At 35.4% G+C, this 108776-nt stretch overlaps 12 protein-coding genes, 5 non-coding genes and 1 pseudogene across 23 annotated transcripts; 6 read left to right on the plus strand and 12 right to left on the minus strand.

Annotated features, from left to right (window-relative positions):
• Positions 1 to 7230: 7230 nt before the first annotated feature.
• Positions 7231 to 9768, minus strand: LOC106348218 (F-box/LRR-repeat protein At3g58940-like). Its single transcript, XM_013787912.3, has 4 exons — positions 8637 to 9768; positions 8402 to 8542; positions 7976 to 8323; positions 7231 to 7901 (listed from the first exon to the last, which is right to left on the minus strand). The coding sequence occupies exons 1-4, from the start codon at positions 9597 to 9599 to the stop codon at positions 7431 to 7433; spliced, it is 1923 nt and encodes a 640-aa protein (XP_013643366.2). The 5' UTR covers positions 9600 to 9768; the 3' UTR covers positions 7231 to 7430.
• A 5083-nt stretch (positions 9769 to 14851) lies between these two features.
• On the plus strand, positions 14852 to 17361 carry LOC106385463. The gene is made up of 4 exons (XR_007320831.1): positions 14852 to 16300; positions 16571 to 16647; positions 16711 to 16913; positions 16998 to 17361. It is a non-coding gene; the product is annotated as an uncharacterized LOC106385463 (transcript).
• Positions 17362 to 18328: 967 nt separating this feature from the next.
• On the minus strand, positions 18329 to 20741 carry LOC125583751 (F-box/LRR-repeat protein At3g58930-like). Its single transcript, XM_048751219.1, has 4 exons — positions 19727 to 20741; positions 19510 to 19650; positions 19075 to 19428; positions 18329 to 18997 (listed from the first exon to the last, which is right to left on the minus strand). Exons 1-4 carry the CDS (start codon positions 20675 to 20677, stop codon positions 18482 to 18484), a joined length of 1962 nt encoding a protein of 653 aa, XP_048607176.1. The 5' UTR covers positions 20678 to 20741; the 3' UTR covers positions 18329 to 18481.
• Positions 20742 to 20893: 152 nt separating this feature from the next.
• On the plus strand, positions 20894 to 22341 carry LOC106348221 (NEP1-interacting protein 2). 2 transcript variants are annotated; one of them, XM_048751220.1, is made up of 4 exons: positions 20894 to 21487; positions 21617 to 21729; positions 21859 to 22029; positions 22133 to 22341. In XM_048751220.1, exons 1-4 carry the CDS (start codon positions 21340 to 21342, stop codon positions 22253 to 22255), a joined length of 555 nt encoding a protein of 184 aa, XP_048607177.1. In that variant the 5' UTR covers positions 20894 to 21339; the 3' UTR covers positions 22256 to 22341. The 2 variants fall into 2 exon arrangements, with proteins under 2 accessions (XP_048607177.1, XP_013643371.2); XM_013787917.3 differs by having other exon boundaries at positions 20935 to 21487; positions 21617 to 21786.
• Positions 22342 to 27619: 5278 nt separating this feature from the next.
• Positions 27620 to 31005, minus strand: LOC125583055 (annotated as a pseudogene).
• A 1388-nt stretch (positions 31006 to 32393) lies between these two features.
• LOC125583753 (aspartyl protease family protein 1-like) lies at positions 32394 to 35671 on the plus strand. The gene is made up of 10 exons (XM_048751221.1): positions 32394 to 32945; positions 33040 to 33175; positions 33788 to 34023; positions 34116 to 34340; positions 34428 to 34563; positions 34648 to 34721; positions 34800 to 34899; positions 34987 to 35044; positions 35142 to 35213; positions 35301 to 35671. Exons 1-10 carry the CDS (start codon positions 32641 to 32643, stop codon positions 35492 to 35494), a joined length of 1536 nt encoding a protein of 511 aa, XP_048607178.1. The 5' UTR covers positions 32394 to 32640; the 3' UTR covers positions 35495 to 35671.
• Positions 35672 to 41048: 5377 nt separating this feature from the next.
• On the minus strand, positions 41049 to 41122 carry TRNAI-AAU. Its single transcript has one exon. It is a non-coding gene; the product is annotated as a tRNA-Ile (tRNA).
• Positions 41123 to 43832: 2710 nt separating this feature from the next.
• TRNAI-AAU lies at positions 43833 to 43906 on the minus strand. Its single transcript has one exon. It is a non-coding gene; the product is annotated as a tRNA-Ile (tRNA).
• A 6901-nt stretch (positions 43907 to 50807) lies between these two features.
• On the plus strand, positions 50808 to 52655 carry LOC106389484 (rac-like GTP-binding protein ARAC1). The gene is made up of 7 exons (XM_048751222.1): positions 50808 to 51177; positions 51256 to 51343; positions 51434 to 51543; positions 51633 to 51696; positions 52053 to 52117; positions 52201 to 52266; positions 52368 to 52655. The coding sequence occupies exons 1-7, from the start codon at positions 51079 to 51081 to the stop codon at positions 52467 to 52469; spliced, it is 594 nt and encodes a 197-aa protein (XP_048607179.1). The 5' UTR covers positions 50808 to 51078; the 3' UTR covers positions 52470 to 52655.
• Positions 52656 to 54562: 1907 nt separating this feature from the next.
• On the plus strand, positions 54563 to 54636 carry TRNAI-AAU. The gene has a single exon. It is a non-coding gene; the product is annotated as a tRNA-Ile (tRNA).
• Positions 54637 to 55205: 569 nt separating this feature from the next.
• LOC106345785 (protein EARLY-RESPONSIVE TO DEHYDRATION 7, chloroplastic) lies at positions 55206 to 57202 on the minus strand. Its single transcript, XM_013784965.3, has 4 exons — positions 56185 to 57202; positions 55819 to 55985; positions 55658 to 55742; positions 55206 to 55571 (listed from the first exon to the last, which is right to left on the minus strand). The coding sequence occupies exons 1-4, from the start codon at positions 57120 to 57122 to the stop codon at positions 55394 to 55396; spliced, it is 1368 nt and encodes a 455-aa protein (XP_013640419.2). The 5' UTR covers positions 57123 to 57202; the 3' UTR covers positions 55206 to 55393.
• A 5023-nt stretch (positions 57203 to 62225) lies between these two features.
• LOC125584713 lies at positions 62226 to 62332 on the minus strand. Its single transcript, XR_007321622.1, has one exon. It is a non-coding gene; the product is annotated as a small nucleolar RNA R71 (small nucleolar RNA).
• An 8448-nt stretch (positions 62333 to 70780) lies between these two features.
• LOC106345786 (3-oxoacyl-[acyl-carrier-protein] reductase FabG-like) lies at positions 70781 to 72048 on the plus strand. Of its 2 annotated transcripts, none has more exons than XM_022720472.2 (2): positions 70781 to 71152; positions 71227 to 72048. In XM_022720472.2, the coding sequence occupies exons 1-2, from the start codon at positions 71135 to 71137 to the stop codon at positions 72046 to 72048; spliced, it is 840 nt and encodes a 279-aa protein (XP_022576193.2). In that variant the 5' UTR covers positions 70781 to 71134. The 2 variants fall into 2 exon arrangements, with proteins under 2 accessions (XP_022576193.2, XP_013640420.2); XM_013784966.3 differs by having other exon boundaries at positions 70788 to 71152; positions 71230 to 72048.
• On the minus strand, positions 71964 to 73520 carry LOC106348230 (rhodanese-like domain-containing protein 17). 5 transcript variants are annotated; one of them, XM_048751721.1, is made up of 6 exons: positions 73156 to 73510; positions 72925 to 73075; positions 72739 to 72792; positions 72449 to 72621; positions 72252 to 72331; positions 71964 to 72096 (listed from the first exon to the last, which is right to left on the minus strand). In XM_048751721.1, exons 1-4 carry the CDS (start codon positions 73314 to 73316, stop codon positions 72526 to 72528), a joined length of 462 nt encoding a protein of 153 aa, XP_048607678.1. In that variant the 5' UTR covers positions 73317 to 73510; the 3' UTR covers positions 71964 to 72096; positions 72252 to 72331; positions 72449 to 72525. The 5 variants fall into 5 exon arrangements, with proteins under 5 accessions (XP_048607678.1, XP_048607677.1, XP_048607676.1 ...); XM_048751720.1 differs by having other exon boundaries at positions 72182 to 72331; positions 73156 to 73507; XM_048751719.1 differs by having other exon boundaries at positions 72072 to 72331; positions 73156 to 73507.
• An 8818-nt stretch (positions 73521 to 82338) lies between these two features.
• Positions 82339 to 83224, minus strand: LOC106386264 (chaperone protein dnaJ 11, chloroplastic-like). Its single transcript, XM_022698222.2, has one exon. The coding sequence runs from the start codon at positions 83109 to 83111 to the stop codon at positions 82623 to 82625; it is 489 nt and encodes a 162-aa protein (XP_022553943.2). The 5' UTR covers positions 83112 to 83224; the 3' UTR covers positions 82339 to 82622.
• A 3624-nt stretch (positions 83225 to 86848) lies between these two features.
• On the minus strand, positions 86849 to 89290 carry LOC106385064 (3-oxoacyl-[acyl-carrier-protein] reductase FabG-like). Its single transcript, XM_022699737.2, has 2 exons — positions 88663 to 89290; positions 86849 to 88544 (listed from the first exon to the last, which is right to left on the minus strand). Exons 1-2 carry the CDS (start codon positions 88678 to 88680, stop codon positions 87726 to 87728), a joined length of 837 nt encoding a protein of 278 aa, XP_022555458.2. The 5' UTR covers positions 88681 to 89290; the 3' UTR covers positions 86849 to 87725.
• Positions 89291 to 89506: 216 nt separating this feature from the next.
• LOC106385922 (calcium-dependent protein kinase 16) lies at positions 89507 to 93328 on the minus strand. The gene is made up of 12 exons (XM_013825822.3): positions 91988 to 93328; positions 91778 to 91908; positions 91597 to 91638; positions 91407 to 91518; positions 91244 to 91322; positions 91000 to 91169; positions 90786 to 90912; positions 90583 to 90698; positions 90394 to 90501; positions 90235 to 90297; positions 89973 to 90146; positions 89507 to 89882 (listed from the first exon to the last, which is right to left on the minus strand). Exons 1-12 carry the CDS (start codon positions 92453 to 92455, stop codon positions 89718 to 89720), a joined length of 1755 nt encoding a protein of 584 aa, XP_013681276.2. The 5' UTR covers positions 92456 to 93328; the 3' UTR covers positions 89507 to 89717.
• Positions 93329 to 93506: 178 nt separating this feature from the next.
• Positions 93507 to 108769, minus strand: LOC106389480 (transformation/transcription domain-associated protein-like). The gene is made up of 23 exons (XM_048753262.1): positions 107967 to 108769; positions 106860 to 107846; positions 106432 to 106767; positions 106002 to 106260; positions 105699 to 105921; positions 105182 to 105572; positions 104937 to 105086; positions 104616 to 104837; positions 104204 to 104425; positions 100725 to 101375; positions 100305 to 100565; positions 99863 to 100210; positions 99093 to 99505; positions 98583 to 99000; positions 97099 to 98397; positions 96616 to 96876; positions 96240 to 96530; positions 95743 to 96159; positions 95197 to 95628; positions 94823 to 95101; positions 94151 to 94702; positions 93869 to 94078; positions 93507 to 93790 (listed from the first exon to the last, which is right to left on the minus strand). Exons 1-23 carry the CDS (start codon positions 108735 to 108737, stop codon positions 93671 to 93673), a joined length of 9513 nt encoding a protein of 3170 aa, XP_048609219.1. The 5' UTR covers positions 108738 to 108769; the 3' UTR covers positions 93507 to 93670.
• Between the last annotated feature and the right edge of the window lie 7 nt (positions 108770 to 108776).

The following is a 108776-nucleotide window of genomic DNA, read 5'->3' on the forward strand; positions in this document are numbered from 1 at the left end:
TGACTAAATTTTTTAAGAGTTTCTGGCTCCAAGTGGAGCGACGGTCTTCTCGTTAAGTTCCGGATCCTTGTGGAGTGACGTTTTGGTGTTTTATTGATTTGCTTAACTTCCTCGACGTTTCAGTGGCAGGTTGGTTTCTCTCTTTGTTAATAAGTTATTAGCCATTGTTAGGCTATCATAAGTCAGAATTGGTGGGAAACATAATTGGTGGGAATTATCTTATAAAAATGGAACCCTAAAATATGAGTTGTTCTCAAGCCGCTATTGTGGATAAAAGAAGAGCTAGTTTCAAGGATTTGAGCTTTTGTTTTTACAATTTGGCCTCTAATTTTGGATCTTCCATGTCGATGGCAAACATGCGACATAACCGTATCATCTTTATAGACCCATTTGCTCATGTTCATGATTATATCTTGTATCCACAGCATTACTCTCACTTACAAAATATAGTGGAAGCGGTAAGAGATCAAAGATCATAGTCCTCTGGCTCGTCAGATCAAAAAGAGTCTGTTGGTTGGTACTATCTCAATCTTTGGCAGGTTCTATCTATATGCTCTTTTGAGCTTTTTATGTCACCTACTAGTGATTTTTTTTAGTTTATTTAGTTTTTTTTAACTTTGCCTTCTTACGGTTTGAAACTAATCAGTGTTAAAAAAAAAGCAAAGTAAATATTAATATGCAATATCCGTAAGAAGCAAAAAAAATCACAAATATTAATATTTTTAAGAACGGATATCCGATCCGATCTATTATATGTATATATATACATATATTTAGAAAATTATATATATATAAGTTATATAAATATAATATTGTACATATATTTGTAGTATTTTTATTTACTAAGTTTATTAAATTATGGATTCAAATTTTTAAATTAAATATAATTTTATTTTTGTAACAAAATATTATTATTTTATATTATTTTTGGAATTACTTATTTATTTTTTAATTTTAGATTTTAGGCCGGATATCCGATTCGATCCGTAAAATAAACAAAAAATTACAAAAATATTTGGACGAAACAGATCGGGATACCAAATATCCTGATGGTTACGAATCGAATCGGATCAGTTAATTGATTATTCAGACGAAACAGATCAGATCACGAATACCTCTAAGAATCCGGATATCCAATTCGTGCCCATCTTTGTATTTTATTGTCTATAAAATAAACATAGATTTATTGAAACCTGAACATCCACATCGATTTATTTTGTTTTGTTAAATAAAATTTAAATGTAATAAATAAATATAATAATTAACTAGCAATTTATATACATCCAAAGTTCCAAATGGAATCTGATATGAATTTTATGTTACCGAACCCGATCTTACATAGAGATCCAATATCTAAACAATCGGATCCTAACATGAACTGAACTCGAGAAAATTACAGATATCTGATACATAAATATATATCTAGAAATATTAGTTAAGTTAATACTTAGAATAATTCAAATATTTAAAATAATAATTATAAATTTTAATATATATATATATATAAAAAACAAATCTGAACCAGTTATTTTTGATAAAATCGGTAAATTTTTAAATATGACTACTAGGTGTGGGCTCATACTTTGTGCGAGATAATATATATTTTAATAATTTTAATTTAATATTATTTTATATTTATGTTAATGTAATTAATTAAATATAAATATTATTTTGTGTTTTTCTGTCTTTTTAACCAAATCTCAATTGCTTCTTGTATGAATTTTTTTTCTTATTATTTATACATGATTCTTCTATTTAGAAATTGAATCTCAATTTAACAGACTTTCTTTTAGTATTAAAGAGTCTAATTGTTTAAAAAAAATTGGTTTACTTGCAAACGTACTCAATATGAAAAAAAATCTTTAGTTTGTTAGTATACTAGATATGGACCCGTGCTTTGCATGGGTTTTATTTGATATTTTAATTTTACGAAAAACATAAAAAGAATGAAAATATTTTTCACTTTAGTTCTTGAAATTTTCAGTATATATTGGTGTAATACTTATTTTAGTATAATAATTAATTTCTACATAAACTTTGATTAGTATTTCTACTTCACTAATCATGGTGTTTTAAAATAGTATATAATGTTTTTTCCTATAAATAATTCACTTTAAATTGTTTTTAATATTGCAGTTAATTGAAAATTATAGAATTGTTGTAAACTATCTATATTATTTATATTGTGCAAGAAAATAAAAAAAAAAATCAAAATTGATGTCAGACGAAACCAATCAATATTCTTCTTTGTCGTTACCAATACTATCAGAACTCAAATATTACTTTTGCTCACCGTCTAAGCAAATTAACATATAGTTATTCACTTTACCAACCGTTTCATTTCTTATTCTTTGGAGTAAACATTTCTTTTTCGATGAGATAATTCTTGTCTTTAAAAGTGAATTTGGAAATCTTGATATATAGATGTTGTAATGCATTCAGAAGGAGCTGCATTGTTTTTCAAGAGCAATTTGTTGTCTTATCTCGGAAGGTAAATTATGTGAACATCAGTTTAGATGTGAAAGGACATGCAGAAAAATTCACCTAGATAGAAAAGTCGATTATTCATAAATAAATTGACATTGACATTAACTTAACTACAACAGTAAAACCAATTTATATTGTCGATAAGAACAAACACATATAAGCATAATAGTCACATTAACTTTTGTACAACAACATAGCTGCATAAATCTATTTGGCTATATGTACAAACGCCAAAGTATAATTGTGGCAATAACTAACGTACAGTAGCATGACAATTATGACAAAAAAAATCAACATCAGTTTAAGAAGAAAGAAAAACATGTGAAAATTGGAAACCTAGTTATTTTGTCAACATGTGACAAAAAAAAGAACACACAGAGATATGAAAAGAACATGCAGAAAAACTCTCCTACTATTTTTCTTCTACTCTTATTATGTTTAGTGACAAAATATGAGAGAGCTTAATCCGAAATATAGATGTGAATAATTATAGTTCCTTTTCGTTTATGATTTTTAAACAGAAAATTAAATATTTAATTAGGAAAGTTGATTATTCATAAAAATACTGAAATAGTTATTCTACTAATTTTTTTGTTTAGGATTTGAAGAAAGGAAAATTACTATTAAACACTCTTTTACAATATTCCTATGTTTACAATTTTAGAAAATGACAATTACTATCAAATATTTTTATAGTGATCATTTCTTTAGGATTTAGAAAAGGAAAATTAGTATTAAATAAATTATTTTACAAATACTTTTTGTTTAGAATTTTTAAAAAGAAAAAAAAATTAGTAAAAAATACTATCAAAATTTTATAGAAACAGCTACTATTAAATAACTTTTGAAATTAATTCTTGCTATTAAATAATTTTAAAATTTCATTTTTATTATCTTAGCATATATATATATTTAATCATGAGAGATTTTAACACATGCCGATATATTAAAAGGAAAATCACTCTCATATAATTATTTGCTTAATATTTTTAAAAAAGGAAAATTATTTTAAATAATATTTATAGTTACTTTTTTATAAATCATTTATTTTGTTATTATTTATTTATATATATTTTTAATTAGAAGATAGTTTAACACATGTCACAATCTTAAATATATAATTGCCACGTGTCACAATCGCGTTAATTAGCAAATTTGAAAAACCAAACTTTATATATGCTCTTGGCCACATAGAAAAATGGAGAAAACTTGAATAAAGAAATCAGATAGTTGGTTTGCATACCAAAATCTAATAAGCATGTTAACATGTATCACTAATTATTAAAAAATTTAATTGGTGTCATACTGTCATGTAGGCCTGAGATTTATAACCAAACCGAAATTACCGAATCGAACCGAACCGAGATTTGGTCATTTCGGTTTCACTTTGGTTACTACAACAGAACCGATCGGCGGAAATCTCAAATGTATTCGGTTATCGGTTCGGCTCGGTTCGGGTCGATGAACCGAAAGGTTAACCGAAACAAAACCCTTAAAACTGTTTTGTAGTTCTTCCACCTCCGATGCAGAAGATTCCTGTATCAAAACCAGTAAACCCATTCTCTCCAGGGTGCTATGAAGTAGACTATTTCTTTTATAACTCTTGATCCAAGCTTTGAAGTGATGAATTCGGAAAAAGATGTATTGTTTGTTTCTTCCGCTGTCGTAGTTGACGATCTGATTTTGATAATCTAGATCCACATTCGCAACTAAACCTAGAAAAACTATTTCATATTTGGGCTATATTGTTTTATAAGGTTTAGATGGCCCATCTTTACATGATTTCAAAACATTTTAAAACATTAAATTGACCAAAGGCCCAAGTGTTAAATATTAAAATGCTTCTTCAACTACCAGATAAATTTGCTTCGCGTGCACATATTCAGATCCACTACTAAGCTTAATCATATTTTCAAAACCGAACTATCCGAACCGAATAAACCGAGTTCCGAACCGAACCGATTCTATATTTGGTTTCATTCGGTGATTTTTTTCCCACGCCGAACTACCCGACAAACCGAACCGAGTTGACCCGAAATAACCGAAGTCGCAGGCCTGACTGTCATGTCATAAAAATAGAACAATATTAATTAAATTAAACTCTGAAAAAAATTACATTGTGCACGAATAGTCATTTCAAACTTAGTTAAATATCTTCCTTTTCAATTGAGATATTTCAAAATTTCAGCATTCACAAATAATATCTAAAACACAAAAGAAGAACTCGTGAACAAATATATCATAAATAAGACACATCAATAAAAACAAAATATGATACAGAAAATATACCGACTAAATTTATTTTCATATTGACGTCCCTATATTTCTTAAAATTCTTTGAAATCATTATTTGTCGACTCTTTTTAAATATCATCACAAGGTATGATTTTGGTTGTTATGTAGAAATTTATCTTAAAAAGTAGAGGATTTTTTTATATTTTATGGTATAATCATTGAAAGTGAAATTATGCAAAATAAAAGAATCCCGTTGAGATAACATATATAGAAATTTACCAAAAAACAAGTCGCCTAAAGAACATTTTTCAATAGAAGCATAAGTTCAAGTTCCCTACAAATTAAATTTCGAATAAGGGACTAACACCAAATCATATAATTAATGTGAATCAAAAATGAAATAAATTAATATATTTACAACGGCATCAACACCAATTCAATTGAAACAAATTTTGATTTTTTCATGATTCGACAGCATCAACACTTCTACTCTAATTTTATAGTAATTTTTAGCCGACTCAATAACTCTAATAAAAAAAAGTGAAATGAAGTTTTGTAAGTTTTGTGTGTATTTTCTATCAAACGTATGATGAGAATATATACTATCATAGCATAGAGTTGACAAATAATTATAATACATTATTTAGATGAATACTAAGATAAAGTCGGCATCATAATTCTTTGTATTAGCATTTAAATACTACTATAACTATAATACAATATAGATTAAGATACATATCACTTACACATTATCTATATTATCATTAAACTATAAAAATAAAATATAATAAAAGATAGATTATGTTCCACATCCAGGTCCAGTAGCAAATATGATTTAAAATTACCAGTAACAAATATGACTTTAAAACAGAATAATAAGAATTGGTTTTAACTCGTCAAAGTTACAAAATTTATTTAAAAGTTATATATCTAATTGCAAATCTTGAAATAGTTATATTATTTAAATTAATAAATTAATGACTTAGATAAAACTAATAATAAATCAATGCTTAGCTAAATCCTAATACAAACATGAAAAAATAGCAAAATTAAGTAAAATCACGGAGAGCGTGACAAATAAACAAAATCAAAATAATTATATATCTAGTTACAAAGTTTATAGTTATATTATTTAAATTAATAAATTAATTACTCACCTGAAAACTAATAATAATTTAATGACTATGCTATAACCTAATAAAAATATTACAAGCTAGTAAAAGTAACTAAAATCATTGAGAACATGACATATAAGAAATATCAAAATAATTATATATATGGTTACAAATTTCATAGTTATATTATTGAAATTAACAAATTATTGACTCAAAAAAACTATCAATAAATTAATGACTCAATGTAAACCTAATTAAAATATGATAACTAAGCAAAATTACATAAAATCATGGAAAACATGATAAATAAGAAAAATTATTGAATAAGCTATAATATAATAAAAATATGACAAATAAGCAAAATTAACAAATATCATGGACATCATGACACATAAGCAATATCAAAATAATTATATATGTAGTTACAAATTTCATAGTTATATTATTTAAATTAATAAATTATTGACTCAGCTAAAAAAATATTAATAAATTAATGACTCATCTTAAACTAATTAAAACATGACAAATAAACAAAATTACCAAAAATCATGGAAATCATGAAAAATAAGCAAAATCACTTCATAAATTAATTACGTAGCTAAAAACTAATAATAATTTAATGACTATGCTATAACCTAATAAAAATATGACAAATAAGCAAAAGTAATTAAAATTATGGAGAACATGACACATAAAAAATATCAAATAATTATATATGTAGTTACAAATTTCATAGTTATATTATTTAAATTAATAAATTATTGACTCAGAAAAAATCTATTAATAAATTAATGACTCAGGTTAAACATAATTAAAAATATGACAAATAAACAAAATTACCTAAAATCATGGAAATCATGACAAATAAACAAAATTATTGACTAAGCTATAACATAATAAAAATATGACAAATAAGCAAATTTAACTAATATCATGGAGATCATGATACATAAGTAATATCACAATAATTATATATCTAGTTACAAATTTCATATTTATATTATTTAAATTAATAAATTATTAACTTAGCTAAAAAATATTAATAAATTAATGACTCAGCTTAAATAATGAAAACATGACAAATAATCAAAATTACTTAAAATCATGGAAAATATGACAAATAAACAAAATCACTTCATAAATAATGGTATAGATATGAGATTCTTTTCCGTTCTCTTCGATATTAACGAACTAATTAGTGATTTTATCCAAAATAGTACTCCATATGTATCACTTTGAGTGATGTTTAAGGTTTTGGCACAAATATTAAGAAAATACAAAATCTTATGTAATTTATCTTGATCATATAAAATAACATTAAATACAATTAATTTAACCAATAAAAAAAAATGTAGTATTTTGTAATTGGTCACAAGTTTCAAATGACATTAAATTTTATCAAAACATCACTTATTATCACTTATTATGAAACAAAATAAAAATTGTTAAACATGGAGAGAGTACCAGTTTTCCCAGATCTGATGCACCCAATATCTAAAATATCCAACCCAAACCCGATCAAATAAATATCCGAACGCCGAGCCTTAATAATTTGTAATATATAAGTTTTACAAATTAGAAACAATAATAAATCTAGTGCCCATCTTGAGGCAAAACATATGCTGCCACAGCTTCGGACGTAATTTGGTCGAGCTCGGTCATCTCCCCCTGATCCCTCGACGTCTCCCCTCCCTCTAAGTCGGTCCCACGCCTAGCCCTCAACACTGATGCAAGATCTGGATTCAGCTCCGCAATGATTTCAAACAGAGCCTTGAAGTCTCGCTTCTTCTCCTGATCGTTAGACGCCTCTGACCCCTCTGTTGCAGATTGTCGAGCCTTCAAGGCTGATGCTATCATCGGGTTCTGCTCAACAATTCTATCAAACATAGCATCATGGACTCGTTGCCTCTCCTTATATTCCTCATTAAGTTCCGCAAGTTTGGTCTTAGCAGCATCAAGCTGCTCCTTAAGGTAGTCCTGAGACATCTCCTGCGGTGGAGGAGGAGGAGGAGCTCCATGCAAGATGTAAACAAAATTGTACTTATTTCTGTTATTGCGGGGAAACTGCAGAAACCAAGAAAAGGACTGATTAATTAATTCAAAACCGTAATGGTTTTTTTTTATGTAATTAAATATACCTGAGAGGAGATCTCCTCCATCTGGGTTTGGGACATACTCTTCGACTCCACCACAGTCTCCGTGGAAACTTCTTCCGCGTGGACCTTGTATGCAACGATTTTACAAATTCTATTTACTTCCACGTCTGTAGGATCATTACCATTCTGGTCCGCATATACTTCCATATCATCCAAACATGGGAAAGAGTCCAAGAAATGCCTTATCATCTCTTTCTCTCTAACTGTTCCTTGAAACTCTCTGATCTCCAACTTCTTTACTGGACATGATAAAAGAGAACGCCCTTTGTCCTCCCGAGATATGCAGTCACATACATCCCCGCATTTGTCAGTCACATAGTGCAAGAGACCCTTGAAAGAGGAAACCAGTCAATAAGGGAATACTAAGTACTACTAACACACCATTGTACAAATGTTTTGAGCATATACCTTGAGGATTAGAGTTTCTAAATGTGGACAGTTCCTCAAGAGAACCGGCATTGCTTGCCATCCCAAATCCTCAGCACTAATAATACCCAGAAATTTGAGGTTGTTGAACACCGGCATCGACTCACAGCATAGAGACAGTACCTGAAACAACAAGACAAAAAAAACATTCCAAGTCCCAACATTAACATATATTATTTTTTCAAAAACAAATAATGTTTCAGAAATAACAACTGACCTCAAGAGTGTCAGCTGAAATGAAAAGTCTCTGAACATTTCTTAAGCCACTTATGAGCTTCCACACATTTCCAAGACGCAGAGAAACATCATCTTCATCATTTGGTGCCCGTATTAGTTCAATGTCATGTCCAGTTAACTTAAGGTCGAGTACAGCCTCAGCTAGATTGGGCAAGTTAACTTTTGGATAATCCGCGGCAACATAATCAGAATACTCAAGGTAAACAAGATTCGGAGTATCAAACGAAATGCTCTTCGGATTTCGAAAGTCTCGGAAACCGCCAGCATAGATAGTTAACTTCCTGAGGCTTTGACTTGACACGGATTCATCCATTTCCGGCCACTCAATATTAGCCATGTGGAGGTCCTCGAGAACAGGGAAAGAAGAGAGAAACACCTCAAGATCTTCATACAACAGAACCCACGTAGATTCAAAGGTGAGAGTCTTAAGCATTGGTAAGAAAGTGTCTGCACCTCTACGCGACCACTCAACACCAAACTCGCTTCTTAAACTCAGCTCTACCAGTTTGGTATTAACGAACATCTCATTGGGCAGAAAATACATATACTCGGCATCTAAATCGTCATCATCGGATCTATGAAAATCTAGGACAAGTTCAACGCTTTTAACGCCACGTTGGAGGACATTACATATCCAAAGGTTCACACGATCTGTGTCGATGCCAGTTTTGCATTTCAAGGAGAATTTCTTGATGGGAGTATCACCCTGCGAAGCTAGAACCCTCTCCACGAAATCCATGAAGCTTTGGAGGATACCGTCTCTTTCTCGCTTACCTTCTTCAGGAATAAGAAACACAGAGTCGTCAATGTCGAGGTTAGGGACGAGTGTAAAGAGATTACGCCATCTTTTAGAGAGAATCGAGGTGAAAGCAGCTTCCTTTGTCGTGAGGAAAGACAGTATATGACAAATAACATCGTCAGGTAGACTTCCAATGCGATCCATCTTCGCTGCACGAATGCTAGTTTAGTAGAATCAGAAGATGGGGAGTTTTTTTTTTTTTTTTGTGTCAGTTATCCATATAAAACTAAGTGTTGGTCAGATAAGCCGATTCTCCAAAGATCACCTCCATCTATTCGTATCTTATCTATATGAGAGAAAATATAGCCACTAATTCTTGTTTCTCTGGCTAACAAGTCCGTCCAACCATTTATACTTCAAATTAAGACTTTAATCTTTGTTTTATCAAATGATTAAATCTAATATGGTCCAAGTGACCTTAAAAATTCTCAGACAACCAAGTTTAATCTAAGTGATCCTCGGGATGGATAGATTACCACTTTACCATTAACGAACAGACAATGTCAACCACAAAATCAATTCTTTTTTTCATCAATCACAACCGCACAATTTTTTTTTTATTCTCCCCTTTGCATGGGACCTATTTCTTTTAAATTTTGGCCACATGTCATATATTCTTTTTTCTAGTTATTTCCTTCGACTAGGTATACTATATAAATAGTATAATTATTATATAAATGTAATAATTCATGTACAGTGTCCAAGTACTACAACTGATATGACAAATAACTCATGTTTTCATTATGAAATAAGCAAAAAAATATCGTAACTTAAATTTCATCTATTTTAACTTTGAAGTTTTTTAAATTTCTGTTAAACTATTACATTACACTCTTTAATTTACAGTATATATTTCATAATTTTAATGTTTGTTTACTAGATTAACCATATTACTACGAAAGTTAAACATCAAACATATTTTTTTACAAAAGTTATAATGTGAAAATATGATACAACCCCTAAAGCTAAACATATAAACAACTGGTATAACTAGTATAACTGATATATCTTTTCATATTATACTGGTATTACTGGTACACGTAGTACAACTTTGACAACCAAATATCCAAATTGGTATGTGATCATAAAGCTTTGTCCTAATTTGTTTGAAGTTTTGTAATTTTCTGAATTTTCTTATAAAACCTCAACTTTTTTGAAAATTATAAAACCTCGTAAGTTTTCATTATCTACCTTATACTTTTATGGTTTGTTTACTTGTTTATCCAAATACCTTATACTTTCCAGATCTTCTTATATTGCAATCTTTTTCGGCTTGGCAGTTGTCTTTTTCGGCTTAGAGAGCAAAAAAAAAGTGAAGATGGTTTTTTTTTTGTGAAAAGTAAAACTAGTCAAATGGTAAAACAAATCATTATCCAAACATATATTATATAAAACAAACTATTAACATTTTTTGGCACATCCCTGAAGATTAAGCCAACATTTTCAGTGGTTATATATCATTCTCTTTTATAACATCATTCATACGCTGAAAACAAAAATCAATCACTTCTATAACATCATTCATACACTGAAAAAAAAACAAAGATAATCGTATTAATTGTAAAGTTGTAGTAAATATATATGTTCTAGTTTTTCTATTTTTACTTGTATTTTACACATGGAAACGGAAAGATTAGACTAATATGTCTCATTGTTTCTATATCATCCTTTTTCTAGTATCATTCATACGCCGGAAACAAAAATCTAATATCACCATATTAATTACAAAGTTGTACTAGTTATACGAATTTTAGTTATACTAGTAATACTGGAAACAAATCGTCATCCACGAAATGGTTCCACGTCCACGAGTTCAAGGTCAAAGAAAAGAAAGCTACAATTTGAGGAGATGTAATCTTTTAATCCTGAACAATCTATTGACATTTTCAAGATTGCATCAAGTCATCTTCATCTTCATGTTCTTTAATCTATTTGTAGGTTTTCACGACAACCCAATTTTGTGTATTGTTGTATTTCCCTTTTGAAGTGAGAGATCATTACTTAGGAAACTAGAGGTTGTCTGTTCATGAGGGATATTTGGAAAAGATTCTTTTTTCTTTTAACTTTTTGAGATTTTTGTAACTTTACATGTTCACTTTGAGTTTATAACTTCAATAATAACTTCAATAATACAACCACACATTTTCTGTTTTAGACTCGTTTAGGGGCTGTTTGTTTTACCATCGGTCATCTTCATCCAGCTGGTCTATTTATATGATGCATCCAAATTTTATAGGATTGTTTGTTTGTCCATCCAGATGGTTCTTCTAGATGAATCATCTAAATGGACTTATGTTTGTTTCTTTATTTTTATTTTCATTTTCATCTAGATGAGTTTAGTAAACAAATTACTAAAATACACTTATTTTGATTTAATCATATTTGATTTTTGTTTCACTATATTAATTGTCTAAAATACAATTATTTTAAGCTATGCTTTTGGGGAAATATAATTTTGTAGTTTTAACGGAAAAATAAATGTTCACAACAATTTTGGCGAGAAGTTTGATTTTTTTTTTTGTTTCTAACGGGAAAATGTGTTTTGCGGGTATGGCGGAAAATCCATTTTTGCGTTATTGGAGGTAAAATGTTTTTTACGGTTTTGGCGTGAAAATGCGTTGTGTGGTTGTGGTGAGAAAACGTGTGTTGGGGTTTTGGTGGGAAAACACGTTTTTGCGGTTTTGGCGGGAAAAACGCATTTTGCGGTTTTGGCGGGAAAATGTGTTTTGCGGTTTTGGGGGAAAATATGTTTTTGCGGTTTTGGCATGAAACATGTTGTTGTGGTTTTGGCAGGAAATGTGTTTTTGCGGTTATGGTGGAATAATATGTTTTTGGATTTTGGCGGAAAAATGTGTTTTTGCGATTTTGTCGGAAAAATGTATTTTTGCGATTTTGTCGGAAAAATTTATTTTTGAGGTTTTGGCGGGAAAGTGTATTTTTGCGGTTTTAATGGGAAATGTATTTTTGAGGTTTTGGCTGAAAATGAGTTTTGTCGTTTTGGCGGAAAATGTGTTTTTGTGGTTTTGGTGGAAAAATGTATTTTTGCAGTTTAATCAGTCTTCATTAATGACAAAATGATATTAGGTTTAAGTTTGTAATTTGTTAATTATATAGAGGTATAATATACATTATACCATTTTGACAGAACCATTTTCATCCGTATAGTTCAGTTTGGATCAGCTGGCTGATTTTAAAAATTTAGACTAAATTTATAAAACTTATCCCGATGAACCATCTAAACTACTTGTAATTTAAAGTCTAAAGAAAACTCTCGTCTGCATCTCTAGATAGTGTAACAAACAGCGTTTAATACTCCCGATATCTGTAAATACGAATGATCGGAGAAGATACTGGCAACGGGATGAGCATCCTTTGAGGTTGATAAACATAGATATAGATGACATTCTCGTCATATGCATCTTTATATTCTGTTGCCTGTAAAAATTAAACATATATTTGTTGAAACCTGAAACACGCATATCGATTTATTTTGTTTTGTTAAATAAAATTTAAACGCAACAAATAAATATAATAAAAAAAATTTGAACTGAACTAAATATAATAATTAAGCCTAAATGAAACAAAATATATTAATTTAGCAATTTATAGACCTCGACAAAGACTTTTTCTTGGGTTCACCCCCTATGGTGAACCTTTAGGTTCACCAACCAATAGAAAGTTGTCATTTTAGATCTAGTATCTTTTAATTAAGGAAACAAAATAACTTGCCAAATTATATTATGCTTTTAAAATAAAAAATAAAAAATTAAATAAATAAAAATAACAATAGTTCTAAAAAAATATTATTTAAAAAAAATATTTATTTTTAAGATTTAGAGTTTAGTGTTTAAGATTTATAATTTAGAATTTATCCAAATGTTTAGTGTTTTTCCAAGGGTTTAGGGTTTACCTAAGGGTTTAGGGTTTACCCAAGGGTTTAGGGTTTACCCAAGGGTTTAAGGTTTTCCCAAGGGTTTAGGGTTTAGGATTAGAGTTTAGGGTTTAGTGTTTTGTTGACAACATGTTTAGTGTTTTTCCAAGGGTTTAGGGGTTTACCCAAGGATTTAGGGTTTACCCAAAGATTTAGGGTTTAGGATTTGAGTTTAGGGTTTAGTATTATAGCTTAGGGTTTAGTGTTTTGTTGACAACATTTTTTTTTTTTTGAATTCGTTTTTTATATATTATTTTTATTTATTTTTAAATTTTATTTTGAAAAAATAATATAATTTGCAAGTTATTTGGTTTCCTTAATTAAAAGATACTAGATTTAAAATGACAATTTTCTATTGGTTAGTGAACCTAAAGGTTCACCCTAGGGGGTGAACCCAAGAATAACTCCTCGACAAATTACCCGAATAAGTTCATGATCTAAATTTGAAGGTACCAAACCCGATCCAACATACATATCCAGACGGTACATGATTTTATATATCTGAAGAACCGAATACATATATGAATCATCCTAAATATAAATCATACGTAAAATATATAAAATTTGTAAATCATTGATAAAAAAAATTTCATTGTAGGATTAATAGTTTTAGTAATTTAAAAAAAAACATTAGTGCAAGTTTAAAATTTAAATGTTAAGTTGTCAATAATTTTTCAAAGCATTTATCAATTTTTCTTTTTAAAAGAAAATTTTGATTTTAAAATATTTATGTATTTTAATACGGTATATAGTTTAATTTAAACGATATTAACATATAGATATATCTTTTAATCTTAAATTTTGAATTTTAAAAACTACTATAAATTACCAAATTATTTAAAAGTCTCAAATTCAAAATTTTGAGATCTATGGTTTATTTTTTTTGTTATGACATATACAAATGATTACAAAATCATATAAATAGGAAGTCTCATTTAATAAATATTAATATTTACAGAAAACTCAATATTTTAGTATATGGTTAATGTTGTTATTTAATTTATTTAATAATATAAAATTAAAAAATTTGATAGAGTATAAACTAATTTTAATCAAATCTTTATTAATCAAAATTATTAATTGTCATATATAATTTAGCCACATTAGCCAATTTCGTAATTTTTATTTAAGAAAATAATAAAGAACATTAATTATGAATTTATGGTTAATTTAATAAAAATATTATTATATATTTAGATGAACTAACATATTTCTTTGGGGATTCTAAGAATCATTGTGTGATGACTGATGACACATTGTTACCTCAAATAGTGTAATGTTTCTCGGATAATATATAACAGATAATAAAAATTAGTGTTATTTTTTCATTATTAACCGATTAAAAATTCTCAGCAACAAATGTAATTTGTAAAAATTATTATAAATTTCAAATATGTACAAAAATTGCTTACCCCAAATAATATTTTAAATGATATCATCCCGCAATATCGCAAAAAGTCATATAGAAAAAATCATGGATAGTAATAGTTTTTCTCTCCTCCTTTGCTTTCTCCTTCGACCAACATGCTCTATTAACGGCAATTTGATTTTTTCCCCGGCGTCCGGTCGCGAGTGCCGGCACCAAAGGCTCTCCGGCTCTTGTTTCATTGTTCTCGTTTTTCTGCCACTGCGTCCATCTCGTTCCCCTCCGATATCCTCAAGGTTTGGGCTAGGGTTTGGTCACCAAGAGCCTTCCGCTGCAGAGGAGATGCGACTACGGCGGTTTATCTGCTTTCTATGGTGCTTTAATGAGCAGGTAGAACAGTGGATGGTGGTTTCAGTCAGCTTTTTGGGTTCAGGATGTAGATCTTTTTCCCGTCAGATCTCGTCCAGTTTCTCTCGGTTCGTGAAGAGGAGGGACGGTTTGATTCTGTTCTAGGGAGTCAGTCGGCTCGGGTTGGTTTCTATCGGTTCTTTTCGGGGTGTCGACAAGCGCCAGTCCCTCCTTTCCTTAGTCACAGTGTGAGCCGGTGGATCTCATTACCACGGTGGCGAGTCTTGTAGCTCGAGTTCGCAGGTGGCTTGGTCTTCGATCTCTATTCCAGCTCGTGTAGGTCTTGTGTGTGGTTAAGATGGCGGTCGTCTATGCCTCCTCAGTGGCCGCTTGCAACTCTTCGCTTCAAATCTTCTTTCTGTGATTCCTGGCTTTTTTGGTTCTCTAAAGGCGACAGCCTTCGGTTAGGATTGTGCCCTGGTTCTTCATACTGTCTTTACACGAGACGGGTTCTAGAAGCTCGGGTTTTTGTTTGTCGGTTTTCGACGACTTCAGGCTTTGTAGCCGGCACGCCGCTTGGTCATCGCTCACATCCCAGCATCACTTAAGTTCGCTTGAGCTTAGTGTTGGTGTGTGTGACAAACTTTGTGCAGGTTCGGGGTTTCAGGCCAAGGAGTACGGAGGTTACGGCTCGTTTTTGGCTCGGCGTGACTTGGGTACATGTTCTGTCCGCGTCTAATAAATGTTCGGTTTAGTTGATGCTGGTGTACTTGGCCCTTGCCGTTATTGTGGTGGGTACTAAGACCACCTCCATTGGTGGGTTTAGCAAGGGTTCTTAAAAAAATTCTAAAAAAAGTAAATCAAAAATGAATAAAAAGCAGAGAACCGGTTATAAGCAGAGACCTTTTAGAATTGTTAAAAACTCCTACGTGGTGTTTTCGTATTGGCTACTCATAAAAGACAAAAGGCCCGGCTCTCTCTTCATCCACCTCCAAATACTTCGATGAAATCATCGTTGCCGAAAAAGTATCCTTGAAGTTGCCCAATTTAATCTTCCTTATAAATTGATCAAACCCAACAACTCTACTTTCGTTCCCAGAAATCTGCAAAAAAAAAATGGAAAAAGCAATCGAGAGACAATGAGTTCTTCTTGAACATCTCCGTCCTTCTTCCTCACACAGTTTCGAAGGCTCTCTCTCTGTAAGCTTCCATCTCTCTCTCGGTCTCTAAGCCTACGGGATCCTGTATTATTCTCGATCTGGTTCTCTTGTAATGAACTTTGGATTTTTATTTTGATTTTTAATAGTGAATTATATCATTTTGCATGCTTCGTCTGAGCTGACAATTGTTGTTTTTGAGATCAAATTTGAGAATTAGATTTTGTTGATGTGCTTTTTATTTTCTCCATTTTTGATTGATATCTTAGAAAAGTTAAAGCTTTTTTTTTTAATATTGTGACAACGTATCAAGGCTTCTGCTTGCTTGGCTTGGGACAGTGCTGCGTACCAGAGGACCTCTCTCTATGGAGATGATGTTGTCATTGTCGCGTATGTCCTTGTCTCTTTCTAACATCTTTGTGATGAAACTCATGCTTTTTTGATCCATTGCAGGGCACATAGGACTGCACTTTGCAAGTCCAAACGTGGCAACTTCAAGGATACTTTTCCTGATGATCACTTTGCAAGTCCAAACGTGGCACCGTCATCAGACCAAGAGAGTGAAAGACATTTTTTGTCCACATGTTGGAGATCGACGATGGGATTTTGTAGCGAAAGTGTCAGGTTTGAAGGTGGAGGGAGAAACATAAGACTAGGTATAAGGTTTTTGTTTTGGTAAAAAGTGGTTGGTCTTTGGAAAGGACCTTCCATTAAAAGATATGATCTGGTTTTGGCTGCAGGTTTGAATAGAACAGGGAAGAGTTGCAGGTTAAGGTGGGTTAACTACTTACATCCTGGTCTCAAACGTGGTAAGATGACGAACCGATAATGAGATAAAGAAGTACTGGAGGACTCATATGAGGAAGAAGACACAGGAAAAGAAGAAGAGACCTATGTCTCCAGCTTCCTCGTCTTCAGACTGCTGCTCATCATCTATGACCACTGCAGCTACTCAAAAACTAGTGTATTGTGTGTCTCAAAAGTTTCCCAAAATATTGTGTTTCACTTGCCACAAATCATTTCACCAAAATATTGTGTCTCTTACAATTGCAACAAACCATTTCACCAAAAAAAAAATTTAAGAATCTCAATGAGGTTCTCCCATTGGAAGAGGAGAAATTTAATTAGACTAACAAAGGTTCTTAACTTTTCAAATCACAAAATTAACTACTAAATTAATCATTAGAACTCTTAATAGTCTGTTACCAATGGACATGCTCTAAGACCATCTCCATTGGTGGGGATGGTGATTTGGAGTGCTTAACAAAAAAGAAATTAATATTTTAATGTGTTATATTTATATATTTTAATTTAGTTACTTTAAATAAATATTTGCAAATGAAAACAAATCAAGTGGCACTTACTTTTAAGTGCCAGTTCTGAAAACAGAGATTAAAGAACCTCAACTCACTTCTCTTTCCTACTTTTTTGTATTTATATTATTATTTTTGGACTAGGAACTCTTTTATGATCTGCCGATGGAGATGGCTTAAAGAGGCCATATGCGAGTTGTTCTCAGTTGAGTCTTTATCTTCCAAAATTAGTGGGTTTCGACTCTTGGTTTAACTGTGGCTCCTCTTTTTATGGCAAGTTGTTGGTGTTGATTTAGCCATGCTTCGGGATAGCAGTTTTGTTTTGTCCTGTCTGCCCCTGTTTAGGCTATCGTCTTTGTTTAGGATTTTTTTTTTCTTTTTTTTTCTGCTCTTTGTTATCATCTGTATTTTTGTAAAAAATATTAAAAAAAATAGTAATAATATTTTTACATTTTTACCAAAAAAAAACCATGGATAAAATGACAAATCATGAAAATCATTTTTTAAATAATATTATAGATATCTAGAAATATTAGTTATGTTAAAACTTATAATATAATCAAATATTTAAATTAATCATTATAAATTTGAATATATTAACTAAATTTTCGGTAGTTTAGATATTTTGTTATTTGAACTTTTTTTGAATATTTTGTTATTTTTGGACAAGTTTGGAGATAAAAATCGAATCCAAACCAGTTATTTAGAATAAAATCGTTAACTTTTCTATATATTAAAATTCTAACAAGTGGAACGGGTTGGATCATAATTTTTCTCTTCTTTTGGATTTAACTGGGTAGCAAACATAATACGGATTAAATGTTTTCTTAATCCGTGTGCATAAGTCTAAAACACAAATAAAGTGAAGGGGAGGAAGTATAAGTTTTAAGATAAAAAGCACAATCATAAATCTAGTGTCCGTCTCGTGGTAAAAGATCTGCTGCCATAGCTGTGGACGTAGGTTGGTCGAGCTTGGCCATCTCCCCCTGATCTCTCGACGGCTCCCCTCGCTCTAAGTCAGTCCCACGCATAGCCCTCAGCGCTGATGCAAAATCTGGATACAGGTCCGCCATGATTTCCAACAGAGCCTCGACGTCCCGCTTCTTCTCCTGATCGTTAGACGCCTCTGACCCCTCTGAGTCTGTTGCAGCTTGTCGAGCCTTCAATGCCGATGCTATCATCGGGTACTGCTCAACAATTCTATCAAACATAGCATCATGGACTCGTTGCCTTTCCTTATATTCCTCATTAGCATCATGGACTCGTTGCCTTTCCTTATATTCCTCATTAAGTTCTGCAAGTTTGGTCTTAGCAGCATCAAGCTGCTCTTTAAGATAGTCCTCAGACTGAGGTGGAGGAGGAGGAGGAGGAGATCCATGCAAGATGTAAACAAAATCGTACTTATTTCTGTTATTGCGGGGTGTAAACTGCAGAAACCAAGAAAAGGACAGATTAGTTCATTCAAAACCGTAATGGTTTTTTTTGGATGTAATTAAATATATACCTGAGAGGAGATCTCCTCCATCTGGGTTTGGGACATACTCTCAGACTGTAGCACAGTATCAGTAGAAATCTCCTCCGCGTGGACCTTGTATGCAATGATTTTATAAATTCTATTTACTTCCACGTTTGTAGGATCATCATCATTATTCTGGCCTGCGGCATATACTTCCATCTCATCCAAACATGGGAAAGACTCCAAGAAATGCCTTATCATTTCTTTCTCTCTAACTGTTCCTCCAAACCCTCTGATCTGCAACTTCTTCACTGGACATGATGAAAGTGAACGACCTTTGTCCTCCCGAGTTATACAGTCGCAAGCATCCCCGCACTTGTCAGTCACATGGTGTAAGAGACCCTTGAAGAGGAAGCAAGTCAATAATGAAACTTCTAAGTGCGAGCAGTACCATTGTAGAATGTTTTGAGCATATATATATACCTTGAGGATTAGAGTTTCTAAATGTGGACAGTTCCTTAAGAGAGCCGGCATCGCTTGCCATCCCAGATCCGCATCACAAATAATATGTAGAGATTTGAGGTTGTTGAACACCGGCATCGACTCACAGCATAGAGAAAGTACCTGAAAAAAAAAGACAAACCCCATCTCAACATTTGTTTCAAAAAACATTTGATGTCTCAGATAAATAACAACTGACCTCAAGAGTCTCAGCAGAAAAGAAAAGCTTATTAACATTTCTTAAGCCACTTATGAGCTTCCAAACATTTCCAAGACGTAGAGAAACATCATCTTCGTCATCTGGTGCTCGTATTAAATCAACCTGATCCCTAGTTACCTTAAGGATGAGTACAGCCTCAGCTAGATTGGGCAAGTTAACTTTCGGATAATCCCCGGCAACAAAATCAGAATACTCAAGGTAAACGAGACTGGGAGTATCAAAAGAAATGTTTTTCGGATTCCAAAAGTCTTCGAAACCGCCGGCATAGATAGTTAACCTACTAAGGCTTTCACTCGACACGGATTGGTCCGACTGAGGCCACTCAATCTCAGCCATGTAGAACTCCTCAAGAACAGGGAAACCAGAGAGAAACTCCTGAAGATCATCGCACAACAGAATCCACGTAGATTCGAAGGTGAGAGTCTTGAGCATTGGTAAGAAAGTGTTTGTACCTCCTTGCCACCAATCAACACCGAACTCGCTTCTTAAACTCAACTCCACCAGTGTGCTACTAACAAACATCTCATCAGGCAGTAAATACATAAAATCGTCATCACCGATTCTAGGAAAATCTAGGACAAGTTCAAGGCTTGTAACGCCACGTTGGAGGACATTAAATATCCAAAGATTCACACGATCTGTGTCGATACCAGTTTTGCATTTCAAGGAGAATTTATTGATGGGGGTATCACCTTGCAAAGCTAGAACCCTATCCACGAAATCCATGAAGCTTCGAAGGATCCCGTCTCTTTCTCGCTTACCCTCTTCGGGAATAAGAAACACAGAGTCGTCAATGTCGAGGTTAGGGACGAGTGTGAAGAGATTGCGCCATCTTTTGGAGAGAATCGAGGTTAAAGCAGCTTCCTTTGTTGTGAGGAAAGACAGTATATGAGAAAGAACCTCGTCAGGGAGACTTCCGATACGATCCATCTTCTCTGCACCCAAATCAAATTGATTTTCTGTAAAAGAGTGTGTGAGTCGATGGAAACGAAGCGTCGAACGACAAAAGAAACACTTGGTTAAGGAATGGTTTTGCACCGGTTATCAAACCGAATAAAACCAAACCCAATCAAAAACCAAAATTGGTAAAATAGGCCGAATGTATATATATATTTATAACTTTGATTAATTAGTCAGTTTGTACATAATTACCTTCATAAAAACGAAAATTAATATTATTAAATGGAGTATTAGTATATGATTACAACAAAAACAAAGTTAACCAGTTCAGTATTTAATTTGGATTTGATTATTATTTGTAAATTATTTTTAAATAAATATTTTCATTTCTCATTTTAAAATGCTTTACTTAATCATTTGGCATAAATATACTAATATTAATGATTAAACTAATTTTGATGTATTATTGTTTTCCTATGATGTTATATAATTTTATGTACTTAAGATTTAACTAATTAAAATAATATTGTAATTTATAAAATGTTTCTAATAGCCAAAAAAGAATCAATTTGTATAATATAGAAATAAAAATATATCCACAATATATTGGAAATAACTCTCCTCGACCTCCTAGATAAAATAAGCTTCTCTTGAAGCTCTGCTTTCACATTTGGAGATCGTTTCGTCAAAACATGGCGTTCCAATCTGGGTTTTATCCTCTCTCGACGACTCCTTCTCCTACCAATGTCGTCGAACGGATGAAAGGCGCTTGTCATCTCCTCGTCTCCGCTGTTCTTGGTACCATTATCTCCGCAAACTTGATCTTCTTCTTCGCACTAGGTTCGTCTTTCACTTTTTTTTTTAGATTATCCTGACCTCAAAAGCTCGATATTTTTAGGTTGTTAAATACGATTAAAGTCAATGATGAAAACTGTTTTTCTTTCTTTTTTTTTTTTGTTTCATGTTTAGTGGGCACGTTGTTAGGGGCATTTACGGGAGCTTTGATAGGCCAAGAAACAGAGAGTGGGTTCATCAGGGGAGCAGAGATTGGAGCCTTTTATGGAGCTGTTCTCTCCATCGAGGTTTTTCAATCATCGATCCATCTTTGGAGATCCGACGAGTCGTGCCTTGTCTACTTGGTGAGGCAACACTTGCTCTGTTTCCAAATGAAAATTTGATTGGTGTTTCTCTGTTTTTTTTTTTTTTTGTAGCATGATGTCGTTGTTAGTCTTCTAAGCGGGAGACTCGTACGGGAGCGCATAGGTCCTGCTATACGGCAGCGTATAAGTCTACTCGAGATAGGAGGCTCAACGTTGACAATCACTGGCAACAATAACACCCATGGTTCTGAGAACGGAGAATCCTGTTCCATTTGTCTTCAGGTTCTAACCTAAGTTTGTTTTGTTTTAGCTTATTATGTCGAATCACAATCTAATTGATGGTTTTTTTGGTTGTTGTTGTTGTCCTTGATGTGTGATATTGCAGGATTACCAACTTGGTGAAATAGTTAGAATCTTGCCTAATTGTCGTCACATGTTTCATTTACCTTGTATTGACAGTTGGTTCCTTGAGCACCGTTCTTGTCCATTATGTAGACGTGACTTTTAACTCTCTCTCTCTCTCTTCGTAACTTTCTTGTAACTTGCAGTTTCTTTTTTTTTGTTGTTGCTTATAACAGTTGCCTTTTACATCCCCTCAGAGTTACTACTAGCAGTCTAATTTACCGCAGGACGTATCTTCTTAATGTTATGCTTAGCAGATGAACGTTGCTCTTCACCGTATTCACTTCGTGGAAATCCGTGTCTCTCAGTTGGCGGCCGTTTCCTTAATGCTGCCGTTCCTCCACCAGGTTCACCCTTCCGTCGAGTTCCCGTAAAGGAGATTAACATCTCGACACCAAAGCCCCCATTCCGCCTCCCTCCTTTGCACTGTCACTTCATCTCAAATCAACCGCCGCAGCCCCTCCACCAGCGACTCAACCCCCCCCCCCCTCCATATACCTCAGGCGACAACTTTTTCACTGATGCATCCTGCTGTTTCATTGTCAGCCGTCGAGTGTCAGACTACTGGGTTCACATAGCTCAAATTTGTGTTGGTTTGCTTGATTTAGAAATGTTACATGTTTTTTCAGCCAGTACACAATCTCTACTTCATTGCTTGATTTTGGCTATGGTATTGGAGTTATTCAACTGCTCTTACCAGTCAACAGCATCCACCTCCTACAAAGCTCCTTTGGGATCCCGGGACGTGCTCATCTTCCTCTGTTCTCATCAGATTATTCACTCTAATTGAAGTAAAGGAGAGTCTCAAGTCAGCATGGTTGGTCTTGATCAACCGTTTTCAAACCCTCTTATTAGGTCCCCCATCCTCGGTTCATATTCCGATTTGAGTATGTTCTTAGGAACATCAGTTTCAGGGTTTCAAGTGAAGCATCCTTACGGATATTTTTGCCCCACACTTCTATCTTGTGTATCGTTGTAGTTTATAGACATTACCTCATGTTGTAACCGTTTCAGCCTTTTCGACTTTTAGATTAATATAATCGTTCGTAGTCCAAAAAAAAAAGGATTGTGTTGTGTTCCATTAAAGCCAGAAATTATATGGTTGGCTTTTTTCGAGGTCCTAAGACCAGAGATAAGTCAGGGGACCAAATCCATCAAATAATGGTACTAGATTCTTGTCTGGTGTACCCAAAATTAATCAAGTACATCATATATATATATATATATATATATATATATTAGGGTTGGCCTGCCTTACGGACGTGAAGTTATGATAAAAACTATTTTATATAAATTTATATTAATTTTATGAAGCATTTAAAATCATTATAGATTGAAAACAATATTATAGACAAACAACAAATAAACAAATCTGAGATCATATTATTGTTTATAATAAATATTTTTGGTTGGAATTAAAATGACAGTAAACTTCATATTCTCTATTCTGTAGAGAATAAAAATTAGCAAAAAATAATTCAGAAAATGTAATAATACATTATATATTTTATTTACATTTCAATTTGACATATAAAATATAAAGTTTAAATAAATAATACTAAATTTATTTCAAGAATATTTACCTTTTAAAACACTTTTACACAAATGATTTATTTCATGATAATGAATTAGTCTATCTCCAAGCTAAATCATTTGAAATATAATATAATTTGATAAAATAAGTAAACCTCAACTTTAAAATACTATATATATAGTTTATTAATATCATAAATAATATTTAATATTTTCTATTTTAACAGGAAAATGATGTTTTAGAATATAATTTTTGCAGATCATTATTATATCTGGAATGAAATATTAATGAAACTTTAGTGTTTTACTGGTTATGTTTTGTAACTTATTATAGCTTTTGTTGAACTCTATTTTTTTTTTTGAACGTCCGGATTGATATTAATCAAAGGGGTTTGGTACATATGAGATCAAAGCAATGCCTTCTACCACAAGGTAGTAAATTTAGAAAAATAAAGCAGACAACACTCTAAATAAGAGTCATAAGTCGCTTACATCCTTTCTCTTGCAAGTCTATCCTGAAGCCAAGAAGGACCACCCAGGACTAGATATGATTGAAACCGTCCATCTCTTAGCACACTCCTTGCTATTTCTCGAGCAATCCCGTTCGTAGCTATTTTCTCCTCCTCCATCACCACCATTGTAAACTTCTCTTTAAGCTTTATCACCTGTTGTAATAGATCCCTCAAACGTGGCCATTGGAGTGGTGCTTTAATGGCTTCAAGCACTTCATTATAGTCCGATGCAATGATCACATTTGTGGCTCCTATGTCACCCAGGCTCGTCGTAGTCCAGATAATACACCGCAGCTCTGCTACCATTCGGTTTGGTGCATGAACGAGCGCATCCCTTGCATGATACACCACATTACCATTCTGATCCCTTGCAATCCAAGCAATCCCACTGTGGAGATGTGCATTCCTCCAATTCGCATGAACATTGCATTTGATGATTCCATGCTCAGGCGGCGACCAACGAGCAGCATTCAGAATGCTCTGTCCCTCCTCTGTGTCGCGTGATGGAATATTGTTCAATAAGAACCATTGATCGACTTCCTGCATCATATCTCTAAGCAGTCTCACCATAGAGTCCTGTGTTTCAGCATATAGGATAGCGTTTCTGTTCTTCCATATTAACCACATAACCCATGGTATAGTGCGTACTATATTCTGCGGTTTACTCTTATCCTCCATTATATCAAAAACAGAGGATATGTTTTCTTCAAGAGAGCGTTGAGATGACGCAGCAGGGAGGGGAGTTCCTACATCAGACCATACCAGAGAGGCTACTGAGCACTGGAACAAGACATGATTAATGGTTTCAGGACCGTCTTGGCATAGTTTGCACGAAGGATCAACATTAAGACCTCTGGAGTTAAGACGTTCAGCAACAGCTAAGGCACCAGACACTGCTCTCCATAGAAACATTCGAATCTTTGGTAGCGTAGGGAGTTTCCAAATTCGTTTCTTCAGCTCGTTCTGGACCTGTTCCTCAGGTGAGATTTGTCCTATCGACATTGATTTCACTTTAACCAGCATCTCATAACCAGTTTTGACTGTGTATGCCCCGTGCCTTGTTGAACTCTATTTAATAACAAAATTATTTGTTAGGAATTTTTCTCATGATATTTTAAAACAGTTTTTTAAATAATATTTTATAAATTAATGAAATAGTATACTTCTATAGCAAATTTTTACTTTGGTTACATACCACTTCATATCAAATAATTTATTGGAGAAAGTTAGAGTGAAGCAAAACATAACTAGAAAATGAAGAACTAAGAAAATATTTAGTTTATTCTCAATTGAAAGTGATTTTAAATATATTCATCATTTGTTTTTGTTATATTATTTAAAATTATAGGTTTATCAAACTAATAAGAAAATTTTCATTTTTAATCATGTTATTATTTTACATTTTTCAATACTAGTTTTGCCTCTATTATAATAATAAATATAATAAAATTATTCAGAATTACAGTTGAGATTCAACACATAATATTTTTTCTCTAATATAAATTTATTTCTGAATACATTTTACAGATTTTCTGTGAAATACATTGTTTTAAACTATGCAAAAAGTAAACTTTGACCATCATTTTTATTCAACTTGATAACTTACCACATTACTATTTAAAGATTTACATATCTTTTTTTATAAATTATCAAATAAACCGTATTATCCAAAATAATTAAGACTTATTCAAACAAATATTATTTTTTAGTTTTCAAGGTATAATTAGTGATTACATTTTTTTTAATTTCCTTTTGTAGTATAATTTTCTTACATTGGTTATATATCTATTGAAACTGTGATAATATATTGATTTTAAAATGATTAATTTCTAAAGGCTATTTTAATTATTTTTTATTTAAAAGGAAGGAAAAAATTGTTTACGATAATTTTATCTATTTAATTAAATTATTTGATATATAAAATGTGCATTGAATTTGATGATAGAATATAATTGTCTTTTATCAGTAATTCAATAAAAAATTCAAAAAATTCAAATAAAAAAATTAAAGATGATTATTTTTATTTTTAAAATATCATATATTTATATAAAAATTCTAAATTTTATTATTATTATTTTATTGAATTAAGTTAGATTTTACATATGTCTAATTCAAGACCAGTAAAATTTATTAATTTTGTGTTTATTCATTTGCCTAGTATTAATTTATAGATATTTACTATATATATTATTTATTTTTCATTATTTTGAGTCGATATAATGAATTTCCACGCTATCGGTTAAATGTTTTTATTTCCAAACATTATCGGCTAAAGCAAGAACTCCATTGATTGTACCATCTAATTTGTTAAGAAAATACATTTCATATTGAAGCGAACATATAATCGAGTACGAACCAAAACAAATTGTTTCGTGTTAAACTGGATCGGTTTATTTATTTCAAATGAAAACAAAGCGAACAAACTGATTCAACCACAAACTCTAGAATACTTTAAAGTAACTAAAATCTGAATTCATTTTAGCGTATGAGCATCCGCATTACTATCGGTTCAATACAGCCCTAGTTGCTGAGCATAACATTCATCATACTCAAGAAGCTCTCTCACACCTAAAACCAGTTCTTTGTTTGTGATGTTCTTACCTTTTTGTCTCAGAAAGTATGATATGTACCTCGCTGAATGCTCCATAGGCTTGTTCCTTGGTGTGTACTCTAAAGTTTTATTAGTCTGGCATCCACTAAGCTACGTACACTTCTCTTTCTTTCGCACTACTTGCTTCCTAAACCTTGGCCTTCACTTTCTTACAGATTCATTATCTATCCTTCACTTTTGGTTAATAAAAATAACCATCTCAAAATAAATTTAAAATCGTGATAATGAATGTCTCCATTAAAAATCGTGATAGTGTGAATATGTCCATAATCCATATAGATCAAAATAGTGATCGTTACTTCTGTTCGGTGATAAATTATGGGATAGCATAGTTTTTATGTAAATGTGAGCTTGTAATATTTTTTTAACTCCACCGTAAAAGCATATCTTTTGATACAGTGATGGAAGTTGATAGAACTATTTGGTTCGGCGTCTGTTTGCAAGTTATAACAAACACTATCGTCTAAGACATCAGAGAAATCCATCTGGCTTAAAAGTTCAAGGAAACAAAAATATTTGGAGGCTCCATATATGAAATGTGATACAATCTGAAGCTCGACTTCAAAAGATTGAAGAGAAAGAAAGGAGATGACACACAAAGAGATTAAGCCATTGGAACCACAGAAACAGAGAGACACCAATTAAACAAAAATTTATGCGATTGAACTTCGAAACTCCCAACTCAATTCGCAACAAATTCCACATATGATAAGAGTACGTAACTATAAAAAAAAAAAAGCAAAACACTAAACTAAACAACATTAGTATTGAGACGTTCCAGACATTAAGGGAAAACAATTCCAAAAGAACCAGCTTAGTCGACTTCTTCAATCTTGGGACCAGCACCTCCAGCAGTAGGAGGAGCTTCATCATCAGCAGGACCACTTGATTCACCACCAGCTCCTTGATACATCTTTGCTATGATCGGGTTGCACACACTCTCCTGTTCTTTCATCTTGTCTTCAAACTCGTCTGCTTCAGCCAACTGGTTACCACAAAGCCTTTTGGTTGCTTCCTCAACCGAATCCTCAATCTTCTTCTTGTCTGCAGCAGGAAGCTTCTCACCTATCTTGTCATCATGGATGGTGTTTCTCATGTTGTACGCATAGTTCTCAAGATCATTCTTGGCTTCGAACTTCTTCTTGTGCTCCTCATCCTCAGACTTTACTTCTCAGCCACTCGGACAACTTCTCGATCTCGTCTTCTGACAGCCTCTGGTTTCAGCATACCTCTCGTGCGGGTATATAACAATTCTATTATCTTTGAGACTGATCATCCACTGGCGACACGTTGAAATAGGGACAGATCGATAGAAAGCAGAAACACACCTGTTTGGAAACAGAGGTGAACTCCTAAACAAAGCTTATTCGAAATTAATTGTTTTTGAGAAAGTTACTTTAATGTGAAGCAACTGAAACTTTCTCTGAAGCCTTTAAAAATGGTGAAATCCTTCCACAGACACTCACCAGTCACAAGAACTATGAATTACCAAGATTATGCACGCTATGCGTATCTAACAAAAGCCATCCAATAAAAACCAGAAACAAAACCCATCCAAAATCCTCGCATAGCACTCACCAACATCTAAACCGTCAGCCGTTTCTTGAGAAAACGATGACGACAAATCACTGATATATCCACAGCTTGTGCAGGCGGAAGCTTAATCGACGACTTGAAACCACCGGCATTCTTGGGACGTCATAGACGCAACCATCAGTCACGAAGACGATACCTAACGGGCCAGCCTTCTAGCGTATCAAGCCCAAGTACAAATCTCTCTTGCATTCGAGCCCATCGAAAGCTTAAAAAAAAGGACAGGTGTAGCCTCCCCCTTGCCCTATTTGATGAGGTGGCAAGAGGAGAAGAGAATTATCTTCTACTTTATGTTATAAGATATTTTACTCTTTAATGAGATTTGCTAATGACCTAAATCATGTTTAAAATCATATTTAAAATCTATGTGTGTATGTGTGTGTGTGAAGTAACAACACTCATTACGGTTTGTCTTTATCCAGCATCAGACTGCAATACCTAATCGTAATTAATATGACATCTACTAAATGTTTCATCTTGGCTAGTGTTTTGACTTGAATTTGGATGCAGACAAAATAAAGAAGAACCCACATTGCTATTTTATTCAACCAAAATTTTCTGTATCTGTCCACCTTTCTTGAGGATTTTTGACCAACAATTGTTACTGTCTGGCTTAACTTTCACACTCTATGTGCGCTTCTTTGAGAATTTCAGGCAAATATAACGTTTTGGATAGGCAATTATTGGGTTACATGAAGCTTGCACTTAAAAAGTATTGGCAAATGCTTTGTCCTGGGGACTGCACATAGATGGAGTCCTCATCCCTTATATACTAAAGCGTAAGTTCCCTTGCCAATCAAATTTTGACACATGGCTTGTGCTTTAAAATTAATTGGAAAAACAAAATTAAAGAACCACCAACATTTGTCTCTAAACCGTTCTTCTAATACACCCACAATCTCTACCTTTTCACTTTTAAATTTTCTAGCATTCGGAGAGTTTACAATGGCTGGAAGATCAAAGAGTTTCAAAAGAGCAAGATTTTATGAAAGTGATTCAGAACAGATAAGCGACCATGAGGTATATTTTGTTGTTGCTTTTGTCTGGTTTAAGTTATTTAGATAGATGTGTAAGTGAATTTATTTGGTTCGAGGATGCAATTATAGGTGGGAAGGGAGAGTGAAGATGATGATTTATCTTATGGGTAGAAGATGGCGAAGATGATCATAGCATGGAGGAAGATGATGATGTAGGGAGTGACGAAGGAGACAATGAGGAAGATGATGTGGTGGAGAAAGCGAAGAATTTGATAATATAATAATGAGGAAGAGAGTGAGAGTGGTGATGAAGGAGATGATGACAATAAATGCTTCTAAGGAAGAGCTTGAAAAAGACTAGGAGCTTCATTCTCAAGAACAGTAAGATTTATCTTAAATTCTTAACTATCTCTACTTTTGTCACTTTCTGTTCCCATCATGGTAGAGTTTTTGTATGGTTTCTAGAAACGGTAGATAGTCTTGTGGAAGTCTTTTATTGTTTAACTTAGCTCATTATCATAAACAAGAGTATTAGCTGGATTTAGAAGTAGGTTTGAATTTATTGAAACCAAAAAGAGTGACTAATAACAATGTTATACTTCTTCATGGGTATAAGAATATACTAAAGAACCTTAAGCATGATAAGAACGAGAATGTTGCTAAAGGCCAAGCAGTGAAGAATCAGAAAGTATAACATTGAATTAAAATACTATTGATTAAAATAAATATATTTCTTATATTTAATCAAATCACAAACATGCGTAGTATACAAATAATTTACTTTTAAAACTTAAATATAAAAAGAAATACATTTGTACAATTTACTTTTCTCATTTACAACTTTCAAAATATATAAATTTCCAATACACAAAAAAATATATTTTTTTTGTTATTTTTTTGTTACTAATTTGTTCAGTTTGCAAGTTTATAATAAATCATATCTAATACTTAGACTATTTACTTATTTTTTTATAACTATGGTGTTTTATATATATTATCCACAATTTATGTTTTTATGAAAATACAAATTAACACTCCTTGGTATCTCTTGACAACCAAGAATAGTAGAGACAAACAATATTCATGGTATTAAGTATAACTTTAACCCAAAATGTATTATTAATTTATGTTTAAAATTGATGTTAAATTTCCAAAAAAATAAGATTTTTTCCCGTACGGGACCGGTCACTAGTTCAAAATAAATTGTAAGTACATTTTGGTTAAATCCAAAACATAAGTTACATAATGTTTTGGATCTTTCGAGTTATTTGTAGAATTCAATTAATAACACTTTTTAGACGACAAAAAAAAATTGAGCTGGAGTAATCTTAATCGATCAATTTCTGTTTATTTTTCTTTTTGGTATGTAGTGCTGAGTTAGGTTAGTGACGGAAATGTTATTTGGTTCACCTGGAGGGAGTGTGAGAATGGCGGTGATTTTTCCGGTTCAAATTATGTAAATGATGTCTTTTTATGACACTTAAAACAAATGAGAGAGATTTGATCGAAAAAAACAAATGAGAGAGACCTTTGTTGATTCTCTTGACTTTCCAACCCATGAACTTATTTGTCCATTAGCTCTCTGTTCTCCGCTAGGACCGCTACACTGTAAGATGTCGTGGTTATGCATTATTCAATCCATTCTCTGAAATCCAGAGGCAAATCCAATGCTTCTAGAATATTGAGTAAATCTCAGTGAACTATCATAAGCCTTGGATAAGTCACATTTCAAAAATCCTTTTGATGTCTTACCAGTAAAACTGGGGAAATACCAACAAATGTTACACCAAAGTATAAATAAATATTTTCAACATCAACATTTCGTTCAGGTGAATGTGAACATAGCAATGGGCCAAGAAAAGAATCTCAGTACTAATGATTGTAATTTATCCAGAGTTGCGCCATAAAACATGCAAAACATGCAAAGCACCTTATTGCTAGAGAAATATTATGGCAGCAAAAAAATGATCACTCAAGGTATTAGACGCACAATCAGAACAGGGGGACACACTTTAATTTGGGACCCATAGATACCAGACGTACAGGCAAGACCACCTATCATGCCACAAGTCTACGACCCCAATTTGAAAGTGTCCGACCTTATAGACCCAATCATGAATGATTGGGATAGTTCAAAACTCAGGAGCCTACTAGATCCCCATGATATACTGTTGGTGCGCAGTTTACATATCAACAGGACTCCCATTCAGGATGGATATTGTTAGAATTCTCCAATTTCAGGCAATTTTCGGTCAAATCAGGGTACATGTTTGCAAGAGACAGAAAAGATACTGAAACAGGAATCAGTTACCATCGCTAAATCCTCTAAAGGAGAAAATTTGGAAAGTTTCAAGATGTAAAAATTCTGTCATTTTCTATGGCAAATTTTGTTTGGAGCAATTGCTACTAATGAGAAAGTTTTCAAGAGACATTGGATTTTTCAAGTTATTTGTAGAATTCAATTAATAACACTTTTTAGACGACAAAAAAATAATAATAACACTTTATGTTCGACTACATTTTCTTTTAGGTCCCCCCCCCCAACCCCATCATCGATTTGGATTTTCTCATTGACGTGTTGATAAAATACAAAGCAATTTAATGGCGTAAATGGCGCAATTACTCAGTAGCAATCGATCATTATGTAGAGTGGTATTAAAAATTTTGAATATTCCACAGAAGCTCTCTGGATCGCGTTCGAGGACTTCCACGTTGACTTTTGCCATATCGAGAAGGAAAATTTCTGTCATTTTTTACTATTCCTTCCATTTCAAAATAAAATAGCTTTTGATATTTTAATATGTAAAATATTTTTTATCTTTTAGACAATTTTAAAATCGAATAAAAACTGTATATCAAATAATTATTTATAGTCTAACTTTTCATTGATTAAATAATTTTTAATTTATATTTTATGATACATTTTGATAAAAATAACTTTTTAATAGTTTTTTTTTGACAACACTTTTTAATATAAATTGATTTAAGACATCGTACATTTACATTTTGAAAGAGAGTATAATTTATAATAGGTCCCTTTATAATATATCAAAAACCTTATTTAATACTTTGGAGGACTTCAAAGTTGATAGAGAGTATAGAACAGAACATATTGGAACTTCTTGCTTCCTCCTACACTTCCTCACACAACTCACAATCCTGGTTTCGTATCAAAATTCTCATTACTCCTTTAGCTAAAAGAAGATTCATACCGAGGATTTTTTTCATATCTTTCGCTGTCGGCGGAGTACTTTTCTGAACCGCCATGGTTTCGTACTCAAGCTGTAGAATTACGTTTGCGGGTCTGATTCTTTTGCTGGTTTCGAGCTGTGGAGTGGATAGATGTGAAGGTCTAGGCGAATTTGGGTTTGAATTTCACCACCGTTTCTCAGACCAGGTCCTCGGAGTTTTTCCCGGAGATGGGCTGCCTCATCTAGACTCTTCTAAGTACTACAGAGTGATGGCTCATCGAGATCGACTAATCAGAGGACGCAGGCTCGCAAACCAAGATCAGCCACTCGTCACTTTCGCTGACGGCAATGAAACTGTTCGTTTGAACGGCCTAGGATTGTAAGTATTTTTCTTTTGCTTTAAGTGATTTTTATTACTGAAATGAGATTGTTAAAAGACTTGGAGATGTTTTGTTTATTTTTTGTGTGTACAGTTTGCATTACGCGAACGTGACGGTCGGAACGCCGTCTAGTTGGTTTCTGGTTGCTTTAGACACTGGAAGTGATTTGTTTTGGCTCCCCTGTGATTGTACTAGTTGTGTCCGTAAACTCAAAGCACCTGGTGGCTCGGTAATGTTTCCTTTTACTTTTTTTTTTTAATGAGTATATTGCTTATGAATCATTTGTTCGCTTGAGCTTTCTTTGGTGGAGATCGTGATGAATCTGATGGGTTTTGTTCTAAATGAGACTTGACTTTACTTGTGTTAGAGATAAAATATCAACCACATAATAGAAATCTCACTTAGGCAACCCTTTGTTGACCAAGTCTTCAACACTTCGAGTTTTTTAGGACTCCACTCTATTTTTCAATCAAAAATAAAATTTGGAATAAGTTTTTTTTATAATTCTGCTGCATTTTTCACACCTAATAAAATAAAATTAAGTTTATTCCATAAATGAAGTAATGTATTTACTTTTTATTCACTACTTCACTTCTAGAGTGAACTGTAATTCCATTATTGAATTACTCTACTAAAGAAATGGAGGAATACACTCGGGATAATCTTAAATCTGACACTGGACTTATAAATTATGCATCTATATGAACTACAATCTCAATAAAATAGTGCCTAAGATTTTTGTTTTGTTGATTTGTAATGTGCTATCTCTTTAGACATTTTTTATAACTTCAAGTTGTTGAGTTCTTTACATGAGTTTTGTTTTATTTTTGTTGTTGAACAGAGCTTGGAGCTGAATATTTATAGCTCTAATGCATCGTCAACAAGTTCTAAAGTTCCTTGTAATAGCACGTTATGTAAGAGAGGTGATCGATGCGCTTCCCCAAATAGTAATTGCCCATACCAGATTCGGTATCTTTCAAACGGTACCTCATCTACTGGAGTCTTGGTTGAAGATGTACTTCACTTAGTTTCAAATGAGAAAAACTCCAAAGCTATTCCCGCTCGAATTACATTGGGGTAAGTACTTCCTTCCTTGCAGAAGAACCTTTTTATTTTTTCACAAACTATCTATTATTTTGGCAAGACAAAACCTTTCTTTGCTGGTGCAGATGTGGTCAAGTTCAGACCGGTGTATTCCACGATGGTGCAGCTCCTAATGGTCTCTTCGGGCTTGGCTTGGACGACATATCGGTTCCTAGCGTATTGGCAAAGGAAGGAATCGCAGCAAACTCGTTCTCAATGTGTTTTGGAAAGGATGGAGCTGGTAGGATCAGTTTTGGAGATAAAGGTAGCGTAGACCAACGAGAAACACCGTTAAACATAAGACAACCACAGTAAGCAAAGCTGTCATTGAACTTAATTGGTCCATCTCCTTGAATTTTACTTCTACTTACTATATTTTGTTTTTACTGTTTAACGAGTCCTACTTACAATATCACCGTCACTCAAATAAGCGTTGGAGGAAACACCGATGATCTCAAATTTGATGCTGTTTTCGACTCTGGAACCTCCTTCACTTATCTGACTGACGCAGCCTACACTCTTATTTCAGAAAGTGTAAGTCTAAGAGGCAGTTGGTAGGAGAATCTGAATGGACTTAAGAATCTCATAATCATAATTAAACCTGATATGATTTTGCAGTTTAATTCACAAGCTATGGACAAACGTTATCAAACTGATTCGAAGTTGCCTTTTGAGTACTGTTATGCATCGAGGTTGCTTCTTTACTCTAGGATCAGCATTTCCCTAAAATGTTAGTCATAATAACTTTTAGATCTAAATCTAACTTACAGCCCAAGCAAAGACAGTATCGAGTATCCAGCTGTGAATCTGACAATGAAAGGCGGGAGCTCATATCATGTTTATCACCCGTTAGTAGTTTTCCCCATGAAGGTTAGTTAGGCCAGCGAAACTCTGTTCCTTGTCTGCCATTACACTTTTAAGTAAAACTTTGTCTCTCTGTCCTTGTAATGTTTTCAGGACACAGATGTCTACTGTTTAGCCATCATAAAGATCGAAGACATTAGCATCATCGGACGTAAGTATCAATTCGGAAAAACTCAAACCAAAAATACGTTTGCCTAAACTCATAATGATCTCTATCGCATTTGTTTTTTTTTTTTAATAATCTGCAGAGAACTTCATGAATGGCTATCGTATTGTCTTTGATCGTGAGAAACTGACTCTTGGGTGGAAAGAATCTGATTGTGAGTTCCTTATCACACGTTCTTCATTGTAGAACATGTTATTATCTAGTTTCCTTTCTAATCAGAGTCGTACTTTCATGGCTAAAGGTTACACCGGTGAGACCTCGGCCAGGACGCTTCCATCGAACCGCTCAACTTTCTTGGCTAGACCGCCAGCTTCGTCGTTTGCACCAGAGGCAACTAATATACCATCTCAAAGACCAAGCACGTCGTCCTCCTCTTATCATTCTTTCTCGCTCTCACTTTCTTTCTTCTACTTCTCAATTTTGGCCATCTTTTGATTATAATATATATACTATACACATTTAGCCATCTGGGGCTATACACAACTTATTATATTCTTTCGAAGGTAGCTGGGTTAAAATTGAGCGAATTATAAAGAAAGAGTGATTGTTATGGACTTATGTTATTATGATTTTCACACACGCTTTACAGACAATGTGAAGCTCTGTTTTGTAGACCTTGGAAAGACAAAAAAGATTTGGAGAGAGAGACACAGATACGAGAGAGATTTTGAGAGAGAATAAAGATTTGCTACAGATTTGATCTTATCCTCCTCGAAGCTTGACGAATGGGCTTGAGCGTTGTTGGACTGGAGCTAAGCCCACCTGGCGTTTATCATCTTCAACCTGCACTTGCTCTGCTATGGACTGCAGAGAGTTCGTCGATGGGTGTTGTAACTTACACCCCCCTTCAAACTTGAGGTGGGTGAATAACCAACTCCAAGTTTGTGTCTGAGATGAATGAATGCAACTTTAGGAGGAGGTTTGGTGAAGATATCTGCAGTTTGGAAAGCAGCAGATATATATGTCGGGTTTCAATGAGACCGAGAGCTACTCTTTCTCTTATGTAATGCCAGTCTAGTTCGAAGTGTTTGGTCCTAGCATGAAAGCCAGGATTTGCACTCAGTTGAACTGCTGAGAGATTGTCACAATGTAGAATAGCAGGGCCCAACTGAGGAACTTTAAGATCGCGAAGCAAAGCTGATATCCAAGTTAGTTCCGCAGCCGTTTCTGCCATTGAGCGATACTCTGCTTCGGTGGAAGACCGCAAGACAGTGGGTTGTCGCTTCGCACACCAAGACACTAGATTGGGACCGAGAAAAGTGCAAAAACCAGTTGTGGAGCGGCGAGTCTCCTTGCATCTTGCCCAGTCGCTGTCACTAAACGCAGTGATAAGAAGATTGTTTGAGTTGCTGAGGTGAAGACCCATAGATGTTGTGCCTCGTACATAACGCAGGATGCGCTTGAGTAGAGCAAAGTCCGAGATAGTGGGAGAATGCATTCGCTGGCACACGAAATTGACTGAGAATTGCAGATCTGGTCGAGTAATGGTCAGGTACTGTAGTTTACCAGCAAGACTTCGAAAGTACGTCGGGTCGGAGAATAGCTCAGAGCCATTAGGCGTCTTGTCAAGTTGAAGAGGCAATGGTGTGGGCATAGGATTGCAGGTCGACATACCTGCTTGATATAGAATATCTTCTGCATACTTTCCTTGGTTTAGAAACATCCCGGAAGAGTGATGCTCCACTTGGATCCCAAGAAAGTAATGGAGTGTACCAAGGTCTTTCATCGAGAACTTAGTGTTAAGAGCTTCAATGAGAAGTTTAAACTGATCAGGATTGCTGCCAGTGAGAATAATGTCATCGACATAGAGTAGTAGTACCATCGTTATCCCATTTCGATGATAAACAAAGAGTGATGGGTCAGTCGAGCTGCAAGCAAAACCATACTCTAGAAGGAAAACACTGAACTTGTCGAACCAAGCTCGTGGAGCCTGCTTAAGACCATAGATCGCCTTATCGAGTTTGCAGACATAGGTAGGATGATTTGGATCTTCAAAACCAGGGGGTTGCATCATATATATGTCTTCATGCAGATCACCATAAAGAAATGCACTTTTAACATCAAGTTGAGTGACTGACCAGTTTTTTGCTGTTGCCACGCCAAGTACAGCTCTAATCGTGGCTGATCTGACCACCGGACTGAAAGTTTCATGATAATCCGTACCTTCTACTTGATGAAATCCCTTAGCCACCAAACGAGACTTGAACTTGTCAATGGTACCGTCAGCGTTGAGTTTTAAGCGGTGAACCCATTTGCAGCCTATAATATTCATGTCTGGGGTTGCAGGAACAAGATGCCAAGTTTGAAGAGCTTGTTGGTCTTTCATTTCAGTTTCCATAGAATCAGCCCATCTTGGATCTTTGAGAGCCTCACTGATTGTCTTAGGTTCTACTGGATAGGCAGGATTAGTGTGCAGAAGATAACGTGTATTGGGCTTGAATGTTCCAGCCTTTGATCTTGTAGTCATAGGATGCACATTGGTAGATGCCTCATGTTCTTGTTCTGCAGGTACATCAGTCTCAAAAGGTGGGTCAGATGTAGCATCATTGTCGTCAGTTTCACCAGGATCACCATTTGCCACAAATATATCTGATGGAGTTTGTGGAAAAGACGTAGCCGGTGGAGGAAGAGACATCAATGTGGTAACATAGGGCTCAGTCTGAGTTGTTTCTGGTCTGAAGGAGGCTGACTGCCACGCTTTAAGGAGAGCAGTGGAGTATTCAGGAACCAAGTGCTTGAATTTTTCAGTGAAAGACAGACAGTCTTCATCAAAAATAGCATGGCGGCTAATATAAACACGCCCTGTTGGCAGCGATATCCTTTGTAGGCAGCATTATATCCCAGAAAGACACATTGCAGAGACCTCGGCTCAAACTTGTGGGCAGTATATGGTCGTAAGCAGGGGTAACAGGCACAACCAAATACTCTTAGAGATGTGTAGTCAGGTTCTTGTTGATGCAACATTTGATAGGGAGTTTTAAAGTTCAGAGCTGCAGCTGGAAGTAAGTTGCTGAGATAATTTGCAGTAAAGAAGCTCTCCACCCAGTACTGAAGCGGAACTTGACTGTGAAAGAGCATAGATAGGCTGAGTTCTATGAGATGCCTATGTTCCACACCATTTTGCTGGGGTGTGTGTGGACAAGAAATCTGTTGTTTAATGCCACATTCGACCAAGTGAGTTTTGAACTGATTGCTCGTGAATTCTCCTCCACCATCACTTTGGAACACTTTTATTTTCTTATTGAATTGATTCTCGACTAACTTCTGAAATTGTTTAAACACACCAAAGAAATTTGATTTAAACTTTAAAGGATAGAACCAGCTGTATCTGGAATAGTCATCCACAAAAACCACATAAAACTTGAAACTTTGTACAGAAGTAACAGGTGCAGGACCCCAAAGATGGCAGTGAATTCGAGCAAGTGGTTCTAAAGTGAATGAACCAGAAACTGAAAAAGGTAAACTAAAGCTTTTTCCCATTTGGCAAGGTTCAGAAAGGGGATTTCTTCTGCTCTTATTTATTGAAATAGCCTTGCTGTTGTGAAGGTGCTGAAGAACCTGAGTACTAGCATGTCCTAGACGATGATGCCAGATGAGAAGATCAGTGGCTTGTTGTCTAGTTGAGTAGAATGGTTTGTAGTTCTGGTTCTCCAGCACATAGAGACCGTTACGCCTTGGCCCCTTGGTGAGAACCTTCTTTGTTTCCAGATCCATGATGTAAACCTTATGAGAATCAAAGAACACGCCACATGGGTAATCTTCACATAACTTAGAAACAGATAATAAGGGTTTTTGGACAGATGAGCAAACCAGAAAGTCATGCAAAGGCAGACTACCTGAGGAAACAGAGAAGTTTGCGGACCCAACATGTGTGATAGGAAGAAAGTTACCATCTGCTGCCATTATTGTTTCTGACCCGTTGTAAGGGGTTGAAGAATTCAGACCAGCTGTAGTTGATGTGACATGAGCAGTGGCTCCTGAATCCGGATACCATTCCTGTCCTGAAACTTGAGAGACTTGGAGAGCTGCTAAGGCCTGAGGTAAGTTGTCGTTTTGATAATTGGTGTCAAAGAGATTCCAACAGCGAAGAGCTGTGTGTCCCATTCTCCCACATATTTGACATATGGGCCTCTGAGTAGCAGAAGTCATGTGATTGTTTGTCCAGTAGATACTGATTGTTGGTGAAAGCCTCTCCCACGCGAGGAGTAACCACCACGACCTCTGTTTGAGTAAGATCCTCTACCTCTGTAGTTATGGCTCGTTGTAGTGTAGTTTGATGGAGGGTCAGCTTCAGACTTTTGAGTTTGAAAGGCCATGTGGGGTGAAACTGCAGATGAATCGTCATGAGAAGTCAGGCGACTATCATAACCAGCTACCTCTGAGACCACATCATTAAAGGTAGGTGCCGGTGTACGAGACAGAGAGTGTTGTACAACTGTACAGACATGATCATATTCTCGGCCAAGACCATTAAAAAAATTGAAGATTTTCATAGATTCTTCAACAGGGTGACCAATAGAGCTGAGCTGGTCACAAATAGTTCTGAACTCACGACAATATTCTGTAAATGTCTTTCCCTTTTTTGAAACCAGTTGTAAGTTACGACGGAGTTCAAAAACACGAGCAAGAGAGCTACGATTGAAGTTTTTAGCTAGTGTCTTCCAGATCTCTTGAGATGTAGAGAGACCCACGACATACCCAAGTACTTCTTCAGAGAGTGTGCCGAACAGCCAAGAACGAACCAGATGATCTGTGCAGAGCCAAGCTTCGTAGAGGGGATTGGGTACTTCCGTGGATGTAGTTCCCGCAAGAACAGAGATGGTTGCAGGTGGTTGGTTTTCCCGTCCATCCACAAACCCAAGAAGCTTTTGACTGGTGAGGAGAGATTCGAGTTGCGGTTTCCACAGCAAGTAATTACGGTCGGTGAGCTTGATTGTTACTGCACTTGAGACATGAACTTGACTAGGAAGCGGATAAGGATCGAGGCTAGGCTCCATTATACCTGTTAAGGTGTTATAAGCTCTGATACCATGAGCGAATTATAAAGAAAGAGTGATTGTTATGGACTTATGTTATTATGATTTTCACACACGCTTTACAGTACAGACAATGTGAAGCTCTGTTTTATAGAGCTTGGAAAGACAAAAAAGATTTGGAGAGAGAGACACAGATACGAGAGAGATTTTGAGAGAGAAGAAAGATTTGCTACAGATTTGATCTTATCCTCCTCGAAGCTTGACGAATGGGCTTGAGCGTTGTTGGACTGGAGCTAAGCCCACCTGGCGTTTATCATCTTCAACCTGCACTTGCTCTGCTATGGACTGCAGAGAGTTTGTTGATGGTTTGTTGTAACTTACAAAAATTACCAAAACATACTGCACTACAGTTGTTCAAAAAAAAAAAAAAATGTTGTATATATATTTAGTATGATAATTGATTTTACTACCGTTAATTAAAATATTAGAAATATGAAATATCACTTCAAACATTTTCAACGAATATTCGGTTTTAGCCTTTTAGGATAAAAATGTTCACAAAAAATGTATATATCTCTTGTAATGTCACACGTACACAAGCATCAATGGAAGCAGTTTGATGGTGTGGCCAACTACTCGATTAAGCGGAACTACATGGACTGCCGTTCACTGTCCCATTCTGATTTCCTCAAAGCTTTGGTTCAGAGAGTTTGTTGACATGACCAACAAATTGTTTTCTTACATGCAGTTTTAGATAGCATTATAACTCGGAGATATATGTATATGTGTTTCTTTCTAGATGCACAGTTATATCACATAGGCCTGGATGTTTTTAGCTGGATTTGAAGAGCCATATACCGTTTTCTATAGATACATACTTCTTTTGATGAAGATGCTTTGCCGTTTTTAATTGAAGATGATACACTGCATGTTGTTTCAAGGGGAGAGAAAAGACTTCGATATCTGCCAAACGAAAAGGAAACAAAAATGTTGAAAAAGGAAACAAAATGAAGTGGCCCATACAGGTTTCGAACCTGTGACCTTCGCGTTATTAGCACGACGCTCTAACCAACTGAGCTAATGGGCCAATTTGTTCAACAACTCGACTTAATCTTAAATAACACAGTCTTAGGTAAATGTGCAACCTTGAGAATAACATTATTAAGAAATGTGATGCTGCTTTTAAGAGCTCTAAGGAAGAAAACAAATGAAATAGTACTGATGTATGTTAATGTCGTTGACACAGTTAAAACGAGTATTACTACAGTAATGATGAAGACATATCAAAATGATTCACGAAGGGAGTAAAACAGAACCAGTTTGAAAGAAAATTAATGTATTACCAGAGTGGTCAATGAAGAAGTGTTTGTCATCCGTAAGATCTGCCACATTTGATTAACACAAAAGCATAAGCAGTTAGACAGAAGACGAACAATAATTAGATTCAGGCAGCAGGAATCCAAAAGTGAAGTGAAGCATGATAAGTTAGAAACAGAGTAGGTTTACACCAATTTTAACAGATGACATCGAGTGGCTGCTTACATGCATATGGTGAAGTACCACGAGAAGCCATACAAAGGACCAAATCAAAAACAGAACCAACGAATGTAAGGTGATGTCAAAAAACATCAAGAGAAGCTTAAGCAATGACTTTTAGAAATAAAAAAGAAGCTGAAGAGCTTATTGTCCCATATGCTTAAGACACAAAAGGAATTAGCAACAACTGAGCAGTCAAATTAAGCTCATGTCTTGTAATAATTTGATTGCTTAGGATACTAAGATACTATAGCTAGATACTGCGCAGTCAAATCAAGTTGATGTTATCTAGTCAATCAAATTTGATAAATCCCAAAGAGAATTAGTTTGTAAGAGATGGGTTTAAGGAGACGATGAGTAACTTAATCAACTTACATGTTCCAAGTGATTTGTCATGCATAATGAAAGCAAGAAGACTAAGAAAATAATGGGTTTAACGAGTTTGAAAGCAGTCAAAAAGAAGACAAGACAAAGTAAAACTCAAGACCAATCAGCTATCAAACAATTCTACACGATTTTAGCACATGTTTCCTACATCATAAACAGATTAAAAAGAATAGACTGTCTGAATACTAGACTCTAAAATACTTCAAGAACATCACGAAGATGATCATCAATTGTGAGGATACTACTAGTACTCTTAAAATATTTCACCTTCCTCAAGATCATAAAGAAGATCATCATCAATATGATCAGTTTTTAAAACCAACCCAAACTTTTTAAGTAAAGATCGATCTCTTGCCTTACGGGAGCCGCCAATGAGTTTTACCAGTTCTTTTTCGGCTTTTTCGGCAGACAAGGGATCTTGTTCGAACTTACAGTTTGATCTTGCTTCTTCTTCTTCTTCCATCTTCACTATCGCAAGCCTTTCCTCTTGTCTGACTTTCATCCTTTCCTCAATCATGGCTTTTTCTTCAAGCTGCCTTCTCTGTAGAAGTTGCTTCTCTCTTCTGATCGTCATCATAGCCTCAGACTTGTTACTACTCGACTTGACAATTATATCTGCAAATCTAATCTTTATCGCTGCCGCACGATCAGATTTTGAGGAGGAGGAAGAGGACAAGAACAACAGATCACGACCCAGACTTGTTGCTGTCGTCATTGCAAAACCCTAGGTTTCGAATTTGAAACAGAGAGTGAGAGAGTAACGATAAAGAAGAAGAATGAAGAAAAATCAATGCCGAAAAAGAAACCCTAAATCTCGGATTTGTAGAGAAGAGAATGTCTCTGTGAAAATCTATTTCTGTAGGAGACTCGGTCTGTTTATAGTATATAGGTTGTTAAATGGGACCCGCTCTATTTCCTTTTTCGTTTTTTTTTAAATTCGATTATTGTTTTGCAATGGATATTATTTCCTTTTTTGAATACCTGATCATCTTAGTAATGTATTGGTTATTTCCTTTTTGTCAAATATCCAGCCGTTAATATAGTTGTTTCCTTTTTGCTTTTTCTCATGACCTAATCATAAACGTACTAGTTATTTCCTTTTTTCTAAAATTTATTAAAATCTAACCGTGTTACTAATTACTCCTTTCTTCTTCTTTTTTTTTTAAAACAAAATTCCTTTCTTTTTCTTTTTTTCTTGGTAAAATCTTTTTTCTATTTTTCTAACAATCGACGGTTGTTTTTTTTCTCTTAAAATCAATCAAATAAAAGACGATAAATCATGCTATCAGCATCAGAGGTAAATCATTTTTTTGGACCAATCTAAAAGAGATAAATCTTAAACATGAAAATCACACATCATCTCATGGCAAGTGGACTGTTCTTCAGATTATAAGACCAAGAGAGGGAATAAAGAAGCGAATCATTTTTTCTTGGGGTGGGTCGGGGGGGGGGGGGGGGGGGGGGGGGGGGGGGTGACAGAATTTAAGTTACAGTATGTTCTTGGTAAACCGTATGTCATGATCTTTCCATTACTCGAAGATTCCTCAACAAACGGGTTTGTTTTAAAGAACTAACAAGTGAAGTCAAACCAAAAGAAGCCTTCTAATAATCAGTTCAAAGTTGATGAGACATCTGGTATAGAAAGAGTCGATCAAATCTTGGAAACGTTTGGCCTGAAGACAGGTGGGTAAGCGCTTACATTCTTTGTTGATACATCTGATCTTTGTAGGTGTGTGGAAAGCCTAGCGTTGGATCTCTTCTACTTGACTAAGATCAATCAGCTATAAGCAAACATGAAGCTTGGCTCCTCCAAACCCTGACCAATCCTCCTAAATCACAAAGAATGAGTGACAAAAAAGGAAACAAAAATAGAATGGCCTATACAGGTTTCGAACCTGTGACCTTCGCGTTATTAGCACGACGCTCTAACCAACTGAGCTAATAGGCCATTTGGTTAATACCCTGACTTAATATTAAATAACAAAGGTTTGAGTAAATGTTGTATCCTTGAGTATGGTATTATTGTGCAAAAATGTGATACAACATTCTATGTTTTCAGTAATGCTGAAGATCTTCCAACCAAAATGATTCATGAACGGGGTAAAACAGAACCAGTTTGAAAGAAAATCATATGTTACCTGAGCACTGGTAATAGCCTAATAGGTACAGCAACAGGGTGGTCAATGAAGAAGTGTTCGTCATCCCGAAGATCTGCCACATTTGATGAACACAAAGAATGCATAAATAGTTTGACGGAAGATCAAGGTGGATTCTAAGTAAAAAAAAAAAGGTGGATTCTAAGTAAGAAACAGAGTCGGTCACACCAATGTTGACAGAAGATAGTGTAATCTGCCTTTCCTCATGATTGCTATATTTAGACATTGAGTGCCTCTTACATGCAGATGGTCAAGTAGCACGAGAAAGAAATGTGGGATACGATTAGCCATTTGACCTCACAAAATACATTGAAACAGAAAGAAGAAAGATCAATCAAATAGATCCAAAGGATGAAAGGACCAAATCAGAACAGAACCATGGAATGAAAGGCAATGTCCACTGGTGTCAGTGTAATATCCAATGAAGCTTAAGCAATGACATGGTCACATGAGCAGTCAAATCAAGTTGATGTTATCTAATAAATCAGTTACACACCATCAGAGATGAATGGTCAAAAACTTGGTTGAAGTAAATGATGAGTAACATAATTAACTTACGTGTTCGAAGTCATTGGTCCTGTAATAATGAAGCCAATTAGACTAAGCAACTCTGAATGGGTTTACCGATTTTGAAAGCAGTCAAAAAGAAAACGTAAAAAATTCTTGTCATAGACAGACAATTCTACATGATCATAGACAGACAAAGAGAAAAAAAGATTGTCAGAATACTAGATTCTAAACGATTCCACCTTCTTCAAGATCATCAAGCAGATCATCATCACTTGTTAAAACCAATCAAACTCTGTTTATATGCAAACTCTACTATGATACGATACTAGTACTCTAAAAGATTTCACCTTCCTCAAGATCATAAAGACGATCATCATCAATATGATCAGTTTTTAAAACCAACCCAAACTTTTTAAGCAAAGATCGATCTCTTGCCTTACGGGACCCGCCAATGAGTTTTAACAGTTCTTTTTCGGCTTTTTCGGCAGACAAGGGATCTTGTTCGAACTTACCGTTTGATCTTGCTTCTTCTTCTTCTTCCATCTTCATTATCGCAAGCCTTTCCTCTTGTCTGACTTTCATCCTTGCCTCGATCATGGCTTTTTCTTGAAGCTGAAGAAGTAGCTTCTCTCTTCTGATCGTCATCATAGCCTCAGACTTGTTACTACTCGACTTGACAATTATATCTGCAAATCTAATCTTTATCGCTGCCGCACGATCAGATTTTGAGGAGGAAGAGGACAAGAACAACGGATCACCACCCAGACTTGTTGCTGTCGTCATTGCAAAACCCTAGGTTTCGAATTTGAAACAGAGAGTGAGAGAGAACAAAAGCGAGGCAGAAGTAGCGAAGAAAAACAAATTTTGAGGAAAAGAAACCCTAAAACTCGGATTTGTTGTTTGTCTTGCGAGAGCGAAGAGTGTCTGTGAAAATCTATTTCTGTAGGAGACTCGGTGTTTATATAGGAGAGGTGATGTTAGCGGGACCCGCTCTATTTCCTTTTTCCTTCTTTTTAAAATTCGATTATTATTTTGCAATGGGTATATTTCCTTTTCTTTTTTTTTTTGTTTAGACAAAAGTCCAGCCTTTAATAACTAAGGTTTTTCTTTTTTTCCTTTCTTAATATTCACGTGTTAATTAGTTATTTATTTATTTTTCTTTTCTCAAGACCTGATCATAAACGTATTGGTTGTTTCCTTTTTTCTATAAATCTATATTAAAATCTTAACCGTTACTGCTCCTTCCTTTTTCTATTTTTCTAATAATCAACAGTTGTTTTTTTCTTCTTTTCTTTTCTAAAAACAAGGCTCCGTTTATGACTGAAGATGTGATTACATAGAAAAATCAACGCAAAATGCAACAGTTGATTTGACTCACTTGTTTTATTAAATTTTAACACAAGAGATTAATGAATGATTTTGCATAGAAAAATACAACAAAAACTATATGATTTTGACTCAATTGTTTTACATAGAAAAATCAACAAAAAATGCAACAGTTGATTTGACTCAATTGTTTTATTAAATTTTAACACAAGAGATTAATTAATGATTTTGCATAGAAAAATACAACAAAAACGATATGATTTTGCCCAAAAAATGCAGCAGTTGATGTGATTCAATTATGTATAAAATGGAACACAAGAGATTAATTAATTATTTTGCATAGAAAAATGCAACAAAATTATATATTTTAATGTTTTAAATTTTAATTATTTTTTATTAGCGTTCTATAATTTTGTTATGATATATTTAAAGAGCATAGTTTCAAAATGGATCAAGGCATTATAAATTGTTAGACCAGCGCCGGTTGCAGTTAACATTGTGAAAGAGATAACGAAAACAAAGAAAAGTAAATCATAAATCTGAAGTGTTTTTGTCTCGCGAGAGAAGAGTGTATGTAAAATCTATTTCGTCAGGGGATTCACTACGTTTATAAAGACGTGTGTTGTTGCTAATTTCCTTTTTTCGTATTGCTAATTTTTTTTTAAGACTGGATCATTTATTAATGCACTCATTATTTCTTTTTTTTCTAAAACTTAGTCGTTGACAATTATTTAGTTATTTTTTATTTTATTACCAACACCCATATAAAAGACACAAATATTTTTATTTGATTGTATATTATGATTCTACTGTTTAAATTTGCACAAGTAACAATCAAGTAGTACCAAATGAGAGAAAATTCTGAAATAATATGAAATTACGAACTTCCAAAAAAAGAAATGCAATTATGAATAAGGAATCTTGCGGTAGATGAGCTACTACTCTGAATCTATAACTATGATACGACTATGCGAAACGTGAATAACCTCTGTTTTTACAGCTAAGGAATAAACACCTGAAATAGTATTCTGTTCATTAGTTTCAGAACGGCTTAAAACAGCTAGGCTCCGATTGTTTGCAACTGTGGTGACTGTTGCTTTAGAAAAAAAATTACTTTAGAAAATTTAGGTTTAAAAAAACTGTCAATGGCTTTAGAAAGAATCTATGTTAACATTAGCGCTATCTGGAAGGTAATCCCGGACCTAGCGAGTTACCAAAAAGATAGGGAATTATTTGGAAAATACGCAGAACCTAGTTTTAAATACAATAAACATGAAGACACAAATTCTTAGACATAATTATATAACTTTTATATATAATTTTAAAAACATTTAGATTATGATGTGTTTGGTACGCAAAAATCTCTAAATGCAATATGTATGTGTTTGTTTTGGGTTTGGGTTTGATAGCTAATTTAAATCTAAACTATTAAAACCGAAGTATATTTTGTACTTAACCCTAACTTTTCCACGGTAATTACCATCACATGTCATTGGATTAATAATTTAAAATAAATCTTAAAAATTAAAATTCTCATTAAAGATGTTTTTGTCTTTCATCTTACCCTAATCTAACCAGCAAGACGACGTTAAGATCATAAAGATCTAAGATCAACAAGACTTACGGCTTCTACGACGAATGCAGACGGAGATTTACATCACTGGAAAATATTCACCTAAACGAAGATCGTTGGTTTTTAAATCCGAAGTTATGTATTTTTATTTATTGTAACATAATTTTCTTCTTTGCTTATTCCTTATGGCAGAAGATTTGGATGGCTATGAAGGTGACGAAGACAGGATTCAAGGTATGTCTATCTCTCTGCTTTTACATATTTATATAATAGACTAATTTTGATTTTCGAATGAGAAAATTTTCTGATGCAAAAATATGTGTTGTTATGAACTCCAAGGAAAAAGCATCTGATTTTGGGATCTCAATGATGGCCTCCAATCTGATTTTGGGATCTTATTCTCATTAGCATATTGTTGTTTCCTATAAGCATGGTCTGACCTTAATAGGTCACTCATTTGGGTGTTGTTGGAAGAAGAGTGAAGCGTGTTTTGATGAATGCAACCTCTACAGAATCAAGTCCATCTCAGAAACTAGCTCTGATTCTTCAAACAAAGTAGATTTCTACTCTTTTTTTTTTTTTGCAAAAAGATTTCTACTCTTCTTGAAGGTGAAAAACGTATATAAATGTCTATTACTAAGTTTAAGTCAAAGAAACTGAACGTTTTACTTATTTGTTGCATCTAATGTTTGTTTCTGGATAACAGGTGTACAACGATGAAGCTGATACTTTAATTATCAGTCTTGAGAATGTTCATCTCCACCAGGAGGCATCTCATCACTGTGGTTGCCGCTGGTAGCTGTACTCCGAACAATTCGAAGATGGGAGCTTGCAGGTTCATCTGAGCAGATTGACACTGTTATAGTTTGTGACAAAGGTGAAGTAGACTTTAGAGGTGATAGTAAATTCGCAGAGCATAGCTGTGAGTGAGCTTGTGAAGTCAAAGATCATGTCAGAGCAAACTAGTCAGTATCTTCCAATATATTCTGTTAGATATGAGTTGTTGCAGGTCATAAGAGAGAACCAGGTTACACAGTAACTTGACGAGGATGGTTATACTATAAAAGTAAATTAGGTTGCAACCAAGGCATGTAGCAGTAATGAGTGTTTTTGTTTTTGAAATTTAGCTGTAATGACTGTTGCAAAAGCGAGTAAGCTAAGTGAAGAGATGAGAATAAAGCTAGGTACGCCATCGTGTCAAAGATGTAACTGGAGTTGGGTCGCAGCTAGACATATTAAGTTCCATCATCTTTTAAAAAAATTGGGATTCTTACTTATAACCATATTCTTTTGTATAACCATTGCAATAATTTGACACTACTGTTTTACTATGTTTGCATGTTATACTATGATTTCCGCTTAAACTCAAGGTGACAAAATATTAGATTTATGAAAATATACTAACATTAAATTTACAAAAATGTTATTTTGTTTTAACATATCAAATTTTTTTTGTTTGTCATCAATTCAGTTGAGCAAGTATTTTGGTTAGTTAATAATTTGTTTAGAAAAGTAAATATTTCCAAAAATCTAGACTATAACACTCATTTAGTTATAAAAAAATGTAAAACAAAGTAAAATTAAATGCTAAAATGATATAAAAATAGAAATATTACATATTAATCAATGTCAAAATCATAGGCGATTAATGAATGGTATATTCAAATAATCTACTAAATTTGAATAAAACCATTTTTGTCAACCAAAAGCACGCAATTACCTAATTTCAATTTTTAAAAACATTAATCTAACTGTTTTAACGAAAATTTAGTTAAGATGTGTTTTGGGCCATTAGTTTATAATTAGTCAAAGCATCTATAATTGTATGGAATGAAAGACTATTTTATATTAAATATTTCAGATTGATTTAATTTTTTTAAAAAATATTAGCTATAAATTATATATAAATTATTTCACTTTCTATTTTTTTAAAAACATAATACACCAAGTTCTTCGAAAATCATGTTATAATATAAATATAAACATTTTAAACAAAATATGTTAATAATTCTCATATCAATATAATTCACACAATTTTATTTGAATTATAAAATACAAAAAAGGTAAGTAATTTCTAAAATATTAAATATACTACATAAGCAAAAACAAATATTCTCCACATTAATATTACCTTAATTCTAAAACTATTTATTTTTGTTTTTTAAGTGTTGTATATTTCTCATTTGTTTAGCATATAAAATGATCCGAGAGACATATAAAGTTGAAAATGGTAAAAAAATATTAACCATAAAATATTTGGTATAGAAAAATAAATGTATTAGTATAAACAAATATATTAAATGGCAAAATTTATAAAAAAAATATAATATAAAAATTATCAGCATAGTAAAAATAATCAAATTTATGTATATATCATTTTAGTCAGTTTAACATCTAACCAACAATACGAACAACCGACAAATATACAAACATTTATAATATATCTATAAATCACAAATAAATTATTATATACATAAAAATATCCCGTGCGGATGCACGGATCAAGATCTAGTTGTAATTATTAGTAATAAATAATTACACAAAATCTGTCAATTAATAAGTAAAATATAATTAACGTGATTCAACTTTATATGTAAATAAACAAAATTAGGCGGTCAACGCATGAATTAGACGGTTTTACGTGGGTCAACGCTTTGCTTCACTGATTTGGTTATATTTACCGCGGTCAACGTCTGAACAACGCTTTCGAACAGGGGAAAGGAGAAGAACCTAAAGCCATAAATTGTTGCTTTTAAAAACCACTTATTTAACAAGAGGAAAATAATAAAAATGGCTTTAAGGACTTTGAGATTAACAAAAGTCATTAAATTTGATTGGCTAAATATTGGTTGTAAGAACTTTAGACCAACTAAAAGCCTCAACAGCCTAATCTCCACCCTTAATATTTTTACATTTTACAAATTTTTGAATTTTGTTTCTATTTTCTATTTTAGTATTTTTAATTTCATGAAAATTAATATTATTTGGATTCAAATAGTAGTATTTATTATTAAAATAAAATATCAACAAATGCCATGGATGTGATAAATGAGTACGACTAAAAAATGTAATTAAAAATAATAATTAAATTTAAGTAAAAGAAAGTTTGGATATAGTTGAAATATTTGTATAGAATTTTCATTTAATAAAACCTAGAGAAACCCACAATTTTAAAATGTAAAAAAGAAAACAACAACCTTTAGTTTATAAAAGGGAAAAAAATTGAAACAGAAAGGTGAAAAGAGGGAAATAATTATAAATTAAAAAAAAAAAAAAAAGGAAGCAAAAGAATAGGGGAAGTAAAAGTACATGGATGGAGAAGACGTGAAAGAAAGAAAGAACGCTTCAACGGCATAAATGTCCGGCCAATCGCTTTCCTACTTCCTCTGTCGATACACCGATTCATTTCATTCTTCATTGATCGCTTCCTCTCACATACCCGATTTCGTTTAGGGTTAACATTTTCTAGGGTTTTTAGAGATAGGCGAAACTGAAATTGAGAAGAAGACGGGTGTTGTTTCCTCATAGATCTGAGGGGTTGAATTTTTTCGATTTATGAGCGCATCTCGGTTCATAAAGTGCGTGACGGTTGGGGACGGAGCAGTGGGCAAAACATGTCTCCTCATCTCTTACACCAGCAACACTTTCCCTACGGTACATCAATCAATTTATTTTATTATCTTCTATGTTTGATTAAGCAAGAAACTTGTACTCTCAATCTTGTTGGGACAGGATTATGTTCCAACTGTTTTCGATAACTTCAGCGCTAATGTTGTTGTTAACGGAGCCACTGTCAACTTAGGACTCTGGGATACCGCAGGTACTCAAGAGAACTCTCCTTACTTAGTTGCATAAAGCAGCTATGGCCTTTTTTAATCAATCATTGGGGGTGTTTTTGTTTGTGGAACAGGGCAGGAGGATTATAACAGATTGAGACCCTTGAGTTACCGCGGTGCTGACGTTTTCATCTTGGCTTTCTCTCTCATCAGTAAGGCTAGTTATGAGAATGTCTCCAAGAAGGTGAGTTCCTTCCTTCTTTTTGCCTTACTACAAGTTTTTTTTCTTGTAAATGAAAGTCTGATTTTAATTAATCTTCTGGGGCTTTGCAGTGGATCCCTGAGCTGACCCACTATGCCCCTGGTGTCCCTATTGTTCTTGTTGGTACCAAACTAGGTTTGTTCCTTTCCCTTCTTTGCATTTTGTCTTGATCCACTTACCTTGCAGTCATTGGTTCTGTTTTGATTTGTTCATATACAAATGTTGCGATACTTGTTGGTTTAGAAGCTCGTTTATGGTGTTCCTTCTTTCGCTTTTATTGAATTTTGGATTAGTTTATGGGTCAAATGTTTTCTTGTAACTCACACTTTCTCCTTATAGTTAACCTAAAACCTCTGTTGTAAGAGACAACCCTATGCATGTAAGCAATTCATTCATTGTCTAGAAATATAGCTATTATTATGAAGGCTTATACAAGATCACCTCAATCTGAAAACCCTTTTCACCATTTGACTTTCCATCTTCTGTGGCAGATCTTAGGGATGACAAACAGTTCTTCGTTGACCACCCTGGTGCTGTACCTATTACCACTTCTCAGGTATACATTACTATTCTTTCAAATTGCTTCTGTTTACTTAAACGTAACTCGCTTAACCATTCCCCCACTTTGCGCAATCAAAGGGAGAGGAACTAATGAAGCTAATTGGAGCTCCTTCGTACATCGAGTGCAGTTCAAAATCACAGGAGGCAAGAAATTAAAAAAAAAAAAACTTCCCTTTTGATGAGTATGAGTTTGCTCTTTTACTTCATAGCTTTCACTAATATATTTTTTTAAAAACGAAATGCAGAACGTGAAAGGGGTGTTTGATGCAGCGATCAGAGTGGTACTTCAACCTCCAAAGCAGAAGAAAAAGAAGAGCAAGGCACAAAAGGCCTGCTCCATTTTGTAATTTCTCTTTCGCTCATATCTCTCTTCCACTCTCTAGTGAAGGCTCAAGAAGAAGAAACACATTGGCCTTAGAAAGATGGTTCAGAGTTCGCTGTGATAAGCTCCCTTAATCCTTAGAAACACGATTACTTCTGGTTTTACTGATAAAGAGCTTCCAGCTTTATAGCTGAGAGCTAATATTGCACTACCACTACTTCTCTCCTTGTCTTTAATCTCTACTCTTCCTCCCATTTCCTTCAGTAACAAAAATTGACACTTAAGCCATGAACCTGGTAGATATGTCAACATCGGCAGCACTATTGTATAATGCTTGTTACATGAGTTGACTCATTGATGGCAGGTGGTATTGTATAACACTAGTATACTCCCCAAACGCATCCACCGCTACACATAGGGATGTTAACTACAGGGTTAGGGCCCAGCCCTCTTTTGTTTATTATAAGCCCAGCCCTATTTTAACCCAACCCTATTTTAACCCTATTATAATCAACGGTTAGGGCTGGTACCAGGGTTAACTCATTTAATTGAAAAAAATATTTCATTTATTTTTGTTCTTAAATTTTAAAGATAAAACTAGAAAAATTAAGATATGATATGATTCTTTCCTCCAATTTGTTGAGCATCAAAATCAAAAGTTTTCTTCCCAAAACCGCAAAATCGAGTTTTTGCTCCACAACTAAGAATAAAGTTTTTCCGTCAAAAAAAAAATTGTGTTTTTTTCCGCCAAAACCTAATTTGAGTTTTTCCACCAAAACCACAAAATCAAGTTTTCCCGCCAAAACCGCAAAATCGAGTTTTCCCGCAAAAACCGCAAAATCGAGTTTTCCTGTCAAAACCGGCAAATCGAGTTTTCCCGCCAAAACTGTAAAAACGCGTTTTTCCGCCGAAACAGCAAAATCAAGTTTTCCGCCGAAACCGGCAAATCGGGTTTTCCCGCCGAAACCGCAAAATCTAGTTCTTCCCCTCAAAACCGAAAAATCGAGTTTTCCCGCCAAAACCGCAAAATCAAGTTTTCCCGCCAAAACCACAAAAACGAGTTTTCCCGCCGAAACCGGCAAATCGAGTTTTTCCGCCGAAACCGGCAAATCGAGTTTTCCCGCCAAAACTACAAAATCGCGTTTTCCCGCCGAAACAGCAAAAATGAGTTTTCTGCCGAAACCGGCAAATCGGGTTTTTCCGCCAAAACTGCAAAATCGAGTTTTTCCGCCGAAACCGCAAAATCGAGTTTTTCCGCCAAAACTAAAACCTCAATATCGAGTTTTCCCTACAAAACCGGCAAATCGAGTTTTCCCGCCAAAACCGTGAAATTGAGTTTTACGGGTTTTCCAGAAAAACTTAATTTTACGTTTTCACTGGAAAATTCGATTTTGAGGTTTTGGCGAAAAACTCGATTTTGATTTTTTGGCGGGAAAACTCGATTTCGAAGTTTTGATGAAAAACTCGATTTTGCGTTTTTGGAGGGAAACTCGATTTTGTTGTTTTAGTTGAAAACTCGATTTTGCGGTTTCGACGGAAAATTTCGTTGTTCAGTTTTTGGCGAGAAAACTCAGATTTTAAGTTTTTTTTTAATGAAAAACATTATTAAATATTGTATAATAGTTGTGTGAATCAAAATAAAAGGGTTAGAATTTAAACCCTGGTCCTATTAGGGTCAACCCTATTTAAACTCTGTTTAAAAAATGAGGGTTAGGGTTACAAATGGGTTTGCAGGGTTAGGGCTAACCCTGTTAGGTTGAGCCCATATTAACATCCCTAGCTACACACTATCCGATCTGCATAAAAAACCACCGATGAAGTTTTTTCCAAATTTGCATAGAAAAACCTATCAAACGACACAAACTTTAAAAAAGGATAGATGGAAGAAAAGAGAAGAAGAACAATTCTGGTCTGGCGTTTTGAAAGAGAAAACTTCTTTTATTTATGCGTTTTGAAGGTTTATATATGTAGTTGAAAATCATATTTTACAAATCTAGCTCGTAATGTCTCAATATCCTAAGGGATCAGGTCGTTACCCTTCATGTTGCTTGTAGTGAACTAGAAGATCCAAGCTAAGCGTACATAACAAATAAAATATGATCAGATGTATCAAAAAATGGCCCATTAGCTCAGTTGGTTAGAGCGTCGTGCTAATAACGCGAAGGTCACAGGTTCGAAACCTGTATGGGCCACTTTAATTTTGATGGTTCTGTGAGTGACAAAATGGTTAGCTTTCAGTCAGTAGGCTTTAGTTAGATTGGCATCTTTTCCTACGTTCAAGCACTTGGCTTTATCAGAAGACCCTTGCGTGCGTGTGCTATCAGCCATGACTGGAACGTGCCAGCTGTGTGGCCAATATATGCTTTTCTTACAGCCTTTGTTGCCTCATATCCAATCCTTTTTTAGCATCTGCACTGACAAAATGTAATGTCTAATCCACAGGCAGAGTTTAAATGTTAAAAAAAGGTAAGGTAGAAGTGATGGAGATGGGAATGTAATTGTACATGGCACAGTCCATTAGGATCAAGTTATAAGGTAAGGATTTTCGTAAATCACTCTGCGGACTAGGTGGTTTCTTCTTCCGAAAAGTTGTGTTCTCGAGTTAGATAATGCGCATTGATGACTTGTAGTTTACTCCCACTTTCTCTAGCATTATGGTAGATACTCGTTGAAGAGAAGTTGAGTTTATATTAACTTGCTATATGAATTTCGGCTCTTGTGGCAGTGTCGAGTGTTCTTGGTGTCTATTAACATTGTGATATTGTAAACTCTTATCGATTTTTCAATACATCACATCATATGATTTCTCAGAGAAACACACAAAACACTCAGACCAACAACTAATCCAAACAATTATTCAGTTTCACTCCTACATCAAAAGATAATAGACAATACAAACAACACAAACATCATCAAATGGTCTGTTTTTGCTTCGTCAGGAACCCTTCACTAGGTTTTCTTTTGTGAAGCTGCAGATTTAATGGCGGATTTTGCAAGCGTGGAAGGTTTGAGAACGCTCTTGGGATTAATAGCCTTTCTGATTTTGAAAGCAGCCCATGCTGTCCCAAAAGCATGTCCCACTGCCTCTAGCCCTTCGTTTGTTGCCTCAGCCGCTTTACCACCATGCCTGCATTCATCAAACACCAAATATATATATAAATTATTTTCTCTTCAACACTACCATCTCTCTATATATATAACACCTTAACTTACCTGTGATCAACAAGTTCGGTTGCAACAGTGGACGAGGTAGACATTACATTCCTTCCAGCTACTTCAAAAGCGTCGCATACCTTATCTATCAAAACAAGAATCCACGGGTTAGCAACCTAAACATAGCCACATAGGGTCTAGTGTATCTACCATAAACTTACTGAATCCATCAAGAGTTGCAAGGACGATTTCTCCAGGAAGAAGGCTAAAGAATTTTCTTCCCACTTTGGTGTTTGCCACTGAACTTGTGAAGAAGCCTGAAACTTTAATGACTCCAGAGAGAATGCCATTTGCCACATTCTCTGTCATCTTGGTCATCTTCTTCACTCTTAACATAATCAAAACAATCCAAGGTCAATACACATATATACCCATAGTTACATTTTGAAATTCTAAAATCTAATTTCAAAGAAGATAAAAGAAGTAGTTTTGCATTATCTAAGAGCATGCTTTTGTCCAAATAGTTTCCTAAAATAGAAAGTCACAAACCTCTCAAGCAAACACTTAAACTAAATAAAAACTGTTACCTCTTGATTCTTTTCAAGGTGTCAGGGTGAACATCCCTCTCCTTCTCAGCCTTACTCAACCTCCGTTTCATGAAATCATTTCCCCACTTGAGCCGATCCATAGTCACATCTCCACACCAGAGAATCCCTTTGATCAGATGCCCAGAACCACTTGCAATCAGCTTCGCCGTCTTCCCGCTATAATCCTCCACATTCGGAGCAAGAGTCGTCCAATACGCAGCGCACTGCTTCTCCACAATCTCTTTCCTCTCCCCAGTAAGTTCCACCGGAGACGTCTCCCTCGCCACCGTCACATCCAACACCTCTTCCCCCGTTTCCTTCGCCTCTTCCGACACTTGCTGCACCGTGAAACAGCTGTAGTCCTCCAAGATCTTCTCGAGCTCCTCCAGTAAATGCTCTTGGCCCTTGGAAGCAACCGTGAGTCCGTAGTTCAACATCTCGTTCTCTTCTCCCTCGTCGTCTTCGTGGCTAGGATCGTGTCCGAAATCTTTGGTTGGTCGGAGGGTGAAGAAGTAGCGAGACTCATCGACCTTGACGGAGTTCTCGTCCTTGGTCAACGGCCACTGAATCTCGTCGGCGACACGAGCGAGAACGGTGACGACGTTTCCGTCCTGAACTATACGGATGATCGTGAGATCGCCGCAAGCGAGCTCGACGCTGTACGATTTGTCGATGAGGTGGAGAATCGCGCCGGAGATTTTCAGAATCACCTCCTCCGTCGCTGCGGGGGGAGCTGAAACGGGGATGGGAGTCGTCTCCGGTTGCTCAGGGAAGAGATCACGAGCGAGATCGTCCATGTCGAGGGAAGGATAGAGGTTAGTAGTAGAAGAGGAGGAGGAGAAGGAGCTAGGGTTTAGAGGAGCTTCGGGATTCGACATGTCGACAGTCGGGTAGAGAGATTGAGATTGCTTGTCGCTTGAGTTTCCGTGAGATTCCATTAACGCCGGGGAGGTTTTGAAAATCGGAGAAGATAAACGAAGGAATGATGAAGAGTTGGTTTCTGTGATTATGACGAAGATATTTATTGGACCAAGAAAGTGACCAAGCTAAGTATCTGTCTGACATGTGCCGACGTGGAAGCTACGCGTAAGTAACGCGTGTACCATTATATACCGGTTCGGTTTAAAACTTACCGACATCTTTCCCGCGTTGTTACACGGTTAGTTTGTGTATTTGAATTTTGTTGATTCACCGGCAGTTTTTCTCATGTTGGTCCATTTTTTTTTGTCTCCGAAGTTGCATTAGCACATAAAAAGAGCATCTAAAATCTAAAAGAGCATCATATTCATCGCTCATGGCGCGTCGCCATTTTTTTTTTCTTGCTAAATTGTAAATATCATTACAATGAAACTAAGATTTTACAAGAGCAAGATCTTAAGTTTGAGCCATTTTGGCAAAAAAAATAAAAACAAGATGAATCACCATTTAACTTAAGCATTCACACCTAAGTGATCATTTCAGCCAGGAGGCCATGAGCGAGTGGAACTACTTCCTATGCTTCCTAGCTGAAATAATGTTTCTCATCTCCTTATCGATAAAATAGAACACTGATGCACCAGATAGTGAGATTTGGTTGTGGATCAAATTGTTTCTTTGTTTCCAAAGATGAAAGATGACCGTTTGAGTAGCGTCGCCATTTCTCATCTCGCATGGCCTGGGCCACGGTTTTGGGAATTGGATATGGGTCTTTGGTTATGGCAATGAGGGAGAATTTCTTTGAAGGTTTGGTAATTTGGTTTTTGCCTCTGGTTTTCATGGGATGATCGTTTAGGACTGGGGTTGTAATGGTTCTTGTGAAGCGTTTGGTACTGGTGATGGAGAGGGGTTTGGCTCGGGTGATGGAGAAGGGTTCAGTTGAGGTATGGGATTTACCGGCTGCAGGTTAGAAGTAGGAGGAATTAAGGGTGAGATATCATTACCTGTTGTTTCTGAGTGTGCATCACTAGTATGCACCGGTGAATTCATACCTGAGCCCATGTTACTGTCATGTTCTGCTGCAGCAGAGCTAGCGGAACTCGCCGGTGAAGACGAGGACTGTGGCAGGTGAGGATCCTGGCCCGGGGAAGCAACTTGTTGAGCGTGTATGAGTGGCGTTGGGTTGATGGGTATGGTGGTCGGTGGACAGAAGATAGGTGGTGTAGTGTCTGGTTCAGGTATCAGAGTTGCTTTCTTGTGTACAAAAGGGAAGCTTGATTCATCAAACTGAACATGCTAAGAGACATATATAAGCCCAGTTGACTGATGTAAACACAAGTACGCACTCTGTGTAAGGGAGTACCCAAGGAAGACGCAAGACAGGGACCGGCTCTCCAATTTGTGTGTTGCGTAAGGCCGAAGCCAAGGATAACACACGCAGCCAAATACACGTAGCTTCAAGTAGTTCGACTGCTTCTTGAAAAGCTTCGCATACAGAGATTATTGAGCTAGGACTGGAGTGGGAAACCGGTTGATAAGATATACCGCAGTGGCGAAAGCATAAGTCCAATACTCAACCGGTAATGAAGCTTGATGGAGAAGCGGAAGCCCTGTCTCGACCACATGCCGATGCTTGCGTTCAGCTATTCCATTATGTTCTGGAGTGTGTGGAGGAGAGGTGAAATGAGAAATCCCATGAGTTGCCATGAATGATCGCAGACCTATGAACTCATCCCCATTGTTCGAATACAAGTTCTGGATGGTGGCAGCAAAATGTTTTTCAACAACTGCTTTGAATTGGATAAAGGTTTATTTGACCTGAGATTTTTGCTTAGGGGGATAGAGCCAAGTGTAGCGGGTATAGTGATCAACAAAAACAAGGTAATATTTGTAATGGTCGATGGAAAATATTCGAGATGTCCAAACATCAGAGTAGATATACTCGAGGGGTTGAGAAGAGGTGATAGTATTTTTGTAAAAGGGAAGCTTGTGATTTTTATTAATGAAGCAATGAGAACAAGGATGTTTTTGTAAAGAAGAAGCAACAGGTAAAGCAAATTGTGAAATAATGGTTTGTAAAACAGCAGTGGACGGGTGGCCTAAGCGAGAATGCCAAGAAGAATGAGACGTTTTTGGTGATGGTGAAGCAAAGAGGGAGACGGTTTTGGAGGATGAAAGGGGCCACTCGTACAACTCATCTTTAGTTTTTCCTTGGAGTAATCGGACCCCCGTGCTGAGATCTTTCACCTGAAAATGGGCAGGAAAGAATTCAACTGAGACATTATTAGAGTTGCACAATCGAAATACAGAGATAAGATTTTTCTGGAGATTGGGAACATAGAAAACATATTTTAAAGTATAAGAGCGAGAGGATGTGGGTAAGAGTGTGGAACCAGTATGCGAGATGGAGAGGCCTGAGCCGTCTGCGATCGTGACTTCCTCACTGCCAGTATATGGTTGGTGTAGAGAGAGGTTTTTCAGATCAGTGGTGAGATGATGCGTTGCACCACTGTCGAGGATCCAGCTATTTGGATTGTATGACTGTGCCATGGCCACATTAGCGCGTGGTTGCCATGCGTTTGGACTTGGTGAGAACGGTTGAGCACTGGGCGCTGAGGAGTAAGCGGCGCTCTGCAACTGTGGACATCGTCGAACGCTGTGTCCTTGGACACCACAAATTTGGCAGCGACCTTGATAACCACGAGAGGACTGATCACCACGGGCAGAGAAGTTTTGTTGTTGCTGCCATGTCTGTTGTTGGTTACGGTGATTGTTTGTGTTGCGGTTCTGCCCATGATAGTTGTTGTTGCGACCATTGTTGTTAGGACCACTTGAGTTCCCACTGTGAGTGACTGCATTCGCGGTGATGGAAGGTGATGATAGCACACCTTTGTTCTGAAGCTTGACTTCATGATTCAAGAGCTTCTCATGAACCTCTGTGAGGGAAGGAGGTGAGTCTTTGCCTTCGATTTGATCAATGACTTGCTTGTAATCTTCCGGTATCCCTTCAAGAACATACTAAAGTTGATCTTCAATGTCAATTGGTTTCCCTAGTAACGCTAACTGATCAAAGCGCGTGATGAAACCTTGAACACATCGATTGACATCTGATATCTTGTGAATCTGCATGATTCTAACTATCATTTAGTGTATATATTAATCATTTAGAGTGCCATTTAGACATCATTAGGTTGCATTTCCATGCATAAGTCCATATCAGGTGTTGGATATGCCATTTGGTGAGTTTAGACCATCTAGAACTTGATTGAAGGCAAAAGGAGTGATTTTGGTCGAAAAACAAAATGGAGACCAAGTATCCCAATGGCTTAGTGCCTCCACAGCGGCCTAAACGCCAGGCCACAAAGCTACTGTGAATCCTAGACGACATTACCTCATTCCACGGCTAAAGTGTTGGAGCAGCCTATTTCCCAGCGGCCTATTGCAGCGGTATGTCGCGGCCACGAAGTTTTGATGTCAATTTGCGCGATCTCACTCGGCCTGCTGCAGCGGTATGATAGGCCGCAGCTAAGGAATTGTCAAGGCGTCCACATCCAAGTGTTGGAGCGGCCTATGTCCCAGCGGCCTGACGACGCGTCCAAAAACTAGTTGCGACACTTAGAAAAATCTGCAACTATGTTTTTACCAATTTTTACCCCTTCGTGTTTAGAGCACTATAAATACATTTTAGACCTAATTTTGGGACATATCTTGTTTTCTCTGAAAATGCATTGATAATTTGGAGAAAGTTTGAATCTTTAGTAATCTTTTCTTTCTTGAGTAATTTGAGTCTATCTCATCTTCTTAACATGATTTCTCTTGAATCTATTATGGATTTAAGGTTAATCATGAAGATTAGTGAGTAGACTCCTTTTGGATTCATGGGTTAGGATGATTAGGATGATTAAGTGATGATCTAGAATGTTTAGAGTAGATTAATATGTTTCCTTGCTTGATTGAGTGATCTTAATGTTAATCTAGAGTTGACCATTTTAGATTAGAAATCTAGACATTTCATTGACCGAAAGGTGTTCGATGAAATGTCTGAGTCAACTCAACACACTCTTAGCTTACCCTACCAAAGACATTTGATGTTAGGGGAATTTAGATAGTTCAATGATTTGTTCTTAATGATTGCTTGATTGACACAAACCAAAGACATTTGATGTTTGATCAATGAGAGTAAATGAGCATTTGTCTTGACAAAGAACTTGCTTAGGAATGTTATCTAGACTTAGGGAAATGTGTTGATTGAAACCTTGCCATTTTAGATTAAATCTTAGTCATCTGAAATCAAATTCTTATACCCATGATTCTTCCCTTATCCATTTGCTTGAAAGTTGCTAGTTAGTTGTATTAGAATCTTGTTAGTTTAATCAAACCACTTCATTGAACTGAATGCACTTAGATTAAGTTTGAACCTGCATTCTTTTTGCATCAAAATACTTAGAAATGGATTGACATCTTAAATACTACATGATTTGAATTAGGACCCTTGAAAAGTCCATTTCAAATTTGGCGCCGTTGCCAATTCTAAGTTGATTTTGACATTGAGATTTGGTCCTTGCTTGAGACTAAGTCTTATTTTCTTGTATCTAGTTACTGATTCTCTCTCCTAGCTCTTTTGAATGTCAGGTACATGAACTTGAGGAGTTGAAGACATTAGAGCTTTTGAAAGGGAGATTGCAAAGAAGAGAAGAGGAGAAGAAAAGAAAGCTCATTTGGACAGAGTTGAGCTTGAGATTGAGGGGAATCAGCGCCAAGCTAGAGCTATTGGCACCTATGGTCAACCCAATATACATGGGAGTAGGCTGGATATCAGAGCACCAGCTGTGGAAAACAACAACTTTGAGATCAAATCAAGCTTGATAAACATGATCTAGAGCAACAAGTATCATGGTCTTGCCTTGGAGGATCCACTAGACAACTTGGATAACTTTGATAAGCTGTGTGGAACTACAAAGATCAATGGTGTCTCTGAAGATGCATTCAAGCTAAGGTTGTTTCCATTCTCTTTGGGAGACAAAGCTCACACATGGGAGAAGAGCCTTTCAAGAGATTCAATCACCACATAGGATGAGTGCAAGAAAGCTTTCCTCACCAAGTTCTTCTCTACTTCAAGAATTGCTAAGCTAAGGAATGAAATCTCTAGATTTCATCAAAGGAATCTTGAAGGCTTTGGGGAAGCATGGGAAAGGTTCAACAGCTACATCTCTCAATGTCTTCATCATGGCTTCAATATGGAGAGTTTGCTTAATACTTTCTACAGAGGTGCTTTTCCCAAGTTTAGAAGCCAACTTGATACTGCTAGCAATGGATTCTTCTTGGGGAGAAGTGAGGCAGATGCTTTGGAGCTTGTAGAGAATATGGCTAAGAGTGATTCAGTCTGCAGTGATGACCACGACATGAGCAATAGAGGCATTGGAGGAGATGATCAGAACACAAAGAGAGAGTTGAAAGCTCTACAAGAGAAGATGGATTTGCTTCTCTCCAACAAAGCCAAACAAGAGAAGCTCAACTTTGTTGGTGATCATAGACAAGAAGAGCTGGTTATGGTTAGTGAAGTTGATGGTCTAGAAGGTCAGGAAGAGTTGTTTTTTGTGAATGCTAATGGGACATGGTACAAAAAAAAGCCTAATTTTCAGTACAACAACTACCAACAAAAACCCTTCTATAACAACCAACAAAGTGGTTACCAAGCTAGGGAAAACTACTCTCAAGGCTTCTCCTCCAAAAGAAATCAGTCTACACAAGGCCAAGCCAGATCTTCTACCTCTGCTCCACAAGAGAGTAGCACTGATGCAATGTTGAAACAGGTCTTGGAGTCTCAAACTAGAAGTGAGAAGCACATTGAATATGAGCTGAAGAACCTTCACACCAAAGTTGATGGAAGCTACAATGACCTCAACAACAAGTTCCTACAACTCTCCTCTCACTTCAAGACTCTGGAGAATCAGTTTGCCTCTATGCTTTCAACCTCCAAGAGCCCAATGGGATCTCTACCAGGAAAATTAGAGCAGAATCCCAAAGAGTATTGCAATGTTATCCTCTCTACTACTTATGAGATTGAGTTGAGTGATCATGAGAAAGAGGAAGATCAGATTGAAAGACTCATATATGGAACAGAAGTTGTTGCCACGGCTGAAGCACATATTGTGGAGAAGGTTGAACACAATATTGTGGAAAGGGTTGAGATACAAACTGTAAAGAAGGTTGAGGGAAATGTTTTGCAACCAGTTAGACACAAAGCTGAGAAACCGGTTATTGGGAAAGCTGTCACGCAATTAAAAGAGGTTCAGCTAGAAGAAGCTCATGTGGTTGAGCAATCACCTTACGACAAGCTCCCATTTCCACAAAGGTTCCTCACTAAAGCTTAAAAGAAGGTGATCTCCAAGTTCAGAAAAGACATGGGAGATGTAGGAGTCAAGCTTCCACAGATATCGAATATGCATGACGCTCATGTCCAAATGATGCTCATCAAGGACATTCTAGCTCACAAAGAAGAAGTAGGAGAGCTCCTAAACATCTCTACTATGCAGCTTGATCCACCAGTCACACCAAAGTCCCTTCCCAAACTAGAAACCCAAGGGAAGTTCACCTTGTCTTGCTCCCTTGGTAAGTTCACACTTGATGATGCTCTTGTTGATTTTGGGGAAAGTGTGAATGTGATCTCAATGGAGATGGTTAAGACTCTTGGGATTGAAAACATGGAGCCAAACACATCTTTACTAATGTTTGGGGACTCCTCTTCTACAACCCCAATTGGTCTCATCAAGGACTTTCCTTTGAAGATTGGAGCTTGCACCATTCCTATTGACCTCACTGTTTTGAAGATGGCAACTAAGAAGAGAGTCTCATTGATCCTTGGCACACCATTTCTCACAACAGTAGGAGCTTGCATTGACTTTGCCAACAAGAAGGTCACACTCCTCAATGTGAACAAAGTTGTCTCCTACCCAATCAAATCTCTAATGATGAATGTTGAGTACTGGGGAACCATTACTTGTGGAGGACCTTCAATTGAAAAATTAAGGATGAAGTGGAAAAGAAGGTCTTGATGGAGAGTCTTCTAAAAAGATGTGTGATGAGCACTTGGAAAGTGCTACAAAGGAGGAGGTGAGTAGAGCCACAAAGGCTGCTCATGACAAGAAGAAGATGATGAAAGAACCTCACCCTCCACCTTTTGATATGATGCCGCACACTCTCACTCTTCACCCAATGAAGTTCAAGGATGGAGCTATTGAGTACAAGATCAAATGCAAGGGAAAGTCTACACCATTCTCAAGTGCAAAGGCCATCATCACTCCGCAGCTCCAAGATGATTCAATCAAGCTTCAAGAGCTTCTCTCTCAAGTCCTCACCATCACTCTTGAAAGTGCGAAGGATCCTCCTTCTCCACTCTCTGCTTGAGGTACCACTCCAACATTTTCATTGTATATACCAGTTTTTCTTTGCATTTATTCTTTCTTTTGGGTATTTCTTTCAACTTACTAACACAGAGCCTGTGTGAACTAAGTTTGGGAGAGGTACCAAGTATTTGATCATGTTTTCTTTATTATATTGCATTGAGTCTTGCATTGTACATACATATTTGCATAGCAAAACCAAAAAAAATTAAAAAAAAAAAAACACAAAACGAAGCATGTTGTTGCATCACTTGCATTCTTAGGATTGAGTCTAGAGCATATAAGTTGCATTCATGAATAGGGAGAAACCTTGTAAAGAATACATATCTAGAACTCAATTTGACATCCTAGCTAAACATATCAAGTAGCTTAAGCATATCTTGAAAAAGCTTGTAAGCTTCGAGCCTTGAAAACTCTTCTTGAAACATGTTGCTTGCTTGATGATTGACATTGTTCTTGAAACTAACTCCAAATGAACTAGGCTTAATGAACTAGGCTTAATGAACTTAATTTCTCTTGCATATGGACATTTGCATACTTGATCATGGATATTATACACATTTGGGTTATCTTTCTCTCTTTGTACCAATCTTTGTTAACCCAAATGACACTCCATACCCATTAACCCTCACCATTCTTTGAAGCCAACATTAATTTGCTTGAGTGAGGCCTTTTATTGATAGCATATCATGTGCAAAATCTTGAGAGTATTAGGAGCGACAATGGGGTTGTTCTCATCTTTGGCTAGCATTGAGACTTCATTTGAGCTAGCCTCTAGGATGGTTTTTGGGTTTGTGAGCTTAAATTCTTTTGATCTTGGGAATGAGAGAGATTGAGCGAAAGAGATGAACCAAAAAGAGTGTTTAAAGTAAGAAACCCCTAGGGACAAAGAAAGTTAGAAAGGAAAAGCTTTAAAGTATCAATAGAACCCCCTCCCAAATTAAAAAAAAGGAATCAAAGAAACAATAGTTGAGTGGGGGAAAAGAAAAGAAGAGAGCTAAGTCTAAAAGTTTAAATTCAAAAGAACAAGTCCCTAGTTGGTTAAATCAAAGGAAAGAAAGGAGAGTTCAATGGGTGAGAGATGAAAGTGAGAGTATTTTGGTTTTGAGAAAGAAAGAAAAGAAGGGTAAAACTTGAAATCGTTTAGAAAAGGGGCAGAATGATGAGAACACAGCATTGTATGCATGAATTGCTCTTTTTCTTAGATAAATTTTGCATAATGATCTTGCTCCTATTCTTGAGTGTGAGTCACTATAAAAAATGCATTTGAAACCCATTTTTCTTCACATTAGACCATCTTCTCTCACCAAGCCAAATGATTGACATCAAATATCCATTTGCAAGAATTCACTTGTGTGTGTGTGTTTGAATGAGTGTGAGGGTTGGCTAAGGAACTTGTTGGTTCAATGGCATTACAACTTGTATAAAGATAAAAGAGTCTTGATAGGCCTTGAGAAGTTAGAGTGTACTAAGAGGATTGCTCATGCTATTTGCTATATTTTCTTTTAGGATGTTAAGTTGAAGGCTAGAAAGTGTTCTTTTGATTATGAGTTCTCATTTTCAAACCTCTCTCATTTTATCTCTTGAAAGTTTACTTGTGGAAAAGTAAAGGACTAGTGTGAGGGAGTTGATATCTTGTGAATCTGCATGATTCTAACTATCATTTAGTGTATATATTAATCATTTAGAGTGTCATTTAGACATCACTAGGTTGCATTTCCATGCATAAGTCCATATCAGGTGTTGGATATGCCATTTGGTGAGTTTAGACCATCTAGAACTTGATTGAAGGCAAAAGGAGTGATTGTGGTCGAGAAACGAAATGGAGACCAAGTGTCGCAGCGGCTTTGTGCCTCCACAGCGGCTTAAACGCCAGGCCACAAAGCCGCTGTGAATCCTAGACGACATTACTTCATTCCACGGCTAAAGTGTTGGAGCGGCATATTTCCCAGCGGCCTATTGCAGCGGTATGTCACGGCCACGAAGTTTTGATGTCAATTTGCACGAGCTCACTCGGCCTGCTGCAGCGGTATTAGAGGCCGCGGCTAAGGAATCGTCAAGGCGTCCACATCCAAGTGTTGGAGCGGCCTATGTCCCAGCGGCCTGACGACGCGTCCAAAAACCAGTTGCGACACTTAGAAAAATCTGCAACTTTGTTTTTACCAATTTTTACCCCTTCGTTTTTAGAGCACTATAAATACATTTTAGACCTAATTTTGGGACATATCTTGTTTTCTCTCAAAATACAGTGATACTTTGGAGAAAGTTTGAATCTTTAGTAATCTATTCTTTCTTTCTTGAGTAATTTGAGTCTATCTCATCTTCTTAACATAATTTCTCCTGAATCTATTATGAGTTTAAGGTTAATCATGAAGATTAGTGAGTAGACTCTTTTTGGATTCATGGGTTAAGATGATTAGGATGATTAAGTGATGATCTAGAATGTTTAGAGTAGATTAATATGTTTTCTTGCTTGATTGAGTGATCTTAATGTTAATCTAGAGTTGGCCATTTTAGATTTGAAATCTAGACATTTCATTGCCCGAAAGGTGTTCGATGAAATGTCTGAGTCAACTCAACATGCTCTTAGCTTACTCTGCCAAAGACATTTGATGTTAGGAGAATTTAGATAGTTCAATGATTTGTTCTTAATGATTGCTTGATTGACACAAACCAAAGACATTTGATGTTTGATCAATGAGAGTAAATGAGCATTTGTCTTGACAAAGAACTTGCTTAGGAATGTTATCTAGACTTAGGGAAATGTGTTGATTGAAACCTTGCCATTTTAGATTAAATCTTAGTCATCTGAAATCAAATTCCTATACCCATGATTCCTTCCTTATCTCTTTGCTTGAAAGTTGCTAGTTAATTGTGTTAGAATCTTGTTAGTTTAATCAAACCACTTCATTGAACTGAATGCACTTAGATTAAGTTTGAACCTGCATTCTCTTTGCATCAAAATACTTAAAAATGGATTGACATCTTAAATACTACATGATTTGAATTAGGACCCTTGAAATGTCCATTTCAACATCGTTCCTTTGGTCTAAGTTTTGAGTTGTTGACGGATCTGTTTGACATGGGCACGGCTGGGCTTCGCATACGTCTCAGAGAGTGTTTCCCAGATGTGGTTTGAGGTCGTTGCGGTGGAGAGAATTGGTTGTATCGTTATGGTTATAGCTCCAAGCAATGCACTATAGATCAGTTTATCTTGTTGTTCCCACAACGTATACGCCAGATTTGGCGTAGTTACCCCGTCGACAGTGTTTGTTGGTGGCGGGATAATGACCGATCCGTCAAGGTGGCCTGCGAGATCGTATCCATCAAATAGTGCGTGGACTTGGCGGCTCCACATCAGAAAGTTTGAAGCCGTTAACTTGGTAACATTTGTCATGTTGATGTTGAGAAGTTTGACAGTGTCAGACACCGTTATTGTTTCAGCGTTAGAAGCCGGAGAAGAAGAAAACATGATGAAGCGTGAAGAAGAAGAAGAGTAGAGATAAGAGTTTGTGGTTGGCGGCTTTTAAAAAATTTCAGATCCCTAGATATCAAGCTGTGATACCATATAGAGAATGTAGGCCGAATGAATTCATTATGTAATGTGATTACAATATTTGTAGTGATTATAGGAGCTAAGCTAGGTATTACAGAATGACTAATCTACCCTTCTATACATATACTCTACAGTTTTACATCTAAGTTTGCAAATTCAAGTTAACATGCTATCTTTGGATTATCGGAATTAGAGGACATCTTAATTACTTGAGTTCCATTTTAACTTGAAATATTTTATCTATCCAAGAAAATATAACCACCCCGCTGTCCATGTTTACTACATTCTTGAATCCCAATGACAGAAATTTCATCCGCGTGGATGTGGCCAAGTGGTATGCGATGTTAAAACACTCTTTCCGAGGTCCTCGACGTAAAATCTCAGTCATGTGAGAAGTTAGAGTTTGGGATTTAGTCCATGCAGTTTGCATGTTAATCGGGGCAATAGATGATCCTGGTATAAACCGGAAAACATTTCAAACTCAAGTCAGAAAATATGGTAACCAATTCACTCTGCAATATTAAGTACGTTATTTTCGAAGCTAAACAGATCCATCAATATAGTATATAGAAAATGATGGAAATCTTATTAAATCCTATCGAGAAACTCAGATAAATTCGAAAAAAAAAAACAGTTTACAAAGACCTACATCATAGTGTCAACTTTCAAAAATTCTGAGGACCTCTCTCAGCAAAGATAACATTATTTAAATTTTAAAAATAACAGAACGTTGTTTAAACTTTAGAAATAAGCTTATTCATAATAAAAAAAATTTAATGCATCATCAAAACATATAATCGTTAATATTTGACCAAATACAAAACTATACATTATATTAAGTATTTAAGTAATATATTTTTATTTTATTTTATAACCGTAGTGTGATCCCAAAGGCTTTATAGACCCAAAAACTAATCACTATGAGATCCACAGGATCCGCGTTATCTTACAACTTAAGGCGTTCCGGGTAGCCAGGAGTACTACAAAAAAACTGTTGTTTAGCATCATTTATTTTGCATTTTTGCATTAGTTATAAATGAACAGGTACTCACAGCTGTGAGCCCACTACCACTAGGCCAAAACCTTTTGGTTATTTAAGTTGCTTTTTATTTAATGGATATTTATTTTAGGTAGATATTTGAGTATTTATGATATATTCCAAACTAAACAAAAATAAAAGAAAATATTCATAAAACTAAAATATGGAATAATATAAATATACATAAACATGATTTTGAAAAAATATATTTGATAAAATCATTTAAAATTTCATTTTTAATTTAAAATATATTTACTTCAATTATATTAAATAGTTATTACAATTCAGTTATTTAGTAAATATGCATATATCTACATGAAGTTTTAATAAATTATTTTAAACCGTTTAACAGTTTAATTTATTGTAATTTTTATTTTTATCAAACAAAATATAACGTACAAATTATTTAACATTTCAAAAGAGTCAAATTAAATAAAATTAAAAAATAATCTGATTTTGCATATCTAGAACCTTAAACATATACTAGAGATTGATCTGCGCATTCGTGCGGACATTAGTTCTTATATTATTATACATTGATATTTGCTTTTGATAACTAGTGTTATATATTTTAGATGGATCGTAATATAACTAATTGTACTCAAAAGACCTAGACTAAATACTGTAATATGATTATTTTTGGTACAAATATCCGAAGCCATTTCAGATACATTTGTTACTTAGATATTTTTAGGTTCCTATAGATGAGAACCGAACTCATCCAGACCCACAAGGACTCAAAACCCATTTATAAATTTATAATATTCAAGCGGAGCCTAATTTCAAAACAAAAAATAATGATACCCGAAAAGAAAAATTCGTACATAAATGGATAATCAATGTTCATGCCTAACTGTTTTTATTTAGTAAAATAATTATATATAATGAAAAACTAAGTGACAATAAATGTAGTATATTTTTATTATTTGATTTAAATTATTATTTTATTCACAAAACATGTTTTTGAATTATGTTTTTGGCTACATAATTTTTCACCGATTTAAACTAAAATATATAAAAAAGTTTCAGTAAAAAAAACTAAACTGAATGTCTAACCATATGCAAAACCCAGTTATTTTACATTTTATATTTTATAATTGGCATAAAATTAATTTTGATTGACTAATAAATAAAAATTTGCACTATAAATGATGTGATGTATTCTGAAGGTAATATAATTAATGAAATTGTTAAACTGAGTGAAATATTAACATACAATTAATGTAATTATGTTAATGAAATTATATTAATGAAATTACTAAAATAGACACTATATTTTTTTATACTGCTATCTATGTTTCTAAATAATTTTCATTTATATTGCTATTCATATTTCCAAACAGTACCAAAAGATACTACAATTTTAATAATATAGATTCAACTCGTATAATAAATGCAATATAATATACAACAAACACATAAAATAGTCAAATTTTATACATATAATTGCACATAACTAAGATAACTATACATATTATTATTTTTTAAAAATACAATCTTTTTATTTATATAGAAATTATTTAATAATTATTTTGTGAAATTTTATATCCGTTTGCGAGGAAAGATCACCTAGTTAATAAAATTTATTTATCACCCAAAACAATATATTTATATTATAGATACTTTTTAAAAAAAACTTTTATAATTTTACACAGAGTAGTATATTATGTTTGGTCTGCCTGTTTACAAAATTGAGATTATATTTACAAAAATGCCAAATGAGACGTTTTCTTTTGGGGGAATTCTTACATAAAACCTATATTAAAATGTAGAAAATATCTTGGAAACTGTAAACCTGATTTTTTCGCTTGTTACCAAAGAAAAAGAGAACAAAATCTTTTCATCTCGAAGACATGATCGGATAGCAATAAAAATAGTAAAATCATCCGACCAAATCAGTATGGGGGATCATACGTATCTGTTGCAGACTTATCTTGCCATTTTTAAACTGTCGCTTTGATCTAGAGAGAAGTCTTTCTTTATTTGTATATAAACTGTGTTATGCACCAAACACACTCACACACATAGAGGAAGAAAATGAGCAACCTTCAAACTGTGAGATACTTTATTTTCTTTTGTATCACATTATGCTCACTTGATTATCACTATTATTTTGTTATGGAGATAAGCAGGTGTCGAAGCAACAGGAGCCATGGTGTGAACTTAAAGACATAGTGGTTCTCGTGACAGGAGCTTCCTCTGGTATAGGAAGAGAGATCTGTCTTGATCTAGCCAAAGCTGGCTGCAAGATTATCGCAGCAGCTCGTCGTGTGGATCGTCTCAAATCTCTCTGCTCTGAAATCAACACAACAGGAGTACAATCCGCTGCCCTTGAGCTAGACGTTTCATCAGACGCAGCCACCATTCAGAAAGCTGTTAAAGAAGCTTGGGAAGTCTTTGGAAAGATCGACGCGTTGGTCAACAATGCCGGAATCAGAGGCACTGTCAAGTCTAGTTTGGATCTGTCAGAAAAAGAATGGGACAAAGTCTTTAAAACCAACTTAACGGGAGCTTGGTTAGTATCCAAATACGTATGCATTTTAATGCGTGACGCTAAAGACCGTGGTGGCTCGGTTATAAACATTTCATCCATCTCGGGGCTCCACCGCGGTGTAGTTCCTGGTGGAATCGCGTATGCTACTTCCAAAGGCGGTGTTGACACCATGACAAGGGTGATGGCTATTGAGTTAGGTGTTTACAATATCAGAGTGAATTCTATCGCACCGGGGCTTTTGGAGTCAGAGATGACACAAGGTCTTATGAAGAAAAAGTGGCTCAAGAATGTGACCGAGCGGACTATCCCGTTAAAGGTGCAACAGACCGTGGATCCGGGGATTACCTCACTGGTTCGCTATCTAATTCACGACTCTTCGAAATATGTCTCCGGCAATATATACATTCTTGATTCCGGAGCTACAGTGCCCGGCCTGCCCATTTTTTCTTCTCTTTGAAATCTCAACCACAAAATCTTCAGTTTGTGTTTCTTTTTGCTATAATAACTGAAAACATTTACACATAAAAAGCATATAAATATCCAAAAGGTTATGATTAGTTTACTTGTAGTAATAAAACTAATGATATTACATCTAAAGTTTGAAAATTCAATTTAACATGCCATCTTTGGTTAGCTGAAATGAATCAGAGCTCATCGTACTTGAGTTCCACTTTAACTGGAAATCTCTTCTCCATCCAAGCGATATAACCACCATCCATGTTTCTTACACTCTTGAATCCCTGTCACATGATCAAAAATCCCAATAAATCTCAGCAACAAACTAAGATAAGTTCAAGGAAAATGCATAACGAAGATCCTCTTTTAAATAATTAAATATATAATCTTTTGGCACTTACAGAAGAAACAAGAACTCTGGTAGCATACAAAGATCTAACTCCAGATTTACATCCCATCTTTGGTTAGCTGAAATGAATCAGAGCTCATCGTACTTGAGTTCCACTTTAACTGGAAATCTCTTCTCCATCCAAGCGATATAACCACCATCCATGTTTCTTACACTCTTGAATCCCTGTCACATGATCAAAAATCCCAATAAATCTCAGCAACAAACTAAGATAAGTTCAAGGAAAATGCATAACGAAGATCCTCTTTTAAATAATTAAATATATAATCTTTTGGCACTTACAGAAGAAACAAGAACTCTGGTAGCATACAAAGATCTAACTCCAGATTTACATCCCTACCCAAGAATATTTAAACAACAGATTCTAGTCGTCAGATCTAGTGATTTAAGTTAAAAAAAAAGATTTATATACTATTATATAATATAACTATACTTCCACATGATCAGGACAAAGACATGTGTTATTACCACGACGAGATTATCCGTTTGGTTAAAGAGAGATGAAACATGTTTCAAGAAATTTGGGTTATTTTCTTGACCTTGTGGAGTATAGAACCAGTAGGGAACATTAAAGACTTTCTCTGAATTAACATGGCCTTTCTCGAATTCTTCAACAGTTCTGTTTTAAAATATCTCAAATTTCAAAAATCTCTGAAAAATGTATATCGAACAATAGTAAAGACACTCTTAAAACTTTACCTGACATCGAGAAAAGTGTGGCCCTGATGAAGAAGTTTATGGGCTTGGTTCACATCGATAGTAATATCTTCTGGTTCTGAGTTTGATAAAGTCGTGCAAGGAAGATGAAGATAAACAATGAAAATAAAAAGAACTGATCTTATAAAGTGGGAGGAAACCATTTTATTGAACAAGAAGATTCATAAGTTTTAACCTGTATATATTTTAGCAGTCCAAATCTATCCTTGTTGAATCCGGTGCTATCCGCCGTTGGATTCGAGTACTCTTGTTTTCATTTTGGCGGCAGAGGCGTGTATAGATGGTATATCCGCCGTTGGATTTACTGCCTCTTGTATTGTTTTCCTTTTTTGTCAGTTTTTTTCCCAACTAGACATTTTTGTCAACATTCAATAATGGTCAGCTTCCTTTTCAAAAAGAAAAATTAAAATAAACGTAGAGGCTACATTGATTCAATATTTCATGTACGTGGTGGTCTAGTTCTTTTTACTTATGATCACCGTGTTTTACACAGAAACAACACGTCTATTTCTAATAAGTGAAAGGGCATTTACCTTTCTCTACCGGCGTTTGTTGGCAACGTGTGCGCTTAATTGAACCAGGCCTGATATTCTTAATTTTGTTATGAAATAACTTATAATTTATAGTATCGAGAAATTTAAATAAAAGTAGAATTTAATACCCGTAGGAAGCAAATAACACTAGTATAAGGGAGATAGTTTATTATAAGAAGAAAGAAGAAAATGTAATGATTCTTTGATTATAAACTCTTGTTCTTGTTTTTGGTGTACAAAAGAGTGAGATGAGTGATGATATTTATAGTGAACAACAATACATAAAATAACAAAGATGGTGCTTAATTTGGTAAATGAGTGGGTGATCATAATGCTTGATGAGTAGATGATCATAGTGCTTGAGTTGGTAAAGGAGTGGATGATCATAGTGCTTGAGTTTGGTAAAGAAGTGGATGATCATTTCAATGCTTAATTTATAACACTCCCCCTTGATCATCCATCTTGTATTACGTGGTGCCTCGTTAAAAACCTAGTCATGGAAAACCCAATGGGAAAAACCGTAGTAAAAGTAAAAAGAGTACAACTACGTAAGCTCCCCCTCGAATGAGTAGTCATAGAACCTTTAGAACAATGATAGATTTTCATCTCTCAAATTGTAACATTCTCTTTGGTTGTCTATCTTTTGTATGTTCTTTGTTGCCTCGTTAAAACCTTGTCATGGAAAAACCCAATGGGATAAAAAAAAAAAAAAAAACCATGATAAGGAAAAAGAGTACAACCACACTTACTATCATATTTCTTTCCCTGGAAACAATATCTTCAGGATATGCATTCCAATCAACTCTCTTCAGAGAATTAAGCTTAAGAGAATAAACTCTATTCATTTCTATTATGATATCTAGGGCCTTTAGACTTCTTGTCCATAATTCTCTTTTGACTTAGACAATAGTTTATTGGTCTATTTGGATTTCAAACCAAATTTCTTACATATAATCGTATAAAATTCGTCTCGTACATACGAATTATTCATTTGTAACTATAGAAGTTACTATTATGATTTTCTTTCTTTTCATATGAAATTACATCTTTCAGTAATGAAAAAGATTAATAATTTTCTTAAATAACACTCTTACGTATGGTATTTCAGGACCAAACATATACGAGCGTCTTAAATAAAATACTTTAAGGATCTTTATGATAACATCTCAGTTTTAGATCTCCAGTTTAGAATACATAAAAACAATATAGTATTGTCAAGAGTTTTCTTTCAAAATATAATTTTTCTATAACTCTTCAGGAGTTTTGATTATATTCAAATCATGATTCTATTGATTTATAATCTCTTGATAAATACAAATGGATACATTTGTTAATATTTCATATATCCCATAAAATAGTTTGTTTCAATTCGATCGAATATGCAGAGTTCCCGGGAACATGATTTTGATATCATCAATCCTTCATGGATTATACTTTCAGGGATTAACATTTTTCAAGTGGATTGTTTTATTCAAGTTCTTCCTTTATTACCAGACTATAAGGAACTTGAAACTAGTTGCATCTACCATATGAAATTATGTCTCTTCACAATCAATTTCATATTGATCCTTCTTTGTGTGCAACGGTTCATTTACATCTCACTTGTTTTACACCTTTTAGTGTATGGACTACTGGTCCAAATACTTCTCTATTTCACAAGAAGTTTATATCTTTGTCTATTGCATCTTTCTGATTTGGCCAATCATTTCTTTGTGTACACTTTTCAATAGACTTTCTTTCATGATCCTCTTTCTCATTTATTATATCAACTGCTACTTTGCATGTATAATATCATCGACGTCAATTTTCTTATCGGTTCCATTTTGTTTCATACATGACATAACTTATTGAGATCTCTTCATTTGTCTCAGGTACCTGAATTTTCGTCAGTCATGTTTAATTTCTCTTCTGGAGATCATACAAAACTATATTGCCTCGTTTTGACCATTATCAATATATGCTCCTTTTCATTTACGAGGATTTATCTTTGGAACCAATCTGTCTACCACGCTGCAGGCGTGACTAGCAGTTTGATATTGTTCTTGTAGAACATTTATTCTTATTGGAGCATTTACAGCTGGTATATGTGACTTGATCACTATATTTATATGGGTCGTGTCTGGCAACTGCTTTAGTAAGTTTTGAAATGAATTATCTTTTGGACTTCTATTTCACATTGTGTTTAGCCCGAGGATCAATGATAATTCATTTCAACTTATTTTCTTTTCCAGCTGTTTATTTTCTCCCCCTTATGTTGGAAGTACTAACTCACTTTTAGAATTCATGTATAGCCTTACTTATAGTTTTCGGGGATGGCTCTGGATTCTTAAGTGTCAATAGAGATTTATATCCAACATATATTTCCAACCTCATTTGAAAACACATCTTCATTTGAAGCTCTGTGGCGGAGCAACATCCAACATTCTTAGATGAAAATGATTGGTTTCTGATTCTATACCAATGATGGGGAGAACTAGTGAATATTTATTGGCTTGATGCGATCCAATGTTGCTCAAAATGTTTAGCACTTATCTCAGTGAATGTGCTATAGTCGTTAAAGACTTTAAGAAGTGAATTCACCAATATTATAAAAATGCATAGTGGGTGATCAGTCCACTAACATCTTCGTTATTTATGCCAATATCTTATTTTGGCTGGTGAAAACCATATTACCCTTTTATCTTATGGGTAAGCAACATATGTCAAATCATTCGGAAGAATCTTCTGGTTCTTATATGACTATGCATATGACCTTTAAGTATATATTCGCATTATTAATGAACCAAAATGGTCTAACTGATTCATGCCAAATGTAAACTTCTAGTTTACTATACATTTATCTTCATTATACTAATCTTTGTGTAGTACAATATATAAGAGGCTGTAGATATTTTCTCTAAAATACTTATACTGCTTTGAGAATTATTTCTGATTGAAATGTATATATCATTTCGTTTGCTTATTGTCTCAACATAAGTGTCTCAAAATCTTACGGATTTACTTTGAGAAAAATTCATTAATCTTAGTTTTAGTGTAAACATAATCTTCTGGATGTTTGACTTATCATAAAAAGTGAGATTCTTTAACTCTTCCCTCGAGAGTATAATACTACAGGTTTATCAATCTCGAATGTATCTCATTTTCTTAATCAACAACATATCCTACATGGGTTATGTATTTTTCGTAGATCCTTTTAACTTTTGATACTTATAAAAATACAATACCTTAAGAACTTTAAATTGCATTCTTAAGAACTTTAAATTAAATTTTTATGTGCAGTAATACTATGTATACTTCTGGAGCATCATATATATCCTCTTTTTAAGCATTCTATAAGTTTTACTACCTTGTATTGTACACACAATAAATTTTCTTTCATCTTCAGATGAATTCATAATTTCTTTTCTTTATTACCATGTTTATTTTCTCAACTTTAAGTGAGAGTATGAGTTCTATAAAGAAACTCTTTGGACCTTGACCTCATTTATGCTCACGTCTAAAACCACAATTTATGAGTTTTTAAATGTCATATTCTCTTCAGGAGAATGAATCATAATCAACTAGACGTGATTTATCAATAGATATTTTTCAATATATATGCATCATAAAACAATTTCTTGAAGAAATTTTACTTTTAAACTTAACATCCAACATAGTTGGCTTTATTTACCGACTTCAGGTCTTGTAATCTTTAAATGCAAAATACAAAATGAGCTTTAGGTAATCACTTCAGGTGATAATACCTTTTTTATATATATTATCTTCCAAAACTTATGGATCTTTTAGAGTCAAGCTTTAAACTTAAAATCCTCAATATAAATGGTAATAAAATCAAAATATTTCAAATATATATAAATATGTATTAACAAAGGTGTCTTATTATATCAGAAAATAAATAAAACTTTCATAGTAATTATTATATAGACTATATTATTACTCTCATGCTTTTTAACAAAGTTTAACCTATCAATCAATTTAATGAACAAATTTATATCACTGCCAACTTCATGCAAATTGATTTATCTAATCAAGTTTGTTAAACTTGTATATAAAGCATAAAAATACTTATCTTATAAACAGAAGTATATCGGCGATGAAAGTTTCAGCTGTTCACGTTTCTGAATTGGCTGATAACTTGTACATATCTTTCCGAGAGAATACACAATCCTGAAAACTTTAAATTTTTTGCTCATATAAACATGGCCATTACATTAGTAAATATCAACATATAATCCAAATTCTTTTATGATATTAGACCAAAGACTAATCGACAACAAAACTAACCGATTACAAATAATTTCTTTTATGATGTTAGACCATGAATCATAAAGTATGTTTCCTTAATACCATTAAATCATGAAGCATATTAAAGTATAATAAGCAAAATTTAATTCATAAAATAACTATTATTCTTACATATAGACAAGCGTTGATATATATATATATATATATATATATATATATATATATATATATATATATATATATATATATATATCATCGTCTAAAATGACTATATATATATATATATATATATATATTTTTTTTTTAGAATTTCGCAATTTTAAAATGAATCATTTATTATGAACTTCATAATTTAAAAACCGTTTACATTAATCATACAAGAAATTACAAGGAGAAGCGATGTAAATAAAATTAAACCGATATTCATCTTAAATTCACTCGGAGTAAATTCTCCAACGAATAAACCATAAATAGAAACACAAATAAAAATGGCACATAAAAACAAAAGTGCGCGAATCATCTTTCTTGAAATGAAAAATCGGAGGAGAGCGATTTGAAATTTTTGAGAGAAGATGAAATGTTTTGGATGATGAAATGGAGTGAAAATGAGTTGTATTTATAGATGAAAATTACTGTTCATGACCGTTGGAGAAAGGGGAAATTTTTGAAATTTTTTTTTTGTGACCGTTGGGGTTAAATCGAGTGCACCAAAAATTAGTCTGAAAATATCGTATTAAACGGTCAATCAAATCTATAAAATTTCATAAAAGTGAAAAATTATGACAATGAAATATTTATGTTATATGACAACAAATCATGCGACGGCTCAGCCGATCAATGCAGAATAATAAATAAATTATACGGCGGCTCGGCCGACCAATTAATAATAAACAGAATATAAGGCGGCTCAGCCGACCAATAAATAATAAACAGGATATAAGGCGGCTCGGCCGACCAATAAATAAATTAAATTACTAGTAAATAATACAGGCGGTATTCCGGCCATTATAACATGATATAAATAATAGTAGAGGCGGTATACCGACCATTATAACAGGGTATAAATGATACAAATAAATTTTACCGAATCGCAGAGTGATCGTGCTGATAACGTGTTATGAAATAACTTATAATTTATAGTATCGAGAAATTTAAATAAGAGTAGAATTTAATACCCGTAGGAAGCAAATAACACTAGTATAAGGGAGATAGTTTATTATAAGAAGGAAGAAGAAAATGTAATGATTCTTTGATTATAAACTCTTGTTCTTGTTTTTGGTGTACAAAAGAGTGAGATGAGTGATGATATTTATAGTGAACAACAATACATAAAATAACAAAGATGGTGCTTAATTTGGTAAATGAGTGGGTGATCATAATGCTTGATGAGTAGATGATCATAGTGCTTGAGTTGGTAAAGGAGTGGATGATCATAGTGCTTGAGTTTGGTAAAGAAGTGGATGATCATTTCAATGCTTAATTTATAACAAATTTAATATAATTTTAATAATATAGCAAAATTTTGCTGGATTGTGATGGAAAATAGATGTGCATTTACCTTTTATCAAAGCCGTTCTTCTAATTCAACTTCTGCATCTGTGTATGCTTTCTGCTTTTGTTCTCTTCCTCTCTTTCTTGAACCTTGTTAACTCTAAACCGATTCGATGAAGTAATGTTTTGCTAAAGCCAACGAAACTGTACAAAGAAAGAAGATAGCTTCACTTGGAAATATGAAAAATGCTTTGTTGAGATCTGTTTCTTACAAATCAATTTCAGCACTGGCTCGAGACATTCTATACAACCCAAATTTGAATTAAGATTTTGAAATTGAAGAATGATCATAGATCTTTCATATTATTCTTTAGATCGATGAAGAGTTCCTCTAATATTTGTATATTCAATCTGAAATATATAAAAATATGGAAAATCAAAAGATAGTGGACAAAGAAAAAGAATCATGGGTTGTGGATTGTTTTCAATAATTGTTTTACGTTTCAACTTTTTTAAGCATTATCTTTTTAGAGTAATTGCAGTGTACACAGAACTATTACATAATTAGTTCATTGTACATTTAGGGATTTTATCTTTTATTTTTAAAATTGTATTGACCATTATACCCCTATTCCTGGACGATTTCTATCTTCGATATTTATTCTCAAGAACACATCAGAGTTCTTTTCTCTCTCCTTTCTTAGAAACTTCAACATCTCCGACAAAACTTTCGACGTTAGATATATGTTCCGGTGGCCTTCTTCTCAGTGGGTGGCCACCAGAGGCTTCCTCCTCTCACTCTCCTCTTAGATTTTTGCTCTGCTTTGCCATCTTTCGGTCCTTTGTCGATATGCGTGATATTGTGGGGGAGGCTCCGCCGAGGGTTGTCTTCATCCGCTCCGGGGGATGTAAATCCAAGGTCGGGGGTTCTTTTCTGGAGTGGTTGTGGTGGTGGATCGGAGTCAGCTCTTCGGCGTTCTCATCGTAATCTCGATTTTGTCTTTGAAGGTCTTGTGGTGTACTGAATAGAGGCGGAGGCGAGTGACGGTAATGGGTGGGATCTCTCCTCCTGGTCTGGTCGTGTGGTTATCCGAAGAGTTACCCATCGCTGTGGAGTGGAGTGATTAGCTCTCCCTTGCCGGCGACTTAGTGTCTCGTCGTTCGACGAGGGTCTGTTTGTTACTCAGGGTTGGTGACGGTTCATTCTCATCGGAGCGTGCACATATTATGGAGCGGCTGTGTGGTTGTTTTGTTTCTGTTTTTTGCGTTTGCAAACAAAGTTAAGAGTTTTCGGGATCTGTCTTCTATGGCTACTCCTCTTCTCTGGTTTTGCCATACCTTTGTTATGTCCTCCTCATTGCAAGGGTGTGTTTTTTTAACCGTCAGTGTTAGAGCTCTCAGTTACCGCATTGTTTGTCTGTTCTGCGTCTCTCCAGCGTGGACTCAGCGTAAATGCACAGTTAGACCGAATCATGTCATGTGCTCCAAAGCAAGGATTCGGTTCAAGTCTCTGATTTTGTCAATTAGGGTTTGTATCGATGTGGAGACTTGCTTGAGTTAACGCCATCCGGGTGTGTGGTGGATTGTTTGATCTTCCCAGTATGTATTGTCTCTTTTTTTTTACCGATTATATCACATGTGGTTCTTTTACGTGAATATAAGTCTTTATGTTGATCGTACCTCAAAAATTCTACTCTGTTCTTTTACAGGCCAGACTTGAAGTAGTGGGGGGAAGGTAACGTTCAACGTTCATTTCAGGAACAGAGGCTGCAAAGAAGTGTTTGATTGTTTTTCATCTTAAATAGTTTTAGGAGTGTTCTATTGTTTTTACCACCATCGCTCGTCACCACCATTGTCATCCGACACCACCACGACCACAACGGCTACCGAATCTTTTATCTGCTATAGTTGTTGAAAATAATTTGTAAATATAATTTATAACTCTATAGTTGTTGACAATAATTTTTAAAATACGGTTTACAAACTAAATTGCTCGAGTTTTCATTTTTAATAACTGGCTAACTAAATTTATAGTTGGCTCTGATTTTAAAATACGGTTAACAAACCAAATTGCTGGGGTTTTCATTATTAATAACCAGCTAACTAAGTTTATATTTGGCTCTTGATTTTAAAAATATGGTTAACAAATCTTTTATCCTCTAATAACATAATTAACTTGCATTTTCAAATCCAAGATAACATACCCTATAGCCAGCCACCGTGCATCTTCCCCTAAAAACCAGTGGGGCTACCAAATTGCTCGGGTTTCATAATTGATAACATGATAAATAACTTTAGATTTGGCTATGATTTAAAATCTTTGATATGCTAATAACATAAGTAACTTGTAAATTCAAACACCTTAATAAAATACCCTACGGCCCAGCCACCGTACCATCTATACATGCTGTATACAACCCTTAATGTGGTACCAAACTGCCGGTTAAACTACAATTCCAATTAGTTTATTTGGACGCTACCACACAAATCTTAATTTATTATGTTTCCTAACGCGTGTACAATTCGATGCCTCTCTTAACCCTTAACTCTATATTTTGCAGACTCGCTCATCACCATCTTTCTGAAGCCATGGAGACGACTCAGAGTCCGGCCTCCGACGCGATCAAATCCCATGTATACAAGAAGAGCAAGGTTTTCTATGCCAGTGTGGGAAAACATGTCTGACTACTTTTTTGTTTACACAAGTTGTCTCCAGTTACTTCCATAAATAGACAAAAATGAATGATTATATTTTCTCTTTTAAGTGCGCCCCCCCCCCCCCCCAAACTGCAGAAAAAGACTGTAATAATCAACGGTAAACTTTAAATTCCATATTTTCATTGTGTTGTGCATTTACCTAATTTCACGCAAGTTCTAGTATTTTGGACTAATTCACTTTATCTTTTTAACTGTTTTTTTTTTTGAATTTTTTTTAAACATTTATTATGTCGCACGTCTTATTCGCCAACGACTGACTTGCAGAAAAAAGATATCAATGAATGATGGCTTACAAAAATTAAAAAAAAAACATAAAAAGTTAAAAACGTTGATCCTACGTGGTACGGTAAGCGGGCGTATCAGCGACTATTTAAGAGCTATGGCGAGCCAGATCTATCATTTACTAATTACGAAAAAAAAAACATAATGCACTTGTCCCAACTCGAACACCGAGTCAACTCGCTACCAGCACTGATCAGTTTCCCAGTTCCCTCCTCCGTAACTGCCAAATCTAGAAACACCGACAGTCAACGGCCGGCGCCCGCAAAGGATCTTCCGATCATAAACGGCGCGTTTCTCGGGATCAGAAAGAGTGCAATACGCCGCGTGAATCTTCATGAAAGCGTCAGATGACGCGCAATTTCGACGGTTTCCAGCCACGTCGGGGTGGCAGATCCTGGCTAGTCGCCGGTAAGCTGATTTGATCACCTGGCTCGTCGAGCCGACGGGGATTTCCAGGATCTCGTAGAGCGACGGAGTCACCGAAGCCGAAAGTCTCTGCGGAATCTGGCGCAGTCTCGGTGGATCTTCGGCGCAGGAGTAGGAGGAGGCGGTGGTCGCGGAAATAGAGATCTGGGATGTACGGGGTGGTGGTGGCACAGCGGAGAACGGCGGAGAAGAGGAGGAGAGTAATGGAGGAGCAAAGAAGGTTGGCGACGAAGAGAGCATCATAAACGAATAGTATTTTTCTTTGTTTGTTTGTTCTCAGTTCAAGTTGCAGTGTGATTGAGGGTGGGAGTTTAGAAACTAGAGAGGTTTAATTTATAGGCTAAGGTGATCAATCGTTTAATATTTAATTAATCTAAAAAATCACTTTTTTTTTGAAAAAGATCAAAAGATATTTTGATCTTTTTATTTTTATTATTTATTATTTAATTATTTTTATGTTTTAAATATTTAATTAAAATTATAAATGAGGATAAAATTATCATTTTTTGCTTTAATTAAACATATTTTCATAACTTTCATTTTTGAAAACTATCTAGGAGACAAAAACTAAAAAGACTATTTATGAAACTTGTCCATATCCAAATAGTTACTAAATTTCTAAAACCAAGAAACCGAAATTAAAATATAAATTATATTTAGTTTTGAAATAACTAAATATTTTTAAAATATTGTTTACAAATCAAATTATTCATAATAACTGAATTACCCAATATTTTGTCATCATCTAACAAAATTTAGTCATTTAATTTACTGGTTTAACCAATCGCAAAGGGTAACAATTAGTAATCGTATTTATCACTTTTTTATATTTTGGTATCTTCAGTGAGCCATTCACTCTGTTGATTAGAATGTTTTAGACTAGAACCTGTGCATCCTAAAAAGTTTTTGTTTTGCAGACGAGACATGAGACCAATTTATGTTGGGTTAAACTAAATCATGGATGTGGATCTTATATATACTTTCAAATTGGCCGAAACAGAATTTTTAGTTTGGATTGAGGCACAAACTACCATCATATCAAGGGTATCTCCTACAAGGGAAGAATCCGTGTCTGCTTTACCTTTACGAAGATGATGTTTTTCGGATGGATTGTGGAGGATATCTGCTCCGGAAAAGGCTGGTTTAGCACTTTGGAAGGATATGACGAACTGTTGGGAGCAAAGAATACATGAGCTACTCTTTCGCCCCTACAGTCGGAGATAGAGGCACCCATTTGGGCAATGGAATGCATGCGAAATTTAAGACAGTATCATGTTACATTTGCAACTGATTATTCTTAATTGGTGAAGATGTTTATGAACCAGAGGAATGACCAGTCTTTACAAGTTATCTAGAAGACATTAAACTCATGAAAAGAAGCTTCACTCATTCAGAGCCCATTCATTTACCACGAACGCAAAATAAGAAAGCGGATAGTCTCGCACGTAGTGCTAAGAAGCAGCCGTCATTCGTCGTTCATATAGAATTTCCGGTTTGGTTTGAAGAGTCTATTAAGTTGATGACAAAAAACTAAATTGATACATATAATCAAAGAATATGTAAACTCATAAACCCGAGCGGATGTGACCAGTTAGTAAATTCCAAATAGACTATTTACTTAAATCAGTAATGATTAAGAAAGTATTGATAAAGCTTAGTTAAACCGATAAACAACATGAACGACTTAACCTAATAAAAATGGGATCAAATGGTCGAATTAAACAAGCTAACGTAGTTGAGCTATTGGCTGAACTAGTTGAACAAGCTGCACGAGCTTGTTCAACTAGCAATTCCAGACGAATGATTGGGTTCGTGATGTTCAAGGCAGTCAGAAATAATTGGGTTCGTGCTGTTCGACCAGATATTAGCAATAAGCTTGAGTTTTTTTTGTTTGCACAATAATCTTGAGGTTCGATTAGATACTAGCCAGAACAAGAATGCTTCGACCTAGGTCTTAGAAATGTTGGGATAATATTATTTTTCATTCAACAATTTAATCTGAAATCTTATTTATCTAAATTAGTTATTCTCTCTCTCTTTGAATATCCCCACTTCAACCTAATTTTGATCATTGCAACTTCTAAACACCAAAAAAGTATTCAAACATGGTTTGGCCTTTCCGTTTGCCATCTCTCTCAGACTACTAATAATACCTAATAAGTGCTCTTTTCAAATTATTACAAATCAAGCCAAATACAATGTTTTTTTTCTATTCATAGTAACCATTTTATTATGTCTGCTTCTGAGCTAAATAAAATGCAATGCATTGATGTTCTAACCAAAAAGTGCTAAATACAACGCATTTCTATGCTAATCTTCATTCTGAGATAATAATAATGATGAGAACGACTAACACTTTTGTCCCGATAACTCTCTGCCTAATAATTCGATTATAGGAGTAATTCACAAGCTTATATTTCCGCACTGTCATTAATAACCTTTACATTTCACACGTTTTCTATATTCTGTTTCTGAACAAATATCATTTTAACTTGGTTTTTTTGTTACACAAAAATTATCATTTTAGAATTTTTATGCAATTTTCAGTTTAATATTAATTACAAATGCAATGATTTTATAAATAATTTTATTTATTTCAAATACTATTGGTTGAATATGTATAATTAATAAGAAATTAAATGCATTTCAATCATTTTCTTAATTTTTGTGAAAAAAATGTCAAAAGTGACAGTTTTGCGAAATGGTAGGAGTATGAAATATCGAATTCTTTGCCACCATCGTAAAGGATTTTTAGTAATAAAACCCTTCAACTAAAGATGAACCGTAAAAAAAAACCTCGAACTAAAGACTTCATAAAAGAAATCCTCAATTTAATTTTGTTAATGCATGTCACCATCTGTCACGATATTTTTGACAGAGGGTGACTTATATTAACGGAATTAAAGTCGATGGTTTCTTTCGTCTAATTTTTAGATAAGGAGTTATTTTGCGATCCATCTTTAGTTGAGAGATTTCATTAAATATTTTAAAATCTTTATTTTCACTTATGTATTATTTAAAACTCTTACAATGGATTTATAAGTCTTTAAACTAAATTATAAATTCTTATACAATAAACTATGGGCGAGGTGACCTCGGTGCGGGTCGTCCTCGCCCATGGGCGAGGTGACCTCGGTTGAGACGGTCCTCGCTTACGATCGAGACCTCATCCAGACTGATCCTCTTCTCGACATTCCTCGGTTCGCATCCGCGAAAAACTGTCTTTTACTTGATTAACCGTTTTCTTGGAATGTCTAGTTTTCAAAGATCGATCGAGAGTTGGTTTTCCGGGAACTTTTAGGCATTGATTCCGTCGTGACCGGTTTTGACCCCAACACTGGTCGGTCTAAGGAAACTGCTCTCGCTGGGTCTACTGAACCGGATCATGAACAGAACAGTCAATAAATTTGCAGTTTTCCATCTTTTGCAATGGACTTTGTTTCATTTACGCGTTTTTGCCTTTCATCTCGACTTGAGTATATTTATCCATCTCGTCAGATAGATTCCATAAACATAGAAAATATATCGAAATACCTTTCGACTGTAGCTGAGTTATTTTCATCGTTTGAATGAATCACAACCGAACATATGAGTTAGGTGTCTAATCAGGACATAGCCAACACATTGCAAACACAAGTCAAATAACACATTTTCAGTATTATTTTAACTCGGCATAGTACTTAAACTTTTATTAGAAAGCCAAGTTATGCATACGTTCGCGGATCAGCCGAGCTTATTGTTTGTCTGGAAGAGTTGACGTCTTGTGTTCTTGGGTTCCACATCATCTGCAACATGTGGCGTGAAAGCGGCAACGGCTAGGGTATCTAGGTATTCGTTGGTTACTTTGTTTGCAGCGTATTGTTGATTAAGACGCTCCATAAGTTTTTCTTTATGGTCATTATAGTGGTGAGATCTGTTGCAAGCGGGGTAATGCCCGTGCCGAGAGATCGTCTCCAACCATCTTTGATCTGTCTTGGTGTTTCTTTTTAATTACCCATAAACGGGGTGAATTGTTTAATCTGAATCAGTACATACGAAACGTATGCACAGATTCTATAATGAGTTATTTGAAAGACGTTTATTGATTGAACAAGAAATCATTACATGGAGAAAAACAATGAAATCGCCAAGAGTAAAGAACTCGGCAAGAACAATAAAGCTTAATAAAATCTAGTTTTTGTGCTGACTTCTGTGTGATTATGAATGTCTACTCTTCGAACTAGGTTTTCCCCCTTTATAGCCGGACTCTTTCTTTTTCCTCCAAATAAACAGTCAATTAGACCGAATTCAGTTTATTTGATTGATGGCCTTGTTTGAAAGACGTCAAGAAAATAACCCGAATTTCTTGAAACATGTCGCATCTCTCTTTAACCAAACGGATCATCTCATCATCGTGGTAATAACACATGTCTTTATCTTGATCATGTGGAAGTATAGTTATATATAACGTCATAGATTATTTTTATTTACTTAAATATCTGGAGCTGAATACTACAATCTCTTGTTCTAATATTCTTTTGTAGGATATAAATTTGGAGTTAGATCTTTATATCCTACCAGAGTTGTTGTTTATTTTGTAAGTACCTAAAGATTCATGCTATGTTAAGAATAGTGAATGAAAGACGATCGTCATTATGCATTTTTTTTTCCTTAATTGACTTTATCAGTTTCTTGATGAGAGTTAATGGGATTTTTGATCATTTGACAGGGATTTAAGAGTGTAAGAAACATGGACGGTGGTTAAACTGAATTTGCAGGCTTATATGTAAACTAATTAAAGACCTTATGAATATTTAGATGCTCTTAATGTGTAAACTGTTTTCACTTATTATAGCAGAAAAAAAAAGATTTTAGGACTCATAGAGAAGAGAAAATGGGCAGACCAGGCAATGTAGCTCCGGCGTCAACGATAAATACATTGCAGGAGACATATTGGGAAGAGTCGTGAATTAGATAGCGAACGAGAGAGGTGAGTCCCGGATCCACGGTCTGTTCCGCTGTTAATGGAACAATCCGGTCGGTCACGTTCTTGAGCCACTTTTTCTGGATAAGAGCTTGTGTGATCTCTGACTTAAAAAGCCCCGGTGCGATCGAGTTCACTCTAATATTGTAAACACCCAACTCAATAGCCATCGCTCTTGTCATGGTGTCAACACCACTTTTGGAACTAGCATACGCGACTGCACCGTAAGATAAACTGCGGTTGAGCCCCGAAATGGATGAGATGTTTATCACCGAGCCACCACCTTGTTTAGCGTCACACATTAAAATGCACACGTATTTGGATACCAACCAAGATCCCATTAAGTTGGTTTTAAATACTTTGTCCCATTCGTTTTCTGATAGATCCAAACTAGACTTGACAGTGCCTCTGATTCCAGCATTGTTGACCAAGGCATCGATCTTTCCGAAGACTTTCCAAGCTTCTTTAACTGCTTGTTGAATGGTGGCTGCGTCTGATGAAACGTCTAGCTCAAGGGAAGCGGCTTGGACTCCGGTTATGTTGATTTCAGAGCAGAGAGATTTTAGACGATCGACACGACGAGCTGCTGCGATAATCTTGCAGCCAGCTTTGGCTAGGTCTAGACAGATCTCACTTCCTATACCAGAGGAAGCTCCTGTCACAAGAACCACTTTGTCTTTAAGTTCACACCATGGCTCCAGTTGCTTCGACACCTGCTTATCTCCATAACAAAATAACAATAGTAACAAGGTAATAAATAATCAAGTGAGCATTTTTCAAAAAATAATCAAGTGAGCATAATGTGATATAAGAGAAAATAAAGTATCTCACAGTTTGAAGATTGCTCATGTTCTTCCTCTAGGGATGTGTGTGTGTGTTTCCGTGGAGAAGGAGAAGTCCATAACACAGTTAATATATACAAATAAAGAAAAACTTCTCTCTAGACCAAAGCGACAATTTAACTTGGCAGATTCGTATAAACTGATTTGTTTGAGTGATTTACTATTGTTTCTGATGTCTTCGAGGTGAAAAGATTTTGTTCTCTTTTCATTTGGCAACCAGCGAAAAAATTTTGGTTTTACACCTTTTTAAAAATGGTGTTTTACAGTTTCCAAGATATTCTCTACATTTTAATAATATATAAAACGTGTCATTTGACATTTCTAAAATATACTTACAAAATTTTAACAAACGGTAGATTTTTTTTTAAACACTAGAGAAAATCAAATCAATAGAGAGAAAAATCTAAAGGCAGGGGAAGATCCAAGCCAAAACAAAAGTTTGATAAGAACAAAGCTTGTTTTATCTGCGGAGATGAAAGATATTGGAAAAGAGAATGTCCCGTTGTTTATATCGTAGTACACCAGACAAGATGTCTTGTTGGCTTCAATGAGTTTGATGGTTGTAAGGTGTTGATAGCTAACAAAACTCATGGTGACATCAAGGGAATTGGGAAAATCAGAATTCAGAAATCAAACAGTTCTAAAGTGACTAGCCAAGCTCGAGAACTTAAGAAGATCAATGTCACACTTAAAGCCATGAGGAGATCAACATGAATCATAGCTAACTAAAAGAAAATATGAGGATGATGCTGATTGTACCACGAGATCTTGTTCTTGACCGTGAAATACTTGCGGAAGCTCTCAAGAAGGTATGAGTACAATAACAAGGTTACACACAAACAAATAATTTCATCATTACATTGCGCTAATTGGTTGTATGAATATCGATTTCTTTGTCAATGGTTATAAAAAAATAATATGAAAATATGTTACAACAACACATGAAAACACTGCAATCCCTATCTTTCTTTTTCTACACAAGGGATAAAAAATTTCTTGATTCTTGTTTTTTTTCTTTCCTCACCATAAGACTGCAAACTTCTTTTAGACTTTCCGAGAAACAAGATAACCAGGAGGGTTTCTAACATTTCTTGATTTGATACTTGCAGTTCTCAGAAGTCTACGGAACTCATGGAGACTGATTTTACCATCATTATCAATGTCTGCTTCTTCAAGAAGTGGCTCAATGGACCCTTTCAAGCCAGTATGCTGCAAAAGAAACAAAACACATAATGTGTCACTAATGATTTACTAAAATAATAAGCATATTAAAGTAATAATAGAAGATAAAATACAAACCATTCGAAGTTCCTCTGCTGTTATGAATCCATCTCCATCTATGTCGAATTTCTCGAAAGCTGCTCTTGATCTCTGTTGCCATTTCTCAGAATCATGCTCCTCTAATTGATTTACGTGTAACGCAGCAGCAACAAACTCTTCGAAATCCACAAATCCATCGGTGTTGCTATCAATCTGCATGCAGCATCAAACACAACTTGCATCTTAATTTATATTGAAAAAATCTCACCATCATTAACTAGCTCAAAAATTGCATACATACCGCTTGAAGAATCTCCGCGACTCGTGCATCCTTAAGCTTCCAAGGATGATCTTTTGCAAGAGCCTACATAAATTTAGTGTTGAATATATAGTACTTTCTGTAATGCATTTTGCTAGTTATTTGAGAAGCTTTTTTATCGTTTTATTTTCAGTTTTTTACCTGCCTCATCTCGTCAAGGCTAATGGCGCCATTTTTATCAACATCAATGGCATCAAACTGGTCTCTAAGATCAGCAGACTCTTCTTCGTCAAGCGTTGTTGCAAGAGCCTAGAACGGACAGAAACAACTCATGTTAAAAAACACACAAACCAAACCTAAAATGAAACACAAATCTGTAATCTTGAATACCCTTAAAGCGAATTGCTTGAGGCGGCTAAATTTAACAAACTGACGCATGTTGTTAAGAACAGATATGTCTATGGGAATCTCACTTGCATCTCCTCCTTCTCTAACCCATGGATGTGCTGCAACAACACCAAAAAAAATAAGCAACCCTCAGAAGAAGATACAAAAAAATGAAAACTAAATGGCTAGAAAAAAAAAGTGCTTACATAGGGCCTGTGCAGCTGTTAATCTGGCTCTCGGGTCTTTCACTAACAACTTCTTAACAAAATCTTTGGCGCTGTTGCTAACGGTTGGCCACGGTTTTCTTCTGAAATCAGGTTTGTTCTTCAAGACCTAGACGTACAAAACAAATTTTCAGTTCAAGATTAGCAAAATAATAGACTATATCATTCTCTTTTTCTTTAGGGAAACTACACAAACCTCTTTGAAAATGCCATCTTCAGTCTTGTCCCAAAAAGGCCGTCTCCCGCAGAGAAGTATATAACTGATAACACCGATACTCCACACATCTGATTCTGGTCCTGACCTGCGTTTCAGCACTTCAGGTGCTACGTAATACGCGCTCCCGACAATATCATGAAACTTCTTCCCTGCGTTTTGAGTTTATAAAACAGTTTGATCATAGAGATAGAAAAAAGGAGTTATGACAAACTTTGTAACCAACCTGGTTTTATGAAGTCTGATAAACCAAAGTCTGTAGCTTTCAGAGGTGAATCTTCTTCAGTTGATTTGAACAGAAAATTCTGTTTGGTTTAAAACAAAAAGTTGTGAATAAAACCAAACTAGACATTCAGAAACGTGATGATGAAGAAAGTATTATATTATACCTCTGGTTTCATATCTCTGTGGACCAAACCACGCAGATGACACTCAGCTGCAACTTTTAGCATCTGTCTCACTACCACGGCCGCATCTCTTTCGCTATAACGACTCTCTTTCCTAAAACAACAAGTGGCTTTGAGATCAAAAGTATCAAAACTCTAAAAACTAAAATGTACTACTCAGATAAGGCCTTACTTGGCTAATATCCGATCCAGCAATTCACCACCCTCACATAACCTGAAAAACAACATCATATCAAAAGACAAAACTAATTAGCAACAGGAGAGAGAATGTTTTTTTTTTCGCATTTTAATTTTCTTGTGTCTCAAGAAAGAGTACACGTGATTGATAAAAGGCTTTTTTTTTTTTTACTTACTCCATGGCAATGTAAACAGAGTTCTTGTCCTCGAAGGCATTGTAAAACCGAACTACATTTTCATGACCAGTTAAAGCTTGCAGTATCTTCACCTCTCTCTTCACATCTTCCACAGCTATGGGAATCCTCATCTGCCCACCAAACCAAATCCATATATAGCTTACACCTCAAGAAACTCAAGAACCCAATATTTTTTTAATTCGATGTTACCTTGGCCTTGTCGATTTTCTTGACTGCGACACGATCTCCTGTCTTTTTATCCGTAGCGACATACGTATAACCGAACTGACCATATCCGAGCAGTTTCCCGATGGTGTAACGGTTATCAAAATCTTTGGCGTACCCGAAATCAACTCGCTTACCGTAAGGGATCGCTTCTCCGTGTCTCTTCCCTTTATTAGTATTATTATTATTATTATTATTCCCACCCTTCTCTCTACCCTTCCCGTGCGGTGGCGTCTGTCGCGTTTGCGTTTGCGTCTGCGGCGGCGTTTTCTTGGTCGTCGCTGGGGATCGTCGCGGTTGGGTCCTGTGGTCTTTTTGGATCGTAACGGCCAAGAATGAACATGGAGTTTGTGGCGGTCTGTGTTTAGCGACGGTGAGGGGGTTGGGATTGGGGCTCCGGGGGCTGTGGTTTCGGCGGCCGGAGACCTTGGCGGAGGAGAAACAGAGACCCATGATGATTCGGTTTCTGGACCCTAGGCGAGGTGGAAGTTTTCTTCGAGGACTTTTGTGGCATCAATGAATAGAAAATGAGGTCGCCATTGAAACAAACAGCATTGCCAGACAGAAATCGTGCGAAATGAAGGAGAGAGAGAGAGAGAGAGGCTTCGATATGCGTTGGTAAAGAAAATAGACAAAACAATTTAAATTTTCCGTTTAAAATAATACTGTTATTATTTTTGGTGGAAGGAAAAATGAGAATTTTAAATGTGAACTAATGAAAATTTACCTGGTTGATGCTCGGATGACATGTATGGCCTCTGATGAAAAATCATGGTCAAATGTATTGGTGGTGTTCCTTCATATTAGTTATGGAATTCATTGTTTTCTTGTTATTGTTTGTACTTTATGTAATTTGACATTATAAGAATAAATAAATATAGTTGTTATAGAAAAGATAATGAAAGTATTGAAGCTAACATCAAAGAAAAATATATTGGTGACTATAAAAACAAAATAACAAATACTATCTTTATTCTAGGAAAAAATATTCCAATAACTTATTTTTGTATGTTTCTATGTATTTTTATATTAGATAATAATCATGATAAACTATAAACTTCGGAAAATGATTATTTACTGTCGGTGAGTTTGAAATGGTTCGAGGATAGTTTATGGTATAATTAGAATAATATTTGAAATATTTAAGAACAAAAATTAATTTATAATTTTTATCATTATTCTTTTCAAATTTGATGAAATAAAATTGTGGTTATATTTCCATTTGAATAATGTGTTCTATATTTCCTGTCCTACATTTCATGAACCGGTCCTAGGGAATATACAAAAGAAGAAACCTCTCAATTCTATTGACCATAACCGGTCAGAGGAAAGATGATTGAAGTTCGAAGTCAAATTCTATCCAATGGTATGCTGTAAAAGAATTTATTTTGGAAAAGTAATAACAGAAGAAAATTGTCCTCCTCGTGTTACTTTTTCTTTTAATACTTTTACCACTGTGAGACACATCCGAGAACAGTAACAGAAAAAACTTCAAAGCTTACAGGATGCAAAAAGTACATTTTCATATAGTACATAAAATGTTACCGAACATCATCCAAAGGAGTGATAAATAACATACCCAGAGTTATACATTTACAAACCTAATGAGTAAAGTTAGCTTCCATCTTACATTAAAACACACAAATTTTCTTAAAAGTATTTTGAAAGTTAGAACCAAGGATGCCATGTTGGATCCATCATACATAAGTTGCGAGGCGACAAGGCTGCCTCCACCAACTCGTTCACTCCTCTTTGCACCGACTGTGGCGGCTCCACAATGTTCTCATCCTACAAATCAAAACCCATCAAAACGTTTCCTCTTTACATAATGATGATGATAAATGATGATGCTGGTGATAAATGTACCTCTTCAGAAAAGTACTGTGGGGCTATTCCTCTGATCCGGCCAATGACATCTTTCACGTTGGAGTTAACTTTGTCCTTGAGCTCGGCTGAGTTCAATGTAGCAATCCCTCCAACAGGAGGAATCGGCATGCCAAGAGGTCTTCTTCCAAACCATGACAGCAATTCATCACGGAAGAACATAGCCAGTTGATACCTAAGATGGTCGTTTTGCTGCAAAAGAAATTAGAGATCAGTGCTTGTTTTGTTGCATCCATTAGCTTTTGTATATATATATTTCTTTACCTTGGAGGAGATAACTGCTTGAGCTGCTGAACATATGGATGACATGAGAAGACCTTCGACCCCAAACTGAGAGAAGAACGCTTGCATGTTCCTTGTGAGGCGGAAAGGCACGGGCTCGTTAAACTCGATCATCCCATTGGCGTCATAGGCAGGGTGAAAATCTGTCTGGAACATCTTCCCGGTGTTTTTCGCAAACAAGACTTTGTTAGGGGACCTCCCACCAATTTGTAGCATGAAGGACATGAAACTGGAGACAGCTAGCTGGACTGCAAACTGCTTCTTGAATGCCCACATATGGCTTCCGCTCATCAATGTTTTGTACATGTACTGAGAGAATATACTGTCATTGACCAATGTTTTTGTGATGTCACTATAAGCCTGCAAGCGAAGATCTCCTATCGCCTCTGCTGAGACTTGCCCTGATATCGCTTGATTTAGTTGCTCCTTGAAGTGGCTGATAGGAAGATCTGCCTCTCGGTCATTCCGTGCACAGTGATTCTCATACACCTCGAGGAAAGTATTGTACATGACATCATCCTCAACCATCCGTACCTGAAACCAAATATGTTGTTAATAGACCGTGCTGAAAAAGAGGCATAGATAATTCCAGAACATCTTCTATATTAAGATCTGAGGGAATCTTGTTTAATGAACGTATGGTATAAAAATCACCTGAGACCAGACAGGAATGATGATTGGAGTGTGGATTCCAATGTGTCGTCTTCTTGATTCCTTATGCTTATCAAACATGTGGTTAATCACACGGAAAAGCTGCAAGATGCGTTCATCACTTCTGGCATTAGGCGTCAATGATGTCTGGACTATAAAATGCTTTTGCGAGCCATCTGAGCCAATAAGAGTCAACCGCCTGAAGCTGCTTCCATGCCTTCGAACAATAGGTACATCTGCTCCAACCCTATCCAGCTTTACTGTATGATCAGGTGCTACTTCCTGGATAGGGGTAAAGAAAGTTCGATTTGAAAACTAAATTTAACTGCAAAGTGAAAGTAGTCTAAATTACTTGAATATTACAGAGTTAATCATACCTGATCTGCAAAGTACTGCCCTGGTATCTCCACGTCAACAACATTGAAATCACGCAATACTCTGCTTTCATCTTCCAGTCTCAACACAGCCGGAAACCTGTCTTCAACGTTGCTCTGAAGAATGTTTTTCCATTTTTTCAGTCGCGTCGTTAGCTCAGCAAGTGTGGCCGGGAATGTAGTTGTGCTTTCTGGATCAAGGTGACGCTCAAAATCCTGTTTGTATTCTTTCACAAACTCGACATGCTTTGTCACAGCATCTGCCGAGAAACAAGCTCTGCAGACACCCGACAGTTCTTTTTTGAGAGGTTGGGGAACCTCAGCAGTTGTAGCAGTTGGATACTTGTAACAACGATGCAACAGAGCATTCACAACAGCCAGTAATCTTTCTTCTGGTAATGTAACAAATCTCGAACCTATTTCCGTGAGAAGAACCTGAAAAGGAAGAAACTTGCTTAGATCATCCAAATCAAAGAGGAAGGACTCATCACAGTTGAGAGCAATTTGAATAAACATAGCTGATACATATACAAAGAGAACAAATATCACCTCGAGTTCACTGGCTAAGTTGTTATGTTTACTCCTAAGAGCTTCCATGATATCCTTGGCAGCGTCAAAAGCACCTGCAGCAGACATTGCCAAGGATGCACCATTCTGCCTAGCTGTGTTTTCATTGATAGTAGAGCTGCTTTGGTGCATAGATTGGTCATTCCCGGGATGGGCATTATTTTCTGCGGTGGAGCGTTCACTTTCTTGCCCATGTGGGTTACCGCTGTCATGGGTTCCACTGGCTCCTCCAACTTGAGCGCCTTGATGAGTTTCTGATGGTAAATTGCCTCCACCATGACCCGCTACACCAGAAGCATTTTGCTGCATTCTTTGAGCCAAAACCAATCTACCAAGCTCCGACTTATTTACTGCATCACGTCGTTCCAGTAAGTATGTGCGCAACCAATAATAGAGAGCCTGAAACGGTAAGTTCCCACATACTCAGATGAAATAATAAAAATGCACGACTTAGTCATAGAAGCCAAAAGGTAAATTACTTGTGGGAAGACTGCAGCAATTTTCAATAAGACCAATTTGCAATGGGGTGCTTCGGTTCTTTGTAAGGAAAGCAACAGCTGTGGGATCCAAGACAGCCACACCCAGTGAGGAACTTGTTCTAAGTGTTTATCAAACACTCTGCCAACAGACTCATTGGCTGTATCGAAACTAAGAAGATAAAGAACACGCGCTATATGACTTCTGGAATTGGAAACTCCAAATCTTATACCCTGAAGAAAGCAACTGACTGCATATTCAAGCCAGATTTCATCTTGTGTTTCTTGGTAGGCCTACAAAAGAGAGTATCATATAAATAAGCACAAACATCGAGGAATGTTAAGAAAAAATAAGAAACAACACAATCATAAGAATTACCATGTCACAATAGTTTCCCCAGCTTATCCATCCTTTAGGTAAATTCTTGAACAGGGTGATTGCATTGGAATATGCGATATTAGCACCTTCCGTGTCATTTAGTTTCAGATGAAAATCCCCCTTCAGACGAAAGATCTCTGCTTTGATCTTATCTGGAAAATACTCTAAATTTGTGCTATTGATCAGATTAAGACCACTAGCACGCTCTCCCTTCATTTCCAGATATGCTTTTGCCTGCTCTCTAATTTTAACAAAGGCTTCCTGTACTCACACATCCAAAAACGAAGATAAGGAAGATAGTTTCATTAATAACAGTTTTCCAAGCTCAAAAAACAACAGAAACGAGACATGAATCAAGCTATCAAACAAACTTGGCAAAATATGAAACCGAAAAAGAAAAATCAAAGTGCTCTTGTATAGAATTCAGCTACTAATTCAACTCTGCCCAACTTCTGGAAGATTAAAGATCTTATAGAAATATACCTGTACTTCCATTGTCGAGTGTCCATACATTTTTTCAAGTATCTGTACACAAACATCATACAGCTCTTGTTTCCGAGCTATCCTGGCAAGCTTATTGACGTTCCATGCTTTGTCCCGGAATCCAAGGTGATGAAGTGGAGAATTTGAGGTAGCAAAGTCCTTAAACGCTTCAATAACTACATTATACATTTCATTCCTCCACTGCAGCATATCATACCAAACAGGCATACTGTCCCATTCATTTGGAGTCCTCAGCCTCCAAGTCTCGAGAATATCCTTTAGATCTGCATAACGATTTCCCGGTGCACCAACAGCAGCGTTTCCTGAAACTTTGTTCCCATTTGCTATGTCAACATGGATTCTTGCAGACTCTTGAACCTCAACTAGTTGTTGGAACTGTTGTAGTAATGGCACTCTAGCATGTACAGACATTTCAGGCAACTGCCACCACTGTTCCAAGGCAAGATCAACGCCTTTTCCAACTATGTTCTCAGCATCTCCGACACCACCTGAATTTCTGTCATGAAGGGCAAAATAAGCTTGAACCAAGCGAAGCTTTGGAGTCTCTTCCACTTGTGCCTTCGGTATCACATGGTCCTTCAAATATGCCCAATCTGGTAGTTTCCAAAGACTATCAAGCAAGATTTCATAATTCTCAATGCTTTTTCCAAAGTCTACCAGGGCATCCCATTGACCAAGCTGAGCGGCACAGTGAAGCCACTGCTCCTCCCACATACACATTTCAGCTTTAGGGACTGTGTTATTATAAGTGCCTTGGGTTGCCTTAACCATTGCCTGATAAAAGAGGCTCTGAGCACGTTGCCAAAAACCATGCTGAACTAATGAGAGTCCAGCTCTTGTTTCAGCAGTGATGGACCTCTTCTTCCACAGCCCATATCTCATATCTTCTTCATTTAACAAACGATAAAGCTCAGCAAGAGACTCAGCGCATTTTGAGTCATTCATGAACAACATCACATGGCTCTCTAGCAAAGCCAATGCGAGATGCCATGCATTGTACGTTTTTCCAATATATTTGATAAGCTCACTAGGCATCCTAGGTTGAGGGTGGCTCAACTGAAGCCCTTCCAGAAGTGCTTGCACAACATTAGGCCGGTGTCCTTGTTGCTTTTTATGGTAGTCCTTTGACAGGAGAGAAATCATAGGTTTAGCCAAAGCTACCTGTTCTTCCTTAAGCAGAGTTACCCATACAATTGGAAACACCAAAACCCATAGATGATATGCAACATTGGCATCAGTGTGTGCCAGCTCCCTTAAAGGGATGACAACATCAGCCACCTATAATGAAAATTCAAAAATGTTTAGAACTTTAGATGTAAATAATATATTCTTCAGGTTATCCCAAATTGATCAGGTGGATAAAAACACAAAGTTACTTGTTTTGATTAAGTAAACATTTTAGATCAAGCAGAATAAAGAAGAAATCACCATTAAAAAAAGTACTACAAACGATTCGTAATCACCTGAAGTTTGCTGGTTGCGCTCAGAAATTGGGCATGCTTCATAACAATGTTGTCAAACATTGAAGCAACTTCTTCAGGACCCTCTAAGGTAGCAAGAGGTTGGTGTTGTAATCCAGGATTATCAGAAGGCAAAAGCGCAGGTACCCTGGCAGAATTTGGCGCCAGACTAATTGGCTTGTCCTCGACTAAGATAGCTAGAAGGAGATCAAGACCTTGTTTGAGCCAAAAAACATCACTTAAAGCTTCCCAATCCTGGATTTGAATAATGTACTGCAACCGTGAGAACAAATTTTTCCCAAGAGACTCGTGATATAACAAGAAGAACTTCCTTCTCATCTCAGGATCCCTTGCCCGCAAACCAAGCATAAAATGTCTCTCAACTTTCAGAGAGACCTCTTGTCGTAGGGCGAGAGGGTACCTAATCAATAATTAGATGACGATAATATTATCTCTCTCATAAAAGCAATGCAATGGTGTAAGGGGGAAAAAGATTATAAGGCAAAAACATACTTTGTTGAATCAGCACAAAGTCCATATAACAGCTGAAGATACTTCTGATCCCACTCTTCCAAAGCATCAGATGAGAACTGTTGCTTATCAAGATATGAAAGCTTATTCAAAAAAGCAACTATATCTTTTTGGGTAAGGAAAGAACCAGACATTCCAGATGCACCTGTTTTGCTGACATCATCCTCAACCCACCTTTTGATCATGTCTAATATGCAGAGAAGCACACTAGCATCAATACCCTTTTCGGAAAGCAAGGTGTTCAGAATTTGAGTAACAGATCTTTTGCAATCAGGTATAAGCATGACCGTTTCATCAATAAGTTCCACGACCGACTTTATATTACATATGACTGATCCAACATCAGCACTTTGACGAGAAGAAGTTGCTGCAGAATCTGAATCTGCTCGCGGACCCTGGAAATGAAGAGAAAAAGTCCTAGAGTAAGCGATGATATGGGAACGACTAGGTTCTCTAGTCACTATCCTTTAGTCAGACGGTAAAAAGTAGGTAATCTATAGGAGTTCATTAACCGGATAGAAATGATATCTAAAGAGACCAGCAAATAACATAAAGAAATGAGTTGGACAGCAAAGTGAAGAATGAGAGGAGCCAATCTAAACCCTAAGATCATACCAGGGATTAGCAAAACTGAAAAGATGCACAGGAGATTCCAATACTCAATTAAATTCCAGTTAAAGTTCCCATAAAACGGAAAGCAAGCACTATTGATCTCTTAGCAAAAACAAGTTATTAAGTAAGAATTAACGTACTTGTCTAGGATAAGAACCCACTGCTGATCCCAGGTCCCGCGCAAGGCGTTGAAGGATACGCACCACAACATATGAATCAACAAAGTTTTTGTGTACTTTGGCCAACGTTTTGATGACAAGGAGTACAAAGCTAATTGAACCAAAGGAGTTATCTTCTACTGAAGCTTGTGGAGCAGTAACAGCACTCACATGTTTGTTGATCAGCTCATTGACTTTCTGGTACAATAGCTTTATGTCAGGAGGTGTATTAGCTGCATCCAGTGGGAATGCGGTGAAGACCATCTTCAACACGGAGCATAACGATTTACCAGCATCGAGCATCTTGGTTTTGAAACAAGGCTCAAGAATCTGGTAAATAAACAAACAGTCAGTCTTGTGCGCAGCATGCAAAAACATTAGTCTCTTTCAAATCTAATGATAAAGAATACTGCAGCGAGTATACCTGCGAAATCTGGTTGATGTTGTTCCTAATAAAAAGATGTGGCTGCTTTTCCAGAACTTTGTTCATGACATCCAAACCCTGAGCAAGTGCTGTTGACGGATCTGATGACTGAGAAGGTGGCATACTGCTCAACAATTTTTCTAAATAGTTGAACTTGACGTTAGCATTTGGCCAAACCTCCAAAGCTTGTGAAAGCAAATCTAATGCTTGGTTGTACATAGTGTTGGTTTCCCTGTCCTTAGGCTCAATTACCAACGTTACCTGTTCAAGACAGCAAAAAATCTTTGAACAGAGAACCGAAAAAAAAAACTAAGGTCATGTCTGCCAAAAACACAACATGACTAATAAATGAACTTGTTAATAGCTTGAGCAATGTTATGCACAAAAGCTCTTAGATATGGTTTGAGTGTAAAGCCTTACTCTTATGAGAAAATTAATAATCATTTCTTCCATGGCAGCATTTGGCTTGAATTCCTCGTCAGGCTGGGTAGCAGATCCAGGAGTTTCTACGTTGGGGATTGATGATGCACCACCAGGTGACATGACACAGATTGATTGGAGACCAGGTTCGATTTTAACTCGTTTACTTGGATCTTCTGATGTGGCAGATCCATCTGTTGAACGTTTAGGATCAGCACCAGATGAAGTATGCAATTCATCAGTAGCCTGACTGGTTCCATCAGTATCAGCGACCATTTTCATTTCATTCTGTCTTTGCCTTTCCCAGCTAACAACCAATCCAGCAAGTTCAATGGCCAGCCGCCTATTCTCTGCAGTAGTATTATATGGCAAACCTAGCCGACTCAACGAATTCACCATCTGAGGGACAAACTGTGCTCTACAGCTGTAAAAGAGATCTGAATGCCGAACAACAAGTAGGAAGATGTGGATCAAGTTTGGAATTGAATGACCTTCCTCCACCAATATTTTTTTGGTGTATCTTATCCAAATTGGCATGCGTGAATCTCCAAGAGGCAGCCTTTTAGGCAAAGCTGGCATTAGAATATCCAGGGCTTGCTTAACTAGCATCTTATTCTCTGGCTGACATGTCCTTAGAAGCGCAACAAAAACCTACATCCCATTGGCAAATTACATTGGTTTCAGTTAAAAATCAGTTAAAAATTTAGAAGAAGTTGTTTTGCAGGCAGATGCTTCTTCTTAGGTAGCTCTTCGGCTTACTCAGGTTTAGGGAAGAGTATTCTTATAGAAGAAAACTACCATATGCATGTCATAGTACCATGAAGTCTAACAACATGCACTTTTGAGACATACATGCAGGATTAAGACAAACTAGATCATGAGCCGCGCGACCGCGCGGGTTTTATTTTTGTTTTAACACATAACATATATTCATTATAGTAGTTAATATAGTTTAGAGTTTGTCTAGTTTTCTACTTTGTTGTTTTATATAATTTCAAGTTTGTCCAAAACATACGGTGTAAAAAAAATAAATTTAAACTGTGTTTTGTATTAATATTTTTTATCGGTATATTAGAGATATAATCACATCATAAAAACTTTGACAAAAAAAATCACATCATGAAAACACTAATATAATATTAACCAATATGATTTAGATTGAAATAACAATATATTATAGATGTACTATAAAATACTAATTTGATAGTAACCAATACGATTTAGACTAACATAATAGTGTAAGGTGATAACAGTAATCTAATATTAACCAATACGATAAACACTAACATAACTGAAGTCTTTATTATAATTTTAATAAAATAGTTATAATTAATAAGACATGTACACAAACAATTTTATAAAAAAATAAAAAATAGCAAGAAATATTAACTGTGCAGATATATAATGTTTTATATTTGGTCAAATAATTTAATTGAAACTGTATAAATCCAAAAACAATTATAGTTTCAATTTGTTTTTATTAAAAGAATAGCATTTTCAATGTGTGTGCAAAAATTTCAAAAAAAAAATGACAATGTATTTTTTTATAAAATTAAGTGCAATAAGAAAACTATGATTTTGTTTTATATTTATTCATAATCTAACTATTATTCCCCACAAAGCAAAATTTTATTGTAAATGCCCATATCACTATTGAATTATTAAACCCGTTAGTAACAACAATTTTCCATAAAAAAGAATAAAAAATAGTTATATCTTATTTGATTTTTCTTTGATTTATCTACCTTTAAAGATAGTTACATTTTTGAGAGTTTTTTGTGAATGTTTATCGATGGATACAAAGATAAATATTTATGGACACATAAACTTGGAGAAAGGGATTTGCCATATTTTTTATTTTACACCTTCCATAATTGATTGTAAATATTTAATTGTAACTTGGAAAAGAGATTTTTCTAGTTTTCGTTTTAAAAAAATGTAATTTAATGTTTAACATGTAGAAGAATCTCACAAATATGGAATCTTGCTGTATTCTACAATTAGCATCATAAACATATTTTATCGATTAGCAATGATCTATAGGCATATACGAATAAATATAAGGTATGATTAATGGTATAATAATAATATAAAGTATCATCACAGGTTATGTTTTTTGGTAAGTTCTTTGGTGATTCATTAATGATAATAAAGTGAATATTTTTTTGTTTAAGGAAATAAAATGTTAGGCTATGAATATTGATATGAATAATAATGTGATGTCCAAATTAAAAATATACCTAGAAGAAGTTGTAATGTTTCTGTTTTAATACTATAGATGGTATTATTTACTCATGTCGGTAGTATAACTTTAAGCAAAAAAATTTAGCATAGTATAACTCATTTGTCATTTGATAAATTTATGGTTTTATTTATCATTTTCATTATTTAATTATAATATTTTCATTTTATATTTGAAAGATAAATGAATATTTCTTTCTAACAATATTTTTGTAAATGTACTTTTTAGATAATCAATTTAAATTGTTATTATCATTGAATTTAATTATTTTTTACATAATTTTAATTTTTGTTTACATCAAAACTAATCATATTTTAGGATAATTATAATTTAAAATATTAATTTCGGATTTTTTCAAAAAAACTTCTGAAAAGATTTTTCAAAGATTTTATCATATGTTTTTTAGAAAAAAATATTGAGTTGCATTTCAAATAAAAAGGTAAAGATATTGAAAGAAATTCTAACTAAAATATGTAAAATTTAATATTGTTTCTAAGAAATGGTTCAAATAAAAAATCACACATGAAAGAAATCATGACTTCTGTTTTAATAGATAAGATACATCAAAACTAATGATATTTTAGGATAATAATAATTTAAAATGTTAATTTTGGATTTTTTCAAAAAACTTCTAAAAAGATTTTTCAAATATTTTGTTATATTTTTTAAAAAAGTCATTTAGTTGTATTTCAAATAAAAAAGGTAAAGATATTGAAAGATATTCTAACTAAAATATTTAAAATTTAATATAGTTTCTAAGAAATGACCCAAATAAAAAAAATCACACAAGTCATGATTTATGTTTTAATAGATAAGATACATGAAAGAAGTCATGACTTCTCTTTTAATATATATGATAATCATATTTTATGATAGTTATAATTTAAAATGTTAATTTCGGATTTTTTCAAAAAACTTCTAAAAAGATTTTTCAAAGATTTTGCTATATTTTTTTAAAAAATATTGAGTTTCATTTCAAATAAAAAGCTAAAGATATTGAAAGATATACTTACTAAAATATGTAAAATTTAATATAGTTTAAGAAATGACCCAAATAAAAAAAAATCATACATAAAAGAAGTCATGACTTCTCTTTTAATATATAAGAAGTGCATTTAGATCTAGCTTAAGCTACTAATTGGCCGTCTCAGTCATAGACAACGTGTTTTTTAATCATTCTACACGGAAATCAATAAACATCGGTAACATCTAATAGCACAGCAAATTTAATCGGTACCTGGAGAATAATTTTCTCGGGAGCCTGGTAAGCATCCAAGAAGTGGCAAACATTAACAAATGCCCACTGCTTACTGGCACTATCTTCCCGTTTGAGATGATTCCATCCAAACTTAATGAGCTCTTTTCTATGATGAACCAAGTCACTCTGAAGATATTTTAGAAGCAAAGTTGCTAATTGCAAAAGTTCGATCCTCAAAGGTTCATCATATTCAGCCGAAACCTACACCAATTAAGGGGAGATTTTACCAATACAACTATGATAAAATCTTAACAAGTCTTAAATAGCGGATAAAAATAAGAAACCCATGTTCAAATACAATATAAACCAGCATGACCGTTGTACAGCACTCTTCACCATAACATTGGTATGTTCCTATTAATTAAGTTAGTTAGTGGGAAAAGGAACCTACCTCTTCGGGTGGATCAAGAAGCCTCTCCACAATGGTTTTGACGATATCAGGGTCAATAACCTCCCAAGTTTGGCCGTTTTGGAAAGCATAAGAAAGCATTGGAAGAATAAGCATTTGCATTGCCTGGACTAAATGATCATGGCCGAGTTGTTTGGAGTAGAAAAGGTCAAGAAAATGTAGGAGAAGTGCTCTTTTCATGTTGGGCGGATAACCTTCTGCAACCTGATTGAACAGATCCCAGTTATTATACTAGAGCTTGAAAAGTGTGAACAAAATGAAGTCAGAAAGAGAATCGTATCTAAATTTGAAACTCTTAGATACCTCAATAATGTAGAATTCCTTCAAAAAGGTGTAGTCAATGCGGCTATGGAACAAGAAAATCGAGAGAATATCGAATAGAACATTCACTTCAGATTTTTCATGCCGTAGGTAATTCAAGAAGCACTTCACAAGCCATTTGCTCTCTTTCACCTGTGAATTTGAGACAAACGACTTCAGATTCAAACTATTTAAATATATTACATAACTCGCAACGAAGATTATTCAGATCTAAGCAGTCGAGATACCTGAACTAAGTTCAGCTCTTGCTCATTCTGCAAGCGAGATATCCTTGAAGGTGATTTCCAAAGGAGAACTAAGGTATCAAAAACACTGCGGTTACTCTGCAGCCAACTGGGTATCAGTTTCACCATTGTTTTGATGAGGTAGAGCCCCTGAAAATATGCATCCGATGCTACATTAGCCTTTGTTGGTGCCGTGCTAGAACTCTCTGATTTAACAGCGACAATATTTTCATCTCCACATGATGTAGCTGGAGGAGTTGAAGCTGCCATGCTCATTGTAGCATCAAGTTTCGGCAAAATTTCTGGAAAGGCATATGAAAGTATCTTCTGAGGAGACTTTGCTAGTTCTTCTCTTAACGGTTGACCCGCATCTGATCGGATTATATACATAAACCTGAGTTTTTAATAAAGAAACAAACAGTTGTCGTTAGCAAGTTTGTAACAATGTACTCCAAGCTCGCACTTCACATATAACAAGATGCAGTGAACTAAGAAACTTATCATAAGATAACGTCCTCACCTTCGGAAATATTTTGGCTCACTTAATCTAGAAAGAAAATAATCAACAGCGAGACTCGCATATCGGTTCAAGAACTTAGTAAGCGGTAGACGGTATGGGCTATTAATCTCACTGTACACTTGCCCAGGAGGAAGAGCTGCTTCTAAGTCAATTGTTAAGGTTACAAGTTCATCTAGAAATTTCGAAGCAGCATGTGGAAGTAAGTGGAAGAGCTCAATGATAGCTGCAATGAAAAGCAGAGTATGGAGTATGAATAATCATTTAACCAGAAGTCGATTAATATATTTTCAAAGTCAAAACTACCGGCTGCTATTTTTGGCTCTTCTCCAGCTTTCCATGATTTTTGGGATTGGGCAAGTTTCTCCGGCTCCAGCCATTTCTTCAGGTGCTCCAGCAACTTTCCTCCTAATGTCACATTAAACCAATTTGACAGAAGTTCAAGTAGGCGTGCCAGACCTTGCAGTAAAGGCATACTGAGATTTTTTGTGTGCGCCAAATTAACTAGTATTGGCCTGAGGCTACTCTGAAGAAGCTCCTTGGGCATTCTTTGTTGATTAATAACCTAAATCAGAAAACAGTGTTTCACAAAAAGTAAATAAGTTCATAAAGAGAACAAATTGAAAAAAAAAAGATAGATAAAGAAATAGACTCCAAACTCAGCTAAGCAAGTTCCTCATATTGAAATTCAATGAGCATGCAAGAATCATAACTAAGATAAAAGAAAACTACGAACCTGTCTTAAACCCTCCTTAGCAACCGCCACGATTTCTGGTGCTCTACATGTTAGAGACTTGAAAAACATGGAAATTATTTTGGCACGCAGTTCATTGTGAGTTTGCGTTCGGAAATCAGTCCAAGCCATAGTTGTGCACAGAAGCTCGATACAAGCTGTTCGAAGCCTGTTCAATGATGTAAGGACTTTAGGATTCATCAACTTCACAGCCCAGACAGTTTCATCAGCCTCAGCTATTTGTAATGCTTCTTGCAGAAAGTTAACCAACTCTGGAGTCACTTTCAGAAGGGGAGGCCTCAGAGCCAAGCAAAAATTCAGAGCTGAAACTGTTCCAACCTGTAAGGTAAATTAAATAAGGTAAAAATCAAAGAACAAGAGGATGACAATTGCAAAAAGATGCACAAAAGAAACATAGCAGTTGGAGGCACCTGTTGATCAACTGTCTTTGATCGGAGTGGGCGCATTATAAGTGGCTGCAGCAGCAGTTGGTACAAAGGCTCAAGCAACTCAGTTACCTCACTTCCAGTTCGGCTAGCCAAAAGTGCAAGGCAATTCTGTACATTTTTTCTCACAGGGATTGATGCGTTAGGATTGAACAGCTCTGTAGCAAGATATTCTACCACATCTTGAAAGCTTTTCCTACGTGCTTCACTGTTCGCTTCGTCAACATTATTAACCACTCTAAGAATCTGCATAAGAACCTGACTTGTCTCTTCTTGCTCTTTGCTAGCATAAACCGGAAGCCTCTTTAGAACATAAACCAGACCACGCACAATCTTTACTTGGAAAATACATAATGTCTCAACATTCACTTCCCCACCAATGCACCTAACCCCATAACCCTCCCATCTGTGCTTGCCATGTGCTCCATAACAGCCATGCAAAAGTCGGGGCAAAAGTTGTTCAAACACTGGTATTCGCACACTTGGATGGGGTGAATATACTGGATTTGTAGAAGGGCTCGAGACAATCATGGAAGCATTGTTACCACCCCTAGCCATCAGCACATCAGCATGTTTGACACGAGCAAGGAACAAAAGTGTTTCAGAAAACACATTTAACGCATTCAGAGCAGCTTTGGCGTGAAGCCTGTTTTCATCGGCAAGCACATCCACCAGCGCGTCTAAAAATATCAAAGGATCTAACTGCTTTAAGTTAGATGATCGATTACCCTTGGACCTGGAACTCGCCGAAATCACTGAACCCCCAAGTGAACCAGTGCTACTTGATGCATTTGAGGAGGTGTAGTCAATATGCAAGATAATCGCAAAATGGCGGCAAATGTTTACAACGAAGTCGTCATCGGAGTCACTGAGATCCAAATCGGAACTCGCAGCAAGTATGGTGACCAGCAGTGTCTTGAAGATTGACTTCTCAGCCATTAACTGGGTCTTCGTTTTTACTCCTAAGTCAGCCTGCAACATCAAGAAGACATCACATTTAATAAAGTGAATCTTTCTTCAGCATATTAAGACATCACATTTTGACCAGTAAAGTACAGAGTCAAACTATCACAGATTAAAACTACAACTAACCTTCATTTCCCCTGATTCACTCCTGTGCAAAGATGAATCAACAGAGGAACGTAACAGAGTTGATAATTGCCTGGACGTTTGACCCACATCAGTGACACAGCCAGGCAAATTAAGTTGAGACAGTAGGCATACATGGAGGAATTTTAGAGCTTGCTTTCTGTAGTAGATGTCTATGCCTTGGTTCTTCTGAATAACCGCTACTACAGCAAGATTAATGAATTTATCTAACGGTACCAGAAAAGGCGTGGATGGCTCAAATGTAAGAACTAAGCGGAGACCATGCTCTGGGTTATCTTTGCATTCAAGTGTAAGTGGCTCTTTCAAGAATCTTCTGTTGCGACCACCCAACTTTCCAAGGATTTGTAAAGCTTTTCCACCCCAAGGATATGGCACAGGCCTTAAATGGGACCATAATGCTAAGATCACTTCAGACATCACATTGGCCATGCTAGGTTCCAGAAAATCGGGATTCAGACTATCCACCCAGAATTCAAGGGTGCGTAACCCCAAGCTCACAAGTTCATCGCTTCCTCTCAAACAGAATACAAGAGGCTTCATGAGACGGGGAAGGTAAGGCAATAAGGAGCTTAAGCGTGCAGGAAGCGCCAAACAAAGCTCTAGCAAAAGATCTTTCATGTCCTCCCCAGCTGGACCCTCGAGCATTGTCAGAAGCATATTAAGACAAGGTAGCAGCATTGGAATCAAATCTCTCAGAAGCAGCTCATATTTACATCCAGCAAGACCTCTGAATACAGTACGGAGCAATTGCATATAACCAAGAGGTTTTTCAACTTCGGTAGCACTTTTCAA

Source organism: Brassica napus, chromosome C3 (assembly GCF_020379485.1).
Source record: "Brassica napus cultivar Da-Ae chromosome C3, Da-Ae, whole genome shotgun sequence".
In the NCBI taxonomy this organism is placed as follows: Eukaryota; Viridiplantae; Streptophyta; class Magnoliopsida; order Brassicales; family Brassicaceae; genus Brassica; species Brassica napus.

What these genes read in the sequence shown, in the direction of transcription:
- LOC106389480 (XM_048753262.1), bottom strand. Translation starts at nt 108,737, where the DNA reads ATGCAATTGCTCCGTACTGTATTCAGAGGTCTTGCTGGATGTAAATAT. An exon ending in AGGAATTCTACATTATTGAG is followed by an intron (nt 104,838 to 104,936) that starts GTATCTAAGAGT and finishes CTGTTCAATCAG; the next exon opens with GTTGCAGAAGGTTATCCGCC. An exon ending in TCATTCCTGTCTGGTCTCAG is followed by an intron (nt 94,703 to 94,822) that starts GTGATTTTTATA and finishes ATTTGGTTTCAG; the next exon opens with GTACGGATGGTTGAGGATGA.
- LOC106348230 (XM_048751721.1), bottom strand. Translation starts at nt 73,316, where the DNA reads ATGGTTTCCTCCCACTTTATAAGATCAGTTCTTTTTATTTTCATTGTT. An exon ending in AAACGGATAATCTCGTCGTG is followed by an intron (nt 72,793 to 72,924) that starts GTAATAACACAT and finishes ATTCTTGGGTAG; the next exon opens with GGATGTAAATCTGGAGTTAG. An exon ending in CCAGAGTTCTTGTTTCTTCT is followed by an intron (nt 72,622 to 72,738) that starts GTAAGTGCCAAA and finishes ATCATGTGACAG; the next exon opens with GGATTCAAGAGTGTAAGAAA.
- LOC106385922 (XM_013825822.3), bottom strand. Translation starts at nt 92,455, where the DNA reads ATGGGTCTCTGTTTCTCCTCCGCCAAGGTCTCCGGCCGCCGAAACCAC. An exon ending in CTGGATCGGATATTAGCCAA is followed by an intron (nt 91,519 to 91,596) that starts GTAAGGCCTTAT and finishes TTGTTGTTTTAG; the next exon opens with GAAAGAGAGTCGTTATAGCG. An exon ending in GCCTTGACGAGATGAGGCAG is followed by an intron (nt 90,298 to 90,393) that starts GTAAAAAACTGA and finishes AAATTTATGTAG; the next exon opens with GCTCTTGCAAAAGATCATCC.
- LOC106348221 (XM_013787917.3), top strand. Translation starts at nt 21,340, where the DNA reads ATGGCGTTCCAATCTGGGTTTTATCCTCTCTCGACGACTCCTTCTCCT. An exon ending in AGTCGTGCCTTGTCTACTTG is followed by an intron (nt 21,787 to 21,858) that starts GTGAGGCAACAC and finishes TTTTTTTTGTAG; the next exon opens with CATGATGTCGTTGTTAGTCT. An exon ending in CCTGTTCCATTTGTCTTCAG is followed by an intron (nt 22,030 to 22,132) that starts GTTCTAACCTAA and finishes GTGATATTGCAG; the next exon opens with GATTACCAACTTGGTGAAAT.
- LOC106348218 (XM_013787912.3), bottom strand. Translation starts at nt 9,599, where the DNA reads ATGGATCGCATTGGAAGTCTACCTGACGATGTTATTTGTCATATACTG. An exon ending in TTTCAGCTGACACTCTTGAG is followed by an intron (nt 8,543 to 8,636) that starts GTCAGTTGTTAT and finishes TTGTTGTTTCAG; the next exon opens with GTACTGTCTCTATGCTGTGA. An exon ending in TAGAAACTCTAATCCTCAAG is followed by an intron (nt 8,324 to 8,401) that starts GTATATGCTCAA and finishes TCCTCTTTCAAG; the next exon opens with GGTCTCTTGCACTATGTGAC.
- LOC125583751 (XM_048751219.1), bottom strand. Translation starts at nt 20,677, where the DNA reads ATGGATCGTATCGGAAGTCTCCCTGACGAGGTTCTTTCTCATATACTG. An exon ending in TTTCTGCTGAGACTCTTGAG is followed by an intron (nt 19,651 to 19,726) that starts GTCAGTTGTTAT and finishes TTTTTTTTTCAG; the next exon opens with GTACTTTCTCTATGCTGTGA. An exon ending in TGGAGGAGATCTCCTCTCAG is followed by an intron (nt 18,998 to 19,074) that starts GTATATATTTAA and finishes TGGTTTCTGCAG; the next exon opens with TTTACACCCCGCAATAACAG.
- LOC106345785 (XM_013784965.3), bottom strand. Translation starts at nt 57,122, where the DNA reads ATGGAATCTCACGGAAACTCAAGCGACAAGCAATCTCAATCTCTCTAC. An exon ending in ACCTTGAAAAGAATCAAGAG is followed by an intron (nt 55,986 to 56,184) that starts GTAACAGTTTTT and finishes GATTATGTTAAG; the next exon opens with AGTGAAGAAGATGACCAAGA. An exon ending in TGCAACTCTTGATGGATTCA is followed by an intron (nt 55,743 to 55,818) that starts GTAAGTTTATGG and finishes TTGTTTTGATAG; the next exon opens with ATAAGGTATGCGACGCTTTT.
- LOC106389484 (XM_048751222.1), top strand. Translation starts at nt 51,079, where the DNA reads ATGAGCGCATCTCGGTTCATAAAGTGCGTGACGGTTGGGGACGGAGCA. An exon ending in AGGACTCTGGGATACCGCAG is followed by an intron (nt 51,344 to 51,433) that starts GTACTCAAGAGA and finishes TTTGTGGAACAG; the next exon opens with GGCAGGAGGATTATAACAGA. An exon ending in ATGAGAATGTCTCCAAGAAG is followed by an intron (nt 51,544 to 51,632) that starts GTGAGTTCCTTC and finishes GGGGCTTTGCAG; the next exon opens with TGGATCCCTGAGCTGACCCA.
- LOC106386264 (XM_022698222.2), bottom strand. Translation starts at nt 83,111, where the DNA reads ATGATGCTCTCTTCGTCGCCAACCTTCTTTGCTCCTCCATTACTCTCC.
- LOC125583753 (XM_048751221.1), top strand. Translation starts at nt 32,641, where the DNA reads ATGGTTTCGTACTCAAGCTGTAGAATTACGTTTGCGGGTCTGATTCTT. An exon ending in TTAAACATAAGACAACCACA is followed by an intron (nt 34,341 to 34,427) that starts GTAAGCAAAGCT and finishes CTGTTTAACGAG; the next exon opens with TCCTACTTACAATATCACCG. An exon ending in AGACATTAGCATCATCGGAC is followed by an intron (nt 35,045 to 35,141) that starts GTAAGTATCAAT and finishes AATAATCTGCAG; the next exon opens with AGAACTTCATGAATGGCTAT.